This window comes from Macaca nemestrina, chromosome 13, assembly GCF_043159975.1.
Source record: "Macaca nemestrina isolate mMacNem1 chromosome 13, mMacNem.hap1, whole genome shotgun sequence".
NCBI classification, from domain to species: Eukaryota; Metazoa; Chordata; class Mammalia; order Primates; family Cercopithecidae; genus Macaca; species Macaca nemestrina.
Genome location: NC_092137.1, coordinates 103305401 through 103449579, shown reverse-complemented (window position 1 = coordinate 103449579; position 144179 = coordinate 103305401). Strand labels below are relative to the sequence as shown.

The 144179-nt window shown below is 43.2% G+C and overlaps 2 protein-coding genes, 3 long non-coding RNA genes and 1 pseudogene across 9 annotated transcripts; 3 read left to right on the top strand and 3 right to left on the bottom strand.

Moving 5' to 3' along the window:
* Positions 1-37014: 37014 nt before the first annotated feature.
* On the top strand, positions 37015-38627 carry LOC105496041 (casein kinase I pseudogene; annotated as a pseudogene).
* Positions 38628-40334: 1707 nt separating this feature from the next.
* On the bottom strand, positions 40335-66123 carry LOC105496032 (putative ankyrin repeat domain-containing protein 20A5). 3 transcript variants are annotated; one of them, XR_011611970.1, is made up of 5 exons: positions 64465-66123; positions 64126-64299; positions 51694-51825; positions 48403-48632; positions 40335-43570 (listed from the first exon to the last, which is right to left on the bottom strand). XR_011611970.1 is itself a non-coding variant. In XM_011766065.3 (4 exons), exons 1-3 carry the CDS (start codon positions 64621-64623, stop codon positions 51715-51717), a joined length of 444 nt encoding a protein of 147 aa, XP_011764367.2. In that variant the 5' UTR covers positions 64624-66123; the 3' UTR covers positions 40335-43570; positions 51694-51714. The 3 variants fall into 3 exon arrangements, 2 of the variants coding, with proteins under 2 accessions (XP_011764367.2, XP_011764366.2); XM_011766065.3 differs by lacking the exon at positions 48403-48632; XM_011766064.3 differs by lacking the exons at positions 40335-43570; positions 48403-48632 and having other exon boundaries at positions 51128-51825.
* Positions 53832-60581, top strand: LOC105496031 (uncharacterized). Its single transcript, XR_011611971.1, has 3 exons — positions 53832-54223; positions 54608-54693; positions 56314-60581. It is a non-coding gene; the product is annotated as an uncharacterized lncRNA (long non-coding RNA).
* A 10991-nt stretch (positions 66124-77114) lies between the features above and the next one.
* LOC105496029 (ribose 5-phosphate isomerase A) lies at positions 77115-131699 on the bottom strand. 2 transcript variants are annotated; one of them, XM_011766063.3, is made up of 9 exons: positions 131379-131699; positions 124889-124949; positions 123378-123433; positions 96265-96324; positions 94065-94129; positions 92943-93011; positions 92014-92155; positions 90635-90734; positions 77115-78086 (listed from the first exon to the last, which is right to left on the bottom strand). In XM_011766063.3, the coding sequence occupies exons 1-9, from the start codon at positions 131661-131663 to the stop codon at positions 77989-77991; spliced, it is 936 nt and encodes a 311-aa protein (XP_011764365.2). In that variant the 5' UTR covers positions 131664-131699; the 3' UTR covers positions 77115-77988. The 2 variants fall into 2 exon arrangements, with proteins under 2 accessions (XP_011764365.2, XP_070933148.1); XM_071077047.1 differs by lacking the exons at positions 123378-123433; positions 124889-124949; positions 131379-131699 and adding exons at positions 104416-104630; positions 108388-111010 and having other exon boundaries at positions 77872-78086.
* Positions 96331-103367, bottom strand: LOC139357923 (uncharacterized). The gene is made up of 3 exons (XR_011611969.1): positions 102755-103367; positions 102378-102539; positions 96331-97334 (listed from the first exon to the last, which is right to left on the bottom strand). It is a non-coding gene; the product is annotated as an uncharacterized lncRNA (long non-coding RNA).
* Positions 131700-131844: 145 nt separating the features above from the next.
* LOC105496027 (uncharacterized) lies at positions 131845-141730 on the top strand. 2 transcript variants are annotated; one of them, XR_011611968.1, is made up of 3 exons: positions 131845-132307; positions 135053-135205; positions 135871-141730. It is a non-coding gene; the product is annotated as an uncharacterized lncRNA (long non-coding RNA). The 2 variants fall into 2 exon arrangements; XR_011611967.1 differs by having other exon boundaries at positions 131848-132590.
* The last annotated feature ends 2449 nt before the right edge of the window (positions 141731-144179 follow it).

Sequence of the window (144179 nt, the reverse complement as noted above, 5' to 3'; positions counted from 1 at the left end):
TCATTTATTGAGGACCTGAACTAGAATTTTTACACCTTGGTCTTTATACAATTCCATATTTATTGTAGTGCTTAGCACAAAGCAAAGTGCCTTGGTCATACAAGTATTTGTTGAATAAATGAGTGAATGAATAAATGAATTGTTGATGATTAATATATGTTTATAAGGCATTTATGGGGATTGTTTTTCTGTGTGTGGGGTTGTTTGTTATTTGGATGCACCAACTCACAGAGTGTGACATTACTAACCCAGTTTACAGATGAAGAAACAGGACCGGAAATATCAAGAGACTTGCCCAAGTGGAAATGTCATCTCTCAGGTATGTGCTCGCTGATTTCAAATCTTTTTACTCCACATGACCACCCACCTAGAACAACACCATTAGACCTGATGGACCATTAGGCCTCCCTGAAGAGTTCTACTACACTGCTAATCCGCTTTCCAACTATGACTTCAGGGACTGGTCAGCGCACTCTTCTGCTGTCCTTGTGCAGCACGCCCACCCTTTGTTGCCCTGAGTTCCAAAGAACGCTTCATATAAAAATAGGAGATGGCACCTTCTGAAGCCAGCCAGCTAGAAATGAATTTTCATTTCACATGATCCCAGATAATCTAGTCCAACTCCACCAACACTGCACCCACCTAGCACCATGGCCATTCTCACCAGCTCTGTGCACACACAATGGGCACTTACACGTAGAGTCAAGAGGATCAGTCCACTTTATTTGTGGAGTGGTTTGACCAGAGGCAAGAGGTCATTGAGTTGCCCAGGAAAGGAGTGCCTGTTTGCCCTGAGGGTGTGTGTCTCTCCAGACAAATTTGCCAAACAACCTCATTCGGTGCACTGGGAGTTATACCTGATGTAAATGATGAGTTGATGGGTGCTGACGAGTTGATGGGTGCAGCACACCAACATGGCACAAGTATACATATGTAACAAACCTGCACGTTATGCACATGTACCCTAGAACTTGAAGTATAATAATAAAAAATAATAATAATAAAAAATAAATCTTTTTTCCAAAAAAAAAAAGAAAAGAAAATGTTCCTTGTGAAGTTACTTCCAATATGTACTCTAAAAAGAAATATTCGATCTATAAAAATTCTAGGGTTTATGTAAAATATTGATATGATTTTACTCTTGAGCTATGACTTTGAAAGATAAGAGAAAGAGTCTCAGAATCACTGAGAAATGTGTTATTTTGACAAGGGCCCTAAGAGTGCAGGGCACAGTGAGGACATACAAGCACACAGATATCACAACATCTATCCTCAAGGAGCCAGTTAAAAAGAAAAAAATTCAATTATTGCCAAAAAAAGAAAAATTTTGAAGGGTACAAACACGGGAAAATTCTAATAGTGCAAATTGAGCACTAATGCTCTAACAAGAGCCAACTAAAAGTGGCAGAGTGAAGAAGCTAGGTTCTAATGAATCAAAAATTTGCATTAAAAAGCTAAAAATGAATTCATAGACTAGGAGGACTGGAAAGAAGGGGCCAGAAAAACCAGACTACCCTCTTTATTTTAACAAATATGGGGACTGAGACTTTTAGAAGCTGACTTCATCAACACTGTTAGTAGTTGGAGTTGAACCCAGACTAGAAGCCACTTCTCGAGGCTGTCTGTCCATTTCTCCTTCCTCTACTCTACATTCTCCAGCAAAATTAGACAAGGAGGCCCTGAGAAGTTGGCACAAGGAGTAAGAAAGAGCCTCAGGCTTCTTAATGGTGGCAGGAATGACTAGAGGGCAGCACGAGCTATGCTGTTTTGTTAACTTGTAATTCACGGGGAAATGATTTGATCATTAGACTTATTGGCACAAACACCCAAGTATTTTTTGGACTGGTTAGATTGGACTCGTTTGCGTCAGATTGGCTTGCATAGGGTTGAAATGAGTGATTCGAATCCGATTAAAAGCTGGAAGACCACCAAGGGTCACAGCTGTGTTGCATCTCTTCAGATTGTTTCATCGAAAGGGAACCCACCTACTCAAGCTGTGGAAGGCCAGCCCTAAGTATGCATTACCACCTACAGGGCACGTCACTGCATGGAGTCCATGTGTTCCAGGGAAGTCAAAACACTTTTAAAGGAAGTTCACAGGGAGTTCTATTAAAAATGAGGGCTCCATCTGCCAAAGTAAAATGTAAATCACCTCCGGAATTATCCATTTGCTAAGTTGACTGCTTTTTCTTGAAGGAATAGGTACCTCCATTAGGGCTGACTCATTCTTGGGAGAACCAGGCATTTTCTAAAGAAATGGCAAAACAAATCCCTGAACCCTAGTATCAGGGCTCCCAGAAACTCTCCCTTACTTCAGATTCAATATCAGGTTATAGGGAGTTTCAGAAGGAAGATCCACAGAAATGTAAATGGAAGAGAGAGGATTCCATCACCTACTGGGTTTGTCATACATTTTTCTCTTAAAAGAAAGCAAGCCATTCAAAGGCAGAGATCATGATGAAAACCAGAAAGGAAATCCTGCCCCAGAAAAAGATGGAATTTTCACCCAGGGACTGGTATATTGTGCCATCCAAGTCATTATGCAATGTGTAATTTTTCAAAGTGTTTGGCTTATGAAGTGAAAGCCTAATAAAAGGAACGTTTTTGAAATTCATCCATAAACCCATAACCCTAACACATCTATTATTTTAATTTCCCACATTATATTCTTTTCTAACATTTATCTGAGTATCTTCATACATAGCCATAGGGTCATTGACACGATTACTACAATTTTGTGTTCAAATTCTTTCACTTGCTGTTGTTTCACAGGACTTCTTTTTTCTACTTATACAACATGTTGACCATTTTCAAAGGTGCACATCATTCTCTCTTACTAACAGTGCATAACTTATTTCGCCTTTTCTCCATTGTTGGAACCCATAACTTGTGGTCTTGACTTTTTCTTAGGATGATCAGCTATGCTGGCACTTCACTCTATTTGACTCAGAGGACATCTTTTTAAGAATTTGCCTGTTCTGCATGGGGTACCTTGTCCTAGGTATAGCATTTGAAGGATTTTCCTGACTTAATCCATTCTCTAACTGTTTCATATGCATTTATTTTGTCTTATCCAAAATATTGCTAGCTTTCTTTGCTCTAGGAAATAGCTTTAAAAAAGAGATAAAATATTGCTAGCCTCTTGAGATCAGAGGGTCCATCTTAAACTCATTTTTCAGCCTCAAAACTAGTCAATAACTAGAAGTCATGAAGAGAAAATGGACCTTATTATTTGACCTCAAGTGAACAAGCATTGTCTGAATGCCTAACGTGTTTCACTTGCCAAACAATGTTAAATCCTCTCTCTCATATGATTCACACCATGAATAAGGTATTATTATTCCTAATTTACAAAGAAGGAGACTGGGGTCCGGGGCCTAGGGACAGAGATGGTTGATGGTATAGAGCAAATGTGATGTCCACATGGTGAGATGATGTGCTTTAACCAAGAATAAGTTTTAGTCCAAGCTATTCCTAGTGGAATAATATTGCTGGGAGAACTAAACAAGATAGAAATGGTGAATTCCAAAATCTGGGCCCTTATCAGAAGCATGGACACAGATTATCAAAGCTAGGAGAGACCCTTGAGGTTAGGAAGAACAAGTCCTGTATTTTACAAATGAAGACACCAGAAAGGTCAACTCATAATTACAGAGAGTCAAGAAAACACCACGGTGAGGGGAAAGATCTTCATCATTTCATTAATCTGATCAACAGGCAAGGAAGCAAGGGAGTTTCCACCATGCCACGTCACATGAAACAAGGGCTTCTATTTTAAGAGCCTGGCCCTGCACCTGCTCTATCCAGATGGGCTTGGTGAAAGAAGAAATGAAAACAGACTTTTCTCACTATGGGCCTGGGGTGAGGGTCTGGGTCACAGGTTTCTTAAGCAAAATGGAGGAGCCAAATGTCACTGATGTGCCCCCATGGGGGTGGGGAGCCTTTGCTCCTAAGATTCTCAATTTAGTTACTACAGAGCTTGTCCTCATAACACCAAGGGGGAAGTAAGACAAAGTCCTGGGAGGGCCTGTCTAACACCCTGGCTCATGTGTAGTCCCACTGTGTGCTGATGAAGCAGGAGGAACAGGAAGCAGGAGAAGGTGCAGCCCAGCCAGCGGGTAGAGGCAGGGAAGTTGAGAGCTAGTGCTCTGTGCTCAGCAGGTCCAGGAAAAAGAAATGGTTAGATCTTGAAATAAATTGTCAAGGAAAGCAGAATATATTTTAATCATAATTTATTTGATGTAATAATAAAAGTGCAATGAAAAGATTCTAAGCTTTAGAGCCAGACAGCACTGACTTGGAATCCAGCTCTGCCACACATTGAGTGACTGGCTTTGAACAAGTTACTAACACTGTCTAAACCTCAGTTTATTCATCTGTAATTTTTAAAGATAATAACAGAGCACCTCTTTGAAGGTTATTATGAAGGTGGTGACAACATGACAGCACCTAGGGTAGGACCTAGGTAAACTTAACTTCTTTTGTTACTTTTATCAACTTACATGTGAACATCGCTTTACAATTTTCAAAGTTTTGACAACATACTTCATTAGTCTGTTTCTTCATATCAGAACACAAGCAATAAGTCCTGTCTTCAGAGTCCTACCAGCGATACAGAGGCCATTCTGTTGTATCCTCCTTCTTCCAAGAACCTACCTCTCAAATTTGAAAGATTTTGTAAATGTTAGTTTCAATCATTCATTAGACCTCCTTGCTCTATCAAAACCAGATGATTTAAGACCCGTTGTGGGCAGTTATCAAGATCCACAAACACTATTTCTTTAGAAAAAAAAAGAAGAAGAAGAAGAAATAAAAATACTTGATGCAGAGCTAAGGAAATTGCCAAAATTTTTTAAGTAACCTCAGAAAATTATGTATTAGCTGCCTTACTTTAAGAATGAGTTAGTCTAGTTAAAATAAATTGAACAGATTTTAAAAGACCATGACTGAAGTAAGATACAGCCAGTAGCTCTGGTTTCCTTTTTTAAATTATTTTCTTCCTCTGATAATTCAGAAACCATTTCAGAATTTCACAACAAATTATTGCAGTACTATAAAGGGGTAAAAATGTTGGCGAATTAAGGTTCCATTTCATAAAATATCAAATAAACCTTATCTTCCATGTTTGTATTTCTCTATTTCTCTGTATCTAAGAGTCTAAAAACTATAAAGGACTCCACAACTGTAAGGTGCCATTGTGATTATGATTAATTTTTTTGCCTCTGATTTCTGAACTAGGATATTTTCCCTTTAGTCAACTCTGTTCCCTTTCTGTAGAAGAAGACCAAACATCAGATGCTCACTAAACAGTCATTAAAAACAGCGAACTGAAGTCCCTTCTCAGTCACTACCTTGCTAATAACTGGGAAAGTCACCAGGCCTCCAGTTTCCCTGTCTGTAACATGAGTGGGTTAGACTGAGTGACTGTGAAGCTCCCCAGCACATCTAATATACTATGATTTCTGCAAGGCAATATGAAGAATTTTTAAGGTCTTTTCTTTGAACGTGATTTACTATCTACAATGTGGAGATGACCACTTCATTATGAAAAGAGGCCTGGCAGCGTTCCTTTTGGAGACAAATGTTTAGATTTCACCAAATGAAAAAGCATTTAAAGACGCACTACTCTAAGGAAGATAACGGACCAAAGAGAATAACAGCAAAATAACAGCTCTGCCTGAAATAGACTGGGCCCATCATGCAACTTGATTCACAATTCCCCCAGTGTGCATGGCCTTGGGCCTCCACAGGCCTTTAGGAACTCACTGCTTAAAACACATGCCCTCCCTCAAAGACACTGAGAATACACCTAGAGAGTCCAAGAGCAAGATCAGGAGATGATCCAGATTATTTCAACAATGTAGTCAGAAGGAAACACAAATTCAATCTAGAAATCCCTGAATATCCTGGTTTGAGTGGACAAAATTGCCAAGGCAACCGATCTAGTTTTCTCTTCATCTTTGCTGTGGATTCCTATTGAGAGATCCCTACTCCAAAGGATATGTTTTAAAATAGTTAAGTGGCTGAAAATGGAAATAAAACTTTGGAAAGCAGCACTGGAGTTGAAAAACAAACTTGGTTCTGGTTCCGCTTGGATGCGATTCTGACTGAGTCATATAAACCATCTAAAATAAGTCTCGGTATAAAATTGGGGATAAAATCACCTGACTACATTCTACACAACGTCGAGTAATGGTGACACAAACAATGGTCAAGAAAACACTTTGCGAGTTTGTTGAATAGGACCTTCTAACGACAGCTCCCAGGGATGGCAGCAGATTTTTTTTCGTGAAAGGCAACATGGTGCCTCCCTGTCCCTGCCAACAGTGGGAACCAAAAGCATTTTCTCTGTATGTGATGGGCTCACAAGTCTACTTTCCCTTCTGACTCCATATCCAGCGTTCACTTAGTACTGTGTAATTAGGACAGCAGGAAGCATTTCCCTCAACTCCCTGTTTGGATAGAAATCTGCAATCAGAAGCAAAAAGTCAAAGTTTCCACTTTACTCTTCAGAGTTTGTGACCAAAAAAAAAAAAAAAATTACAGCATCAGACTATCAAATAGAACAAGCACCAGACTTGCAGCCTGGATAAGTCAGTTATTCTTGCTCCTCAGTGAGAGAATATCTGTAGAATTCAGTATCTGAAGCTTAGACATTCGTAGTAAAAGTAAACACACAAGCATATATATATATATATGTCTATATCCTAATTCATCCCCAAGAACTTTTTGTTTTCCCTGCTGGTTGGAGAGGAGAGACAGCGATGTATAGAAATAAACTGAAAAATAATCCTCACATAGTTGGAAAATAACACTTGTAAAACATTTAATTGGCATTGAAATCAGTACAATCTTTTGAAAACGGATTTAGTGACGCACAACAAAGGTTGCTAAAATTCTGCTCCCTTTAACTCAATAATTTCAAGAAATTTAAAAGTCAATCATTAGGAAAGTCCTAAATGCTCAACAATAGGAGAAATGACCGAGGAAATAATGGGGCACCAACTCAGTGGGTAACTTGCAGTCGGTTGAGAGGAGGCCCTTGAAGTCTATGTGACAACATGGAAAACAATAAGTTAGCTAAGCATTTATAAAGTGTGGAATTCTATACCTCTTACAATCAGCTCTATATAGAAACATATGTGTTTATAAACAAAGATTGAAAAGAGAACACAGACAAAAGTGCTGAGACTATAGTTAATCTTGCATTAAAGTGCAAGATTGCAAATTTTTTCTTTAAAATGTTTAGTTAGAATATCATTTTTATTACACAACAAGTAATATTTAGGAATGGGAAAAGAGGTAGAACAACCTGCCAACATTGCATAACAGAAGTAAGAAATAAACCTTTGTCTGATTTTCAGATTGAGATGGAACCAGTCCTTCCCATGCCAGGGCCTGCGTGGATCATTCCACAGCTCCAGAGACCCTGCTCTTGCACCGGAAGTAAAATACTTTGACCAACCAGAAGAACATAAGAGCTAATTGCTTCCTAACAGTTTGAACTAAATGATCCGAAAGGTAAAAATTCCCCAATACTGGTGAAATTTTAATGGTCACACAAACAACAATAGAAAACATTGTAAGCTTATTGAACATGATCTTCTAACAACAGCTTCCTGGGATGGTAGCAGAATTATTTTTGTGAAAGGCAACATGGCATGCCTTCTAATGTCTGACTTTTAAATTTACTGCAATCATTCAGTTAAAGGGAGTGGCATTTTCGTGGCTTTTGAAATGTGTTACTAAATTTCTTTTCAAAAGATCGTACCGATTTGCAATACCACGAGAGGCAAATGCTTCCTAGAATCGTAAACGATCTTTTATTGTCAAGTGGCATGTAGAACCATAAAAGTAAGTTCAGCCATTCTAGAGTGAGAACTGGAAATACTTTAGATTCTGACAATTGTCTAAAATATTAATAAATTAACAAAGGTATGTCTGGGCACAGATGCATGTTTAAGTTAAAGTCACTTCTCTCTAATTTATCACTTCCATTTGTCTAGTTCCATTCTTGAGAGTATTCAAAAAGGCAAAAGTAGGTATAAAAAAACTGAAAAGCATCAGAAATTTTACTGATTTGACTATTATAATGTTTCCATTTCTTCTGGAAAGGCAATGCATGCATTTGGTAAAATATTCAAAAAGTGCAAGAGAGTAGCCATGGGAAGTTATTCCCTCTATCACTCCATATCCCCCAGGCTAAGAAATTTTGAATAAAATATTTTAGCTCTGAAGTAGGCTTTTAAAATTTTTAATAAAATATTTTTGCTCTAAAGTAGGTTTTTAACCCCAAAACTGGTATGTTAATAAAGGCATAACAAGAAGCTAGGGCTTAGAGGTACAACTTGAATAAGCTCTCCTTGCAGAGCCAAATAGTTCTTGAACTTCTTCTAAAACCAAAACTTTCAAAATTTGTTTAGAATTATCCTTACTATGAAATTCAGATTGTAAAAATGCTCGTCATTTTAATTACAGAAAATCATTCGAAAAATAGGTTCTAGAATGCAATTTCTTATATAAATATATTTGGGATCATTTACTTATTGTCACCATTTATACTCAGATACAGACTCAGAATTACAAATAATCCAGTAAGTTTCCTATGGAAAGGGGCACACAGAAAATATATTTTGCCCATGAACTGAATTTATAATTAATGAGAACTTTTTGTATGCATGCAATTAAAAACAAAATCTATAAAGTTACTTAGAGAAAGGATTCTTCTTTTCTCCTCAAAACTTTTCAACACAAATATAAAATTTCATATGCACACATGTCCTATGATACAGCAATCTCTTTTAGGAATAAGAGTGTATTATGATGAATTTTTATTGTATATTTCAATAAAAAGTAAGAATGTACTAAAAACCCAAGGAAATTGGGCTTAAAAAAGGACCCAATCTTCTTGGAGAGTCACGTGAGAGAGCACAACTCAGCTCTGAAAGGTACCTGCAGAATTTTCAAGATCAACATTCGTAAGCATTATCAGCCCAGGATAATGCTTATTTATGGCAATTCAACTTTTCTCACCTGCAATAGTTTACTTTGATGAAATCCTGCTTATTTTCACAACTAAAATTGCATCCATGACCCTTGTTACCCTTAAGAATTCTATTTTGCTGACACAATCTCTTTATTTACATTTCACCTAAGTAAACTTTTTCTTTAAATGATTTTAAGTCATTTTCCAAAACAGAAAAGCATAGTTATACAAACTTCTATGCATATTGGAGGAAAAAAACAGGTGACACAAATAAAAGTACACTCTCTCAGTTAGGGAGTAGGCAGGAGGAGGGGGTTGAGAAAGACAAACCAGAAAGAATTACATGAAATTTTCCTTCCTCCTCATTGAACCTCCCTTGAATTGTCCAATAATATCCCCCCAACACACACACACACACACACACACATAGACACAGAGCAAACTGTGAGGGACACACAGCCTGGGTGGGACTCCAGGAGCCAGCTCTTACCCCAGAGTTTCTGCACGGGCAGCAGGTTGGCAGCACACACTGTGGGAGCCCTAGTGGCAGCCCAGGGCGGCTCCTCGTGAGGCTGCAACTGCATTTTTGCCATATCCACTATTTGGAGTTTGATCTCCCCAGGAAGTCTCCCTGCTTCCTAGGACAACCTGCTCTGACCTCTGAGGACCTGTCTGCAAATGTCCAGTGAAAAGCATGTGCCTGAATGGTCTATGAAGGGGCTTGAGGCAAGTAGGCAGCCCAGCCCAGCTAACGTTTGCAGCCATGGGATGGCTTTGTGTACCTAGGAGAGCAAAGATGAGGACTAGGCGAGCACAGGCTCCAAACATTCATGATACACATCTCACTGCAAAGAAATGTCCTCTGGCCACTTCATAATGCAGCTCTTACTATAACTGGTGCTTTGCTGGTTTGTGGCCTGGGCTGGTCTCCCAAAGTCAGTGGATTTGGGTGAGATGGCTCCAGGAGACAGCAGAAACTCTCATATATGAAGCCTTGCATGCAGTGATTTGAGGCTTACTAGGGAAAAGCCACGATGGGTTTTGTGGAGCATTAACTGTGATACGCCATCTAGGGCTGAGAGCTCTAAGCAGTGACCACTGGCACCTCCATGCAAGTGCCCTTAGGCTACTCATAATGAGCACAGTGAGGCTCTGGGCTCAATGGACACCCTTGCCAATCACCCAAAGGGACAAGGAAGGACCCTCGAGTGCCAGTGGTGCTTGGCTTGGCTTTCTCATGAGTCCTGGTAAGAGCCTGCTTGAAATGGGAGGAAGGGTCAGCTCTGAGATGGAGGGTAACAGAGACAAACCTCTTGGAGGCAGGAGCTAGTTGACAGGATGACACCTGCCCTAGGCTCCTGCTCTGAAATGCAAGGAAATCCCAGCCACAGTCCACCGGTCAAGGGAGGCCTTGTGCTAGACTGGATCGCCCCCTGCTGGCCGCATGCAGCCAGGACACTAGCCCTTTTAGGGCCACTGACTAAAGCTGGAGGGAGCAGGAGACACAGCACGTAAAAGTCCATTGTATAACAACATCTCATCCATCCCTACATACACATTATCTTTTTAAAAACGTTATTGTATCTGCCACAAACACACTTTCCATTTATTTAATTTTAATAATATTATTCAGTTTCTTTAGAAAATACAGAAAAAATAGGAAACTAAAAGCCATATATAGCCCTATCAGCAAAAGTAAGTACTTTTAATACCATTTAACATGCATCATGTTTATCTAGTCGAGATCATGCTGTGTGGTGGTCATTGTCCGTCTGCTCAGATCCGTTTCCTGTCCATGGTTCCATTGGCAACTGGCTTCCGGCTGTATATGGCCAATGGGAGACACCAGCAAGAGACTGGGTAGTGAAAAGAAGGGATAAGGCAGAGTACTTGTCCCTCTCTCTGCTTCAGGAAGAAGTTTTGCATCAGTAGCTGCATCTCCTCCATGATTCTAGCTACCACCAAGTGCCCAGACTCTGGGCTCTCTCAGCGCCACTTTCTGCAGCCCTGGGGGTGGAGTGGCTTCCTGCTGTGACCCATCTCTGGGCTGCTTCCATGATGAGTGGGTCTCTGCTCTTCATCACCTGTGAAGCATTTCCCACAATAAATTCCCTTTGTTTAAAGTGTCCAGGGTTGTTTATTTTCCCCACTGGATCATGAATGATAAATGTCACATGCATAATTTTTGGTTAATTTATTACTTAACAATGGATTATTATTCCATTAAGGTTTTCCTGTAATCGTCAGCCCCCCCCTTTTTCCCCCTCTTTCCAAGATGGAGTCTTGCTCTGTCACCCAGGCTGGAGTGCAGTGGTGCAATCTCGGCTCATTGCAACCTCCACCTCCCGGGTTCAAGTAACTCTCCTGCCTTAGCCTCCCCGGTACCTGAGATTACAGGCACCTGCCACCGCGCCTGGCTAATTTTTGTATTTTTAGTAGAGACAGGGTTTCACCATGTTAGTCAGGTTGGTCTCGAACTCCTGACCTCGTGATCCACCTGCCTTGGCCTGAGCCACTGTGCCCGGCCAAGCCTCAGTTCTTTACAAACCTTTCTTAGGGGTTGCTTCTGCTTATTATCTTATTACGTCACATTTGAATTGCCTCATTTCATTTCAAGTTTCCAATTTTTACTAAAATGTGAACATCTTCGTGCATAAATTTATTTCCATACGTCTAAGTATTTGCTTAGACTAGATTCCTGGAAGTGACAAAGAACGACTCATTTTAAGATCTTAGTACATATAGCCAAAAAAATCTCCAGGAAAAAAGGTTAGGTCAGTTTACTATCCCACTAGCAGTTGAAGAAAGCTTGTTCTCACCATACCCTCTGCAGCTGTGATTAGATGCATTTGCAAACAGTAAAGGCAAGAACAAAAAGGCATCTGGTTGTTACTGTTTTAATTTAGATGTGTTTTGTTTTTATTGTAAGTGAGGTGGGACATTTCTCAGGAGTTTATTACCCACCTGCATTTCCTCTTTGGTAAATTCTCTTGTTTATTTTACTGTACAGTCCTTAGTGATTATCTTATTGACCAAAGAATCAGTCAGCACCCTTAGAGGAAAACAACAGAAGCTGTCTCTGGCTAAATTAAGCAGAAAGGACACTTATTAAAAGGATATCATGCAACTCCAAAGTGAATGGGAAGTCTGAAAAATTAGGATCAGAAAATAGGTGAAAACAAGGGAAGCTGGTAAGCTGGAAATATGGCCAAGGTCCTACTCTAAAACATTCTGGAAAAAAAAAAAATGTCACTATTAATGCTGCTGCCTGAATGCTATTCCTGTCACTGCTGCCACCCACCACTGGATTGGATGCCGCCAGCTGAATGAACTTTAGTTTAACTCTTCTTGCATCTTTGTCATTCCCTTTAACAGACAACTTGCAAACTCTGCATTCACCCCTTCTCTCATCAGGAAGTGGAATCTATTTCTCCACCTCCTTGAATCTAGACTGACATTTTGCCTTGCTGTGAGCAATAGAAGTGGTAGCAGAAGCATCCCTCACAACCCACACTTGCTGTGCCTTGAAACTGGGAAGAAAACATTGCATCAGCTTTAAAGAAAGCCTTACAATCAGCTGAGGCCCCTCCCTGAACCATTTCTATAGACTCATAACTGATGCCCCAGCCCAAACTCTGCCTCGTTCAACCCAGCCTCCTCCCTGCAGCCAGCAATGGCTTTAGTCATGCCACTCCACTGCCTAAAAACCCCCACTGTCAGGTTAAGTCCAGAGTTCTTAGTGATGGTGAGCACGGCTTTTCATTACAGGGCTCCTCCCTTCCCTTGTCTTCTCTCAACACCTCCCCAGAGCCAGCATTACTTGTCAGCCTTCAAAGTTCCTCGAATTCACCTGTACCAACCACGTCCTCACTGACCCTTGTCTTTGCACACGCTGTTCCCTCGGTGTGGATGCTGCTTCTCCCCTCACTCCTTCCATCACACTGCCTGCCTGGTGACCTCTTAGTCTTCCTTCCAGATTCAGTAACTACACAAATTACTAAGAAAGTTATACATACATATATATGTTTTTTAAAAAGACGAATTATACTGGTATGAAAAATTTTACGTATATACCAAAAGAAAATAAAGGAGGAATGGGTAGACGTGGTCCCGGGGGAGGAGGAAGCAGGAATGGGGAGGCCTGGCCCTAACTCAGGGCCCCTCCCAGACTGTGTTTCCTGGCATTCTGGACCCATCCCAGGGAGGCCTGGCACACTGCCAGCCCCATTCTGTGAGTGCTTATGAGTGCCAAGGACCCCGTTATATGACTTGCTCAGCCAGGAGCAGCTGTGGATGCGAGTTCCCGCCAGTGCTGGCTGAAAGTTCCCACCCACACTGTTCTCCAGTGGGAGATGAGAGCTGGCCCTCACTGGAAGCCTTAGGGGCCTGGGCTGGCAATTTCCTACTAGACTTAAAGCCACAGAAAAAGGAAATTCTCCCTCCATGAGCCAGGACGCAGTGACTCGGGGTTTGGAAGTGTGCTAGGTTGAACTGCGGAGTGTGGAACTTCCATGCAATGCTACTTGTTTGCGGGGTCCTCTTGGGGTACAGGAGACAGGCCTGCCAAGCCCCTACTGGGTAACTGAGGATGCCCCTCTGCCTTTTACAGCCAGCATCCTCCCATATTCAAAGCACAAAGGAGATAAGGATGGCTGCTCAGAAGGCTTCATGAGGCTGCAGGGCCAGTGACACGGGCGTGGGAGGTGCCTCATGAGCTGTAAGCAGCACCCAGGTGGGCTCTGGGTCTCTGAGCCACCCACAGGGAGACTTGCAGTCAGGTGAGCCCTGCCCAGGAGCACCCAGCACAGTCTGGCTGGGTCCCTGGACTCCAGCTGTGGCACTTGGGGTGGGAACATGTGTGTGGAAGACTCTAGCTCAGGTACAGGGCGTTGCAGCTCCACAGAGGTAGGGCACTCCGGGGCTCCTCCCACACTCCCTGACAACGGGCCTGTCATCTCACCACATTTCCCTTTACCTTCTTCAGTGGCTCCCACTCCCACCTAGGCCCCCACACGGCCCCTCAGGCCCTGGGATGGGGCTCCTACTGCAGCTGCCAGGCTGGGACCTGTGCTGGGCTGTGGCCTACCCAAGGGACAGTGCTGTGAAGAAGAGAAGTGGTCCAGGGACAGGCAGGAAGGAAGGCACGCTGGAGCAAAGGCTCCCACAAACTCATTCACAGAAAGAGAGAGATTTCCATGGCAACCTGGTACACTACAGGCGGGGGTGGGTGTGTGTGAGTGAAACAAAATACTCATGAAACAGTATTTCCCTTTCCTGTACAAAATACACTCCTATACTTTATATCCTAGTCTGCTTAAGTTCTTTTTTTTTTTTCTTTTTTAAGAGACAGAGTCTTGCCCTGTCGCCCAGGCTGGAGTGCAGTGGTATGAGTATAGTTCACTGCAGCCTCGAACTCCCGAGCCCAAAGGATCCTCCCACTCAGCCTCCCAAGTAGCTAGGACTACAGGTGTGCATCACCATGCTCAGTTAATTTTTTGAAATGTTTTCTAGGGACAGGATCTCACTTTGTTGCGTAGGCTGGCCTCAAATGCCTAGCCTCAAGTAATCCTCCCACCTGAGCTTCCCAAAGTGCCGGGATTACAGGTGTGAGCCATTATGCCCAGCTGGCTTCAGTTCTTAATGCTGGTTGATAATCCACTAAATGAAGTCACAATCCATGAATGAGTCTCACTCACAGTCTGCCAGTCTCAGGGCTGGGAGAAGTGGTGGAGGCTTGGGGAGCCAGGCATAAAGGCAGAGAGTGGTTGCCCTGAGTTTGGCCTGGGAGTTGTGGGAGGCAGTGCAGTGTTTGAAGGGAGGGCGAGGCGTATGGGTGACCTGCACAGACTTGAATCCCAGGGACTCCTCAGCAGTGCTGTGAAAGGGCTGTCGCTGGCTGAGACTGGTCTTAACGGAAGGGAAATGCACTATCTTGTGTCCTGCAATCTGGGTCAGCAACTCGGTCATGTCATCTGGGATGCAGGCTCCTTTCATCTTTCTCCTCCTCCATTTCATGGCTCCAGGTTCACCACTGCACAGTAATGGCCAGAGCAAGAAAAGGACCATTGTGCCCTGTGCCCCCTTCTTAGGCACCAGGAAGACTTTCCCTCTGTCTTATTGAACAGTCAAGTATGTGTCCCTAGCTAGGGAATGTGAACCGCCTAATGGCGTGGGCAGTGACATCCCCTTACTGGTCAGAGCCTGTACCTCTCACCGGAAAGCCCAGTTGGGGAGCTCATTCCACAGAAACAGTGTATAATGAGAGAATGTTCTCTGCAACAGTTTATAATGAGAGAATGCTCTCTGAACTGAAGCCAGCTGGGCATAATGGCTTACACCTGTAATCCCAGTACTTTGGGAAGCTGAGTTGGGAGGATTGCATTTGAGGCTAGCTCTAGGCCAGCTGCAGTGTTTGCTGCAGCAGCATCTGTAACAGGAAAAAGCTAGAAAACCCCACATACCCTGACTAGGGCCTAATTGAGTAAATGAGGTTTTATCAACTTGACGGAAGATAATTTTGACATTGAAAATACAGTGGACCCTCATAACTCCTAGATTCTGTATTTGCAAATTCATCCACTTGCCAAGACGTATTTGTAACCCCCAAATTAATACACTTGGCACTTTCACAGTCACTGACATGCTCAGAGCAGCGAAAAACTTGAGTTGCCACACATGCACACACATTCCCAGCTGAGGTCAAGCAAGGTGACACTCTGCCTTCCTGTTTGAGTTCTTGTGCTGTAAGGTGTCCTTTTCGAGGTCCCCTTAGTGCTGCGTGTTCAGAACCAAACTCCCGGCCAGGCGCGGTGGCTGAAGCCTGTAATCCCAGCACTTTGGGAGGCCGAGACGGGCGGATCACGAGGTCAGGAGATCGAGACCATCCTGGCTAACACAGTGAAATCCCGTCTCTACTAAAAAATACAAAAAACTAGCCAGGCGAGGTGGCGGGCGCCTGTAGTCCCAGCTACTTGGGAGGCTGCGGCAGGAGAATGGCGCAAACCCGGGAGGCGGAGCTTGCAGTGAGCTGAGATCCGGCCACTGCACTCCAGCCTGGGTGACAGCGCGAGACTCCGCCCCCCCCCCAAAAAAAAAAAAGAACCAAACTCCCACTCATTTTGCGTGAACAGAACCAAACTCCCGAGGGATGCTACAGTGGCAGGAACATGCGCACATCTGTTTGACAGAGCTGTGACTCTTGAGGAATTTTGCACGGCAACTGCCTGATGGGGTCTGAAGCACAGCCCCAGGATAGGACTTGTCTTGTTTTCCCCCCCTTTTTTTTTTTCTTTTTTTGAGACAGGATCTCACTCTGTCACTCTTGCTGAAGTGCAGTGGCACAGTCAAGCCTGTCCACCTCCCAGGCTCAAGTGGTCTTCCCATCTCAGTCTCCCGAGTAGCTGGGACTACAGGCATGTGCCACCATATCTGGGTAATGTTTATATTTTTTTTTAGAGACAGGGTTTTGCCATGTTGCCCAGGCTGCTTTTGAACCCTTGGGCTCAAGTGATGCCCACCTTGGCCTCCCAAAGTGCTGGGATTACAGGCGTGAGCCACTGCACCCAGCTGTTTTTTCCTTTTCGGGAGTGTGCATCGAAGAGCTATTTGGACACCTGTGTTCATAGCAGCATTATTCACAATAGCCAAAAGGTGGAAGCAAGCCCAGTGTGTATAAGCAGATGAGTGGATAAACCAGCCATGACACACATACGCAATGGAATAGTATTCAGCCTTGAAAAAGAAGGACATTCTGACACATGCTACAACACAGATGAACTTTGAGGACATTATGCTAAGTGAGGAAAGGCAGTCACAAAAGGACAAACACGGCATGATTCCATTCATATGAGGTACCCAGAGTGGACAGAAAGCAGAATGGTGGTTGCCAGGGACTGTGGGGAGAGAAGAATCGGGAGTTGTTATTTAACAGGTGCAGAGTTTCAGATCTGCAAGATGGAAAGCACTCTGGCGACGGATGGTGGTGATGGTTGCATGACAGTGTGAATGAATATGAATGCCAGTGAACTGTACACTGAAAAATGGTTAAGATGGTTGATTTTGTTATATGTATTTAGCCACAATTTTTAAAAAGAGAGAGAGGTATATAGTAGACAAGAGAGCCTGGACTTAAACAGCATGCACTCTGCACACCTGAATGCGAGGGGCAATCGTTTCCTTCATCCTGAAACATCACAGTGGCAGAGGGAGCCTTCGTGGCATCCAGGTTCCCACTGTGGGCAACAGCTGTGTGTGTCCTTTACAGAGCCCATGCCTGCCTGGCCCGTAGTGGAACCAGGAGACCCCGGCTCACTTGTGTGCTGATGACATCAGCCGCACCCATCGTGACTGGGGTCTCTTCCTCTCGGCCTGAAGTTTTTGAGGCTTTATGAAGCCTGTGATCACCTGAATACCAGGGAAGAAAAGGAGAGGCAAAGCTGTCATGAAAATTAAGAGGTGCAGTAAGAAAAGGAATTTGGGGTTGGCAGTACATGAAACCTGCCATGCTGAAGCAACGCCCAGCTATGCAGAAAAACCTGCCACCAGGTACCCACCCCGGGCACTCCTCCCTGCTTCTCAGCTCCTTGTCTGCCCCACCCCAAACCCACACCTCCCAGCCACAGCCCAGAGCCCTGGCCACACAGACCTGAGACCATGCATCTTTTTGACATATACTTCACCATTCCCAGGGCGTCATTACTCAGGCAGTGTCTGTCTCAGAACCTCTCAGTGGGTGAGCCCGGCCCCTGTAGCAGCCCCTCTCCCGCCCATGAGGGGCTTCCAGCTGCTCTGTGCAGGAGAGCAGATCCAGTCTCCCCAACGGCCGTCCTCCTTATCTCTTCCCAGTCAGAATTCTCCAGTGAGCCTCCAATGCCCACGCAGCTTTCTTTTCTTTTTAAAATGTACATATTATTTGTTTTGGATTAATTTAAACATGAACATGGTCCTACATTCAAAACTGTCTCCAAGCCAAGTGATCCTGCTCCCCTGACACCAAGGCGTGGACTGGCTGATTGGGTCTCATTCTGGAAACATTCTGTTCACCTGCAACAAATGCACATATGCACAGACACTCACACATGCATTTTCTTATTTTTCTGCATAAATCATAGCACACTGGGTACACTGGTCTGTGCCTTTACAGATTCTTGGAGCTTGTTCCATTTTGGAATACAGAATTTTCTCTCTTTTTTTTTTTTTTTTTTTTTTTTGAAGATTGCTGAGTGTTTCACTTTGCAGACATAATTGATTTAACTGGTTCCCTCTGAATGAAGGGGTCATTTCCTAGCTTTCCTGTAATCAACAGGCTGCAATAAACAACTTTTGTATTTGTCATTTTGCTCACATGCATCATTTGTAGGACAAATTCCATTAAGCGAAATTACTTAGTTGAAGAGTATGGGCATTTAATGTTTTGATCAATAATGCCAAAATAATAGAGTCGTTGATGACACAGTTATTTAACCTGGAGGTGGCAATGGACTTCAACTGGAGGCTTGCAGACGGACACTGGGGGGTCTGTGAGTCCTTAGATTTGTAGGCAAAAGTTGTGTGTGTGTATAGGTACATTTTTCTTGGTAGCTAAAGCTATCATCAACTCATAAGAAGGGTCTGTGCCCTCTAAATGTTATCTTGCCCACCCAGCTAATTGATCTCTCATCCCTCCTTTCCAAAAGTGAACTTCCCATCCTTTAGAGAGGCCCCTCTTGGACGTTCCCTCCTCTGTATCCTTCTCATGGAACGTCCCTTCCTGCCCTCTGTGCCATTCCAAATGGTTATGGCTACTGCAGCCAACATTCACCATGTGCCAGACAGACTCACCAAACCCTCACAAGGCCCAGATGATAGAGGGGCCAGTGAGACCCCTGCTTCCTCTATTTGATAGACAGGGACACAGAGGCACAGACAAGCTAAATAACCTACCCACCAGGCAGAGCTGGGATTCAAACCCAGAAGGAATGGCGCTGCATGATGCATGGAGTGGAGGTGAGAGTAGAAGTAGAGAGCTGGCCTCAGGTTTTCCGAGCCCTGGCCACCCCGCCTGGGGAACTCTCAACAACGCAGCCTCCCTTGCCTGTTCAAGCAGACTCTCTGGGGCAGGACCCAGACCCTGGGACTTTCTTGAAGTCCCCAAAGGGTTCTAGGAGTAGCAGGACAGGACTTGGAGTGCTGCCCGGAGGGTAGTGCTCAGTTATACGTGTATTTGAGAAGCTCTTTGCCCCCACACCACATTTTTTGCCGGTTTCTTTTTCTTTTAAAGCAGTTTTCAAAATAATAAGCATCCTCCAAAAGTGACCAAAGAAGTTTTTGTTTTAAGTATCATTTTGAACTCGTGAATTTCACCTTAGTTGGTGCATTCCAATCCATTGTAGCTGTAAGAAGCCCAAGCGGTCCCATCTTTGGCCAGCAGGAGCCTGCTGATTCCTTTTAAGCAGACCTCAGGAGCCTTTGGAAATTTTCTCACTATCTGGTGTGGTAACATCCAGGCTCAACCTCCCTCTCCAAACCTGGGGTCAGCCCTTTCTTCCTGGACTCCAATCTGGGTGTTGTTACCCCAGTTATTATATTCTGGTTCTTAACCAACTTTCTAACCATGAAGGAGCTCTTCTTCATGTTCTAGAGAAGAACAGGTTTTAAAAACCTATTGTTAAGCTCCATCTTTCCTTAAAACGTCCTTTCAAGTGTCAGTTCAGCCGTTTGGAAAATTTATTTAAGACTGTGTGTGTTTCTTATAGAAAAGGATTTTGCCGGTGTTGTGCTTGAAATCTACTTGCTCTAAAGGGCTCACTGTAATCAAATATTTCTCCACTTTGAGGGCCAGCCCCAACCATTGAAAAATATCTCCTGCTCTGAGGAAATACAAAAATAAGCATTAAAATGGGAAAGCAGTTTAGGCCACCATATGAGCTTTAAGAAAAAGTAAAAACAAATACTCAGTTTTCACAACTATAAGGAATCCAAGCTACACTACTTGAGACAGAAATGAGATCACGAACTCCACCGGGTTTAAATCCACCTGTAGCCCTTGGCTCTGGTCCCTCCTACTGTTCAGAAGGTAGAGGGGTGTGGAAATAAGAAGTGAGTGACTTTCTTCTGCAGAACATTGATTCTGCAACATTGAAGCCATTGCAGGAAGGTTCCCACGACATTTGAGTAGATTCCCAAATGCTCAGAGGCCCCTGGCCTGTTGTGAAAGGCAGTACAAGGATCCCTAACCCGTAGCTGGAACCCAAAGAGAGGAGGCCGCTGATGGGCTCCCTGAGACTGCCAGTATGATATCCCCATCAAGGCCCCTAATGCCCCAGGCAGAACTTGGCTGAGGCTCTAGCAGGCCACCCTACGGCATATTCTAGGAGCCTCTATCTGGCCCTGCCCTTGGCCGTGAAATCTGGTTTCAGGGCAAGAACCACAAGTGTCCTACACCATGTCCAAGTCCCCCACCACGCACTGCCTGTGTGACCTCAGGCCCCAGTCCCCTCCAGTACAGTATTACCTCATGGACTGTGGCAAAGATTAAATGTGCGAATGTAATATACATATGTAATATGCATATGGCTGTGTCTGGCCAAGGAAGCTTCTGATGGCAAGATGGGGACTAGGACCTCTCTGCAGACACTGACTGGCAAGATGCAGCAGAGGTTCCCTTGCTGTCCCCATGTCTGGCACAGGTGAGCTGGCAGTAAGCAGTGGAAGGTATCAAATGGTAGTTCTCTGGTCTTTCCAAGGGAGTTAGAATTGTTGTGTGGACTAAACGAGGCAGTCTGAGTGAATGCATTTTATTAACTGTAAAGTACCTGGTGAACCACTAATAACCAGCATTATTTGGGTGCTGTTCACATGCCAACATTTTAATGCACTTCTCATGGCTTGGCAGAGAGGTCGCTTGGCAAGTGCCTTAAAGCTGAGCCCTGGTACCTTTCTGAAGCATCAGCAGCCCTTGCCACTGGGATTGACACGCAACAGCACAGTTGAGGGGGAGCCAGAGGACAGCGGCTCCCATCCCTCCCGCCCCTCCCTAGGACAAGTCGGCCTTGACTCATTCTTTGGCAGTCTCAGACCAGCCTAGGACTTCCAAAATTCACTTGGATATTGATTGTTAAACGGGAATTTGCTCCCAGAACTGGTGCTTTAAGAGGCGACCACGCTGCTGGAGCTCTTTTCCAGCCCTATAAAGCTGTGATTATACTCTTTGCTGAGGAGTCTCTGCCTTGTGGTCAACTTCCTGTTCTATTCTGGCTTCTCATCTCCCTTTTCTTTTTTCTCCTTAAGAGACCATGAATACTCCATAAATTCAAAGACAACAGCCAGACAACAGCAAGTGGAAGTCTCAGAAGAGAAAGGGTGACATATCTGTGTCTATGTATTGGCCAGTTGTAAGATAAGAACTGCTGGTCCCAGAAAGCCAGGGACATAGTTTGGAAAGCAGAACTGAAGTTGTATATCTTTTGCCTGAGCTACGCAGAAAAGAGTGAAGGCAGGGCACATTGGCTCATGCCTGTAATCTCAGCACTTTGGGAGGCCAAGGCAGGAAGATTGCTTGAGGCTGGGAGTTTAACCCAGCCTGGGCAACACAGCAAGACCCTGTTTCTACAAAAAATAAAATAAAAATTGGCCAGGTGTTGTAGTGTGTGCCTGTAGTCCTAGCTACTTAGGAGGCTGAGGTGGGAGGATCATTTGATCTCAGGAGTTGGAGGCTGCAGTGAGCTATGATTGAACCTCTGCATTCCAGCCTGAGTGACAGAGAGAGACTCTCTCAAGAAAAAAAAAAAAAAAAAGTGAGTGAAGTGCTTTGGTCTAGAAAGTTTCTAATACATCATTCAGAACTGAGTTACCCCCACAGACATGAGCTTCCAAACAAAATTCACTAAACATAAGAGGAAACAAGCGAACAAGAATAGAAGTTAATGGAAGCCACAAACTGCAGTATCAAGCTATTAAGGCCAAATGAATGGAATTTTCAGATATTGAATACAGAATGAATACCAAGCAGGAGTAAAAAAAAAAAAATCCACATCTCGACACATGGTATCACTGTTTCACAAACTGCAGAATGCCAAAGACAGAGTAAAGACTAAATACAGCCAAATAAGGAAGACAGATTCCTACAAAGCAAGAGTTCAACTGACAGCTTACCTTTCGGCAGCAACCGTGGAAGCCAAAACACAACAGAAGCGTACGGAACATATACAGCACGGCGGAAATACATCTCGGAAGTGCGGAGAGAAAATAATTGTCAGGGGAAATTTCAGGACGTTTTCTAATAAATCAAACTGACTACTACCCACTGACCTTCACTAAAGAGATTACTAAAGGGTGCACTCCAGGAAAAAAGAAAATTGTGTCAGGAGGAAAATCTGGAATGCAACAATATCTTCATGACTCAAAATAGAGAAGAATTTCTTAAACTTTATAAAAAACATAGTCAATAAAGGAAAAGATTGACATATTCAACTGCATTAAAATTATAGGCTTAGTTAACCAAAGGAAGCCATAAAGTATGTAAGTGCTAGCAGAATATATTTGCAATGTTTATGACAGCCCACGAAATTTGCACTGTTATCAAGAATTCCTATGAATCAATAAGAAAAAGAAAAATCTATTTTAAAATACTTAACTGATAAAAATATTAAAAAGACTTTACAGAGGAGGAAATATTAATTGCTAACAAATATGCAAAAATAAGCTCTATCTCATTAGTAAACAATTCCACATTGTCAGTGAGCAACAGGGAACGTGTCACAGCGTGCTGTGAGGTTAACTGGGTGAGGGGATGTGGTCCACTGAGGACTCCAGGTCCTTTTTAAAGAGACAGCCACAACTCATTCCAGCCTACTCTGACCTGAGAAATGGGTACACTGTGGCCAGGACCCATGGATTTCTATAGAAATGACCCAAATCTGGATTTTTCATGTGAAATATCCTGTTTTAAATGTTGGCAACTTATTCAGAATTGTTTAAAAGTGTATATGCCAAAACTGCTTGAGCCAAGAAGACACATTCACAGGCCAGAGTTAGTCGAGAGTCCCTCTGTTTGCAACCTCTGCATTAACCCCTTGATTTCCTAACAACCGGATCTGACTTAACCATGACTCAGAGGAGCCAGCCTTCCTTCCCCATTTCCTGCTTGGTTCCCTCCTAACTTCACCTGAGCTTTTAACTAGAGACAGAAAAGAGATGCCCTGCAAAGGGAAACATGCTCCACACTAGCTAATGAAGCCCCTCCTTTAATGCTTTTATCTTCCAGATATTTGGGTTCTAGGTCTGGATCCTGGTAGCCACCACCCGAGTAGCCCATTGTTGCAAGGATGGGTGATGTATGTCTCACTCACCACATTTCTCATCTCCCTGATGTTCCTGTTGTCTTCCTTGTTTGGATTTTACAAAAGATTTGAATCCTGGGGAGTTCTGGTAAGAACCAGCAGCATGGCTCCTCCTGGTTGGATGTCCTGGGTTGGGTGAGGACAACTGGCCTTTCCGGGCAAGGAGGTATCTTGGGCTAGGCTCCTATGGAACCAAGACATTTTATCTTAGTGTGTTTACTACCAGGCCAAAATGAAGACATTTCTCTGCAAGAGTAAATCACTCCTTGTATTCCCCTTCACTGCCTTCCCTGTTAGGAGAATACACAATGCCCTGTGATCAAGCATATTCTCATGTGTTTCCCCTAAATTTTGTTCCTGGTAAAATCCTTGGAGCAATATTGAAGAAAAGGCTAGCAGGAAGCAAATCACTCCATTCTCAAGGCCCTATGACAATCCCTGTGCCAAGTTATTTCTTCCATATCCCACATAAATTTTATGCAAATATATATATATATGTGTGTGTGTGTGTGTGTGTATATATATATATATAAAACACTCTACAAATAGTTTTGGATGTAGATGCTTTCATTTAATATTATGTCATTAATTTTTATGTTGTTTCATCATCTCAAAAAATTGTTTAGAAGTGTTCCATATTGAACAATTAAAGACATATTTAAAAGTACAAAATATTGTATTGTAAGCCCTCATGTAGCCATAACCAAGATTCCAGCATTTATCAAGATCTTACCACATTTGTTTCATCTAGCCTTTGTCCCTACTAAGGAATTTTAAGGCAAACTCCATACATCATGTCATTCTTTTCCACACACTTCAGTATGTTTCCAAAAAAACCCACAAACTTTCTCACATTATCACATGTATAAAAAGTTATCAATTCCTCAGCATACCTAAGATAGTATACAGTGATTCCCCCCTATCTCTGGAGGATAAGTCCCAAGACCCCCCAGGGGATGCCTGAATCCTCAGATAGTATTGAACCCCAATGACGCTATGCATGCACTTCTTTTTTCTTCTTCACAATTTCACAGACAGACAATTCATTCTTACTATAGATCTTAACAACCTCAGCATATATTTTTCTTTCCTTATTATGATGAAAGCTTTCACCTTTTCACTTAAAGAAAGCACCCTATGACTTCTCTTTGGCATATCTAAATTGCCAGCATCACTACTCTTGCAATTTGGGGCCATTATAAAGCAAAATAAGGATTTTTACTTATTATTTACATATTTATTTATTTATTTTTACTGACTTATTTTTTTACTTATTTTTATTTACAGTACCACCACAGTCAATCTGATAGCCCAGAGAGGGACAAAGTGACTAACATGGGTGGCACAGACAGTGTAGATATGCTGAACAAAGGGATGGTTCACCTTCCGGGTGGCACAGGGTGGGACAGTGCAAGATTTCATCATGATACTCAGAAAGGCACACATTTAATTTTTAATTTCTGGAATTTTTCATTTAATATGTCAGACCAAGATTGACTTTGGATAACTGAAACATACTGATCTTTATTAATCTGCCATTGCTTACGACATAGACATTATGTTTAAAATACTGTGTATTAGTCTATTCTCACTCTGCTATAAAGAACCTGAGACTGGGTAAATTATAAATAAAAGAGGTTTAATTGACTCATAGTTCCTCATGGTTAGGGAGGCCTCAGGAAACTTACAATCATGGTGGAAGGTGAAGGGGAAGCAAGGCACACCTTACATGGCAACAGGAGAGAGGTGGGAGGTGAAAGTGCCATACTTTTAAACAATCAGATCCCATGAGAACTCGTTCACTATCCTGAGAACAACATAGGGGAAATTGCCCCCATGATCTAATCACCTCCTACCAGGTCCCTCTCTTGAAACACGTGGATTACAATTGGAGATGAGATTTGGGTGGGGACAAAGGGCCAAACCATATCATTACAACCCCAGTCCCTCCCAAATCTCATGTCCTTCTCACATTTAAAAACACAGTCATGCCTTCCCAATGGTCTCCCCAAAGTTTTAACTTATTCTAGCATTAACCCAAAAGTCCAAGTCTAAAGTCTTATCTGAGACAAGGGAAGTCTCTTCTGCCTATGAGCCTGTAAAATCAAAAGCAAGTTAGTTACTTCCAAGACACAATGAGGGTACAGGCATTGGGTAAATGCTCCCATTCCAAATGGAAGAAATTGGTCAAAACAAAGGGGCTACAGGCCCCATGCAAGTCTAAAACCCAGCAGGGCAGCCATTAAATGTCAACACTCCAAAATCTCCTGCGACTTCATGTCTCATATTAAAGTCACATTGTTGCAAAGAGTAGGCACCCAAGGCTTTGGGCAGTTCCACCCCTGTGGCTCTGCAGAGTAGAGCCCCTGCAGCTGCTTTCACACACTAGCATTGAGTGCCTATGGCTTTTCCAGGTGCCTGGTGCAAGCTGTCAGTAGACCTACCATTCTGGGGTCTAAAGGATGGTGGCCCTCTCCTCACAGCTCTACTAGGTAGTGCCACAGTGGGGACTCTGTGTGGGTGCTCCGACCCCACATTTTCCTTCTGCATTTCCCTAGTAGAGGTTCTTCATAAGGGTTCCACCCCTGCAGCAGTCTTCTGCCTGGACATCCAAGCATCTCCATACATCCTTTGAAATCTTGGCAAATGTCCCTAAACCTCAATTCTTGCCTTTTGCATGCCTGTAGGCCCAACACTGTGTAAGCTGCCAAGGCTTGGGGCTTACACCCTCTGAAGCAATGGCCTGAGCTGTACGTTGGCCTCCACTGCTGGAGCTGGAGCAGCTGGGATACAGGGTGCTGTGTCCCCAGACTGCACGGAGCAACAAGGCCCTAAGCCTGGTCCACAAAACCATTTTTCTCTCCTAGGTCTCTGAGCCTGTGATGGGAGGCGATACTGTCACGATCTCTGAAATGCCCTGGAGATATCTTCCCCATTGTCTTGGGGCCTCTCGTTACTAATGCAAATTTCTGCAGCTGACAGCTTGAATTTCTCCCCAGAAAATGTGTTTGTCTTTTCTACCACATGGTCAGGCTGCAAATTTTCCAAACTTTTATGTTCTGCTTCCCTTTTGAACATAAGTTCCAATTTTGGACCATCTCTTTGTGAATGCATATGATTGTACACTTTCAGGAAAAGTCAGGTCACATCTTGAATGCTCTACTGCTTTGAAATTTCTTTTGCCAGATACCCCAAATCATCTCCCTTAAGTTCAAAGTGCCACAGATCTCTAGGGCAGGGGTGAAATGCCAACAGTCTCTTTGCTAAAGCGTAGCAAGAGTGACCTTTATTCCAGTTCCCAAAAATTTCCTCATCTTCATCTGAGACTACCTCAGCCTGGATTTCATTGTCCATATCACTATCAGCATTTTGGTCAAAATCATTCAACAAGTCTCTAGGTAGTTCCAAACTTTCCCACATCTTCCTGTCTTCTTCTGAGTACTCCAAACTGTTCCAAACTCTGTCCATTACCCAATTCCAAAGTCACTTCCACTTTTCAGGTATCTTTATAGTAGTGCCTGACTTAAGCATCAATTTTCTGTATTAGTCTGTTCTCACACTGCTATAAAGAAGTATCTGAGACTAGGTAATTTATAAAGAAAAGAGGTTTAATTGGCTCACGGTTCTGCATGGCTGGGGAGGTCTCAGGAGACTTCCAATCATGGTGGAAGGTGAAGGGGAAACAAGGCATCCTTACATGGCAGTGAAAGAGAACGGGGAAGTATCACACTTTTAAACAATCAGATCCTATGAGAACTCCCTCACTATCGCGAGAACAGTATAGGGAAACTGCCCCCATGATCCAATCATCTCCCACCAGGTCCCTCCCTCAACATGAGGGGATTACAATTTGAGGTGAGATTTGGGTGGGGACACAGAGCCAAACCAAATCACACTGCAAACAAGAAAAGCAGGAGTCTGTGGGGCTGGTCTGCCTCATTTGCTCATTCTTTACAGCTATGTAGCCAAAAAGGAAAGTGCTCACCTGAGTGATGTGGCCATGAGTGGCTCTGCTCTGCATTTCCAGGACAGCCTGTACCATGGGACCACTGGCATTCTGTACATGAGTGCTGCTGTCCTACAAGTACATGTTACGATTGTGTCTGAGGCCCAGGACCTGAGAAACTACTACATTAACACGGGAGCCTTGGTGAGTGAGCTAGCAGGAGACCACAAGTCTTGGCTGGAGGATGTTTAATGCAGGAGGCCTAACTGCTTGTGCTGTATAGACCCTGAGACCTCAAGTAGAAGGAGCCATGGGGGCAGGGGAGAGGGATGCTTGTCCCTGTAAACATGTGCACCCACATTCAGGGATCTTCTTTTACCTTCTATCGTTCCCACCCCAGTTTTCCTCTCTCTTAGACACCCCCACATTGTCTGCAGAATTTTTTTTTCCAAAACACAAATTGGAACAGGTGTTTCTCTCCTACTGAAAATCTGTCAATGGCTCCTACTGCCTTTGGAATGGGGCCCACATCCCTCAGTATGACTGAACTATTCTAGTGTCCTTTGTGTCAATAACAGAACCCTAGAGGGGTAATGTACTGGTTGCGGGACCACAGGCGAGATGGTCCAGCCACAGGGTGGAGAAAGCAGGACCCCCAGGCTTCAGGTCCCCTGGGGCCTTTCGTGCCTGCCATTTACCAGCCAGCTCTCCTCTCCTTCCCTTGTGGGATGGCACCCTCACATGGCAGAGAGCTCACAGCGACACATTCCTCCTTTGAAGTGTATATTAGTTCATTTTCACGCTGCCAATAAAGACATACCCGAGACTGAGCAATTTACAAAAGCAAGAGGTTTATTGGACTCACAGTTCCACATGGCTGGGGAGGCCCCACAATCATGGCAGAAGGCAAGGAAGAGCAAGACACATCTTACATGGATGGCAGCAGGCAAAAAGAGAGCTTGCGCAGAGACACTCTCATTTTTAAAGCCATCAGATCTCATGAGGCCCATTCACTGTCACAAGAACAGCATGGGAAAGACCCACCTCCATGATTCAATCATCTCCCACTGGGTCCCTCCCACAACACGTGGGAATTATGGGAGCTACAGGGTGAGATTTGGGTGGGGACATGGAGCCAAACCGTATCAGAGTGGCCTGACCTTCCTGAATCCTACCTTGAAAACTTCCAAGGAAGGACTCCAATAGCAAGACTACATCTGTTCCCATCCCTGGATCAGTCACTGTGGCCAGAAGGCCCCATGTCAGCCTGGCGGCTCTTGCAGTCTCATGTGGCCATGGCAGGAGGAAGGGGTTCATGGTGGGGTGCTGTCTTCAGAGTAAGTTTTGGGTTCCAGGGAGCACTGTGACCCTCTGGTGTGGCCACAAGATATTAGAGCTGCCTTCCAGCCTGTCTGCCTCCCTTCCTTCTTCATCAGGTGAGTTTAACTTCCTAAATTTGCAAGCCTAGCAATGACCCCTGGGGCCCTCCATGACCCAGCCTGTCCCCAGCAAGGTCCCCTGCTGTTCACCCATGGTCAGATGCCCCAGCTAGACCACCCTCCTGGCTGCCCGTGAGCACACAGACATGCAATCATGTGGGACCTTGGCAGGGGTAACAGTCTGGTGGCTCCTGCCTCCTTCTGTCCTCTTGACAGGGCCTTCTCTGATGTCCCCTCCCCTGAGACCTTGGTATTCCGCTTTCCCCTTCCCTGCTTCATTTTCTCCCGGGCATTTACCTCCATCTAACCCATGTATGTGTTACTCATCTATCTTGCTGCTATCTGCTTCTTCTCTCTCAAATGTAAGCTCCATGAGGGCAGGAATGTTTGAATATTTTCTTCACTGTTATACCCACAGTTGTTCTTGAAGGAAAGCAGATGCACAAAAAATATTTGTTTACTGACTGACTGAATGAGTAGCCTGTAAGTGGACAGTGGGGCAGAGTGGGGCTGGGATGGTTGGCAGGGCCCGAAAGCTATTGAAGGTGATGGCCCTACCCTGAGAAAAGAGCAGAGCCATCACATAGCTTCAATGTGGGGCAACACGATCGTGTTCTCCCCATGAGTGAGAAGTGTCCTCACTTGTCCACTTCTGCCTGCCCTGCCCAAATCACGGAGCAGATTCGAGGGGCAGGGCAGGCAGAAGTGGAAAAGTAAGGCCATGAGGAGTCCTGGCCTGGGATGCCAGTGGCTGAGACAAGGGAGAAATGCATGTCCCATGAGCTAGGCAGGGAAATCAGTAGCCTTTGGGGTGGCTTTGCACATGGCTGGCAAGGGAGGCAGGAGGAGTCGGGGGCCACAGGCATCAGGCTCAGAGAGCAGATTAAGAAGAGGACCCTGGGGCCCACTGAGCTTGTAAGGCTTTTGAAGAAACGTCAGAGTCTCAGTGTGAGCCAGGAAGAGCTGGAGGAGGTCTGAACATTCACAAGGAGCTGATGAGCTGCTCAGAGCAGAGTTCTGGGCCAGCAAGTGGAGCTGTAGGGGCGGTCAGAGCATGGGTTTTCTGGAGGTGAGCAAAGGAGAGTGGGCCTCGGGCAGGAGGTCAGCGTGGGATGTGGGCCCAGGGCCGGAGTGGAGGTGAGCCTGCTTCACAGCCAGGTGCAGGGAAGCACATCTCAGTAATAACTAGAGGCTAGACTTGAGAGTCAAAGGCGAGCTCCTGTTCAAAGGGAGGGACTGTGAGGGAGCATTACCAGTTCCTCCCCTAAATCTGCAGAGCTCAGATCCCAATTTGTGCCGCTAGATTCACTCAGTTAGATCTGGTCCTCCTTGGGACACCAGCAGGTGATGAGCTCCCTAGCTCCAGAGCCTCTCTCTCCCTCCATCAGTCATCTCCAGTGCTGCAGGTACCTCTGGCCAAGCCTGATTCCTGGCACTGTGCCTACCCGTCACCCTCCATCATTTCCTGGGCTGGGAGAAGGGTGTGATGTTTCCATGGTGATGCTGGACCACCCCCGTGCAGAAGCTTAATCACCATGAACTTTTACTGATTCAGTGGCCCAGGACTCTGTGTATAGGAGTAAAATGGGATTGTAAAGCCCTCTACCTCCCATGTATGCTTGTGTTCTCAGAGAAAGAATGTTGGAATTAGTGGCAAAATATCTGGGGTGAGTCAAGGCCCCACGCAGATGCCTCTTCTATTCTAACTTACTTGCCAGCAGGGTCCAGGAAACACACTGATTTCTGAGTCCACATCTAGGATCTCTATCCCCTGAAGGGCCACACATCCAGCTCACTGGTTCCAACCCACTTTACTGCGTCCCACTGACCAGAGTCCACCCTCATTCCACCCCAGTTTCTGTGCCTTGGGTCACACCTGTGGGAGATTCTAGCCAGGTGGAGTATCTCTGGCTTGTCTCCTCCCTGCCCTGCCTCGCCTGACACAGCCCCTGAGGAACTCCACCCTGCTCCCCAGTCCTCTCCTCCCAGCCTTATTCCTGCCTGGCCATCCTCAGCCCTGCTCAGCACAATGACAAGGCCTCGTCCCTTGCTGGGTCACAGCCACTTCTCAGAAGCATCACGTCCTCATCTGACAGATGAGGAAACAGCGCAAATTTCACATCCAGAACACATTGCAGTCAACACTTAGATCAAGGCTTCTTAAATGTCAGCCTCTGTATTTCCCAACCTTTTCTTCCTCATCTCAGCCCTTAGCCATAAGAAGTTTTCAAAGGACAGACCCAGTTCATCAGAACATGCAAAACATCATCCCAGGAACATTAACTGTCCCGGGGCATTCTGTCTTCTCACTTTCTCATTCTCTGGGATTTGATAAATTAAATGTGCGGTTTTAAGTGTCTGAAACTTCTGTGACAGTCAGTGCCCCTGACACCTATTCCTGCCTTCTCCTTTGTTAGCACACTCTTGAGATTGTACTGTGCCTGGCCTCCCTTGCAGCCAGGGCTCAATTCTGGCCACTGAGAGAGAAGCCAAGGAATGCTCCAGGGCTGGGGTTGCTTTCCTGATACCGTGGTCAGATACAACTGCTGTCTTAGACTGACTTTCCGGGGACAGACTCTGAGACGGAGAGCCCTGTGCATGCGTTTACTGTGGAGGCTTTTGGGAGATGCACCTGGGACAGATGAGGGAGGCAAGATGGGGCAGGGGGAAAAGGTGGCTGGCAATGAGGTTGCAAGTGAGGCTGTGGCTGACACTGCAGGGAGCTCTGGAGCTGGTTGGCCCTGCAGCTGCCCTGCCTTGAGCCAAGTGGGCAGAGCCTTCGTCTCTCACTTCACCCAGTAGTCCCCAGCAGGGGTGAAGGCATCTGTAGCAGCTGCTCTCCCCAGCAGCTGTAGGGAATGCCTTGGCTTGAACAGGTGACCTGGGCAGGGGGCCACCACATCCACTACACTGCCACCTCCTCTTCCTGCCTGGGACGAGGACTTCACAGCCAAAGAGATGGCAAAAATAGAAGCCCAGATGCTGGCAGCTGTTCGACCAACACCAGCCACCTCTTTGAACTTCGTAAGAAGTCCAAGATGACAAAATCCGTTCCCCACTGTGCTCAGCTCACGATACATGCAGCTGAATGCACTGCAGCCTGGTAGAAGTGAGCTTTCCCACCTTCCACTTCCTCCGAAGGTTCACCAGGGTCGTCCCTCCAAAGCCTGGTCCTCCCTCAGGCCTGATCCAGAGACTCTACGTCCAGAATGGACCTGGAATTGGTCTTCTTCCTCCTACCTCCCAGGCCCTGCCCACGCCCTCACCACTGGGTACTGCGGAACCTGCATTCCAGAGTCAGGCAGCGTCTCCAAGGACTTGGGCCAGTCTCTTAGCCATGGTCAGATTCAGCCCATCTCTGGCCCCAAATCCTTCGCTGCCCTCACGATAAAGTTCAAACCTTTTGGAAAGTGACCTCCCAGGCCTTAATTGCAGGTATGACCTTGCCGTATGTCCACCTGCATCTCCTGCTACCCGCATCGCCCAGCCCTGATGGTTCAGTGTCAGCACAGCAGCTGTGGCCAGCTCAGCGCTGCTGCTGCATCCATGCACGCGGTGGACATTCTATTCCCTCTCCTTAGGAACATGAAGCCCTCTTCTTGTCTCTTCTCATCTACATGAAAAACTCTTGTTATCTTTTTATCTCAAAGTCTTTCTCAACCCCCCAGCCCTTCCATGCAGTTAATCATTGCCTCCTTGGGCACCTTTGCACCTGGGGTGCATGTTGTGCTGTGCTGCGTTACCCACTCATGCAGTGCTGGTCTCCCCCACAAGACTATGAGATTCCATGAGCAGAGGTTTGGTTCTTGGATGTTTTTATCATCTTTGCCCTTCCCTATGCCCAGCATCCTCCTCTGACCCCACCAACCTCAGCTCTGAGTGCTCTACTCACACTGTTGACAGGAATGGGGACTTGCAAAGGCCATAGCCAGGCTACAGGGATGGATGACATGGCTGGCTCTTAAGCCCTCCCAGTCCTTACCCCCAACCCATGGTCTACATCTCAGGGGAAAAGGGGTGTTCTCTGCTTCTTTCCTTTTCTCCTTGGCCTGCACTATTGGGGATTGGTTCTTTTCACTCTAGCTTCCCACCTGTGCAAAGAGGAAGAGACTGGCCTGCCACTGCCAGGACCCGGTCCAGCTTTGGTGGCCCTTCAGGGCCATGCACCATGCACAGCCAAGGCTATCCTGGCTGTAGGGAAGGCTGGCCAGCTGAGGAAGGGCCCAGCTTGATTCCAGGCCACCTCTGGCTGTGGGCCCAGCACTAGTACGTGTTGACTTAAAAGGAAGAGTTTGAGGCAGAAAATATAAAGAGTGTACTTGAGCCAAAGTGAGGACAGTTGCCTGGAAGACTCAGACCCAAGTAAGCTTGGAAATAAGCTTCATTGGGTCTTCGTTACAAGCAGTTTTTTAAAGGCAAAAAGTGGGGACAAGAAGTGGGCTGATATAAACGCGTCAGGAATTCTCATTTGTTTTTAGAAATAACATTGAGGCCAGGCACAGTGGCTCATGCCTGTAATCCCAGAACTTTGGGAGGCTGAGGCTGGCAGATAACTTGAGGTCAGGAGTTTGAGACCAGCCTGGCCAACATGGTGAAACCCTGTCTCTACTAAAAATACAAAAAAATTAAGCCAAGCGTGGGCAGCAGGGTCAGCAGCACAAACTGGCATCTACAAGGGCCTGGAAGGCCTGGACAGGCAAGGTGAGTCCCCCCACCAGGGGAATCCTGGGTGTGTGGACAGCCAGGAGGCCAGAGCTGAGTGCAAAGAGCCAGCAAAGGGAGAGTCCCATCAAGGAACCACGGATGGGGTCCCCATCACAAAAGCACCACGGCATGAGAGAATGTGACTGCTCAGGGCACAATCTGGCAGAGAAAACTCCAAGAGCCCCAGAGGCCCAGGGTTCAGCCTTTTCCCCTGCTCACTGGCCCTGGGCGGAGGAGAAGGGGTGGAGAGAGAGGGTGGGGCCAAAAGAACAGTTATTAAATAGAAGAAAAGGTAAAGTGAGAACGAGAGAAAAGCCCTCCATTGGCTGCCCTTTCTACGAAGGTTTCTAAGCCTGGGTTGGGGAGGGGGATGTTTGGATTGGAAGATTGCAGCTTTGGTTTCAGACTGCACTGGATTTTCTAAGACCTGAAAAACAAAAACATTTCTTAATACCTGAGAGCCACGTGTGGCTACTGAGCCCTCGAAATGAGGCTGATCTCATTTCACATAGAGATGTGCTATGAGTGTAAAATATACACTGAATGCCAAAGAATTGGCACAGAAAGAAAGAATGTAACATATCTAAAAAATTCTTCTATTAATGCATATGTTTAAATGATAATGTCTTAGATATCTTGGGGTTAAATAAAATACTTATTCAAGTTTATTCTACCTGTTCTATTTTCCTAATGAGCCACTAGAGCATGTAAACTTAAGTATGCAGCCGCTGTGGCTCAGGTCATCTTTCTCTTGGACACTGCTGTCATGAGGAGAGAGCCGAGATTTCTCCCAGGGCTGGAAGGAGGGCTCTGCTTGGCATTTAAGGGGGTGGGAGAGGAGAAGGAAAGTTACTTTCCCATTTTCCCAACAGACTATACCATGCATTGATGACACGGGCCATCAGAAGCAGCTGCATGTGAATTTCCCACCAACTCTTTACTGTCTGGATCAGTTACTGTTCTGGATGAAAGCATGGGCAGGTGGTCTGGTAATTCTTGGGTGATAAAAACTGGATCCAACGTTGAGTCTCCTTCTCTTCTTCTGCCGGTCCCCAACCCCCGCTCCAGCCTGCTGCTGCCAAGGGGCGTCATGGTAGGCTGCATCACTCTTCTTCAGGCCTTCTTGTCAAAGCAATTCTAACCCTCCCAGTGTGGAAACAGGAAAGGGAGGACGGAAGGGCGGTAGGCACGGTTTCACTTGGTGGGGGTCTGCGGTGTGGTCTGGCCCTGGCAGAGGTGGAGGTGGCCTCTTTCTCAGACAGGTGTTCTGACTTCTGTGGAGATTCTCCCCCACCCTCATCCCACCACACTTGCCCTCCAGGTGCTGCACTGCCACCTTTGGGTGCAGACACTGAGGAGGGAGCAGGCGCTCTGATCAGCTTGGTCGCTTACTCCCTCAGCCCCTGGGCAGCCGGCCTCACCTCCAGCCCCTCAGATGGTCCCTTTCCACAGGAGCTGCCACCACCTCGGGCCACCTCACTCTCTTACCTGGCCTCTCCTTGATGTGAACATTTTGGTTCTTCTTTCCCATGATCCACTTGGGCTCCAACGTGAGAGCTGGCCGCCATGAATAGCCTGTTGTTGGTTCTCTGGCTTGTCCAAGCTTGGATCTGAGGCCAATCCCTATGTCCCTCAAGCGGCGCGGGTCCCAGTTAAACTCTTCAAGCAAGCTCCTTAACGCCTTTACTTCAGATGAAGTAGACCAGCCGCAGCCCTCTCCCTCCCCTCGGGATGGATCCTGGCTCCCAAAAAGTTCTTTCTGAGGCCCACCTCTCAGCCTTCCCTCCCTTAATGAGAGTGAGCTTTGAGGAGCCCTGCGAAGCGTTTTCCCCAGTCCCTCCATGGAGATTTTGCAGGTGGTTGCCCCAGAAGAAAAACACAATTAATCGCAAAGCCCTCTCGGGATATTTGACAGGAAAAGAGACGCTAATGTTGAGGAAAGTCAGAAGCACAGTGGATTTGGGGGTTCCCATGACAGCCGCCCGCCCAGTTCTGCCAAAATCTCCCTTATAAATGTATCCTAAAGCAGAGCTGCTCCGCGGTCATCTCCAATCTCCCTATGTGGGCCTCATCAACCAGCAAGCGCGTGACACACCTGACGTCACGGGGCTGTGATCCAGCACATGGAGACGGCTCAGCTCTCGGCAGGGGCTCCAGTCTCTGTTATAGAACAATTTCGTTCGGCACAGCTGTGCACCTGCGCAGTAACACCCTCTGTGCTTTCAGATGGTCAAGTCGAGAACCCGGTCCTCAGCTTCTAATAGATTGTACTTGGCCCTCCTCCCTTCACACTTCCTGAAACGTGGCGTCGTTATCTCTGGCTGCCTCCCCTGAACTTTCCGTTTAAGCATCTACTGCACACATGCAAAGCAAAAAGGACTCACTCGCTTTCATATGCATACATTTATAGAGTGTATCTGAACATCTTTCCATGTGATTGTAGTGTAGTGTACACATTGTAGTGTTTCCTCATAATGGATCCCAGAATCCCTACAAGGCAGGTGTAATGAAACCCCCTCCCAGCCTGGCTTAAGGCAACCTGTTTCTATTACAGTCGTTTAAAAAGCAGCGAGCGAAGCAGGCTCTGGCCAGTAGCCTTCGATAAGCCCTAGATGTCTTGCTCTGTGCCCAGCCTATGCCCTGACCGCCCGCCTGACCGAGGGCTGCCAGTCCCCCAGGGTCACCACCACCAGCTTCTCCTCTGCACTGCCCATTCCTCTCCTCCCTGTCTCTGAGTCACTATGGCCCAGGAAGGTTTAGAATAAAGTACAGAATTATTTGAGAACTAACAAAACCCCCAATAATATTAATTCTTCATATAAGTTCGCACATAATTCACAAATTCTAGGTGTCTTGTCATGTTTAAAAGAAATTGATTCTACTGGCTCTTCTTTTCTTTCTTTTACTTTTTCTTTTTTTTTTTTTTTTTTTTTTTTTTTTTTTTTTTTTTTTTTGAGACGGAGTCTCGCTCTCTCGCCCAGGCTGGAGTGCAGTGGCCCGATCTCGGCTCACTGCAACCTCTGCCTCCCGGGTTCACACCATTCTCCTGCCTCAGCCTCCTGAGTAGCTAGGACTACAGGTGCCCGCCACCACGCCCGGCTAATTTTTTGTATTTTCAGTGGAGACGGGGTTTCACCGTGTTAGCCAGGATGGTCTCGATCTCCTGACCTCATGATCCGCCCTCCTTGGCCTCCCAAAGTGCTGGGATTACAGGTGTGAGCCACCGCGCCCGGCCCTGTAGTGCCTTTTAAATTTTTTTTCCTTGTGTTCACTTCCGGGTCCGGCGTCGATCCAGATGCCAGGCGCCCTTTGCATTCATTCCCGGCTGCATCTGTGGCGACCGCAGCGGCTCGGGCAGCGACTCTCCGGCCAGCGGCGGCGGTAGGAAGCACCGGCGGCAGTGTAGGGACTGAATCCGAGCCGCGCTGCGTTATCTCCCTCTCTCGCTCCTTCCCCTCTACCTCGCTCGCCAGCTCCCTGCGTGGTTCGCTTTCCTCGTCCCGCCGCCCGCGGGTAAGACGTGCGGCCGCCACTGCCCCCTCGGGAGCTTATGGACAGGCTAGGGGCTCTGCCCGCGCCCGGGACCGACGCCGCTGCTCGTGGCCGCGCCTCTGAGGGAAAAAATTATACGCAAATAAATATGTGGCAATGAAGCTGGAGCCCGTGAAATCAAAACACCACAGCTACATTTGGAAAACAGATTCTATAAGCGGTTAGGACCTGGAGATTGTATACCTCAAGTTTACTATTTCTGGCCTTGTGGTAAATACAATGCTATGGTGCTGGAACTGCTGGGACCTAGTTTGGAATATTTGTTTGACTTCTGTGACAGAACATTTTCTTTTAAAACACTTCTCGTGATAGCTCTACAACTGATTTCTCTCATGGAATATGTCCATTCAAAGAACTTGATATACAGAGATTAAAACCTGAGAACTTCTTAATAGGACGACCAGGAAACAAAGCCCAGCAAGTTATTCATATTATAGATTTTGGTTTGGCAAAGAAACATATTGATCCAGAGACAAAGAAACACATACCATACAGAGAACATAAGGGCCCTATGGGAACAGCTAGATATACGAGCGTAAACACACATTTAGGAAAAGGACAAAGTAGAAGAGATTATTTAGAAGCTTTAGGTCACATGTTCATGTATTTTCTGAGAGGCAGTCTTCCTTGGCAAGGCTTAAAAGCCGACACATTAAAAGAGAGGTATCAGAAAATTGGAGATACAAAACGGGCTACACCAATAGAAGTGTTAGGTGAAAATTTTCCAGAAATGGCAACATATCTTTGTTATGTAAGAAGGTTAGATTTAAAAAAAAAAAAAAAAAAAAAAAAAACACACAAACCAGACAATGACTGCTTACGAGAGGTTTTTATTGACTTGTTTGATTGAAAAGGATATATGTTTGATTATGAATATGACTGATTGGTGAACAGTTGCCTACTCCAGTGGGTGCGGTTCAGCAAGATCCTACTCTGTCATCAAACAGGGAAGCACATCAACACAGAGATAAGATGCAACAATCCAAAAACAAGGTTGTAAGTTCTACAAATGGAGAGTTGAACACAGATGACCCCACCGCAGGATGTTCAAATGCACCCATCACAGCCCCTACTGAAGTAGATGTAATGGATGAAACCAAGTGCTGCTGTTTTTTCAAATGAAGGAAAAGGAAAACCATACAGCACCACAAATGACTCTGGACACAGACAGATCCTGGGGAGTTACTTACATGTTCATCTGCTGTCTTGTGATTAAAATCATCTCTGTAGATGGAACAGGAATTAAAAGAAATCAAAGAATGTGTAAGCAAAAAACTCAGTTGTATGTAAGAAAACCCAATTCCCCTTGAGAAAGAGAAAGAGCTGGAGTCCTTTAAAATAAACTGCCTGTTTTTCCTTCTGTGGCTAGTGAGCCTTATCTCTCCCTTTCCCAGGCATTGTGAAGACCCTGTTTCTCTAGCTGTAGCTGCAAAGTCACTAGACAGATCATCTCAAGTCGTAAAACATGTTGTTCCTTGAAAAGTAAGAAATAATGTAATGCATGTCTTAATTGAATAACTGTCTTTGTTTCTCGCTTCTGTAATGTGCTTCCCCCTGCACAGATCTCCCCCTGCCCCACAAAATGCTTAAAAGGTAGCTTGACTCTTTGTTCAGGGCTCAGTCCTTTGGATGTTAATCCGACTGGGTCGGTGCACCTAGATAATTAAATAATTCCTCCTCAACCCCTTGGTCTCTCTGATTCCTTAATTATCCCGCAGCATAGTGACCAAATATATTTTCAAGGACTCACTCTTAGAAACAAAAATGTCATACTTTCATACTTCATTCTGTGGTTGGCTCATATTCATTTTTTTTTTTCTAATTTAACTTTTATGGAAGCTTTAAAGTTTTGTTAAAACGTGAGTGCTTTGCCCATCAATGAATGGAATGGACCAATGAGGTAATATTGACGAATGTAGTTCTATAGAACATTTTTCAGAAGTTCTTCTGTTGTAGAAAGCAGTACAGTATCTTAAGAGTCAACCAGTTATATACCTAATCTGGTTTTTTATAACTTCTGTAAGAGCATAATCGAACAGGATTTTTTTTTCTCAGTGGACAATACAACAGAGAAAACAGAGTTGCCCAAATATTTAAAAGAAGTTACTCCTTGAGAAGTTCATATTTTGGATCATCTTCATTGATTTCAGTATTACTGATGGTACTGTTATTCGTAAGTCATATTAACATTCTCTCTGTGAAATCATAGTACAGTCACTGCCCAGAGGTATGGAGGAAAAAGCAACGTGGGTTTGGCAGAAGGTAGTGGTAAAATTAATCTTAAGTAGTGTGGTAAATATGTGTTCTGCTTTTATTGCACCACTATGTGAAGCACTGTGTTGCAGAAGTGGCAAAACTGCTTATTTTTTAAAATGCAAAATATTCGTGTAATGTAACTTTATGCTTCCAAATAATAATGTATGTTAGAAAGCAAGAAATGAATACTTTGAGAAGTGACATATGTTGGAGTTATAAAGAAATACACTAAGGAGAAGTAGTGATTGTGAATCTTGTTGCAATGTATAAGGTGGAAGCCTAAAGAAATCTCACTGAAACCTACTGCTGAATGAGTACATTCTCCCTTAAGCAGAAAACTATGGATGTGCCATGCAATGGTGTCTGTGTAATTACTTTGCTCTTTGATTAAAAAATAAGACACCCAGCAATAAAAAGTGGGTCACTCTATGCCCTCTGTGTACATTAGTCTCTTGTATTCAACTTTGCTGATTCTCTGGAATTTTCCTACTCTTTAGTGTAATTCTGATGATTAAAAAATATTTTGGAAAGGATGGGTCAGGTGCTTTGTCTCCATAGTCTTTTGAAGTGCCTGCATATGAACAACCAAAAAAACTCTGTAAAAAAGGAAGCCCATTCCACTTTTCAAGTATGCTTTGTTTTAAGCCATAAAGACACACATGTACTTTTGTCACATTCTACTAGCCAGAATTTTCAAGAAGGGTTAAAACAGAAAGACTGGCTAGAAAGATAATTATTTTGAACAAATCTCATATTCATCTTTCATTTATAAAATTGTTACTTATTCCTTCAAAAAAAAAAAAAGAAATTGGCCCTAATGGAGTAAAAATTCACCTTTTTTATTCTAGTTTAAAATATGTCATCAGCTAAGATTTATGATTTTCAATTAAAATGTCCTAAATATATAAACAGTATTAGAAGGCCTGAAAGAACTTAAAACACATCATATTTCTAGATTTCGTGTATTAGATTCATAAGAATTATTTAAATATTCAGGAAGATTTTTAATAAGTCAAATGATTGGAACACTTAAAAGAAAAATAAAAACTATTACATTTATAAATACAATTTTAAAGGCATAAGGGAATTTAATTCTTAAGAAATTCTTAAGAAATAAAGTTGCCCTTAAAATGATTGCTAAAAATGTAAAAGATATAAGATTTAAAATCTGTATGTATATACATATACATATATATGATTTTAAAATGTGTTGGCTGAAATTAAATGCTGAGGTAAAAACTGGGTTTTTGAATTTGTGAGTTTCATGAGCAACCTATTAACTCTATAAGGCAGAGTAACCTCTGGTTAACCTTTCCTGTACCAAAAACTTTCTTCAAGGACAACAAAAGATGCCATGAAGGAAGCTTTCTTTTGGGGACCGGTCAAAGGGAATCAGAATGACCCCAAAGCACAGAGCACTGTGGGCAAAGTAGAATAAAATAATAAAAAGAATAAGCATGAGTAACACAGGGAAAGTCCAGTCAAGATAAGGCCTACTTATCCCTAGGGGCCACAATTTTTATATATGGCTCTAAATTTGCATTATCTGGTCAATAATTTTCTAATCCATCATGTATCCTATTATTTGATAAATCTACTCTTCAATTCTTTGTAAGGTTTGATGGCCTCCCCGAGGCAGGGGAGGGTTTGCTGTGGAGCTGTGCAGTCTCGGCAGCTGGGCCCTCGCTGGCCGGGTCCCTCGCTGGCCCTGCAAGGGGAACTGGCAGTGTGTTCACATAATTTTGTGTTGTATAAATTTCACAGACTGTGAGTATATAAATAATAATTGTAAAATTTGAATTACTGAGACCCAGGGGCAACTGAACTGGTTTGGGGCAAAGTAGAACACTGCAGTTAAGTCCCTGGACTCTGGGCTGGACACCATCACTCACACCTGTAATCCCAGCACTTTGTGGGGCAGAAGCAGGAGGATCGCTTGTGCCCGGAGTTCAAGGCCAGACTTGGCAACATAGCAAAACCTTATCTCTACAAAAAAATACAAAGAAATTATCCAGGCACGGTCACACGTGCCTGTAGTCTGGAGGCTGAGATGGGAGAATAACCTGAGCCCAAGGAGGTTAAGGCTGTACTGAGCCATGATCACCACTGCCCTCCAGCCTGGGCAATAGAGTGAGACCCTACCCCACCTCACAGCGGAGATCAGAGGGTGTGGGCTCTCCTTGTGTCTTAGTCAGCTCAGGCTGCCATAACCAAATACCAGGGGTTGGGTGGTTTAAACAACAGACATTTATTTCTCCCAGTTCTGGAGGCTAGGAGTGTGGAGACTGGGTGGGAATGCAACTGGAGCAGCTTATGCAGAGAGAGGAGAGACAGTAGGCCCTTCCAGGGGTTAACAAATGCTGAGGCTGTCCTTTATTAGCCACTTATATAGGATGGGCTCAGAATAGGAAAGACTCTTTTAACCTCTCAACAACCCCATGGGGAGGTACCACCAGGATGCCTGCTCCCCATGTGAGCAGCCTGGGCTTTAGGGCGTGAAATAACTTGTGACAGCTTTCAGGTGGTAGAGGTGGACTAGAGCTCATGCATGTGACCCAAGAGCCAGCCGGCTTCACAGGGCTCATCACGGGCCCATTCCTTAGGCCTCTGTTGTTCCTGCCCCTAAACAGCATTCCCTCCACCTCCAGGAGGCCATTAGAACAGGCATCCCATCTAATGCTGTTGGAGCCTGCAGAGCTGCAGGAGCCAGGGCCTCACCCCTCCCCACTCCCCAGCCCATCAGTCCTGCCTTGGGCTCCCTGGGCTCTGAGCCTGGCAGTCTGCTGCGGACAGAAGTCTAGAGGTCTCTAGAGGTCTAGAGGTCTAGTGGCCTGCCCTGCTCTGGCTGCAGAGTGATGAAAGCCCAGATTACATTCCAGGGTCTCTCATCAGGTCATAAAGCCTGCAGCCCATCGGCAGCCCCACCCCACACACACTGCTGCCTGTGTGCCTCCTGCTCCAGCACTTGGGAGCTATGAGGGGGACAGGCTTTCTGCACCCTGGGCTCTGTGATGGAAGAGATGAGACTATGGGGTCATCTATCACTTCCTCTAAGACCTCGGGCTTGGTTCCCTGCTGCTATCATGAGCTCCATCCTCTCATTTGCCGCCAGTCTATGGAGGTGGATTTTTAAACAGAAAGTCTGACCAGGAGATGGATCGTGCAGAGGGGCTGGCATCTGTGGTCAAGGGCTGCTCTGTGCCGGGCACCAGATGCCTCCTTCTGAACTCTTGTGACCCCAATTTACAGATGAGGGGACTGAGGCTTAGGAAGGAGGTAACAGCTCAGCCTGCCACCAATGCAACTCCTCAAAGCATTGGATACCCAGAATGGTAGCCAGAGGAAAGTGTAGACTCTGCATTCCAGAATGAACCTGGGTTCAAATCAGGCTCCACCATTTCCTTGCTCTGTAGGCTTATGAAAGTCACTAAGTCGCTCTGAGCATCACTTTCTTTGATTATAAGGATGGTTGTAAGATTTAGAGATCATGAGTAAAAAGCCCTTGACACTTAATATATGCTCAATAAATGGCCACATCTATCCCCTAATCCTCAGAAGGGCAGGTGGGGCTTGGAGGACAGAAGTGGCCATCAGATGGCTCCAACCACCAACCATAAACCTGGCAAAGATCTCCTCACACAAAAGACCTTGCATGTAGGTCATGGGCTGTAAGGAAGAGCCCCCAAGCTCCAACCAGCCCACAGGAGAGTTATCATTGGCCATGGGAAAGGCTGCCATCCGTTGTAGGAACTCCCCTATTTCCAGGTGCAGTGGCTCATGGTGGCCCAGGTCACTGGTACCAGCACCTTGGCCTCTTGGTCATCAGCACTTAGACTATTCCTGGGTCTTCAGGTCATCAGTGACAACAGAGGGCACACTCCCCTGTTCCAAAGCTTCCTTTGATCTGGCCAAGTGTGGGTCACTGACTCTGACCTTTCCTGCTGCTAGAGTGGCCCATGACATCCCTCCTAAGAGGCCAACACTCTGCTTCTCCAGGACTGGCCAGCCCCCTGGTGGACTCCTCCTCCCAGTACCCTCCAATGAGACATTGGGGCTTGTTGTATTTTTTGTGTAAAATGCACCTCAGGCCAGGCGCAGTGGCTCATGTCTGTAATCTGGCACTTTGGGAGGCCAAGGTGAGAGATCACTTGAGGTCAGGAGTTCAAAACCAGCTTTGGCAACATAGTGAGAGCCTGTCTCTGCAAAAAACTAAAAATAGAATTATCCAGGCATGGTGGTGTGTACCCATTGTCCTACCTACTTGGAAGGCTGAGATGGAAGGATCGCTTGGACTCAGGAGTTTGAGGCTGCAGTCAGCCATGATTGTGCCACTGCATTCCAGCCTGGGCAGTAGAGCGGGACCCTGTCTCTAAAAAGAAAAAACAAAACAAAACAAAAAAAGAATGCACACCAGACATCATCACACCTGCACAGAGACATGCACAGACACAGAAGGAACCCACATCTGCTCTGTGCTCCTTTGCACTGTGAAGCTAGGGCCACTGATACACACAGGATTATGCAGTATGAGCACAGGACCAGGCTACTTCTGAGTGGAAGGAACAGAATCCCAACCCAGAGAGGAACTGAGTGCCACATCCCATTTAATGGAAACGCTGGAGGCAGAGCACCTCCAGGATTGAGTAATTCAGTAGCTCAACCCTGTTCAGGGCCCAAGTCAGCCTCTCTGTCATTTCTATGGTTTTTCACTCATCTTCTCACAGAGGCTGCTGCAGCTCCAAGCATATCTTTACACAATAAGCTTCAAGGACATAAAAAAGCCACATCCCAGAGGCAGTCCTCTGGGGTATAAGGCCTAAAACTAATATCAATGATATTAGGTGCTGCCTTGACATCTGGTGAAACCAGGAGGGTCTTGAATGGGCTAACTGCAAGGTCCCCTATGCATACCTCCACCCTCCTTCCCAAGGGGACCAGGCACAGTTTCTGCTTGTCCCTGTATTTCCATTCCCTGCCTGCCCACAGAATTATTCAAACAAGCCAATCACATCATCACATGGGAACTAGGGTCACCCCATCCTCTTAATACTGCAAAGCCTGCCTCTCCTAACACCTGCTGGTTCCCTCTGTTCCCAGGTGTAGCCCCCATGTGGCCCTGCATCCTCCTCTCCCAAGCTGTGAACATATGTGACCCATAAACTCTTGTCCATCTTGTCTGTCTGGCATGTCGCTGTTGTGTATGGGGCCATCCCCCTATCTCTGGGATGAGAATCCCTCCCTCACCAACAGGGTGAGTGGAAGGTGATTAAAACACCCTGGCCCATTGCAGCAGCTCTCTCCCTAGGCAAAAGCTCCATGAGGAAGGGACTTTGTTCTATCCCTGCGAATTCCCTGTGCCCACAATAGTGCCTTGTAAACAGTAGGTGCTCGAAGCAAGTGGAATAAATGTGCGAATGGAAATAGAATGAATCAACTCTGTCATTGCCTAGGGCTGTGTCGCATGCCCAAGCCCGAGCTAAAAACTGGCACAGGGACTCTCATTACAATGACTGGTGACTGGCCTAGACCTGGGCTCCTCCTCTGGTGTGCAGGGGTGGGCAGGCTGAGGTGCTGCTTCCATGGGCCTGGAAGAGGCCTCTGCCACCTGTACCAGTTGTAATGTAATTTAAAAAAATACTGTCTTGACTCGGTTTTAAGGCCCTGATTAGAGGCCAGTTAGTTTACTTTCTTGAGCAGTTAAGCCTACATTTCAACCACTTCCCTTTTGGGGCTCCCACTATGGCAGTCTCTCCAGACCACTATGCACCAGTCCTAATTGCCTGGGGTCAAGTGTTAGACAACTAGGGACAGCTCCTATCCTCCTGAGACTGCCATTTTGTGTAAATAAATCAATTCCCAGGGACCCCATGAAACCTAGCTAAGCCCACCCTACTTGCCATACACAAGCTGCCCTGAAACCTCCAGTGTGCCGGTACAACCACCCCTGGGCACATCCCTGCACGGCCCTGCCTGGCAGCCTGCTCTCCTTTGGAACTGTGAGTAACAAAAAGCTCTGCCTTTCATCTATTTCAGAGTCTTTGTGTTGTGTCCACTGCCAAAAGAACTTTTAAATCTTATAAAACAATTGGCATTGTGAGCAGGAGGGCATGGCCATGGCACCGACTCATGGGCAGCTTTGTTGGGGACTGCTCTTGGCTAGTCACTTGGTTCCAGGCCACCTTGAGAGGGCTTGGGACAGAACTCAAGCTTGCACAGGGCTCAAGCTCAGCCCTGTTGCATCCCGCTATGCCTGCCGTCAATGATCAAGTCTCTCCCTACCCAAATTTCCTCAACATTCATTCAAAGTGAACAGAGCTAACTGGCTAGACTCCAAGACTAAACAGTAGCCCAGAGTGAGGCTTACCCTAGGGCAAGGAGAGTGATGGGCTACTTGAGCCGTTCTTCCCGGGGTGAGGCATTCTGGTGTGTGTGGTGGAGGCCTGTCCTAGGAGCCCGTCACTTCTACAGCGTTTATCATTATTTGGAGTAGAATCCTGGCTTGTCTGTGCCTTTTGAGCAACCCCGACGGAGGATGGTGTTGTCTGAGTTTCTCCACAGTAGAGAAATGAAACCCCGGCCTCATTGTCGATGTTGCTCAGGTGGGGGTTGCAGCCTACCTGTCTCCTTTGCTGCATACCTTGCTGCTGTCACCAGCAAACTTCATGCACTCTTGATCCCTGCCACTACTCCTTTTAGTACCCTTGGAGACTCCTTCCCTGCAGACACTTTGGCAGCCTCCTCCAACCTCCCAGAGTGTCTGGACCACCTATGCTGGCCATGAGTTGCCCAGGGGCTTCTGATGCAAAAAAACTGCCCTTCTTGGCTCCATGCTGTACACCTTAAAGAAAAAATTGCTGGCCACATACTGGGCTCTTCTGAAAATAGAGGCTCTCAGAGACCCTGAGCCTGTGGGACTCCATGCCCAGCTGCCCACTATTCTTTGGGTCATGAAAGCAGCATCCCAAACAGCTTGGCACAGCTAATAAGGTCTCATTGATATTATATGGAGCCAAGTCTGCACCTTCTGGTCTACTTTACCTGCAGAAAGGTGGCCTCCCCTGTCCTCAGTCCCTTGTAAGATCACCCACCTCAAACCCCTTGGCTATCTGGAAGTCTCTTGGATTAACTGAGTGAACAGCAGTAAGAGTTTGTAGACTGTATAGATGGCACTGCCAACCCTCATAAAAATGAGGGCATTAAATGGAACGTTGCTGCTTCCCACCCCTTAGCCAGCATGTCCCTAAGGGATGCCTAATGGGACCCAAGAGCCAGCACGACTGGCCAAGCTTCAGGCGGTCATCTCAGCATGAGATGGTCAGCAAACGGCCTCAACTGCACATTTTTATGAACTGTTGGGCTATTGCCTAGAAGTTGCCCCTACAGGATAAAACTCTGGGACTCTCTTGCCTCACAGCCGAAACATAAATCAAAGTCGCACAGTCTTCATATATACTAAGGCCGCAATACAAGGCCTCACCAGAAGGCCCACCCCTTCCAAATTTCACACATTACTGATAGTGACCAAGACACACATTTCACCTCTCATAATACACAAGGCTAGGCTCTTTAAAAGATATTCAATTAAACCTTCATTTAAACAATAGGCTCCAGGTAGCCAGTTTAATGGAAAGGCCTAACAGATGTCTCAAAGGACTCTTTTTTCAGAAACAAAATGAAAATAAACTCCAAAATGGGTCTCTATCTTGCCCCAGGTCTTAATCTCTCTTAATTCAAGGCCCCTTGATCAACTCACAACTCACACTGACTTTTAGAGCCTTCCTATTGCCTTTGCCTGTGTTTAAAGGAGTATACACTAAAGGCCTCCATGTATCTGAGGACTTATTATATAATGAGGCCCCTTAAAAATGTCTCCTCCATCTTTATGGATTTTTTATCCTGCCCCATCTAATAAGGGCTGAAGGCCTGATAGATGGCACATACTGTTCTGGGAACCACTAACCACAGATTGTCTCATGGGTCAGACAGCTGCCCATCTGGAACAGGACCCATTTCAGCTTATATTTCTACCACTCAAAACTCCTTCCTTCATACTTGTTTTGTAAAGGATGGATAATTAATCCAGACTCTCCCTCTAACTCCCTTTAGGGAATTTTAATTAGTTCCCCAGAACCCTTCCCATAGACAAGTAGACTACCAAAAACAGAGATTTTTAAAACTCTCCTTAGTAAATAAAAATCACATTCTGAGCTAATACCATATCCCAAGATGATTAAACCAGACAACCCCACCTTGGTAATAATATATGTCAACACTGGACAACAAAAGCCCGTCAAGGGCAGCTACACACCATTTGTGTTGATTGTTGGCCTTGCTACAACTGGTCTATTTTCACAGTTTTGCAATCCAGAGGTTCAAACCCTCCTGATGTGGCATGGTTGCAACTAAACATGGCAAGTGCCGAGGCCCACGTGCCATTCCAGTGAGTTTAGCTAATACAAGCCCTGCAACCCAAAGGTCTTGCTGGCTTGCCCATCACCAACCAAACTGACAACTGAGAAAAGGGTCATAGAGATTGGCTAAATTGGAAGGCTTGCCTACAGGCTAATGCTGCAGCTCCCATCTCAGCCACAGATATTTTAATTGACAAACAATCTGACACCCTATTAACAGCATGCATCTGGCCAGGAACTAGCTCAAGCTTGTAACGCCCACACCTTGGGAGGCTGAGGCTGGGGAATTGCTTGAGTCCAGGAGTTTGAGGCTGCAGTGAGCTATGATCACATCACTGCATTACAGCCTGGGCAACAGAGTGAGAATTTGTACCAAAAATAAAATAATAAAATAAAATAAACATCCAATAGGGCCATATGATTTTAAAACCTTTTGATTATTCATAATGTTGCTTGAACCCTTAAATGAACGAGGTTCCTGCAAGGGTGATCAACTTAGCCTGGCTTGCCTGGGACTTTCCTGGCTTTAAAACCCAAAGTCTTGCATCCTGGGAAGCCTCTCTGTCCAGGCAAACTGGGATGGTTGATCACCTTACCTGGGACTCATGCTTGGCCACTTAATCTCCAACCACAACTATTTACCTATTTTACAGCGAGGTGATTGGAGGAGCCTTGTGTTGACGTTAGAGTTGTGAACATGGTGACTTGAGCTGTAATTTTGTCTCTGGGGCCATGGGATTGTTTTCAGTCCCTGGACATAGGACCCTCATGGACCCCATCTCTTTCTAACCTGTAGGTGCTGTGGGCCTCTGCTGTAGGCTTGGGCATGCCCTTTCTGGTTAGACAATGAGGACGGACAGAGCATAGAATAGCCTCCTGGTCCTGGTAGCTGCTGTGCAGAAGATGGTCCTGAACCTTATGGTGCTCCTCCTTTCTGACCTCGGGCAGAGGCCATCCTACAGACAGGAATTTGGAGTCCCAGCTGGAATAGGGTTGGTGCTCCACCTCTACTCCTTGGTTCTACAAAAATCAATCCAAGAGTTTGGCATGTTGTACAGCACCCATTCCCCATATAGTCATATAAGTGTCTGTTTTCAGCACAAGATAGACCCTTTTTCCACTCTGTCCCATGAGGGTCAATTCCCCCATTCTCCAAGCTCCCCTGAGAGAGGCAAAGGCCCCTGTAAGAAGCTGAACTTTGAGGGTATCCCTGTCCTGGGAGAGCCGTTTTGTATTAGTGGAGGCAGAAAACACCAACTGGGGGACAAAAGAGATTTAAGTGGGCCTGCCTAATACAGCACATTAATACATGTGGATACAATGTTAATCTAAAAGAGGCCCTGTTCATAGATGACTGTGCAGCACTAAAAGCATCTGAAATTTTAGTCTTCAATTTAACTCTGGAAAAGAGTGAAAATAATTATACTACCCATTTCATAAGATCATTTAAATAATATTTGTAAATGTGGATTGCTTTGCCTGACACAAGATGAAAACTCAATAAATGGTGGTGGTGGTAAGGGTGATGGTGGTGATGATAGTGGTGGTAGTCATGGTGATGGCGGTGGTGATGGTGATGATGGTGATGATGGTGGTGGTGGTGATAATGGTGGTGGTGGTGCTGATTATGGTGGTGGTGGTGGTGGTGATGGTGATGGCGGTGGTAGTGATGATGGTGATGATGGTGGTGATGGTGGTGGTGGTGATGATGATGATGATGGTGGTGATGGTGGTGGTGGTGGTGATGATGGTGATGGTGATGGTGGTGGTAGTGGTGATGATGGTGATGGTGATAATGGTGATGGTGGTGGTGGTGGTGATAATGGTGATGGTGGTGGTGGTGGTGATGATGGTGGTGGCAGTGATGGTGATGGCGGCGGTGGTGGTGATGGTGATGATGGTGGTGGTGGTGGTGATGCTAGTGGTGGTGGTGATAATGGTGGCAGTGGTGGTGATAATGGTGGTGGCAATGGTGGTGATGATGGTGATGATGGTGGTGATAATGGTGGTGGTGGTGGTGATAATGGTGGTGGCGGTGGTGGTGGTGGTGGTGATGGTGATGATGATGGTGATCATGGTAGTGGTGGTGGTGGTGGTGATAATGGTGGTGGTGGTGATGATGGTGATGGTGGTGGTAGTGGTGATAATGGTGATGGTGGCAGTGGTGGTGGTGAAGATAATTGTGGTGGTGGTGGTGGTGATGGTGATAATGATGGTGGTGGTGGTTGTGATGATAGTGATGGTGGTGGTGGTGGTGATAATGGTGGTGGTGGTGGTGATTATGGTGGTGGTGGTGGTGATAATGGTGATGGTGGTGGTGGTGGTGATAATGGTGGTGGTGGTGGTGATAATGGTGGTGGTGGTGATGATGGTGATGGTGGTGGTAGTGGTGATAATGGTGATGGTGGCAGTGGTGGTGGTGAAGATAATTGTGGTGGTGGTGGTGGTGGTGATGTGATAATGATGGTGGTGGTGGTTGTGATGATAGTGATGGTGGTGGTGGTGGTGATAATGGTGGTGGTGGTGGTGGTGATTATGGTGGTGGTGGTGGTGATAATGGTGATGGTGGTGGTGGTGGTGATAATGGTGGTGGTGGTGGTGGTGATTATGGTGGTGGTGGTGGTGATAATGGTGATGGTGGTGGTGATAATGGTGCTGGTGGTGATGGTGATAATGGTGGTGGTGATAATGGTGATGGTGGTGGTGGTGGTGATAATGTGATTGTGGTGGTGGTGGTGATGATAATGATGGTGATGGTGGTGGTGATGTGGTGGTGGTGATAATGGTGATGGTGGTGGTGGTGGTGGTGATAATGATGGTGGTGGTGGTGATAATAGTGGTGGTGGTGGTGGTGGTGGTGGTAGTGATAATGGTGGTGGTGGTGGTGGTGATAATGGTGGTGGTGGTGGTGGTGGTGGTGATGGTGGTGGTGGTGGTGGTGATGATAATGGTGGTGGTGGTGGTGGTGGTGGTGGTGGTGATGGTAATGGTGGTGGTGGTGGTCATGATGATGGTGGTGGTGGTGCTGATGATGGTGATGATGATTGTGGTGGTGGCCTCATTACTGCATGTGTTGGAACAGAGCTGGGACTAGAATGTCTCAGTGTCCCAGTTCCCAGTGCAGCCACCTCCAAACCTGGAGTCTCCAATCAAGCTGAGGCCACTCAGCATGTCCAAGACACCCACTCCATGTCTCAGGCTGTGGCTATACCATTTCAGAGGCAAGAGACATCAGGACAATCATGCAGCACTTGGCCATGGGCAGCCACAAGATGGAACATATTGGGTCCAACTTCCTCAACTCTCCCCTGTCGAACTACAGAATTTTCAAAGTTTTTCAAGGAGGTAGACATTTTTTCTTTCTTTTCTTTTCTTTTTTTTTTTTTTTTTTTTTACTCAGTTAAGTCCTGCTGTGTAAAGAGATAGATTTTTGTCTCCTTTTCTCTTTTTGTTTTAGCTAAAATCACCCTTGATAAAGTTTTATCTTTTAAGGATCAAGGGAAAACTCCTATACTCTCTGAGGTTTGCTGGAAAACCATTTGACAAAAGGTAGATTAATAGGAGAAAAAGGCATACAAATTTATTTTAAAGTGCATAGCATGGGGGAATTGCAGAAGAACTACTCAATAACACAGTGGGGTCTAGACACTTATCTAACTTTCTTCATAAGAGAGGGAGGAGGTGGGGAATGCAGGTAATTCTTTTTAGGGGCAATGAATGAGTATTAGGGAGAATGAATGGACCTGGGGGACAAAAACTAAGTTGTAAATGATTCTCTTTGGAATTTGAATGAGCCTGAGAGGCAGACATTATCTTGTGAAAAGGTCTAACCAGGTATGGGATTTCAGGGAATGAATGGAAAGCAATTGCTGTCTCTGGTGGATCCAGTCTTTAGGCAGAGAGGTGAAAAGCTTCATCCAGCATCTGCTTGTCTCCAAAATATTCATCATACTAAAGTGCCATATCTTGGGGTAAAAATAATGTGTTTTGTTTTTAAAGGTAAAACAGTGGAGAGTTAAGATTTGTTTCCTTTGAGCAAAACTTGCAGAAGTAATGACCTAAGGATATTCACCAAACTCACATTTCCAGGCACAGGCTGGCTTCAGGCCAATGCTTCCCAGTTTTCGGGTGTGGACTTGCATTCCAGGAGCTGCCTTTTGCAAGTTTGGTTCCATGGTCCAGTGCATTTAGGAACTGCTGCCCACTGTGTCCTCTTTTGAAGATTTGTGAAACCCAGGAAAAGATGTTCAAAACAATTAGTATTAGGGAAACACAAATCAAAACCACAATAGATAATACTTTACACCCACTGGGATGGTTGTAGTAAAAAAGACAGACAATAATAAGGGATGGCAAGAGTGTAGGGAAATTGGAACTCATGTACATTGCTGGTGGAAATGTAAAATCATGCAGTTGCTTTGGAAAAGAGTCTGGCAGTTCCTCTGAAAGCTAAATGCAGAATTACTATATGACCCAGCAATTCCACTCCTCTGTATAGACCCAAGAGAACTGAAAACATAGGTCAAATAAAACTTGCTCATGAATGTTTATAAGAATGTTATTTATGACAGCCAAAAAGTGAAAACAACCCGAATGTCCATCAGTGCATACATGCAATAATGTGGATGAACTTTGAAAACATTAAGTTAAATGAAAGAAGCTGTTCTCAGAAGGTCACACAGTAAATGATTCCATCTATGTGAAATGTCCAGAATAGGCAACTCTATAGAGGCAGGAGGTAAATTATTGGTTTTCAGGGGCTAGGAAGGAAGGGGATGGGAAATGGCTACAAACAGCATGAGGTGTTTTGGGTGGTGATGGAAATGTTCTGCAGTGATATTGGGATGGCTGCACAACTCTATACTAAAAGCCACAAATTATTTACTTAAAGTGGGTGAATTTTATACTATACAAATTATATCTCAATACAGATTTCTTTAAGTCTTCAAGAAACCCTCTGGTAAAGAAATCAGCCTAATCCAGCCCTGAACTCATCTGACCATCAAAGTTTTCCTCACATTGACACCCTGAGAAACTGGTATTCTGAAGAGTATGTTTTAGGAAAAACTGCTTTAGACCATAGGAGTTTGGCAAGAGGAACTTTGTTTCTGTGAACACATATTTGGCATGTCAGGGTACACCCTTTTATATTTTATTTATATTTGATGTGTCTATGTCTTGTCTTCTTGGTGGCTTTATAAACATTTTGGGGAGGGAAAGTATGATTTTTTTCTCTTTGAATTCCTACTTCTCACCACCCATAATGTGGTGCATACATAAATATCTGTAAATATGCAGTTAGAACTTTGCATCACTAATGAGTTAATTAAACTAGTCAACAAAGCCAAAAATACGTATTAAGTGCCTTCAAGTGCCAGGCATAGTTTTTGGCACTGGGGATACAAAAATGAGGGAGCTTATGGTCTAGTCTGAGACCAGGCCAGGAGCTGTGCAGTAGAGGCAACTCTCCCTGGGGTGTCTGAAATCATGTACCAGGATATGACCCTTTTAAACCGTGCCCGTGGTCTCACTGCTGTGGGTAGCGGTGGTGATGTCAATGTTTGCTCTTCTCGGGCTCCCTCCATGCCACTGAAAACACGGAAGTGCTTTTACCTGTCCAGAGGAGGGGCAGCTGAAAGGAGGGAAGAGGGTGGTCCTGCGCAGGCGCAGCCTGTTTGGAACCTTCTGTGCCTACACTGGACCACCCACTTCCCTCCTTCCTCCTTCCTTCGGCTGCCCCCTCTTCTGGACGGGTAAAAGCTTCTCCCATCTCCTCCTGGACTTTCTCACAGCTGTAGGCTTCCATGTTCCCAACCTCTATTATTCAGAGGAGTTCAGCTCAGCCACGTCTGTGCCAGAGCTTTGACGCCCCACCTATCAGCCACACAAAGGGCCCTGACATGAATAAGGCCTCCCTCACTGAGGATCCTTAATTTTTTAAAATAATTACACCTCTGCCATAAAGTCAGTGTCCTGGCCGCCAGTCACCAGGCAGAACCTACTAGACTTCTCTAAAATAGATACTGGGGCCTCCTTCCTCAATCATGGTCAAGACCTAAGCTTCCTTCTCAAAGGCAGGCAGTCCTGGGTTTTATGGCAAGAAGTGCTTCCTATGTGCAAGGTGCTCTGGGGAAGGGCTGAGTGTGGAGGGCCGTGTGTGAAGGTCTTTAGGATTTCAACTGAGCTGCCTTTTCTTGCAGTTTAAGAAGAAAACAGCCAGCTGTTCCCTCCTTGTAATAAATGTCTCTGCATATTTGAAGACAGTAGTTAGGTCATTCTTGAGCTTTCTCATCTCCAAACAAAACTGTGGCCCCTGTAACCTTTCCTTTGGCAAATTGTAAGGCCCATATGCAGAGGAAAAGCAAAACAAAACCATCTGATGAGGAGGGCGTCCTATCTCTAACCAAGTGTCTATTTTCAAACGCGGTCTGCACTCGAGTCTTTAATTACATGTAAATTCGGTAGCTTCAAGTGTCTGAGCCAGTGGGAGACCAGGTGCTGCTCATCAGGCCCCTTGGACGTACTCATGCTGCAAGGCTGGATGATAGTGCTTGGCAGAGGCTAGGATTTCTTCTCTTCGCATTCATTTTGGGGCATGAAAATGGCCATCCGTGAGTGACCCAGGAGCACAATCAGCTGATGCTTCCTGCCCAGGTCCCCTGAGAGTAGGATGGGCCCCAACAGCCTTCAGAGAGGTGGCAGCCTGCTAGGAAGGCTGCCCTTGGCCTCCACAGAAGCCAGCAAGAGTGGCTTTCAGATGTCCCTGGTGGAGGCTGGTAGCCTCATCCTGCAGCCAGTGGCTTCCAGATGTCCCTGGTGGAGGCTGGTAGCCTCATCCTGCAGCCAGTGGCTTCCAGGGCAGGCTTCCTGATGCTGCTAACTCAGAGAGAGGTGCCCTGCTGAGTGCCTGCCCTCGGTGGCGGGGGTTGGGGGAGGTGGGTTCTGATCACATCACGTTTCTTCCCATGGTTCTAACTCCTTTCCCACGTTTGCAGTGTGTTATCTTGGTGATACAGACAAGAGGCAAGGAAATACTGAGTAGAGAGTCCTTAAATTTGTGGTCCTGGAAGCTATTGTAAAGGTAAGATTTTTTTTTCTCCCCAAGTCCTACCCATCCTGAATTTTCAAGTTTGCAGGGTCTCTAATAATCTCTCCTCCTCTTCTTTGAGACAATCTCCCTCACTCTCCACTCTCCAACGTGGCACCCGTAAAGTCTCTTCCAGGGATCTGGGGCTGCATTCCAGGGTCTCTTTGCTCTGAGCTGTCTGAGGCCTCAGACTGTCGTAGTAAATCAAATGGCAGGGATCTTCTCCAACATCATCCTTCTTCCTTCTGCTTTCCTATGAGGGCTGCAATTCAACGTGTGTGTAGAGGACTCTCTGCGTGCAGGGTCTCAAGGAAATTTCCAATTTGATGGAGGTGAAGAAGGGAGAGAGAGACTAAAAATTGCTTGATGGCCACCATGTGCCACGTGCTCCCAATACAGTCTCAAACTCATGACATCTCCCAGCCAATGGATTCACCCCCTTAACCAGTTCCACCTGGAGCTCCATCTCCCAGACACGCAAAGGCCAGGTTGGGGGGCTTTGAAGTCAGCTGCCTGCCATTCCATCTCAGATGTTACCGTGGGAAAGTTGTTTAACCTCTTTGAGCCTCAGTTCCCTCACATGTAAAATGGACCTATACGTTTCTCACATAGGGTTGCCCTGGGGCCAGGATTGCCAGATAACATATAGAATGCCTGGTATAAAAGTTATATGGGACATACTTATACTAAATATGTCCCCCAAATTGTTATAGCTGTAAAATATTATGGCTCCAAATCAAATGTCTGAACTCTATGAAACAGAGCAAAAACCACAAACACAAAGAAGTAATAGGGTCAAGAGAAAAGAGCATGCACTCGGAGAGCAGACATCCAGGAACACCATCTCTGCTCTGTGTAAGCCAGGCTGCCACTCTGATAATTAAATGATGCTGTGCCTCGCTGACTCCTCTGTGCCATAGGGACCTAAAGAAAGGCCCTACCTCCCTCACATGGCACAACTAAGTACTTTAAAAACATTAAAAGCATGAAAACAGTATGTTTTACTCTCTATTTATCCAGGATGGGCCAGGAGCAGTGGCTCACAACTGTAATCCCAGCACTTTGGGAGGCTGAGGTGGGCAGATCACTTCAGGTCAGGAGTTCAAGACCAGCCTGGCCAATATGGCAAACCCTGTTTCTACTAAAAATACAAAAATTAGCTGGGTGTGGTGGCAGGCTTCTATAATTTCAACTCCTTGGGAGGCTGAGGCAGGAGAATTGCTTGAACCCGGAAGGCAGAGGTTGCAGTGAGCTGAGATCGCACCGCTGCACTCCAGCCTGGGTGACAGAGAAAGACTCCATCTCAAAATAAATACATATATATAATATGTATTTAAGTAATTATATATATAATAAGTTATATATATAATTGTGTATATATAAAATATAATAAATATAATATGTATTTAACAAATTAAATTAATATAATTTAATAATATGTGTTTATATAAATATAAATACCCAGGATGTGTGTAGTGATACGCCAGTAAGTTCACAGGGTGTCACTTTACATCCCTCCCTCCTGCACCAAAAAGCAAACTCATCCATCTAAGAGCACTCAAGACTGTATGAAACCTTTACAGAAAAATCTAACCTGTTCCTTCTAATCATCAGGACTGCACTGAAACCATCATGGAGATTGGCATCTTTTTCTATTTCTGAAGACCTCTGGGGAGGCAGATTCTACAAATTGCCTTGCAGCTGATGTGCTAGCACAATGTAAGCTAACTTATACAGTCAGAGCCAAGGAGGGCCTCCAGAATGCAGTCCAGCATGGTGTGCACTCATGGAGCCCTGACATATGGCTAAGGAACATTGTGAAAACTCAGGCCATCCCTCTCATCACTCCTCTTCCTTTTAATTGCAATTGACCCTTCAGAAATCAAGTACATTAAGGGGGAGGGAAAAGAAGAATTTGTGCTAGTAAGACACTCTGAAGAATGTAAAATAAATAATACCAAGCTCACAGAAATAGAATAGGCAGAAAGAAGGGGATGAAGAGGTAGAGGGAAGCATTTTTCCTCCTAGTACATAGTAGGTCCTCAATAAACATTTGTTAAATGAATGCATTCTTAGCAAGGACAATTTCCTTATCCATATTAATCAGAAATGTTTTCTTGATACACTATTTGGAAGTGACCATACTACAGCTGATTTAATGGTAAAGCCATCAAGTCTGCATTTCATCCTTCTACCTGGTTACTGTCTCCAAGAATCTGTTCTCTATCAACACAGCAAGACCCTTGACTTAGAGCGCCTCATATCCACAGCAGGAATAAAAGGAGAGGAGAAATAGGAAAGAAAATCAGCCTAACCTTCCTTATCTAGCCCTTTTCTAATTCATCCAGGTACCTTTTCCAATTCTTCACAAAGACACTATGTAAGTTGTCAGAAGATTTAGCTGGGTTACACCTCTACGTTTCCAGGATTTGAAGAGTTATGTCAATATAGAGACCAATTTCTGGACCCTGAATAGCAAATCCGAAATCACTCTAAACTGGTGATTGTCAATCAGGATGGTTTTGCTCCTAGGGGACATTTGGCACCACCTAGAGACATTTTTTAAAATTGTCACAACTGGCGGTTCTTATTGGCACTTAGTGGGTAGGGGCCAGGGATGCTGCTAAAGTGCCTGTAACACACAGGACAGTGGCCCACAACAAAGAATCATCTCAGTATCTCAGCAAAGAATCAGGTCAATAATGCCACAATTGAGAAGCGCTGTGCTAGATTCAAATCTCCTCTACAGTGTCTTCTCAGACCAAAGTCTTACCTATGACAACTTATAGTAACCTATCTGCTTTGGTGTCCACACCTTAATTTACCAAGTCAACAGATCCACCAAATTCCGTACAACAGATGTACCAAATGCCTGTCGCTCTCTGCCAGGCATGCAAACAAGGAAAAAGCAACAACTTTCCTCAAAATAAAACCACAGAAGTAGTTAGAAAAGAAAGTGCAAAACAGAGAGTATCTTCTCAAAGAAATAAAGCAAACAAAAAATCCAGAAGGTAGCCAAGCACAGAAATGCACATAGTGTTTCTGTCATTTCTGAGGAAATGAGTTAGAATTATGGATGGCTCAGGTCTCCTGGGTTCAATCTGAAGTCTGTTTTTTTTCTTTTTTTAGGGAAGCTAATAGACAAAAAATTGAGAAAGAATGGGTGGAGGCAGTTTGGTTTAGTATGTTCTCTGGAACACTGTTGCGTTTTCCCCATAGAAAGACTTTACAAATGGTAGTTCAGTTCCAGGTAGGCCCAGAAGAGCTTACTGAACCATAGTCCAGCTGAGGTGCCAAAACCACAGGAGTCTGGGGATACACAAGCCCTGAGCTTCCTTGGAAGAAAGAAGGACAAAGAGATTATCTGTTTCTTCTCTCCTCAGATTCTCTAAGTCCCCTGCTCTACCCCACCTCTCTCAGAGGTAAGAGTAATCCTAGAACACCTTTAACTAGTTTTTTTGTTCTAATTTATAAGTAAAGTACATACAAATTAAAAATCTGGTCCTGGAAAAGAAAATCCCACCTCAGACCCATATCCCCAGGTTCTATTCAAAGAGACAAAGTCACTGTTTATTACATTTCTTCCAGAAATACTCTCTTCATATACTCAAACGTATGCATGCATATATCACCTTTCAAATTACAGGCAGAAATGGAAGCATGAAGTCTGTTGTGCACTTTTTTTTCAACTTATTTTAAGTTTAGAGGTACACGTGCGGAATGTGCAGGTTTGTTACATAGGTAAATGTGTGTCATAGTGGTTTGCTGTATAGATCAACCCATTACCTAGGTATTAAGCCCAGCATCTATTAGCTGTTCTTCCTGATGCTCTCCCTCCCTATCCCCGTGACAGGTCCCATTGTGTGTTGTTTCCCGCCCATATGTCCTTGTGTTCTCATCGTTCAGCTCCCACTTGTAAATGAGAACATGAGGTATTTGGTTTTCTGTTCCTGAATTAGTTTGTTGAGGATAATGGGTTCCAGCTCCAACCATGTCCCTGCAAAGGTCATGATCTTGTTCCTTTTTATGGCTGCATAGTATTCCATGGAGTATATGTACGACATCTTCTTTATCCAGTCTATTATTGATGGGCATTTGGATTGATTCCATGTCTTTGCTATTGTGAATAGTGCTGCAATGAATGTACACATGCATGTATCTTTATAATATAATGATTTATGCTGCTTTGGGTATATACCCAGTAATGGAATTACTGGGTCAAATGATAGTTTTGCTTCCAGATCTTTGAGGAATCGCCACACTGTCTTTCACAATGGTTAAACTAATTTATACTCGCACCAACACATATAAAAGCATTCCTTTTTCTTTGAAACTTCTCCCACATCTGTTGTTTCTGGATATTTTAATAATTGCCATTCTGACTGGCATGAGATAGTATCTCATTGGGGTTTTTTATTTGCATTTCTCAAATGATCAGTGACGTTGAGCTTTTCTTCATATATTTGTTGGCTGCAAAAATGTCTTCTTTTGAGAAGTATCTGTTCATGTCCTTTGCCCATTTTTAATGTTTTTTTTTCCTTGTAAATTTGTTTAGGTTCCTTGTAGACCTTGGATATTAGACCTTCATCAGGTGGAAAGATTGCAAAAATTTTTCCCCATTCTGTAGGTTGTCTGTTCACTCTGGTGATAGTTTCTATTGCTGTGTAGAAGCTCTTAAGTTTAATTAGATCCCATTTGTCCATTTTTGCTTTTGTTGCAATTGTTTTTGGTATTTTTGTCATGAAATATTTGCCTCTGCCTATGTCCTAAATGGGATTGACTAGATTTTCTTCTAGGGTTTTTAGTTTTGGATTTTACATTTAAGTCTTTAATTCATCTTGAGTTGATTTTTGTATAAGGTTTAAGGAAGGGGGTTACAATTTTCCACATATGGCTAGCCAGTTCTCCCAGCACCATTTATTAAATAGGGAGTCCTTTTTCCATTGCTTGTTTGTGTCAGGATTGTTGAAGATCAGATGGTTGTAGGTGTGCAGTCTTATTTCTGAGTTCTCTATTCTGTTCATTGGTCTATTTGTTTGTTTTTATACCAGTACCATGCTGTTTTGGTTACTGTGGCTCTGTAGTATAGTTTGGAGTTGGGTAACATGATGCTTCCAGCTTTTTTCCTTTTGTTAGGATTGTCTTCACTATTTGGGCTGTTTTTTTTTTTTTCAGTTCTGTATGAATTTTAAAATAGTCTTTTCTAATTTTTTGAAGAATGTCAATGGTAGTTTAATGGGAATAGCATTGAATCTATAAATTACTTTGTGCAGTACAGTCATTTTCATGATATTGATTCTTCTTATCTATGAGCATAAAATGTTTTTCCATTTGTTTGTTTCCTCTCTGATTTCCTTGAGCAGTGGTTTGTAGTTTTCTCAAGGAGGTCCTTCACTTCCCTTGTTATCTGTATTCCTAGGTATTTTATTCTTTGTGTGGCAATTGTGAATGGGACTTCATTTATGGTTTGGCTCTCTGCTTGCCTGTTGTTGGCATAAAGGAATGCCAGTGATTTTTGCGCATTGATTTTGTAAGTTGAGACTTTGCTGAAGTTGCTTATCAGCTTAAGAAGCTTTTGGGCTGAGATGATGGGGTTTTCTAAATATAGGACATGTCATCTGCAAACAGGGATAGTTTGACTTCCTCTCTTCCTATTTGAATACTCTTTATCTATTTCTCTTGCCTGATTGTCCTGGCTAGAACTTCCAATACTATGTTGAATAGGAGTGGTGAGAGAAGGCATCCATGTCTTGGTATACTTTCTTTTTACCCATAAATCTACCTTACTTCTTTAATGGCTGCAGAATATCCCATGGAGGGCCTGACATTGTCATCCGAGAATCTGACACGATTGACAGTTCATTTGAAGCCTATCTCTTTTTAATTCAAACAGCTGGGCTCTGAATTAATAGAGATAGGCTTCAAATGAACTTTCACTGCTTGTTATTAAATAGTCCATGGGCTTTTTCTAGCAATATTTTTATCTTAGCTGTCAGAAAGCTCTGTATGAAATGTTATTCTCGATTACAATCTTAGGACCCTGGTGCAAAGATTTATGTAATTATAATCTTAGGACCCTGGTACATAACTCCTTTAAAAATTTGTATTCTAGTTTCCATATTAATTCTTACTTAAATTTTTTTATTTTAGGTAAAATATAAATCAGAAATAAAAATACAATGGCTTATCAATTAAAGCTCTAATAATGACCTATATGAATTATTTATAGCATAATGAAAACCGCTAAATTACTTGCATCTTGTATTTATTTGTTTCTTATTTATTTATTTATTTATTTATTTATTTATTTATTTATTTATTTTTTGAGACGGAGCCTCACTCTGTCGCCCAGGCTGGAGTGCAGTGGCGGGGTCTCGGCTCACTGCGAACTCCTCCCCCCGGGTTCACGCCATTCTCCTGCCTCAGCCTCCCGAGTAGCTGGAACTACAGGCATGTGCCACCATACCCAGCTAATTTTTTGTATTTTTAGTAGAGAGGGGGTTTCACCGTGTTAGCCAGGATGGTCTCAGTCTCCTGACCTCGTGATCCGCCCGCTTCGGCCTCCTGGAAGTGCTGGGATTACAGGCGTGAGCCACTGTGCCCGGCCAATTACTTGCATGTTTAGGAGGCAAAGCTGAACAGAAAAATACAATGTTGTCTACAATATGCATAACCTATGCAACTATACATTATTCACCTTAAAAAGCTTACATGCATTCTAATGGGAAGATGATTATTTATGGTATATATAAAGAAAAATAGTTTATAAAAACACCACCATCTAAATTCAAAAGTTCAACCACATTACTAAGGGATTTATATAAAATATAGACTCCATATTTAAATAAATATAAAATGTCTTGAAAACCTTGAAATATTTACTAAAATATACTATAAAACAGGGCTTGTAAAGTCATCCCTACAGAGGCAAGGGAGATGACCTGAGGAAGTACCTAGGTAGGCACAGTAGCAGAACGGAGACCACACGCCTCATAGAAAGGGGCAACCTCTGCACAGCATCCTAAACGTGAGATAGGCTCAAGGGACACCAGATTGGATTCTTGAAGAGAAGCCTGGAATCCAGATCTGTGCGTGAGTCTCCTAAACCTTCCATGTTGAGACAATTTATAGAGGCAAACTAAACATATGTATGGGACACATTTAGACTATAGACCTTGTATTTTTATATTTGCTATGGATATGTCTCCAAGCGATTATATATAAAGCAAGTATTTTCATGTAAAATACTTCTTTTCTTTAGTTTCAGATTTTTTTTTCCAAAACAGGCCCAAGAATGCAATAAAAATTGTTACTAAGAGTCATAATACCCACTTTAAGCACTTTTATAACATGCATGCATTTATAATTTATGTTTAATTTTCCCAGACTGTTCATCAAATGGATAATTAGTTCATAGGACTCCTGCAACTATATTATTAAAATAATATTAAATTACTATTCTAGTTTCCATATTGTTACCTAATTTTTTTATTTTAGGTAAAATATAAATCAGAAACAAAAATATAATGGCTTATCAATTAAAGCTCTAATAATGCCCTATATGTGTTCTCCGTATTCTTATTAACTTCATGGTTTTCAGTGTTTAAAACTGCTATCCTGATTATGCCATAGTTCTATGTACTTAACTGACATACTGAGGCAGTCCATAATAGAGCTTCAGCTTTAAAAAAAGGTTTAGAATTTTTTATATTGTAATTGAGAGAACCCTGCTTTTAATAATGATGTATTGACCTAATCACCAGAATGATAACAAAGAGACTCAAAGTCCTGAAAGAGTCAGTCTCTACTTATTAAAAGAGTACCCAATAGTAAATTTCTAACGACCCTATGAATGGCAGTGAATAAGTGATGGTGGCAAAGAAAAGGTGTTATTCTTCAGCTGATAGATACTGCAAATAATAGTCCTTTTAACTTCCCAGCCACAGAAGTAGAGACAGATAAAAGTCAGGCTAATATTATTGGAAAGGAGAAATTTAAAGGAAGCAGCGCCTATCATCCAACTCTTCTACAGGTTTTTTACGTTTTTGAGATATGGGAATTTACCATACACTTATCTATTCAGTAGTTCTTAACCAGCAGCCTATCAGTGTCTCAAGAAATTTGTTATTGTTGTTGTTGTTGTTGTTAGAGACAGTGTCTTATTCTGTTGCTCTGGCACCACCATGCCCAGCTTCAAGGAAATATTTTACAACATACATGTCCAGTAATATTTAATAGTAAATATTAGATTTACTATATTAAAATCATCAGAGGATATCCTAGACTTAGAGATTTGCTTTTAATTTCCCCAGGTTACTGTCATGCACAATTCTAACTGTGGACTAGCACAGTTGATAATCACTTCAGTCTCATCTCTCACCCACATGGCAAATGCCCTTTATCATTTGGGATTTGGCCGAAAAGAGGAAGGAGCAAAAGATAGAGCCATTCACTGAAAACTCCATTTACTTTTCCTGGGTAGGGGTAGAGAAGAGACTAGTAAACTCAAAATCCAACTTGATTTTACTATTTATAAGCTCCTTATCTCCCACCTGCCCATCAAGACATTGTGGACTTGAGAGTAGAGTTTAGATGCTTATCTAAGTGGCTGTTTCTGCCAGAATTGAATAATGTCCATTAATTGTGTGTTCTTCTCTCTGCTGAACTGTGTGCCACTTCATCGCCTCTATTCACTGCCAACCTGGTTTCCTCAGAGTCCTACCAAAACTGATCCCCAGGCAATTTTATAACTCACAAACTCTTTCCCAAAGTAAGAATAATCATCCCCAAAACTGAAGAGATCCTTGTCTAAACATATAGACAGAAAACAAACCACAAAACACACAAAAACCCTCTCCACAGTATTTTCCCTCATTACCTAATTTCCAAATTAGCTTGTGCATTTCTGGTTGCTCTCCTTTTCCTCATTTTTCCCGCTTAAGCCTTTCCACAGAGGAATCACTTTCAAATGAAATCACCTTCACATACAATACTTGTCAATAGCAGCAAGAAGGACATTTATTGTGAAATGCTTTAATTTTCTTTGAAATTTAAAATAAAGCCTATTAATAAGGGCAAATTTTACTTTCCTGTGTCACTTCACACTGATTAGAAAAAAAGTAACTTAGTGGAAAACCACTTAACTATTCCCTTTCCCAAATTCAGTTGTCATGAATTATAAATTTATTGTAATTCATTTGTTTTTATAATTATTTACCATAAGTGCATGAAAAAAAGCTGTACCCTATAATGCTTCTTTAAAAGTTCCAGTATTTAAAGTAAAATCTTAGACAGTTAAGGCATTTCAAAGTATTTTCATTCAAGGAATGTTTGAGCTTCCAAATATGAAAAATTGACTCTAACATGTGTCAACGTTAAAATAAATGTATTTCAGATAGTTTGAAAATAACGTTGGTTGATCTATACCTTGCTGCATTCTTCAATATCTGTATCATGTAAAAGAATTTTTTCTATCATGGATGTATCTTCATTATACACAGCATAGTGTAGAGCAGTCCTTCCATAGAAATCCATAATATTTGGATCGGCACCATTTTTCAGCAGAATAGTTGCACAAGCCTCCTGCCTCAGTTGTACAGCCTGTCAGTATTAGACCAAGAAACATGCAAATACTGAAAAATCAAAATAAACACTCCATATGATTTACTAACTAGTTATACAGTGGTATCCAATGAGATAAGTTCATTTTATTCTATATACTTAAACCAAATCCATCTTATGCTCAAAGAGTCGGCTACCATATACCTTGATGAGGGGTGTCCTGCATTCACGGTCGTAGAGGTTAAACTCACATCTTCTGGACACCAGGAGAGATATGACTTCCAGTTGGCCAGTGGCACAGGCCAAATGTAGGGCAGTCCTGTGAGAGTGACAGGACTTTTTAAAACAGGTAACTGTAAGCATTAATTAGCGTGTTATTTCTCTGTCTTCAAAACAAATATTTAATTTTCTTGTGAAGAAAGTACAACCTTTGTTAGCGCTTATTACTCACCACATTAATGAAAGAGCAGGCTATTTAATAGAAAAAGCTTGACTTTTGGATTCAGTTTAATTGGGGCTTAAAATTTACTTTCAGCTCTGTCACTTAGCTATTATTTAGCCTTTCTTTGCTTCAATTTCCTTATCAATAAAATATATGAGAGAATAGTAGCTATCCCACAGAACACTGCTGTGATGCTTACATGAGAATCTATGTATAGCATTTAGAACACTTCCTAACACAAATAACAGCTCAATAATTTTTAGATATTACTACTTATAAAGACATTTTAATTAAGTAAAATGATACAATCATATCTATATTGAGGTATCTATTAAAGATTAGATGTATCATTGTATTTCAATCATTCTCAGATGCTCATTTTCTCACTATTCTCTTATATAGTAGCATCTCCTGACATTGGGATACTGTTTACAATTCATTATTTATTACAGTTATAACTGGCAACATTTTAAACATTATCTTATTGATATATAAAGTAATGTGGCATCACCCAATCCATGATGCCTTACATTAAGTACATAGAACAGGCAGTTCTACTCATATAATTGGCACCTAAATAAAGTACTGTGGAAATAGAAGGCAAAAATAAAAACAACAAATTTTTAAAGCAAAGTAATTCTTACTTCAATTTTCAAAAAAATAATAATCCAAAGAAAACTCGGTATTCAAATGAATGGGTATGGCTCATTTTTTTTCAATACTTATAGAATGTTATATAAATTAGGTATTTGCAATGATTAATAGTAGTACTTGAGACTGCCATAAGTTTTTGAAAGGGCAGTTAAAGGTTATCTTTTACTATTTTCTAACTTCAGAATTGCTTTTGTTTCAAAAAAAAAAAAAAAAAAGAAAAAGGAATAAAAGATCCAATTGGGATTCAGTCCTAATGCTTCCATTTTAAATCTCTCAGCTTGCTCAGGGTGGGCAGCTAAACATGAAGTTGTTAAGGGTGGAAGAGTCCTGAGAGATGGTAGAAAGTGTCTGCTACATAATAGGTATTCAGATCATGCTTGATAAATAACTGGATTGAAAGAATGCATACATACAGTTGGGGAGTTTATTATGAAAAAAACTATAAATTAAAGCAGTGCTTTTGGAATAGTGATAATCACTTATATTTGCTCGTTTTCATTTTCATGAGGACACTGGTAAACTAAAATGATTAATTTAAAATTGTTTGCATATATGTAATAAAACTATAATAAAAACATATTTGTACACTAAAATCTATGCATAATAAAATAATCAAGCACATATAAAAATATTCCCTCTACCTCTGAAGAGGCTAAAAGTTCACAGAAGATACCAATAAAAACAAAAATAAAAATAAGGCCAGGCACAGTGGCTCACACCTGTAATCCCAGCACTTTGGGAGGCAGAGGCTGGGGGATCACCTGAGGTCAGGAGTTTGAGACCAGCCTGGCCAACATGGTGAAACCCCATCTCTACTAAAATATACAAGAATTAGCCAGGCATGGTGGTGCACACCTGTAATCCCAGCTACTCAGGAGGCTGAGGTGGGAGAATCACTTGAACCTGGGAAGCAGAGGTTGCAGTGAGCTGAGATCATGCCACTGAACTCCAGGCTGGCAACAGGGCGAGACGCCGTCTCAAAAATAAGCAAACAAACAAATAAATAATAAAATAAAATAGAAAGTGACAATTATTTTTTCTGTGCAAGATTTATATTTCTTCTTTTCCCAAGGATAATTTCATTAATAAAAAACATTTACTAGAAGTTTTAAACATACTGATCATTTACACATCACAGATAAGAAAAAAATCACAATATACCTTCCAGAAAAGAAGAAATGCTATATTTTGTACACATATTTGGCTTACAAACACCATAGACTGTGTATATGTATCATCAAAGTACATCTTCACACCTCATCATACATCTGTATCTACTGACAGCTGCAAAGGTCCCCTATTGTCCCATCCTATGGATGCAGTGAAATTTATTGGTAAATTTATAAAATTTATAAAATCCATTATAAGGGGTTTTCCAAATACATTGCTATTTTAAGCAGTGCTGAGAAAAATAAATTGCATGTATCTCTATTTCCTAGAGATATTTTAGTATAATGGAATTGATGGGTGAAGGGCACATACATTATTTTAAAGTGTAATACTTACCAACAAATTTTCTATTTGAAAAGTCATCAGAAACGTAAACTTTAAACAGCAGTATATGTACTGCTACTCTTTACCCTCACAAACTTGTGGATAGAAAACAGTGTTTCAGTATTTCATTCCTTTTTTTTTTTTTTTTTTTTAGATGGAGTCTTGCTCTATTGCCCAGGCTGGAGTGCAGTGGCATGATCTTTAATTTTTTGTATTTTTAGTAGAGATGGGGTTTCACCGTGTTACCCAGGATGGTCTTGATCTCCTGAGCTCGTGATCCACCCACCTCGGCCTCCCAAAGTGCTGGGATTACAAGCGTGAGCCACCACGCCCGGCCTCCTTTTTTAACTTAAATAACTTCTCCTCCCAGGAGCACTAAACATTTTTTCATATGTGCATAGGTTGCTTGAATATCTGAAAAAAAAAATGTTTTGCTCTATTTTAAATGAGTTCTTATTGATTTGAACAATTCTCTGTAAAATGAAAATCACTTTTTTATCTAATATGTATATATACATACTGTCTTTTGTTAATTTTTTTCTTATAAACAGGTTTTAATTTTTTATTTTGCTAAATCGACCTTCAGAATGTGTGCTTGTGATATTTGTAGGAATATAAACATGTATCAATATAAGTAGGCATTTGTGTTTTTTCTGTTACCTTTCTTATTTTGTGCATTTAAAATGTTTAATCTACATTCCATAACGAACTTATTTCTGTGACATAAAAATCTAGCCAGTTTTCTCCAAATAGTTAGCAGGCACTTCATTTATGAGTAATTCACCTTTTCCTACTAATATGAAATGTCACCATTATCGAATTCTATTAGATTGGTGCAAACGCAATTGCGGTTTTGCCATTACTTTTAATTGCGGCAAAAACCGCAATTGCTTTTGCACCAACCTAATAAATTCTTACACATATTGGGGTGTTCCTGGATTTTCTAACCTGTTCCATTCACTGATTTGTTGTTTCAGCTGTTAGTAAATAACTTGTGGAAATTAAGCACATTTTCATATCTAGAAAGGCAAGTCTTTCTGACTCCATTTCAAAAGTTTTGTTACTGTCATCACAATAGTAAAAGACAGCACGAGTAATTTTTTTTTTAATTAATTATTATTATACTTTAAGTTGTAGGGTACATGTGCATAATGTGCAGGTTTGTTACATATGTATACTTGTGCCATGTTGGTGTGCTGCACCCATCAACTCGTCATTTACATCAGGTATAACTCCCAATGCAATCCCTCCCCCCGCCCCCCTCCCCATGATAGGCCCCGGTGTGTGATGTTCCCCTTCCTGAGTCCAAGTGATCTCATTGTTCAGTTCCCACCTATGAGTGAGAACATGCGGTGTTTGGTTTTCTGTTCTTGTGATAGTTTGCTAAGAATGATGGTTTCCAGCTGCATCCATGTTCCTACAAAGGACACAAACTCATCCTTTTTGATGGCTGCATAGTATTCCATGGTGTATATGTGCCACATTTTCTTAATCCAATCTGTCACTGATGGACATTTGGGTTGATTCCAAGTCTTTGCTATTGTGAATAGTGCTGCAATAAACATACGTGTGCATGTGTCTTTGTAGCAGCATAATTTATAATCCTTTGGGTATATACCCAGTAATGGGATGGCTGGGTCATATGGTACATCTAGTTCTAGATCCTTGAGGAATCGCCATACTGTTTTCCATAATGGTTGAACTAGTTTACAATCCCACCAACAGTGTAAAAGTGTTCCTATTTCTCCACATCCTCTCCAGCACCTGTTGTTTCCTGAAAGACAGCACGAGTAATTTTAACACTCTGATAACTTTATTTGGATTATGTAAAATTTAAAAACACAGAAAGAGCTCAGAACTTTAGAAAAATGTGTCTTTCTGTTCAAGAACACAGACCACCTTCCCACTTCAAAGTTTCCCTCTAAGGTCCCTCAGTGAAAACCATATTGACATAGGTGTCTATTGATATAAAATAAATATTGGATTTTATCCAAAGAATTTTTAGCCAGGAAGTTGATATATTATGGACATGATTTCTCTCACTATGCACCTTTCCATAATGCATGTAACATTATGCTTTAAAATGTGTACATTAAAAATAAAACGTTGTACATGCTGAATTTTATTAATGAAATCACTTTAAAATGATTTATAAAGCAGCAGCATGCTGAGCGATTGGAAACCAGCTAAAGTTTTGTTTTTGTTTTGCTGCTCATGAAACTGGCCTGGGTGCTCGCCCCCGCCAAGGTTTCCACATCCCAGGTGCAGCTGAGCCTGCCAGGGAAGAAGGTCCAGCCCCTTTGGTGACAGGATTCGCCCCCCTCACCCCTGCGCCCCTGTCCCCCACCCCATTCACCCCCACACCCAGTCGTCTATCCCATTGAACCGTCACCCCATCTCCCCACCCCACACCATCCACAGAAAACCAAACTCCCATTTTTAAAACTATCAGATCTCATGAGACTCATTCACTATCACAAGACCAGTGCAGGAAAGACCTGCCCCCATAATTCAATCACCTCCCACCAGGTTCCTCCACGACCTATGAGAATGGTGGTAGTTACAATTAAAGATGAGATTTGGGTGGGGACACAGCCAAACCATATCACTTTCTGTGTGTCCCTTGAGCTTTTTTTTTTTTTGAGACTGAGTTTTGCCCTTGTCACCTGGGCTGGAGTGCAATGGCATGATCTTGGCTTACTGCAACCTCTGTCTCCTGCGTTCAAGCAATTTTCCAGCTTCACCCTCTCAAGTAGCTGGGATTACAGGTGACCGCTACCACACCCAGCTAATTTTTTGTATTTTTAGTAGAGATGGGGATTTCACCATGTTGGCCAAGCCTCCACCAGTTCCCCCAGCCCTGGGACTGGCAAACTGTGAGTGAGACTCATTCATGGACTGTAACTCCATTTAGTGGATTGTTAACCAGCATTAAGAACTGAAGCCATAATGGTTCACACCTGTAATCCCAGCACTTTGGATGGGAGGATTGCTTGAGGCTAGGCATTTAAGGCCCACCTAGGCCGTAAAGTGAGATCCTATCTCTAGAAAACATTTCAAAAAATTAAATCCCAAGTATTCATTCAAGCTGAGCACCTACTCTCTCTCTCTCTGCCAAACACTGGCGATACAAAAATAAACAAGACAGACATGGCCCCTACCTATGGAGCCTGATGCGTAATGAGGGCGATAGAGAACAGCCAAGCAAATCTGTAACGGTGCTGTGCCTGTCACGATCCAGTAGGAAACAGAAACCATAACAGGTGCTTCACACGGAGGGGATTCAATACAGGGACTTGTTGACACAGTCGTTGGAAGGCTGGATGAACAGAAAGAGGCCACTGAACAATCCAGAGAATAATAAGCGCTCACAGCAGCTGCCGCCCACCCCCAGAATCAGGGACAGAAGGGCAGCGACACTGATGCTCAAACCTATAGATGAAGCTGTCCCTGCCTTGCCAGTGCTCAGACCAGTGTGGGTGCTGGGAGACAGTGGTCACCCTAAAGAAAGGGCACTGGGACCCTCATCTCCAGCTGCTGCTGCTGATTCTGGAAAGACAATGGCAAGACCTGGAAAAGGCAGCAGGAAGTTTTCCCCCACTTCTCTCCTAACATCCCAGCCTCCCTCCAAGTCCTCCCCTGCCAGAACCTAGCAAACACCCAGTCACGGAGGGAGCCCACACCACACAGCAGAGAGACGTGGGGAACCACCTGGCCTGGCCCCTCATCCCTGGCCACTCCGGCCCCTGTCGGAACTTCCAGCCCGGGTCTTTCCCTGGCCGTCCAGCAGGACCATGAGCAGCTGTCCCTGAACCAGTGGCCTCTCTCCACTCGGCCAAGACAGACAACCAAGCACACTGTCAGAAGGTCAGCCCACTCGGAGGGGTCCACAGAATTGACGGCTGCCCTGAAGGAGCCACTGGCTGCTGGCATGGAGCCTAACAGAGAGGCCCGGGCAGTCTGACCCACTGGACCCAGGGTGAGCCCCAGATAAGGAGCCTTGCCAATAGAAGTGCTGGCTCTCTCCGCCATTCCCAGGAGCTTTCTCCCCGGAGAGCCTTCCCCTGGGCAGGGCAGATCTGTGGGAGTCAGGAGAGGCTCCTAGAGTGTTGTCCAGACTAATAACACTCAGGGCAAAGGGCCCTAGTGGAGAGGAGCTCGAGGACCCTGGCCTTTGCCCCCTCATCTCTTTCCAGCCCCTCCCCTGCCTCGCCCATCCTCTCCAGCCCCTCCCCTGCCTCTCCCATCCGAGCCCCTAGCCTCGGGCCCTCTTGCCTTCTGAAGAGACCAGCCTGTCCCTCAGTCACTACCTAGTCAGACTCCCCCATCTCGGCCAGAATGGATGGCTGCTCAGGCCCCACACAGGGCCCACCTCATTGGACAGGGCCAACCCTTGTACCACATTCCACAGCACTAGCTCCCCATGGCACCACTTCCTGTCCCCTGGCCACAAACTCTCCCTAGAAGATACCAGCGGGGTCCCAGAGTACAGCCTCAGTGGGCTCCACATCCAGAGGGACCAAATATCACGGGTCTGGGACTCCAGTCTTCAGACCTCTTTCAGAAAAGGCTGAATTCTTTGAGCTTTGCTTTTTCACCTCGGCACTATTCACAGATCCCCCCAACCAGCCTCCCCACAACACAGCCCATCCGGACTCTCTCTCTGCCCCAGTGATGTTGGGGGAGATGTGGAGGGGGAGGTGTATTTATTTGAGCACCGTCCTCTCTGACAGCACAATTGTTAGTGGTCTGTCCTATGTACGAGGGCGGTGGAGCGTCTCAGGATGACGAGGGGTGCCAGTGGGGTGAGGGAGGCGGCAGGGTGGTGGGAAAAGTCTTCCCGGGAAATCCTGAGAGAAGGTTGCTCCCTACCCTACTGGGAGAATTTCTGGGGCCTGGGAGGTGATGGAGCAGGAAATAGGTGAGGATGAAACAAACACACGTCTGTCCCCATTTGGTTCAGGCTCCTGGCAGGAATGCCAGTCTGTGGCCGGGCCACAGTGGAAGGCCCAGAAGGCAGCAAGCGGTGCCACCTTCATGGGCATCTGTCCCAGGAAGCTGAGGCTGTGAGCAGCTAGTGAGTGGTGTGTCCAGCAGCCCCCTCCTCCTTTCTCAAGTGAGTCAGTGACATGCACCAAGCACTTGCTTTATGCCAGGCTCCGTGCTGTACTCCAGGGACAGAGACCTCAGGGCACAGTCCTGCGTCCAGGAGCTCAGAGTCCCGGCAGGAGGCAGGGAAGAGACAAAGAGAGACAATGAAAGTGGAGAGTGACCCTAAGGGAGGTAGGCTGGGGGGCTTGGTAGTCAAGGGTGGCTTCCTAGAGGAGGTGACATGGGCTGGTCCCTGCCTTTCAGGGTCTGGTCATAGATAGACTGGGGGTCAGCTGGGGAGAGCCAAGCAGGCAGTCAATTAACCAGGACTAAGTGACCTGGTGCCTGATGAAGGGCTTATCTGCTGGAAGCACAGATGAAGGTTTCAGTTCAAACTGAGGGTACTGAGTGGACCTCCCTGGGGTAGCTTTCCACTAGACTCAACTCTCTGTGAGCTCTAGAAACATCTTAAGGCTACAGAACTCCAGACTTGCTCCAAGAAATCAGAGCCTTAAATAAGCCAGAACAGGGGTATGCATGTAGCCCCTTGAATTCTAGCTCTGTGCTCTCTGATGCCATAGCCACTCACCACGAGTGACCATGGAGCACTGGGAAAGCGGACAGTTCAAAATGAGATGTGCCAAAGTTAAGTACACGTGGCATTTTGAAGACTTCATACAAAGAAAAAACATGAAATACTCCTTATGTGTTAAAATAGTAATATTTTAGATATTTTGTGTTAAATAAAATATTTTACTAAACTTAGTTTTACCTGTTTCTCTTCACTTTTCCAGTGTGGAGACTAGAACATTGAAGATTATGTGGCTGGCATTTCTCTCAGGCAGTGCTGTTCCTGTTCACACCTGTGCTGCTCTGGGTCTAGCACCTTGTGGGCTCTCGCCTTGTAAGTGCTTCTCCTGGGTTCACAAGGAGACCAGCGGCAACATCACTGGCACAAAGGAACTGGGCTCTCGCCTTGTGAGTGCTTCTCCTGGGTTCACAAAGAGACCAGCAGCAGCATCACTGGTACAGAGGAACTGCGGCCAGATGCAGCTAAGCCCGGAGAATCAAGCCCTGGAACCGTATAAACTCATTGGTGACTGGAAACTGGTCTCACCGTCCACTAAGAACAGGTTTGGGAATAAATGAGGATGCAGCCCTTTTCCTATTCGAAACTCAAGTTAGAAAACCCCCAAACCTGGGAACTCTCAGAATGTGTTCTCTCTGCCATCAGGGAGCATTCAGAGATATTATTGCCACTGCGTTGAGGCTGACAGAGATGCAGCCGGCCAGGACTTCAATTCTGAGCTGCTTCCTCTCCCACCTTGCTGCTGAGCAGATGGTTCTCAGTGATCAGACATAATAGAATGGGGTTTCAGCACTGAATTTATTCATCTGTCTATGTAATTAATGCATTGTCTGCAGACACCAGGCTTTCCTTTCCTGGGAAGTCTTTTCCTTCCCTCTTTGGATTCTGCCTCCTCTGCACTGGCCACGTGCACTGTCACACTTCCATCCCTCTCCAAACACCATTACAGATGTTTATCTGCTGAGGCCAACTTGGGTACATTTGAATACTAGGTTATATTGGAGTGTTTTGCTATGCTGCAATACAACGCAGTTACTAATAAAGCAAAGCCACTGAACCTATGTTTAAAACCGCAGCTCATCTGATTACTGGGTTAGTGGAGAGTGAAGGCTGATGCAATCCTAAATCTGGCAGCTTCAGCTACCAGGTGCAACAGGAAGTGAGCAAAGTCAGGCATCTGAGAAGCAAGTCACAAAAAATGGTTGTCATGGCACCAGTGAAGTCTGAGGGCTGGAGTGACATCTTGGGTATGTGGGACCTGACTCCTGTACCCCAGTGCCAGGTACACACAACTGCTCAATATCAGTTAGTCAAAGGAACTGACAAACTCAGTATCAGTTAGTCAAAGGGTGGAAGAGTTGATTAGAGAATGCTCAGGCCCTCTGGATCCTAGGGGCTTCTGCCATATCTTCAGAGACAGAGATGTTGCCCGAGATGGCTGGGAGCTGGCGTGGCTCTATCAGTCAGGTCTCAGTGTTGCTACAAGCTGGCCTGGCACCCACAGCCAGGCCATGATGTTCTCGTGTGGAACAGTTTCACCAATATCAACATCAGACAAGGCCACTCTGTGACCACGATGAAGACAAAACCGAGACCATAATTGCACAGACAAAACCTACTGTCCACATCACAAAAACTGGCCACCATCATTAACGAGTAACTGCCCCTTCTTTACCAATGGTAGCTTTAGGCTCACCCCATTCTTCTTACTTTCTAGGTAAGAATTGTTAAGATACCCAGTTATAGAGGTAGCCCTGCTTCCTGAAGGTATCCAATCCAGAGCTAAGCTCTGCTTCCTTGGGCCTAAACCCTAACGGTGAGATAACTGCAGCTTCCCAAGGCATGTGATTTCCCTTATTCAACGGGTAAATGACTCCAGCTTCGTTCAACTGTGTGTGTTCCTGAATGGTCTTTGGCTAAAAGGAATTAACAGTCCTCAGCCATAAATGCCCCTTCGCAGGCTAGCAATGCCTCTGGTAGCCACTGTGCCTAAATCACAGGGAGAAAGGAGGAAGAAAGGAAACAGACGAGAGACAGAAACCAACGGTTGTCAAGTTCCATTCCAGGGTGACAAATAAAGGTGACTCCTACAAAGGGCACTTTCCTGTGGCCCACCCAGCGCTATGTGCAATGTTCTCCTCCTTCCTCCTAACAAAGAAAGTGCATCAGAAGACAGAAATGGATTATTATAGGATTAACCATGAGCTACACACATGACCCAGCCACTCACTAACTCCAGTGCTTTAACAAATTACTTGTCACTCAAGTTACAACTTACGGACACAATTAAGGAACACAAACTATTCCAAGCCCTATAACCACCTTGAAGTAGGAACAAGGCCTAGAGCCAGAGAAGTCTGGTTGGTCTGCTTTCCAGTGGGTGACCTGAACAAGTTACTTAAACTAAGCCTCAGTTTCTCACTCAGCAGATTATAAGAACAAAAACACCATAAAGATGTTGTGAGCTCACAGGGCAAAAACCCAAATAGTGCCTGGCACACATTCAGGTTCAATATGATAGCTCCCTGCTTCCCCTTTATCCTTGCCACTTTAGGATAAAATTTGAAACTACTGAAATATAACAGTTCCATTAAAATAGTACATCAAAGCAAAGCCCTGCCCCTGAAATAAAAGATAGCTTCTTGGAACGATTCCTCCAAACTTAGCTCTTCTGTGGAACTTGCCTGTCTCCATTAGAATTTTCCCACAAAAAGTTGCAACACACCATCCCTGGCACTTCTTGAGACCAACATAAGAGTATCCTCCCAGACACTACAAAACCCCCAACCTGAAGACCAGGGGTTCCAGGGCTGGCTCAGTCACTAACTAGCTCTGTCTGTGACAAGTGACTTATCCTATTCAGGCCTCTTTCTCCGCCGTCAACTGATGGCTTATTTAATTAGAAGTGCTTTAATGGAGTCAAAGCCGGCAAAGACTGCACGTAGGAAGCTGTCACCAGAGTCATCTGTCAGCCACTTTCCCCATACATGACTCACCTCTTGCCCCCCTGCCCACTGTGTTCCTCCACTAGACCATTCCTCTGTCAAGGTGCCTGTCAGGCTCACCAGGCTGGAAGCCCCTGGAGCACAGGAGGATCTTACTCATCTGTGTCCCATCCTCTCCCTCCCACTAGTGCCCACTAGGAATTGGCCCATGATGGGCGTTCAAACAGTCTGATCAATGAAGAATATAAAAACTTAATGAGAGGTTGTAGCTGAAACCAAATTGAATAGATTTTATTCGAATCAGAGTGATTTTGCTCCTTTGATACCTTCCAGAAGTGTGACTGCTTACCTTGGTTATAACCATTTCTCAAAAACCAAACTTGCAGCTCACCCTTGTCCCTGAGATTCATCATTAATCACATGTACTGGCATGTGGGTCACATGAAAAAAATTGTTTTTTCCATCTAACTCCCCAGAAAGATCGCATTTAATGAGTTTTAATGAAGAATCTTTAGTCGAAATGTACCTTGCTGCATGTGTAAAGCAGAGCAGGTGTTTTGTTTTCTTCAAGAGACGAAAACCTAACATCAACATTCAAAGGAACTTCAGATCCATCACAGGTGCAAACGCCTGTGAAACCCACAGAACATTTACATGTGATGTGGTGCATGCAGGTGTTTTTCAGAAATTCGGCTTAACTTTGTTGTTTATCTTTATTCCTAAATTTAATCCATGCCACAAAAGCTTTAAAGGATTATTTCAAAAATTAGTTCTATCGAGATCTCAGCTAAGTTGTAGTGCCCGTTTTGTGCAAAAATTATGACCCAAATTAAAAGAAAATAAAGCACTCCTGACAATACGTTTCCTAACAATATGTGAGGCAACTATTTTTAAAGAGCACCTTGAAAGTGAAGAGGGATTCTGAAATAAGCATCTTTAATGCCTTCTCTCCTGATTAACTTCTATTTTACAACTTGATTTAGCAAGAATTTAGATGCTAACATGGCTGATCATTATTACCGAAGCATCAAAATAGAGGGTAAAATGAGGGAAATGACTGTTCCAAGTATCATGCAAAGTTAGCAAGGGGAAATCAGGGCTCTCAGCATCAACACCCTTTAACAGCAGGATGGATTCCTTTGAGCCTTGTCTAGAATGCTCACTGAGCTGGTCAGGCCTTTCCTTTCCCTGTCTATGAGGCTCTTTTTTGGAGAGCTATTTATTAAGCAGATTGTCTGCAGATTACAGAGTTGGGGGTGCTAATGAGGAAATTCAGGTTACCTGTTTTGCTGCATATCAGCTTCCATCACTAAAGAAGGTTTGACTAATATAAAATGTGGAGATAATTTGTGACTTTTGTTCATCTGTGTTACCCTTCATGTACGAAGAAAATTAATACCTTGCCTGACAAAAGGCTACAGCGTATTTCCTTAGATAACTGACATATCTGGAAGACAGTTCTCCCAGAAATAATGAAAGTAGTTACCTATTCTTTGGTTCAAGATTTCTTGAGTGAATTCCACCCCTTATCACAGATCTGATGTACGCTGGGTGGGCAAAACTGATTCCCCTCCCATCTTGGCTTTCCTTCTGTGGCCATTTAAATTTAAATTCTACAATAAAGACAAAAGAGTCAAAATGGCACCACACTGTTTTATTTAAACCTGCAAACAATATAAAGAGGTAAGGACTTCTGACGCCAAACCACGCAAGTAATAAGAAAAGAACAGAAAAAAATATTAACAAAAAGAAAATCATTAAAAATAAAACAACAAAGTACTTCACATTTCACAGCAGTGCTTTGGCAGTACTGGCAAACATTTCTGGTCAACTGCTTCCAACAGCAGGGATATGAAGAAACCCCCAGATCTTAGCAAAAGTATAACCACATTTTCTCCCTGATAGCTTACATTCCAAGTCATTCCATACCATACAGCTCCACTCCACAGTTTTATAAACCTGATCTTAAGATGTAACTAGGTATTATGTGTGCTCACAATGAAAACTAACTAAAAACAAAACAGAGGGTAGCAGACAAGTAAACAAAGTTTCCAGTAAGGCATCAGGAGATCACTGCTGGCTGGGCCCCTCACTTTACCAGCTTAAAGAAGTTTTGATTTTTATTTCTCAGCAAACCCAATATTCAGAAGCTTTACCAGCAGACTCAAGTCAAAGGTTTTAAATACAGTTCAGCTCTCCCTTTTTTTTTTTTTTTTTTGGTAAATATTTCATATAAAACATGAAATCAAGTTCTACTTTATTTAAAAAAACTGAATATTTTAATAGTAAAAATATATGTTTATATTTCTCTTTTTAAAAAGACATTTAATAACAATACTTCATAAGACCGATTTAACTCCCCTCCCACTCTCCCTCCCCGCCCCCCCCCCCCCCCCCCGCCACCAGTTGTCCACCCTGGCAGAGATACATTAAGGCAAAGGCTCCTGGAGAAGTACGTTCACCTTGGCTGTGGGCTGGAGACTCAAGGTGAACACACTCTGCTCCTTGCAGGGTCAACAGAAAGGCTTCTCCCTCATGTTCACTGAGCCATCCTGCATCCCAAAGTAGACTCTCTCAGCCATGTTGATGAATAGGCCTGTGTCCACCACACCTGCAGGACAAAGGACAGAAAGAAACATTAACGTTTCAGTCTCCTAAAGCAAAATCAAAGACTGCAGGGTCACTAGAAGCAACTGTCATACACAGCATTGGACGAATGACAAATCTAAAGCCTCTCTCTCCCACACAGCAATGAAAAGAGATTCTGATTATCTTCATTTCTTCTTGCCACCTCCTTTTCCCCTCCCACTTTGGCCTTCTTTCTGTACCCAAACATGCTAAGCTTTGTCCTGCCCTGAGGCCTTTGTTCATGCTGTTCCCTCTGCCTGGGCCAGTCATTGTCAAGCACTTCAAGGGGCTGGCTTGTCTCTGTCCTTCAGACATATCGGATGGCAAGTCATCCTCTAGAGATCCTCCATGACTACTCCAACCAAGGAGCCCCACTACCAGTTATTTTCAATCACACCACCAGCCTTGAAAGATTTCCTCGGAATGGGAGGAGATATTGGCAAAGCACATGCCTGACAAAGGACTCATATAAAAAATATAAACAATTTACAAATCATCAAGAAAAAGACAGAATCCCCATAGAAAAATGGGCAAAAGACTGAACAAGTACCTCATAAAAGAAGCTATCCAAAATGGCCAATAAACATTTTAAAAGATGCTCAAATTCATTCACTGAAAGGAAATACAAATTAATATTACAAGATATCACTACACACACACTGAAGTGAGTGTAATGAAATTTTGCTGGGATGCAAAGACACTCATACACATTGATGGTGAAAGCTGAGCTGGCAAAAGCACTTTGGAAATGTGAATACATCTTCCAAAGCTGAACGTATTCATACCTAACCACTCAGCAATTCTACTCCTAGGTATACCACTGTTAGGCATACATATGGTCATCAAAAGACATGTGTACGATGTTCATAGTGGCGCTTTTCCTGTTAGCTAAAAACTGAAAATACCCAAATGTCCATCAAGAGTAGAATAGAGGCTGGGTATGGTGGCTCATGCCTATAATCCCAGCACTTTGGGAATGAAGCCCAGGAGTTCAATGGAGCTCCAGATGGAGCTGATGGAGCCCAGGAGTTTGACACCAGTCTGGGCAACATAACATAGAGATGGCAGCTCTACAAAAAAATACAAAAATTAGCCAAGCATGCCGGCACATGCCTGTAGTCCCAGCTACTCGGGAGGCTGAGGTGGGAGGATCGTCTGAGCCCAGGAGCAGAGGGTGCAGTGAGCCATGATTATGACACCATACTCCAGCCTGGGTGACAGAGCAAGATCCTGTCTCCAAAAAATAAAGAAAGAGAAAAAACTAAAAGAGTAGAATAGATATAAACTTTTTTTCACACACATACAGATGATGGAATATGATTCAGCAGTGAAAATTAACAACTACACACAACCTTTACCAAGAATATTTACATACACACACACATACTTCAATGATATAACACTTTAACTGTAAGAGAAAAGGTATAATGAACCAGGTATGCATGGAAACACACCTGCACACACTGCTGGTAGAAGAGTAAGTGAATACAAGCTACAGACAGCAATTTGGTACCATCTAACAAAAATCACAGACGCATTAATCTTTTCATCCAGTGATTCCCTGCTAGCAAAAATCTGCAAACGTAAATGATCACTAGTGGTGATCCAGTTAAGCAATAATGTTACATAGCTAAAGTGGAATACATTCAGTTATTCAGAAAAAAAAAAAAAAGGAACAAGGAAGCTCTTTTATAAGCCAGTGTGTAATAATCTCCAAGACAGGCAAAGCAGGAAACAGAACATGTATAAAGCAGGCTACCACTAGTGTAAAAACGGGTGGGGCGGGAGGAGTTTCAATTTGTGTGTTTATTAAAGTCTATCTCAAAGGCCACCCAATTTTGGTAACACTGGCTGCCTCCAGGTAGGGTAACTAGTTGGTTGGAAAAGTGGCAAAGAGGACTTGCCATTCTTTAACTCATAATTTTAAACTACACAAATTCAAAAAGATAAACACAATGAAAGCTTGCAGGAAAATGGCGGACAGGAGACAGGACTAATGTGCAGTGCCCACTTGGACAGACAAAACAGTGCGTGGGGATGCACATTGTGAACTTGTGCTCCAAGAACCGCCATAGAAACATACCAGGAAAACCAACAGAATTCACAGACCCTTTGAAAGAAGTGGCTTGCTGCTGTAAACTCCACAAGACAGCCAAAAAACTGTGAGTTCCCAAAGTGTGAGAGGGGGAAAAGTCAGCCTCTGAACATACATCCCCACTGGGGAACCTGAAAAATCCAGATCACAGAAGCTGGATTTAACCCTACCTAGAGCTGAAATGGATTTAGAGAGCTGAGCAAGCTATAAAAGTAGAAACAGCAGCAGGAAGAGCTATGTAGACACTCCCAGTTCCCAGCTTGAGCCCAGGGAAGCCATCCCTGGCTTTATTTCACAGGGGTCCTTGGGGAAGAAAACGCAGCCAGCGGAACTGAGGAGGGGCCACACGGTGAAGGAAGCTTCTAGCTGAACTTTGTAATAATTTCAACTGAGCACAAATTTTCCCGAGAAGAAGCCGGTAGGGGACAAATGGGAAGTGCAGATACAAATGAGGAAGCCACAGCCGAAGGTGCAGACAGGCAGGCAGGGGTGAGGCCTGAGAGGCCTGCTTGCTTTCTCAGTAGGGAGGCCTATAGCCTGGGCAAGATCTCAGCCCTGCTCACCATGGTGGGGCATGGCGGGAGTGAAACTGGCCTTGCTGGCTGTGTGGCAGCTGGGTGGGGTCTGTCACTGCTGCCTTTCTCCTACTTCCCTGGCAGCCTGTATGACGCAGAAGAGGCAGCCATAATCCCCCTGGGAACATAACTCCATTGACCTGAGAACTACCCTCCAACCCCCTCCCCAGTGGCCACAGCAAGCTCCGCCCAAGGGAAGTCTGACTCAGACCCACCTAACTCTGCCCTAACCTGACGGTTTTTCTCTACCTGCCGTGGTAGCCAAAGACAAAAGACATAAACACTTGGGAGTTCTATGGCCCTGCCCATTACCTAAGAAACCAAAATACTTATCCTGGCCAACACAGACAAGCTTGTATCCCCACTATACTACTGCAGCTGATGCTTTCTTGAAAGCACCACCTCCTGGCTGAAGGCCAAGCAACTCAAGCCACTACAGAAACTCGTAACAGAACAACCCGGCTCCAAAAAGGGGAAAACAACAGCTAATTCCACTGCCTGCAACGTCCTGGCTAACCAGAGATCCTGAGTCTGTCCACATGACTTCACTGCTAGCATAAATCAGCATTCAAGAAAATCAGTGTACTAAACAAAAATACAACCAGGGACTCCCACAGAGTCCACTTCACTCTCCTGCTCCCTCCATCAAAGCAGGTGCTGGTATCCACAGCTCGGAGACCTAAAGACAGATCACATCACAGGACTTTCTGCAGACATTCCCCAGTACCAGCCTGGAGCCTGGTAGCCCCACTGGGTGGCTACACCCAGAAAGGCACAACCACTGCAGTCCAGTTCTCAAGAATCCTCATCCTTAGGGGAAGGCGAAGAGCACCCCATCAAAGGATCACCCCATTGGACAAAAGAATTTGAACAGTAGCCCTTGGGTTCCAGATCTTTCCAATGAAACAGTCTACTCAAATGAGAAGGAACTAGAAAACAAATTCTGGTAATATGACAAAACAAGGTTCTACAGCACCTTCAAAAGATCACACTAGCTCTCCAGCAACAGATCCAAACCAAGAAGAAATCTCTAAATTGCCAGATAAAGAATTCAGAAGGCTGATTATTAAGCTACTCAAGGAGGTACCAGAGAAAGGTGAAAACCAACTTAAAGAAAATTTTAGAAGACTCCAGAGAAAGAGATGTCATAAAGAAAAGACAATCAAACTTCTGGAAATGAAAGACACACTTGAGAAATGCAAAATACACTAGGAAATTTCAACAACAGACTAGAACAAGTAGAAAAAAAGAACTTCAGAGCTCGAAGACAAGGCTTTCAAATTAATCTAATCCAAGAAAGACAAAGAAAAAAAAAATCAAAAAACTGAACAAAGCCTCCAAGAAATTTGGATTATGTTAAACAACCAAACATAAGAATAACGGATGTTCCTGAGGAAGGAGAGAAATCAAAAAGTTTGGAAAGCTTATTTGAGGGAATAACTGAGGAAAACTTTCCTGGTGTTGCTAGAAATCTAGATATCCAAATAAAAAAGCTTAAAGAACACTCAGGAAATTCATTGCAAAAAGATCACCACCTAGGCATACAGTCATCGGGTCATCTAAAGTAAGACGAAGGAAAGAATCTTGAAAGTTGTCAGGCAAAAGCATTAGGTAACCTATAAAAGAAAGCCTATCAAATTAACGGCAGATTTCTCAGCAGAAGCCCTACAAGCCAGAAGGGATTGGGGTCTTATCTTTAGCCTCCTTAAACTAATTATCAGCCAATATCCAGCAAAACTATGCTTCATAAATGAAGGAGAGATACAGTCATTTTCAGACAAACAAATGCTGAGAGAATTCGCCACTACCAAGCTAGCCTGACAAGAAATGCTAAAATGAGTTCTAAATCTTGATACAAAACTCACAATAAACCTAAATAGAACCTCCTTAAAGCAAAAATTTCACAGGGCCTATGAAACAATATCACAGTGCAAAAATAACAAGGTATCCAGGAGACAACTACCATGATGAATAAAACAGTACCTCACATCTCAATATTAACGCTGATGTAAACTGCCTAAATGCTCTACTTAAAAGGTACACAATGGGCCGGGCTCGGTGGGAGGCCAAGGCAGGTGGATCACCTAAGGTCAGGAGTTTGAGACCAGCCTGGCCAACATGGTGAAACGCTGTCTCTACTAAAAATACAAAAAAATTAGCCAGGCTTGGTGGCAGGCACCTGTAATCCCAGCTACTCGGGAGGGTGAGGCAGGAGAATCGCTTGAACCTGAGAGGCGAAGGTTGCAGTGAGCCAAGAATATGCCATTGAGGCCGGGCGCGGTGGCTCAAGCCTGTAATCCCAGCACTTTGGGAGGCCGAGACGGGCGGATCACGAGGTCAGGAGATCGAGACCATCCTGGCTAGCACGGTGAAACCCCGTCTCTACTAAAAAATACAAAAAAATTAGCCGGGCGAGGTGGCGGGTGCCTGTAGTCCCAGCTACTCGGGAGGCTGAGGCAGGAGAATGGTGTAAACCTGGGAGGCGGAGCTTACAGTGAGCTGAGATCTGGCCACCGCACTCCAGCCTGGGCGACAGAGCGAGACTCTGTCTCAAAAAAAAAAAAAAAAAAAAAAGAATATGCCATTGCACTCCAGCCTGGGCAACAAGAGTGAAACTCTGCCTCAAAAAAATAAAAAGATACACAATGGCAGAATGCATAAAAATCTACCAACCAAGCATCTGTTGTCTTCAAGAGACTCACCTAACACATAAGGATTCATATAAACTTACTGTAAAGGGGTAGGAAAAGATATTCCATGCAAATAGAAACCAAAAGCAAGCAGGAGTAGCTATTCTTCTATCAGACAAAACAGACTTTACAGCAACAAGTTAGAAAAAACAAAGAGGAACATTATATAATGATACAAAGATTAGTACAACAGGAAAATATCACAATCCTAAATATATATGCACCTAACACTAGAGCTCGCAAATTTATAGAACTGTTACTACTAGACCTAAAAAATGAGATAGATGGCAATACAATAATAGTGGGGGACTTCAGTACTCCACTGACAGCACTAGACAGGTCAGCAAGACAGAAAGTCAACAAAGAAACAATGGACTTAAACTATACCCTGCAGCAAATGGACTTAACAGATATCTACAGAACATTCCACCTAACAAGTAAAGAATATATGTTCTTTTCATCAGCGTGGAACATTCTCCAACATGACAGGCTACAAAACAAGTCTCAATAAAATTTTTAAAAATCTAAATTATATCAAGTACTCTCGCAGACCACAGTGGAATAAAACTGGAAATCAACTCCAAAAGGAACCCTCAAAACTACAAAAATACATGGAAATTAAATAATCTGCTCCTGAGTGATCTCTGGGTCAACAATGCAATCAAGATGGAAATTTAAAAATTATTTGAACTGAATAATAATATAGATACAACCTATCAAAACCTCTGGGATACAGCAAAAGCAGTGCTAAGAGGAAAGCTCATAGCCTTAAATGCCTAAACCAAAAACTCTTTTGAAAGAGTACAAATAGATAATCTGAGGTCACACTTCAAGGAACTAGAGAAACAAGAACAGACCACACTCAAACCCAGCAGAAGAAAAGAAATAACTAAAAGCAGAACTAAAGGAAATTGAAACAAAAAATACAAAAAAGATAAATGAAACAAAAAGCTGGTTCTTTGAAAAGATAACATTGATAGACCAATAGTGAGATTAACCAAGAAAAGAAGAGAGAACATCCAAATAAGCTCAATTACAAATGAAATGGGAGCTATTACAACCAATACCACAGAAATACAAAAGATCATTCAAGGCTACTATGAACACCTGTATGTGCATGAACTAGAAAATCTGGAAATATACAAGCCTCTTAGATTAAAGCAGGAAGAAACAGAAACTATGAACAAATCAATAACAAGCAGCGACACTGAAACAGTAATTTTAAAAACTGCCAACAAAAAAACAGTCCAGAACCAAACGGATTCACAGCTGAATTCTATCAGACATTCAAAAAATTGGTAGCAATCCTATTGAAACTATTCCAAAAGATGGAAAAAAAAGGGAATCCTCTCTAAATCATTCTATGAAGCCAGTATTACCCTAATACCAAAACCAGGAAAGATCATAACAAAAAAAGAAAACTACAGACCAATATCCCTGATGGACATAGATGCAAAAATTCTCAACAAAATACCAGCTAACCAAATCCAACAGCATATCAAAAAGATAATACAGCATAGGCGAGTGGGTTTCATACCAGGGATGCAGGGATGGTTTAACATATGCAAGTCAACAAATGTGTGGGCCGGGCGCGGTGGCTCAAGCCTGTAATCCCAGCACTTTGGGAGGCCGAGACGGGCGGATCAGGAGGTCAGGAGATCGAGACCATCCTGGCTAACACGGTGAAACCCCGTCTCTACTAAAAAATACAAAAAACTAGCCGGGCGAGGTGGCGGGCGCCTGTAGTCCCAGCTACTCGGGAGGCTGAGGCAGGAGAATGGCGGGAACCCGGGAGGCAGAGCTTGCAGTGAGCTGAGATCCGGCCACAGCACTCCAGCCTGGGCGACAGAGCGAGACTCTGTCTCAAAAAAAAAAAAAAACCAAATGTGATACAACACATAAACAATTAAAAACAAAAATCATATGATCATCTCAATAGATGCAGAAAAAGCATCTGTCAAAATCTAGCATCCCTTTATTATTAAAACCCTCAGCAAAATCAACATAAAGGGGGACATACCTAAAGGTAATAAAAGCCACCTATGACAAACCTACAGCCAGTATTATACTGAAAGGGGAAAAGTTGAAAGCATTCCCCCTGAGAACTGGAACAAGACAAGGATATCCACTTTCACCACTTCTATTCAACACACTACTGAAATCCTAGCCAGAGCAATCAGACAAGATGAAGACAGGGCATCCAGATCATTAAAGAGGAAGTCAAAAGGTTGCTCTTCACTAATAATAAGATCATATACCTAGAAAACCCTCAGGATTCATCCAAAAAGCTCTTAGATCTGATAAATGAATTTAGTAAAGTTTCAGGATACAAAACCAATGTGCACAAATCAATGGCACTGCTACACACCAACAGCAACCAAGCAGAGAATCAAATCAAGAACTCAACCCCTTTTATGACAGCTGCAAAAAAAATAAAATACTTAGGAGTATACCCAATCAAGGAGGTGAAAGATCTCTACAAGGAAAACTACAAAACACTGCTGAAAAAAACCACAGACAACACAAACAAATGGGACACATCCCATGCTTATGGATGGATAGAATCACTATTGTGAAAATGACCATATACTGCCAAAAGCAATCTACAAATTCAGTGCCATTCCCATCAAAATACTGCCATCATTCTGCACAGAACCAGAAAAAACAATCCTAAAATTCATATGGAAACAACAAAGAGCCCACATAGCCAAAGCAAAGACTAAGCAAAAAGAACACATCTGGAGGCATTACATTACCTGACTTCAAACTACACTAGAAGGTCATAGTCACCAAACAGCATGGTACTGGTATAAAAACAGGCATATAGACCAATGGAATAGAATAGAGAAGCCAGAAATAAAGCCAAATACTTACAGCCAACTGATCTTCAACAAAGCAAACAAAAACATCAAGGGGGAAAGGACACCCTATTCAACAAATGGTGCTGGGATAACTGGCAAGCCACATGTAGAAGAATGAAATTGGATTGTCATCTCTTACACAAAAACTCAAATCAAGATGGATCAAAGACTTAAATTAAAGACTTGAAACTATAAAAACTCTAGAGGACAACATTGAAAAAACCCTTCTAGATACTGGCTTAGGCAAAGATTTCATGACGAAGAACCCAAAAGCAAATGACAAAAACAAAGATAAATAGGTGGGACTTAATTAAAATAGGGAGCTTCTGCACAGCAAAAGGAACAGTCAAGCAGAGTAAACAGACAATCTACAGAGTGGGAGAAAATTTCCACAATCTATAAATCTGAAAAAGGACTGATATCTAGAATATATAAGGAACTCAAATTAGCAAAAAAAAAAATCCCATCAAAAAGTGGGCCAAGGACATGAACAGACAATTCTCAAAAGAAGACATACAAACGGCCAACAAACATATGAAAAAATGCTCAACATTACTAATGATCAGGGAAATGCAAATTAAAACGAAGATGTGATACCACCTTACTCCCGCAAGAATCAAAAAATAATAGATGTTGGCGTGGATGCAGTGAAAAGGGAATACTTCCACACTGCTGGTGGGAATGTAAACTAGTACAACCGCTATGGAAAACAGTGTGAAGAAGATTCCTTAAAAAACTCAAAAGTAGAACTACCATCTGATCCAGCAATCCCACTACTGGGTATCTACCAGAGGAAAAGAAGTCATTATATGAAAAGGACATTTGTACACACATGTTGATAACAGCACAACTTGCAATTGCAACAATATGGAACCAGCCTAAATGTCTATCAACCAATGAGTGGATAAAGAAAATGTGATACACACACACACACACACACACACACACACACACACACACACACACACGCACAGCATGGAAGATTACTCAGCCATAAAAAGGAATGAAATAATGGCATTCACCGCAACCTGGATGGAGTTGGAGACTATTATTCTAAGTGAAGTAACTCAGAGATGGAAACCCAAACATCGTATGTTCTTACTTAAAACTGGGAGCTTAAGCGATGAGGACACAAAGGTGTAAGAATAATACAATGGACTCTGGGAACTCAGGAGAAAGGGTGGGAGTGGGATGAGGGAGAAAAGACTACGCATTGGGTACAGTGTATGTTGCCTGGGTAACGGGTGCAACAAAATCTCAGAAATCACCACTAAAGAACTTATCCATGTAGCCAAACATCACATGTTTCCCAACAACTACTGAAATAATTTTAAAAATTAAAAAAAAAAAAACTCCCAAAGACAGCTCCCAATAAACAAATACAATGGAGTAGTGATCCAGTGACGAAAAGCCAACAGGCAGAGCAAAGAGGTGCTGAACACAGATAAAGGTCCCTGGCACCAAACTGTGCCTGTGCAACTGGATCCTTCCAAAGATGAGCAAAGGAGCCACTCAAGACCCGTTCTTTTCAAAATGTCTGCAATATAAGGAGAAAGCTTCCACTGATCCAAAAGACAGTTAAACCAGGTTCAGAAAAGACTTTAACGAAAGAGCAGAGATGAATGGGCAGGAGTCTAAGGTAAGACTTTAGAGCAACTTCTCTTTCAATTACTGAGATGCTGGGTGTGACTGACCTCCCCCAATTCCCCGATCAAATATAGTGGAAAGAGCAGAGGATGCTAAATGTGAACCTAGGGGAAAGAACTCCAGTAGCCCGGTCCTTCCATTCAGAGTCACTCTGCTCTGGGTGGAACACAACAAAACATCAAAGGGAGCTGTTCTCCAAGCGTCCTCACATACTGCGTATGAATACACATGGTAACAGATATAAACAGGGAAACTCGCCCCGCTTCTCTTCTCCTGATATTGGTCCAGCCGTGAATCTAATAGACTCAATCAGGAAAAGAAAAAATGAGAAAAGATACAGCAAACCACTCTGATTGTCCTGTAGATACCACATTATATGATTTAATAGCTAGCCTCTTTTATCATTCTCCTCACTCTAAGTTCCTAACAAAACTCTGAACGTCTTTAGGATGCCATTTCTACATATTTTTGTTTGAAGAATCACACATGAGGGAAATTTCCTTACAAAGGACATCTCAGAATCTCAAGCCAAGAAAGGTCTAACCAGGAGCAAGAGTGACACCTAGTGGGCACTGCAAGAAATCCACCTATACAGCACCCACATTGGTGAGCCCTTTCCTCCTGGGGGCCCTGGGTTTGTCTGCATTATCACCAAGGGCAAGTTCTCCCACTTTACTAACAGTGATCTGCAAATCTTCTCTTCCTCCTACTTTCTTGGCTGTTTAGTTCTTCCATTAAAAAGAGAACACTAACCAAGAAAATGAGTATAAGCCAACTCATCTTTTTGACTTAACGTGGTAAAAGACTGTCAATAAAAAACTAAAATAAAATAACAGACTAAAGTAGAATTGGCGTCAGGCACAGTGGCTCACACCTGTGATCCTGGCACTTTGGGAGGCCAAGGCAGATACTGAGCCCAGTTCAAGACCAGCCTGGGCAACACTGTGAAATCCCATTTCTATAAAAAAATTCAAAACTTAGCCGGTCGTGGTGGTGTGCGTCTGTAGTCCCATCTACTGGGGACGCTGAAACGGGACGATTGTTTGAGCCCAGGTCAATGCTGCAGTAAGCCATGATCACACCACTGCACTCCTTTCTGGGTGACAAAGCGAGACCCTGTCTCAAAAAATAAATGAATAAAGTAGAACTGGAAGAACTAGCTTTTCATTACACACCTTATATTCACACTATTTTAAATCCCAACTAGCACAGGTGTATCTTAGACTCTTAGTATATTTAATTAATAGTAACAATAGTACCTTTCTTTCAAGGAATTTATTCATTCAACAAACACTTTCCCTTCTGCAATGGGCACTGTTTTAACTCATTTAATCCACCCAATAACCTTATAAGGTAGGTACTATAATTAACTAGCCCCTTCTACATAGGAAGAAACTCAGGCACAGAGATGTTAACTAACTGCTAAAAGGTAACATGCCAGAGCACAGCTGGGTTAGGATCCTTACCCAGAATAGTCTGCTCCACTAAACTGGTCTGAAAGGTCCTGTCAGTCAGTTTCAGCCCAAGAATATTCCATGTTAGGGAATATTCCGTTAGCCTCTTAGTCTCGCAATATCCTAAGAAGCTGATACCTCTCAAGACTGCCTCTTCCTTTTAATCCCCTTGTACGAGTCCTTGATACCTCCTCTAGCCTGGACTAGGGCTCCAGCCTCATAACTCATCTCTACACTGCCCACCCATCCTTCACACAGGGCCCCATCCTGGCTCTTATTCCATCATTCCCTGGCACAGCTGCATTAGAGGCTCCCTAAGGCTCTAAATGTTCATTTCACACAGACTCTCCTCACCTGGTGCTTCAGCAAGTAAGCATTAAACATTTGGGGTCTAGTGGCAGACAACTTAGGGTGCCCATCCTGGTGCTGTCTTTGGGCAAACAGCTTAACCTTCCTCAGCCAGTGTCCTCCTCTATAACTACCTCATCAAAGCAGGAATCAAAGGAAACATTTTTAGACACTTAGCACCATGTCTAACTTATGCTATGCCAAGGCACGGGTGAAAAACCACCTCTACACCATAAAACATCCTCGCATTCTGCCAAAAAGAACCTTTTTGTGCACTCTAGACTCTTGGTATTCCTCTAGTAGAATTTAGCACATTCTATCTTATTTGTAGGCATGGCTTCTACACATACACACAGATTCCCACAGGTTTACATCAATTCTCCTTAAGGACAGATTACAAGTCCTCCAAATTGAAGTATCCCCTGTAACACACAGCACAACATCTTGCCTTTGGCATGCATCCAATGAATATGGATTAACTGAGTTATTTTCCCCCATGCTTAAGAGAGTCCACAAAAAGAGGCTGCAGTCCAGCTCCTGGAAGGAAAGGTTCTACCCAGAGATGATAACCTTATTTCAAGGCAAGTCCCCTCTGAACTTCCGTCAGCTTCAGGATTATCCCAACTCAAACAGGCTGTGAAATGCACAAGCAACAAAGGTGCTAGGTAAGCAACAATTGTTAGGGGAAGGGAATACGGCAAAGGAGGTAAAGTTAAAAACCCAAACATAGTATAAAGGGAATTCTTCTTTCCAACCAAGCCTTACAAAGCCCATGTCCATTGTGCCTTCCCTAGCCAGATGTAGGGGCCAGTTATGAAGGGCATGGGTGTGTACATGCCTGTTGAATGCCACTCATGTTACCTGGGATCATTTTGATAGCTGTGTTCACTTCACTCCATTTGTGTACCCGGTCAAACTTCCAGTCCAAGATAAAATTCCCATTATCTGTCACCACAGGACCCTAGAAGATAATTTTCCACAATGAACAAGGATGCAGATACAGGTAGGCAGAGAAAGACAGGAAAGTAGAGGGGACAACAAAAGACATATATGCATTTTAACCAGCTCCCACTTTATGCTTTCTTAGAAGGTGTGCTGTGAAGTGGTAATAAGCAGGAGCTTTGAAATCAGACTTAGATTGTAGTCTTTGTAGAGAGAGAATACAAGCCTCTTAACAAATGTATCAAGCTATTTTTACTCACATGAGCTCCCACTATGACTATGTGAACATGTCACAATTATCACCACATTCCTATCTGATTTCTGGTTCATTGTTCTTACTTCCTTTAGTCCAAAATTTATTGTTCTTATCTGCTTCCTTAAGTTACTACTGGGCCAATAAGAAAAAGGGCAAGAAACAGAATCCAAAAGACAATAAGAACACTAGCAGCAACGTGGCTTTCAAATAAGAACTCTGACAGGGTCAAGGTCGAACGACTTCTCCATTTTGTGCTGCATTTCTTTCACGCGCCAACAATATGAACGTCAGTCAGAGCACCGTACAACCACTAGGAATAGAACTACGGTTTTTTTAAAAGTCACAGAAACACCGGGGACAAAGTATATTAAAATAAAAATGTATCAGGGTAGGGTGACAGATCTTTTCGCCATCCTCCAAAGTATTTATGTAGTTACACATGTAACTGTGGTTAGCTTCTGGATTGCTCTTTGCTTGCTTATTTAAGTACAAAAAGAGGGAAAAGTTCTGTGCAATCCACTTTAGAAGCTAAAGAGAAACATGAAAAATCTGGACCATCTGGAGTGTGTTCCTGGGGAAGAGTTCACACAACCCAGGAAATTCTACTTCTTGTCACATTTAACCACAGAATGAGAGGAAAGAAGAGGGAGAAAAGAAGTTACACCATGGAACCTAAAAAACTTTCTGCTTCAAACGGGTTCCCAAAGCCAGTGTTTCACAGCTGCCAATCAGGGTGTTCCAGGCCTCAGGCACAAAGGTCAGATCACCTGTGGGATGTCAGAACGTGAGGCACAGAGAAAGAATCATTCCCCTATCTGTACAAAGGAGATGCACTGTATTAAGTGAGGTCTTGTCTACAAGAGTTTGAATGCAGAAACTAACAGGGCCAACTCTCTGAAAATAAACAAATACATCAATTAAAAATAAATAAAAGCCAATTGCCTGGTGGAGGCACAGAGAACCTAACTGGAACAGAAGGGAGCACACCACACTGAAAACCTGAGTGCACCCAGGACACTCCCGGCCCAACCAGGCCACTCACAGCCTTGTTGACAGCCATTCGAAGTTCAACCACGCCCCCAAACTTCTGGCTCACAGCTCGGCTCACTGGGACATAGGCCATTGGGATGACTTCGATGGGGATTCCCTTGTGCCACTGATCCCCGAGATTCTTCGAATCTTTCCTGGAAAGGAGGAGTCAAAAAGTGAAATAAAAGTAAATAAGTTCAATAGTACAGGCAAACACCAAATTCAGGAATAGGGTTAATTAGATGGTAGGAAGGCAAGGAAAGTGATCAGAGGCAGTATACACAGGGCTTCAAATGAATTAGCTGTTTCACTATATAGGAAAAGAGCTATTTGAAATACATATGACAAAAAGGTTAAAATCTGATATTGCTGGCTTGTAGGTACGTAGGTGTTTAATATTTATGCTCATCCTGTGGCTACATTTCACAAGCAAATACACACATGCACATATTTGAAATTAACATGCTCAGCACAGTGCTTTTGACCAGATTCCTCTCAGATGCTCATCTGAGAGCCTGGCCAAAGACTATCAATGACACCAGTCACCTGCGGCAAACCCTGACCTGAGAAGAAGCAGGGCATGCTGAGTCACTGCCCGTGGGCAGGGCACACCCTGAGGCTCCCTGTGAGGATCCAGTGAGTGACATGACACATGAGAGCACGATCTGCTAACAGGGTGAAAAGCTGTTTCCCCGTTCCACTGAACACGTGAAATAATGCTAGAGATCCTGGCTGCAGATAACAGTGGTGTGATTAGCAACATCTACCTTCAGCCTAGAAGCAGAACATAAAGTCTCCCAGACACTGTACTAAGTCCTAGCAATCAGTCTCAGAAAGTCAGAGAGTCCCTGCAGCTCTCCATTTCCCCCTTCACAAAAATGAGGATGAGGCCTAGGGCTCCAATCTACCTCCTTAGTTGGCAGTTCAGACACCAGAAACTACCTGAAATCAGCGATCACGATGAAGCGACTAGCATAGCCAGCCACAATCTTCTCCTGGGTCAGGCAGCCTCTGCAGATAGGAAGGAAGCAAAGGAACACAGGAGTAAGACAAAAATCTCAGTTTGGGAACTAAGGTCACATACAGGAATCCCAAATCCACTTAATCCTGGCACTTAAAAAGAAACTTAACTTTTAATTTTCAAAGGGACATCCCCAGTCCCATCATGCTGCTCCTAGTAAATGGACTCTAGAAACATTACCCTGTGTCTGAAAGAAACCTAGAAAGCAGACAAGGTTCCCATTCAGGCCAGGCATAATTCCATCCAAATGCATCTGAGAGGAAGCATTGTGTACAGGGAGACGTCATCTGGACATGGCATGAATGGGAGGGTCTAGAAGCTGAGGGCATGCTTTGAACAACCTGCCCAATCGACTATTTGCCAATGAGGGTGATGAAGTGGAGACAGCCCAGAGCACTGAATCAGCAGATTTGGGTCCAGGTCTACCTCTACGGTTCAGCAGCTAAATTATCTCACATCTGCAGTTGACATGATTAAATAACACATAAGGAAATCTAATAAACAGTAAAGTGTGATTTTAAACAAATGCCACATCACTCCATAGTCTGCTTGATTATAAGAGCCAGCAGAACAGGATTTCACCTTTCTCAACTCACCATTTCTACCACTCCCCAAATCAGCACTTAAGAAATACCCAATTAATGTCTTCCAAAGGAACAAATAATATCCCTAACTGCTCACAGAGGTAAGCACAGCTTCAAAGCAAAAGTCACACACTGGTGCCCACAGACCTAATAATCTAGCCAATATTATTTTGATTTGGCCTTACGTTTTTAAAGTCTGAATCAACAAAAGAACACAGATCCACAGGGAATCCATTATGATGAATGATCTCACTAAAGAGGCCCAGGTTCCTCGTCACTAAATTGCTGCTAATGACCAGAAATGCTGAGTTGGGTCCAAGGCCATATGCTATTAATATCCCAGGAGAAAGCCAAACTTGCATACGTCACAGTGGCAATTTGTTTATTCTGTATCCATCTTGCTTTGCTAAGGATTAACTGGCAGATACTCTTTAGCACAGAAGCCCCCACCACACTCACCCGCCGCCCTTGATGAGATTGAGATCAGCATCTACTTCATCAGCACCATCGATGGCAAGGTCGATCTGCATCGGGGGGAAAGGAAAGATACAAAAACCACTTGAGGGGAGGCTCTGTGCTAATTGCCCGAGCGTGCAATAGCTCCTCAGATACTCAGCAGCCCTATTAGCTAATTCCAGTACTCCCATTTAACAAATCAAGAAATTGAGCTACAAGAGATTAAGGCGCTCCACTAGGATCAAAGGGAAACAGCACAGGACTTGGGACTCTAACCGGGGTACAGTTCTTACCCACAAGACTATGTTCCCTTTTCTCATTGATAGGCTTCCCTGTGGACAACCTGGCACTATTTAGAACATATGTTCTCAGTGTGGGTGCTATCACCTCCCCCAAGAGGCAAAAATTGGTTTTTGGTGGGGGAATAAAAAATCTTAGATATTACAATGAGTCTTGTCCAACCAAAGGGTCAATACAGTAATATCTGTGCTACTAAATTCCACTGGGGGTGGGAAAGTGCAAAAAAAAAAAAAAAAAAAACCGGATTCAGAAGTCTCTGTACTGTGAGCAACATCAAATGAAGAGATACGTAAGAAAGCTGACGTGTTCCCGAACTGGAAATTATCTGGGACATTGCCACTAAGACCCCACTTGTCTGGGCTTGCCTGCTCCCTCTATTAGGAAGCTCCACCACAAGCCCCTAAAGCGGTTGGGGGGCAAATGGGTTCATCTAGCTTTCAAAAATCAAAATCAAGAAAGTTACACATTTCTCACCACTCATGGTATCTGCATGGACAATGCAGGAACCCCAAGTATATTTTTAAAGACAGCAAGCAGTATGCAGGGTACAAATTCTATTCATGGTGCAGTTACTAAGTTGCCTGGCATGGCTGGCAAGGCACAGGTATAAAAAATGCAGGTCCATATGGGTCATGTTTGCTTCCAGGATTTTACAGACTCCAGCCTTTGTCTGAAGTTACAGTCAGCACTGCTCTCCGCAAGCCTGCATTAACCCGAGTCAGGCTGCACTGTGGCAATTCTCAGGGGTATGGAAAGTGGCAACTTTTTCTGTCTGGGCTCCAGGCCCACCTTCAGCCCAAACCACTCTCTTCACAGCTGCTGAACACATGATCAGCCTGTGCCCCTGGCTCTGCCCACGGAAATCTCCAAGTCCTTCCCATAGTTCTTACTAACCCCTGTGAGGCCCATGTGTATGACAGAAACATGGGCTACTAGATCACCATCAAGTCTCAACCCCCCGCCTGGTTTTCCAGGTGCCTCAAAACCACCCCACTTTTCCTATCCAGCTTTGCTTTCCCTCTCCCCACTATGCACCAACGCAGTACACTCACTCTGTCCTATCACCCCAGCCAGTCTGAGCAGTGTCCATTTGCCCATGTGGAGCTGTTCCTGTGGTTCCCATCTACCACCCTCTGGAATGTTCTCTCCTGCCCTTGCCACCTGGCCTTTAGAGCGCAATTCAAACTTTACCTCTTCCCAAAAAACTCAAACTAGCATTAGTCTAGAATAGATGTGCCTGAGTTCAAATTCTGATTCTGCCACTTAAAAACTGTGGCATTAGCCATATGACTTACCCTCTCTGTGCCTTTTTCACATCTATAAAATGGGAAAATTATGGTATCCTATCTTCACGAATACTGGAGATGAAAGTTTAATACAGGTACAGCACTCAGCACAAAAGCTGGTACATAATAAAGACTCAAAAAATGCCAGCTACAGTGTGTGATGCTGCTCACCCTCATCAACGTCAGTCTCCCCTGGACTGCCCCGTGTTAGTCTTTACCACAAAACTTAATTTTAATGTTTTCAAATGTCCATGGCTGCCTCAGATGATTCTTCCTTATTTCTACTTAGTGGCAAGCTCCATCAGCTGGCTCACTCTTATATCTCTGCACAAAGACCTCAGGAAGCCCTAGGATGCAGCCCTGGGCTTGCCCACTTCCCTTCACTACATTCACACTGAGCCCTCGGGGTTAAACCACAAGGAAGGTGGTGGAAAGGAACCACCTCGGCACTTGTGACCTCAGCCAAAATTAATACTCAAGGTCCCAGGAGAAAACTTGGTACAACTAACTGACATCTTCCCTAGATTTGACAAGATATCTGGAGCTCACGAACAAGTGACAGCCACAAAAAAGCAGAGAGAAATACTCAGTGGTCTGCCTCTGAGTGGCAATCTTACCTCTGGGTGTCGATCCAGGTCACTGAGGGTCAAGCCATACTGCAGGATGAGCTGGCGGGCCTGCGGGGGACAGGGAAGAGCAACCACAAACATTTACCTGAGTTCATGGCAAGGATTCTCAGAATTCTTCTGGATTTAAGTGTCCCAAGTCCTGCCCAAGCTCACTCCCAAAGCCCAGCATGGCCCTCCAAGAGGTAGGAGATCTAGCCCCATGGATGGCAAAACTAACTGCTGATCCAACCTGGGAGCTGGACAAAGGCAAACAGCGCAGCAAAGACCCTGTTCCAATGCGAAGCTAAGAGCTCCTCCTCAGTGCAGCAAAGACCCTGTTCCAATGCGAAGCTAAGAGCTCCTCCTCAGGGCAGCAAAGACCCTGTTCCAATGCGAAGCTAAGAGCTCCTCCTCAGGGCAGCAAAGACCCTGTTCCAATGCGAAGCTAAGAGCTCCTCATCAGGGACTTGTGACGAAAGAGAATGCCATGGCATCCTAAAGCTTCTGGCAAAACAAGTGCGACAAAAAGTTCCTAACGTAGAACCAAATCCATAACATTTTAGAAAAGCTTTTAAAACAATCCAATGGTATAAAAACAGACTGAGGAAGATCACTATGAATGGACACGGAGTGATTTCCAGCCCACACCGTTAAGTAAATATAAGAAACAGAAAATATACACTTAAAAATGCCAGAAACCAAAAAGACTAAGTGAGGAAATCAGCAAATTTAGCACACTAGACTGGGAGAGATTTAGGATGTTTGTGAAAAAGTCAGCACCACTGACTTTATAGTCATGCTTCAGAGCTAATCTTTTTAAAAAGGTGACAAAAGGGGAGAACACTGGTTACAGCCAAGACATGGCTCTGAGCAGGATTCGTAGCTGGAATAAAGGAACCTCAAAACTTCATGTTTGAATGCCCAAGTCCTAGCGATGTGGGTTTATGTTCATGTCATTGTTTATAATGCACAGAAACCAAACGTTTCTTAAAACAAAAAGCACCTGAGATTAAGAATCAGAAGGTCCAGGTTCTAATCTTAAATGAGCCAGCTCTGTGACCCTTGGCAATTTTTCTCATCTATAAAAAGGTAGGGACAGATGAAATGACCAAAGTCAACTTTCGAATCTAAAATCCTAAGACTCTAAGACTAAAACATAAAGATCTTGAAAATTGTAATGTTGGAGCCAAATTCAAACAAACTAAAAAATATATTTTTAAAGGATAAGACAAAAAACTCTGAACCCCAGATATGATGTTATTAAAAAGTATTGATGTTATTAGAAATTATTGCTTTTTTTTTTTTTAAGTATTGTGATGTTTAAAAGACTCTCTATTTTTCAGAGAGACATATGAAATATATACAATGAAATAATATTATGCCTGGAATTTGTTTCTAAATAACAAGAGTCGGGGGATATTTAGGTATGGATGAAACAGGATTGGCTGTGAATTGATAATTATTGAAACTGGGTGCTGAGTACATGGAAGTTAATTTTATAGTTCTCCCTCCTTTCTAAACTTTGAAATTTTCCATAATAAAAAGCTAAAATAAAATGCTGGCTGAATAAGCAAGTTCAAAAACACACTTATGATTTTGTACTTACTAAAGAGAAATATATACTGTAAAGGAAAACAGCAAAAATAGTATTGCTAGATTATTTCTTAATTCTTAGATTTCTCCAAAAGTACTATTAGAACTATGCTGTCATTAAAAACAAAAAGAAAGAGAGATCATGTCCTTTTCAGGAACATGGATGGAGCCAGAGGCCATTATCCTTAGCAAACTAGCGCAGGAACAGAAAACCAAATACCACATGTTCTCACTTATAAGTGGGAGCTAACACAGCGCAACAATACACACTGGGGCTGACTGAAGGACAGAGGGTGGAGGGTGGGAGGAAGGAGAGGATCAGGGAAAATAACTAATGGGTACTAGGCTTAATATCTCCGTGACAAAATAATCTGTACAACAAACCCCCACGACACGAGTTTACCTATATAACAAACCTGCACATGTACCCCTGAACTTTAAAGTTCAAAAAAGTAAAAGTAGTATTAGAGAAACCATCCTAACTTCAGATCTGAGACTATAAAAACATTGGAAAGTGACCTCTTAGATGGCCCCAATAATCCTCACCTCCTGATATTCATCCCTTTGGGTCATCACTTCCCACTGTCCCAGAACTGGTCTGTGTGAGTGACCAATGGCACAAAGCGGAGGTGATGACATGACACCTCTGAAATTAGTTTATAAAGAATGCTGCAGAAGGAGGGCAGGGGTAAGGCTGCAGAGTGGCACACTTCTCTCTCTCCCTCACACACACACACGCACGCAAGTGCGCATACATACACACATGCATGCACACGTGCGCGCGCACGCACACACACACACACGGGGTATTAAACCAATCATTAACACATCGCTTCGCTAACACCCATGCACGGTGGCTCATGCCTGTAATCCCAGCACCTTCGGAGGCCAAGGTAGGTGGATCAGTTGAGGCCAGGAGTTCAAGACCAGCCTGACCAACATGGTGAAACCCCGTCTCTACTAAAAATACAAAAATTAGCTGGGCATCATGGTGTGTACCTGTAATCCCAGCTACTCAGGAGGCTGAGGCAGGAGGATCACCTGAGACCAGGAGGTGGAGGGTGGCAGTGAGCCAAGATAGTGCCAATGCACTCCAGCCTGGGCGACAGAGCAATACTCTGTCTCAAAAACAAAACAAACAAACAAAAACCACACTGCTAACTGATAAGGACATTTTAAAAATAGGTGTCGTGTCCTAGACAAGGAGTTGGCTCTCCTTCCCCTAAAAGGCACATTATCTCCACTGCTTCTCTACCATATACTTATAAAATATTGCATACGTGAATGTAGCATTAATTCTTTGAACATTTGTGGAGTGCCAGGCACCACACCAGACACTGAAGATAGTAACACACACTCTCCATGCACAAGGGCCTCTATATTCTTATATAAATGTATATACCTTAAATCAGGGGTGTCCAGCCTTTTGGTTTCCCTGGATCACACTGGAAGAATTGTCTTGGGCCACACATAAAATACACTAACACTACCAATAGCTGATGAGCTTAAAAAAAAAAAAAAAAAAAAATCACAAAACAACTCAATGTTTTAAGAAAGTTTATGAACTTGTGTTGGACCACATTCAAAGCCATCTTGGGCCACAGGTTGGACAAGCTTGCCTTAAATGATCACCACAACCAACTGAGCTATGCCTCCTCACCACAACCACTGGCCACCCAGCCTAGTATCTGACCAAAGCCTGGCACATGAAAACGGCCTGGTCGGTAAGCACTGTCTATATCTGCAGCTGAGAGGCCCTCTGTGATTCCCCTGCATACCCCCACACTCCACCCTCAACCTCTGCAAGCCCTGAGACTCTCCCATTTTCCCCAACAGACAATAAGCAACAACACAAGAGGAACATCTGTACTCCCTTAAAACAGTTCTGTGCCCCAATTCACAACACGGGTCTCAGAAATTCTGCCAGTTTGTTAAAATGGACAACTGAAGTACTTCAGAATGGGACGTTTTATGGAGACAGGATCTTTAGAGAGGTAATCAAATTCAAATGAGGCCATTGGAGTAAGCTCTAAATCAATGTAACTGGTGTCCTTATTAAAAGCGGAAATTTTGACACAGAAACAAATAGGCCCACAGGGAGAACAACATGTGAACATGCAGGCAGAGATCAGGGGGATGGACCTACAAGCCAAGGAACACCAAAGGATATCGGCAACCCACCGAGAGAGTTAGGAGGAAGGCACAGAACAGATTCTCCTTCACAGTCTCAGAGAACCAATTCTGCCAACACCTTTATCTCGGAGTTCTAGCCTCCAGAACTCTCAGACAATACATTTCTGGGTTTTTTTAAGCTACTCAGTCTGTAGAACCCTGTTATGGCAGCCTTGGCAAACTGATGCATGGAGTTTAACAAACAGCATGAGGGTTTTGACCCACTGCTGGCTCAGTGAGCATATGCAGCCTCTGGTGCTCCACTGAGATTTGCAACTGCTAGACACCAGAAGCTTCTAACAGGCAAGGAAAAAGGTTTCTGGAGCATGTAAACACCCCTGCCTGCACTTCTGGCCAGAGCTCGGGAAAGTGCAAGGAGCAGAAAAGCTAATGATTAGCTTGTGATTCTGAAGAAAGACAAGAAGCAAACCCCACAGCTGGTACCTCTAAATGTCTCTTGTGATTAGGGACAGTGGCACTTGGCAGGCTAACGGTACTTCTGTTTTCCCTTAATTTGACAATAAAACCTGAAAATGTAGTTCTATTATTTCACAAAATGTGGTTTTCAGGTTTTGTGGTGCTTACATAGTAGAAGCGTAAACATTTTCCCTTCTACTACCCAATCAAGGTAGAACCGAAGACAGAGTGAGCAATAAACGCTGTTTTTGGTTTAAACCAGTTCTGGCTTTCAAGTGCTTTACCTTCTTCTTTACCTTCTATCTTTAAAATTAAAGGCCTTTAATTTTAATCCACCAAATCCACCAAAATCATTTAAATCCCTACAGGTTTACTTATTTAAAAAGTAGGGCATAAAACTGTTGGGGCTCAGGATACCCCAAAATAAAAGCCTCAGAAACATCCTCGGGAGCTGCCAGGCATGGTGGTTCACTCCTATAATCCCAGCACTTTGGGAGGCCCAGGTGGGTGGATCACCTGAGGTTGGGAGTTCGAGATCAGCCTGGCCAACATGGTGAAATCCCATCTCTACTACTAAAAATACAAAAAAATTAGCTGGGTGTGGTGCCATATGTTTGTAATCTCATCTACTAGGGAGGCTGAAGCATAAGAATCACTTGAACCTGGGAGGTGGAGGTTGAAGTGAGCCAAGATCACACCACTGCACTCCAGCGTGGGTGACAGAGTGAGACTCTGTTTCAAAAAAAACAAAACAAAATAAAACAAAAAAAGAAAGAAAGAAAAGAAAGAAAAAAGAAAGAAATATCTTCAGAAGCAAAAGTTCCTTTCAATTTATTCTGCCCTCCTGACTCTGGCCCCTCATGCTCCCCTGAGGATAGCCATAGAAACTAGAATCCCTCCTCCCCAAGGCAGGTCACAGAAACCACAACCACTTTCCTTTTCCCTTTCCCCAAAGCCACACATAAAACTGTGAAAGGAAAATAAATCTTGAGGCCCCATAACCACTCCAGCTGGGAACTGCTTAGGGCAAACCTGCCTCCCATTCTATTCAAAGTCATCCCTCTGCTCACTGTGATAAATGCATATCTGATTGCCTCCTTTGGAAAGGCTAATTAGATGCTCAAAAGAATGCAACCCTGTGTCTCTTATATACTATGAGCTGGAAGCCCCCTTCCAGCTTCAAGTCCTCCCGCCTTTGCTTGAGTTGTCCCACCTTTCCAGACCAAACCAATGTTCATCTTGCATATACTGATTAACACCTCATGTCTCCCTAAAATATACAAAACCAAACTGTGCTCTGACCACCTTGGCCACATGTCATCAGGACCTCCTGAGGCGTGTCATAACCACGTGCCCTCAACTTTGGCAATATAAACTTTCTAAATTAACTGAAACCTGTCTCAGATTTTCAGGGTTGACATTTTGGTAACCACAGAGGATTCTGAGTGGAGGTGCCCCTGACCTTTGACAAATCTCCTATCAGTGCCTGGGACCAGCATGAGCTAATTTTATGGCTCAAACCAACAGGACAATTTGCTGAGGTCTGGGAGTACACCCTCCGGAGAATCCCTGATCTCCCCAAATCTGGTCAAAAATCTAAAGTTTGTTTTGCTGTACAACTCACCGCTCTTTTTTTTTTTTTTTTGGAGTTTTACTTGCTTCCAGCAAGGAAGGCAAGGCAGGCAAGATTTCCTGTTTCCATGATGATGGAAGGCAGGTAACTCCTTTATGGAGTTTGACCTCACTCCCAGCAGGGAATATGAGTTCAAGTTTTTTTGGTTTTTTTTCCTCCTGCTTCTAGGGCAGTAGAAAGCAGTCTTTAGCCTGAAACCCATCCCTAGGTAAGTCTTTAGCCTGAAACCCATCCCTAGGTAAGTAGTTGAATTGAAGTTTTATCTTGTCTAAAGTTTAACAACCAGTTGGTTTTAATTTCTCCTTACCATTAGAGCACTCAGTGTTCATACTGCCAGCGTTTTTGCTGTTGTTTGTTGCAGTCTTCTCCCAACAGATTTGACCAACTCTACCTGACTTGATCAAATCCAAGTAAGAATTCCAAATTATCAGTAACAAACCCTTTCTACTTTGGCTAAAGTTCCTCGCAGCTGAAAAAGAGGGAAAAACAAACAAAAAAACTATGCACTTGGTTTCTGTGTTTGCTTCCTGTCTTTAAAAAAAAAAAAAAAAAAAGTTCTTTCGTTTACTTTTCTTCCACTCTATACTTCTCCTTCCCCCTTTGCCATCTGCAGTACCAAAAAAAGTCTAATGTTTATAATGACTTGAACTCCTTTAAAGAATTCAGAACAAAGGTGCCACTCACCACAGTTGGGGTGTTCTGTTTTCCCTGTGGAGTTTCAAGAGTCATGTGCAGATTCTTCTTAGGTCTAAAGCTCTGTTTTCCTGTATTGCGTGACCTGAACTCTTTGGCTGTGGGGTACCAGAGATTACCTTGTACAGTACAGAAAGGATTTGACCATGGCTTGTATAATGGCAGACGAGACAAAGAACTGTTATTGTCTTTGTTTCAAAGCTAAATTACAAACTAAATTCCTCCCAAAGACCAGTAATGAACAAGGACAGCATAAAGGTAGAAGCAAGATAGAGTCCGTTAGGTCCTATCTTCTTCACTGTCTCAGAATTTTGCAATGGAGAGTTTTATAACTTTAATGACTACCAAACTTTTCATAATCTAGATAAACAAGTCAATGTAATGCGACAAATACTTGTATACAAACTTGTCATAATTTAGAATCAAAAGTTATATTATAGATATTTCATTATTTGGATATTTTCCAATAAAAATATATTGTAGGAAAACATTCTTTCTAAAAAAAGTGCCCTTAAAAAGGTGAACACTTTTTGTCTGATTCAAAGCTTTTTTAAAGGTTATGTATAAAACAAGGTAAAAGAAACCACAAAATAAGAGAGACGTAAAGTAAAGGTTTTTTTTGGTGAAAAAGCTTAAAGAGAAATAATTTTATGAGAAAAAATCTTGTATGATTAATTTGGACCTAGAATAATATGACTGGTTGTTTAAGAAAGAGGTATGTTCAGGACAAACCAGAAAGTCCAAGCATGTCATGAGGAGTCTAAGGCACAATAAAAGGATTAAAAAAAAATTTTTTTACATGATCAAGCTGTCTATAAATAAAGGAAAATGATAATGGTCTTTCTGGAGATTGGGTTTGCTATTTTAAAAAGCCATTTATATACTAAAGAATTTATTAGAACAGTCAGGGATTGATTTCTTAAGGGATTTACTCTTAATAATTAGAGATTTTAATTATGCTTTAAAATAAATATATGTAAAGATATATTTAATGTTATTAGTACATAATCATGTTTCAATACATAATTATAATTACATAATATATATTATATGAACTCATCCTTTCTTATGGCTGCATTCCATGGTGTATATGCACCGCATTTCCTTTATCCAGTCTATCACCGATGGGCATTTGGGCTGGTTCCAAGTCTTTGCTATTGTGAATAGTGCTGCAATAAACATACATGTGCATGTGTGTGTGTGTGTGTGTATATATATATATAATAGATATAAAAAACATATCTATTATATATTAACATATTAATTATAGTAATAAAATATACTAATATGTTGTATTATATATTAGTTATACTAATTATATTAAAATACAATTATATTAATATAATTAATATATTTATAAAATATAATTACATTAATAAAATTAATAAATTTATGTATATTAAAGTATAATTATTAAATGTTTTTCTTTTTTTATTATACTTAAAGCTCTGGAATACATGTGCAGAACGTGCAGGTTTGTTACATAGGTATATACATGGCATGGTGGTTTGCTGCACCCATCAACCCATCATCTACATCGGCTATTTCTCCTAATGCTATTTCTCTCCTAGCCCCTCACCCACTGACAGGCCCCAGTGTGTGATGTTCCCCTCCCTGTGTCCATGTGTTTTCATTGTTCAACTCCCACTTACGAATGAGAACAAGCAGTGTTTGGTTTTCTGTTCTTGTGTTAGTTCGCTAAGAATGATGGTTTCCAGCTTCATCCATGTCCGTGCAAAGGACATGAACTCATCCTTTTTTATGGCTGCATAGTATTCCATGGTGTATATGTGCCACATTTTCTTCATCCAGTCTATCATTGATGGGCATTTGGGTTGGTTCCAAGTCTTTGCTACTGTGAATAGTGCTGCAATAAACATACATGAGAATGTGTCTTTATAGTACAATGATTTATAATCCTTGGGGTATATTCCCAGTAATGGGATTGCTGGGTGAAATGGCATTTCTGGTTCTAGATCCTTGAGGAATTGCCACACTGTCTTCCACAATGGTTGAACTAATTTACACTCCTACCAACAATGTAAAAGCGTTCCTATTTCTCCACATCCTCTCTAGCATCTGTTGTTTCCTGACTTTTTAATGATAGCCATTCTAACCAGTGTGAGATGGTATCTCATAACTATTAAATATATTTCTATATATTTAAATAATATATATTTAAAATATATTTAATAACGTATTTTAAAATAATTTAAATTTTTTAAATTTTGTTTTAGAAGTTTGACATTTATTGCATCTCACCATTTTCAGTTTTCTCTCCCCTTTTAAAAGGAGCAAAGTAATGCTCTCCAACTCATTTTCAGCTCATATAAGTTTTTTTCCCCTCAAGTTCTATTTGTTGTGGCCTGATGCTAACAATAATTTCTTAAAGGTCTAAAGGAAATGTTTTCTTCCAACATAATATTCTGTAACTGGCCTAACAGATTTTACGTTTTATGGAAATAATTCCTATGGCATTAAGTTTTGGTTTGCTTAGGAAAAAAACTGAGACTAATTTTTTTTTTTTAATTAAGGTTATTACATCCATGTATCTTTTTGTATGTGCTTTTAAAGTTCTTGTAATATTAAGTTACAGGGCTTTGACTCCTGAGTCTGAAAAGGATACCAAGTCTTGTGAAATCTTAAATACTGACAGCAATTAAAGCCTCATCATCAGATCCCATATAAGATGTCAATCAAAATAAACTTCATTACTGAGACACAGGCCAGAAATTAAAGCTATTCAACTCCTCAAGGCCAAGGGACTATCATGGAAGAGGTGGGTGTGTGAGATTGTCAGAGCCAATTCTGAGAGATAAAATAAGTTCAGTTTCACTATAAATAAATCATTAATGTCAAAAGCACACTGATGCAAGACCAGCATATGGGCACCTGTGTCAGATGAGCAAGGTTATCTTGAGGCATTAACCAACTCCTTAATAAAGGTTATAAAGTTTATAAAAGGCTTATGGAAGTTATATCTTATGTTCAAGATTAAAATGTTATAAATTGTTTATAAATTTTGGAAAACTAATTAGCTTCATGTTTTTATTAGGGCTTATTGTTTGGAAAATTAAGTTTCCTCTTTTAAAAAATAAAGGTTTTTAACTTTTTTTTTTTTTTTTAAATCCTTAGGTTATCACTTTGGTTAAATGAATGACTTATTTTACAATGACCTGTGATCCTCTTTTGTGATATCAAGTGTTTTAAACGTTTGATATTTGACAATATTTCCAAAATCAAATTATAAATTATGTCTTTTTCTGACCTAATTAAATCTTTAAGATACCAGGTTCCCTAAAATCCAATGACATAATTTGGCTTATTTGGTATAAAAATTATACAGGAAGCATTGTCATTTATGAAATAGTGTTTGCTTTTCTCTGGGCTGTATTTGTATAAATGTTATTAGTATGTGTTCCAAAATTATGGGAAACTCCTATAATTCTGATATGACTTAATATATGTTATCAGTAATAATTATAATTGGTATGTTAAATTACTATGTGCCACAGAGGTAACAAATTTCCTTCTCAATTGTGTCTTTGACTATGGCTGCCCTAAAACTTTTTGTCATCTATGACAACTGTTGTCTTGTTTAGTACTCTTTAGAAGGTGGCTTTATAATGAGCTATAAAACTCTTAACAGGTGCTCTTGAATAGAAGTTTCTCATAACTTTGGAGATTGTAACATCAGAATAAAGAAAAAACTTTCAGGACTCAGAGAGCTGAAATATTCATGAATATCAAGCAGAACAGGAATTAACTGCATGGACTAAACTAATAGAAGTCTGAAGTAATCTTTTTAACGTTTTGCTTAAGACGTTGCTGATCCTTTTATTTTTCAGAGTCAAAAACTTCTTTTAAGCTTTTAACAATTTAGTAAAGTATACTGTTATGAACCAAATTTGGGGCATACCTGTTTTTCTCTACCTGATTTCTACAAAATTTGGGGAGTATTGGTGACTCCTCTTACCTTATGACAATACAGTTATTTGCATAAGTGCAATAAGAATCTGTATTTGTAATGGGGCACAATTAAATAAACTGGTTATTTTACCAACACTTTAACCTGAATGGTGTGTCTTCCATAAAGAAATCAAACTGACTTATGGAGTCAATAAAAGGCCGTTGGAAAAACTTATACCTTTGTCTACACAGTCCCAGTACAGGGTTCCTGACCTGTGGTAAGTAAAGAATGTCACTTTCTGACAGGCCCAGGAGGCCCAAGTTTATCTTGGAACCTCAAGAGGAAAGGAATTCACCCAGCTCATAGGTATTTGATGGTACAAATCCACAATGGATGGGCTCGGCTCAAAAAAAGGAGTCTTATCTGAGATTCCTTCTATGGAACAAAGTTCCATTAAAGCCAATTTAAAAGCCTATGTAAAAAAAGTAATTATCATTCTTGCTGCACTGTATACAAATAATAAGGCCAAGTAAAATAATGCAAATCAGTCCTACCATGATTTGTCTTTAGTAAAAATGGGAAACTAGAGAAAAATTGTTTCAAAAACTACAGCACACCTGTTGTTACATTCCAGTCTTGCCTACATTTTTTCAATTTTACTATTTTCTACAACTTGAACCAAATTCTAATTTTCCTTAGAAAATAATAATATTTTCTAATATTTTCTAAAATAATGTCTTCAGGCTTTTTTTTTTCCCCCTTCTTTTTTCCCCACTGTTCCAAATTTGGAGTCACTGAAAACTGAACTGTGCTTTCATAAAGCCCTGCAAACTGAAGCTAGACAACTTAAACTTTAGAAGAAAACAACAGCAACCTATTTACATACATAAGCCACTTTCATACCTGTCTACTAATGTATGGACTTTAGAGCAAGGTGGCCTACATCAGTTTTCCAGGATTGTTCTTTTGTTTGTTGTTGCTTTTCTCCCTTCCTCCCCCTATTTACTCTTCATAGGACATGAGACTTCACGACCTGCTAAAAATGAACTTTCCTAAAAACTCAGGACCTACCTGTCTAGGAATAAACAATCCCAGCCAAGAGAGATCAGAAGAAACCTGAAACCAGAAACTCATTTTCTTCTAAAATGCTTTCTCCAAAAGATTTTTTAAAAGAAAGTGGGGAAATGTGAAAGGAAAATAAATCTGGGGCCCCAAAGTCACTCAAGCTGGGAAATGCTTAGGGCAAACCTGCCTCTCATTCGATTGAGTCACCCCTCTGCTCACTGAGATAAATGCATATGTGATTGCCTCTTTTGGAAAGGCTAATCAGAAACTCAAAAGAATGCAACCATTTGTCTCTTACCTGCCTATGACCTGGAAGCTCCCTCCCTGCTTCAAGTCTTCCCGCCTTTGCTTCGAGTTGTCCCGCCTTTCCAGACCAAACCAATGTTCATCTTGCATATGTTGACTGATGGCTCATGTCTCCCTAAAATGTATAAAACCAAACTGTGCTCTGACCACCTTGGGCACATGTCATCAGGACCTCCGGAAGTGTATCACAGGCATGTGTCCTAAACTTTGGCAATATAAACTTTCTAAATTATCTGAGACTTATCTCACATTTTGGGGGTTCACAAAATTTAACAATATTACTCTAACCTCCTCCCTCCCTCATCTTTCTATGCCAAAACTGGACATAAAGAAATTATCTCACCTATCTTTGTTTGACTGTAGGTCATAAGACCCCCATTCCAAAGACGGCCCTGCCCCATACCAAGAAGGAAGGAGTGCTGCAGAGATCGGGAAGGATCTAAACCGAGGGTCTTGCTGGGTTTCTCAACTCAGCTGGTATCTAATAGCATTAAATCATATCCTTTTTGTCCAATCGTATCTCTACACGGCTGTTCATACTTTGATGAACCCAAGCATAAAAATGAAGAGTTTCCTCTGATCTTTGGATCTTCATGCTGAAGGCACTTGTGCCACATTAAAACAATGATCATACACATTTGTATGCCTTTTGTCAGTTATTTTCAGTGAATCTTCAGAGGGCAAAGGGGAAGTTTTCTCTTGGCCCCCACAAAATATTCTGACTTCCTTTCAACCATTTCCGGAGACTGTATCTGGCTAAACTTAACACAAAAATAAGTTTATGTTTGAGTGGGACAAAAAGTAACCTGAACAAGTGAATTTTAAAAGGCCCTGTGAATTCTCAATGACTCCTCCACCCAATTAACTGGAATGGGCCAGCATTTTCCAGTCTGTATACACTGTTATCAATTGTCACCATAAAACACAGTTAGGTGAAGAGTGCTGTCTTAAAAACACAGGATCAAACTTCCAGGTAAAGATGGCAGTTTGAACACCTGCATTTAGCTCAGCTCTGTAAACCAAAAGGTATCTGAGACAGGTCGCAATCAATGTAGAAAGTTTATTTTGCCAAGGTTAAGGATGTGCCTATGACAGAAACTCAGAAGGTCCTGACATGTGCCTCAAGGTGGTCAGGGTACAGCTTGCTTTTACACATTTTAGGGAGACATGAGACATCAATCAATATGTATCAGATGTACCTAGGTTCAGTCTGATAAGGCAGGACAACTTGAGGTGGTGAAGGGGTCTTCTGGGTCACAAGTAGATAATAGACAAAAGACTGCATTCTTTTGAGTTCTCCAGCCGCCATCCACTGAATACACAATTTAGTCTAGCTCAATATCTGCATTTTTACATAAACAATAGGGTAGAGGAAGCAATCAGATATGGATTTGTCCCAGGTGAGTCTCAGAGGGATTACTTTGAGTTCTGTCTTTTGTCCACAAGGAATCTCCTTGTAGGCAAATTTTGAGGGAGGTATGTACCTTTTTAATTTTGTAGCTATCTTATTTAGAAAGCAAACGGGAGGCAGGTTTGCCTGATATAGTTCCCAGCTTGACTTTTCCCTTGGCTTAGTGATTTGGGGGCCCGAGATTTATTTTTCTTTCACAGCTCCTTCTCAAAACCTCTCTGAAACTACAATAAAGGATTTTTTCTTAAAGGCATAAACCTCACCAAAGAGGAGAAAATAGCAACAAATTTTAAAAGCTGGAATACTGATGGACAACGGTAAATGCAGGAATAAGAAACAAAAAACCGAGGCCAGTACGAAAGAAAGCTAAGAAGTAACTAAAATACCACAGAACCTCCCAAAAGTTTCAGGAAGCAGTGATATTTTCAACTTCAGGATGTGAAGCCAACTTCACAGGGTTAACATGAATTCTGAACAAAAATATAGTTATAATTAAGCATTAATCAGGCTGCACTTTGGCCCACTTCCTTGTAACCAAAAGTCATGTAGCTCTAGACGCTGATCACTTGTATCTTCACTGTTCCTATAGATAGAATTTCTGACATTAGAATCATGGGCTTTTAAGAATTAATTGCATCCCCCAGTGTTCTTATAGATGGGATCTCTGACATTAATTAGAATCATAAGGCTTTTAAGAATTGCTTATGATTTTTTCAGATCCTGAATTCCAGCTGAATAGTTGACATCAACCAGTTTGAAGCTCCTCTTCCCCCCTAAGGGGAACAAAATCAGCATAAGAATACTGTTTCTTCATCTCCTGTCCCTTGACTTCAACCTGCACTCTTTCCAATCATCTCCACACTTCAACCCATTCTACAACCCTTAAAATCCCCAGCCCCCAACTACTCAGGGAGACGGATTTGAGGATTCCTCTTGTATCCCTGACTGGTGGCCCTACGGTTAAATCTTTCTCTGCTACAACCCAGTGTCTCCGTGTATTGATTTGCTGTGTGCATTAAGTGACGAACCTATTGTGGTTACAGTAGGAGTAAAACAAAGAGAAGACTGGTTGAAAGGCTAATGTAAAACTTGTTATACCTCTAATCCTCCCTCTGTACTCCCAAAACAGCATGCTGATTGTCTAGAGAAGGTCAAACGTTGCTCTTAGGACTGGGTGGCCAAGCACATTTGAGGACAAGGGTACCCTACCGGTGAGCTACTGCTGCACAGCAGCTATCCCAGAACTTGGTGGCTGACAAACAAGTCACATGTTCATGCCCAGGTTCAGGAGATGCTGCAAAATGTTGTAGGCACTTTCTCTCATCTACCACAGGTGTTGTATTGAAAACAAGAGAATTAAAAGCAAGTTTACATCCAGGCTACTGACAGACATCTTCTCGTCCTCTTTACCTACTTGACTCCCAGGCCATGGGTAGCCATGCATACCCCTCCCAAAAAGAAATGGGGCAGCCTTCTCTAGGACATCTGACCAGCCAGAGGAAAGACAAATGATCTGACATCAAGAGTTCCCCAACGTAATGACCTGACAGGCAATCCTCATCCTGAGAGCTGGCTGACAATCAGGTAGCCCAGCACTCTTCAAAGGAGCAGACAGGGGCCAGGTACAGTGGCTCACACCTGTAATCCCAGCACTTTGGGAGGCCAAGGCGGGCAGATCAGTTGAGGCCAGGAGTTTGGGACCAGCCTGGCCAACATGGTGAAACCCTGTCTCTACTAAAAACACAAAAAAATTAGCCAGGTATGGTGGCAGGCGCCTGTATTCCCATCTACTTGGAGGCTGAGACAAGAGAATCACTTGAATCCAGGAGGTGGAGGTTGCAGTGAGCCCAGATCGTACCACTGCACTCCATCCTGGACGTCAGAATGAGACTCTGTCTAAAAAAAAACAAAAACAAAAACAAAAAAAAAAACCACAAGAAATTAGCAGATAGGGAACAAAAGATCAAACAATCCAACAGTATTTTCACTGTGTTGGTTGTTACATGACTGCGCTTGTCAAAACTAAAAATTATATTTAAAAGGAGTGAATTTTACTGTGAAGTGTACCTCCCATGAACTGGAAAAAACAACTGAGGAAACTTGTACAAGAAGAAGTCCCTTAAACAAAAATCATTAACATCCTCAAAGAAGAAACTGAAGAAAAAAAAAATGAACCATAAAACAAAAACAAGATCCTACTAAGAAAAATTTTCAGAAAACAAAAAAGGGCAGTTAAAAACTAAACACATGAGAACAAAGAAAGCGCAGTAAAAGGGTCAGAAAAAGACGAAGCTAAAAGTGAAGCAAAGGGACAAAATAAGACTGTCCACAAACACCAAAGTCACAAGAAGGTCCCAGAAAGATGAACCAGAAAAAAACGGCAGGAAGAAAAATGAAATAAATAATAGGGAAAATATTCCCAAAACTGCAGAGACGATGAGCTGTCCCAGCAAGTGCCCAGCACACTGGATGAAAACAGACCCACACCAAGACACACATCATGGTGTTTTCAAAATGCTGGAGAAAAACATGAAAACAAAAGGTTATGTGAGTCCTTTGAGAATTAAAAACAGACTTCACACACAGGATCACAAATCAGAAGGGTATCTACTTCCTCAACAGCAAATTAAAAACCAGAAGACAACAGAGAAATGCCTACAAAATTCCTAAAAGTATTTAACATAGTGTTCTACAGAGTCAAATGACTGACTGAGGAAAAGTCGCATAAAGATATTTTCTTAGCCAGGTGTGGAGGCACACATTTGTATTCCAGCTACTCAGGAGGCTGAGGTGGGAGGATGGCTAGAGGCCAAGGGGTCAAGGCTGCAGTGAACCGAGATTGCACCACTGCACTCCAGCATGGGTGACAGTGAGAAGACACTGTCTCGAGAAAAAAAAAAAGGTCCTATTCGTAGCTTGAGAAAAAAAAAAAAAAATATATATATATATATATATATATATATATATTCAGACATCCAAAATGTCATGGCCAACATAGTGAAACCTCATCTCTACTAAAAATACAAAAAAATCAGCTGGTCATTGTGGCGGGCACCTGTACTCCCAGCTACTCGGGAGGCTAAGGCAGGAGAATCGCTTGAACCCGGGAGGCGGAGGTTGCAGTGAGCTGAGATCAAGCCATTGCACTCCAGCCTGGGTGACAAGAGCAAGACACCATCTTTAAAAAAAAAGAAAGAACAAAGAAGAAAGAAGAAGAAAGAACAAGAAAGGAGAAGAAAGAAGAAAAAGGGAGAAGGAGGTAGGAGGAGGAAGGAGGAGGAAGAAGGAGGAAGAAGGAAGAAGAAGGAAGAAGAAGAAAGAAGGGCTGGGCAAGGTGATTCACGCCTGTAATCCCAGCACTTTGGGAGGCCGAGGCAGGTGGATCACGAGGTCAGGAGGTCGAGACTATCCTGGCCAACATGGTGAAACCCCATCTCTACTAAAAATAAAATATTAGCTGGGCGTGGTGGCAGGCGCCTGTAGCCCCAGCTACTTGGGAGGCTGAGGCAGAGAATCACTTGAAATCCGGGAGGTGGAGGTTGCAGTCAGCCGAAATTGCACCACTGCACTCCAGCCTGACGACAGAGTGAGACTCTGTCTCAAAAAAAAAAAAAAAAAAAAAAAAGCAGCAGCAGTAGCAGCAGCAGCAGCAAGGGCAATCTAAAACAAGACAAAAGAGAAGGAAATTTCCTGACTGTGAAGGGAGACCCCAAGAGTGCAGCCAAGTAGAGCAGCTTGCAGTTGACCATCCTGGACGACACAGAGAGCCTTCACAAAGCAGATGAAATTGATGGAGTGGGATGCCCACTGTGCTGGATAAAACAGATTTCACCACTTTGGGGAAAACAAAATATTGGGCAGGCAAGGAAAAGTAATCATACATAAAACACTGTGTGGTTCTTGCAGTTACAATTCTGTAAAAAAACAAGTAAAATCTAACTAAAATGTAACTGTACTGAGACAATTAGGAGAGGAGAGGGAGGATGAACTGTGAGAGCAGGGTAAAGAATAAGCAAATGTTCATCTTCCATTTATCCATTCAGAATTACAATTACCTAAAGTTGTCAGAAAAAGAAAATCTGAAAGAATTTTAAAAGCAGCTCAAGATGGCTGCAGGTTGAACACACAGGTAAAAGAAACCAGGCCTATAAATTAAAGATGAACTCTCACTTGCAAGGCTGGAATTTGTCAAACATTTCACTAACATTCGCTGACTGTAACCTTCTTGCCTATCAGATGAAGCATAAATGCAGGAGAGAATCAATCATTTCTCTCCAGATCCTGAGACACCTGCATACTGGGTAACTTTTTACTCTATATACATTGTAAACCAAAAACAAAATTCTGTGCCTCCCAACTGATTGATGGACCCCACTCTCAGTCAGGGGAGTTCCAAAGAAAACCTGAAAATCAAGTTCAGGTCATGATGGGAAAGGGGAGTCAGATATGCCTCATTATACCATCTTCCCTTTGGAATTCAGGCACAACTGACAACCATTAACATTAAAACAGATTTTTGTTCTTAATCTTTTTTTAGAAATAGGGTCTCACTATGCTGCCCAGGCTGGTCTCAAACTGAGCTCAAACAATCCTCACACCTCACCATTCCCAGCTAAAACAGATCTTAAGATGAACAAAACAATTTGTAGCAATAAGACACCAAATTCCAATCTGATTCTAGTATAGAATCACATGACAGCAGGTCCTGAAAGAAACTGTATTTTACCCTAAAATGTATTTCTTTGACATATTTTGAAATAGCCCAGTAAAGCTGTCTCCTGTAGGGGAAAGAAATCTACATTCTGTAAAGAATTCCCTTCCCTTTCCAGGTCTTTTCCTTGACGCGGGGGAGAATTAATTAAGAGTCCGGCACTTTTTAAGTCTGATATGAAACATTTACAATCTATTCTGACACCTGCTACCTAAAAGCTTCATCTGCATAAGTAACAATCTTGGTCTCCATAACCCATTATCTTCACCCAAACATTCCCTTCTATTGATTCCAGGTCTTTAGATAATAATTACTTCAACCAACTGTCAGCCAGAAAATCTTTGAATGCAGCTATGACCTGGAAGCCCCAACTCTGCCCTCGAGCTTCAAGTTGCCCCACCTTTCCAGACTGAACCAAAGCACATGTTACACGTACTGATTGATGTCTTATGTTTCCCTAAAACGTATAAAACCAAGCTATTGCTGGACCACCTTGCGGTGGTTTCTTTGACTAGCTGAGTGTTTTTCTTTTCAAAAGCTCCTTTGTCTGCACCAATCCTTTACATTCTATATAAGAGCAATAGAGATAAAATTGCTCCGAATATAAAGGATACTTGCACCCACCAGCCCGAATCGCAGGTATTTTTAGGTGACAAACAATCCCGTGGAAGGGTCAGAGGAGATTCCTCATGACATGTAGTGGTTCCAAAGGGCTTCACAATCAACAGAAAAACACTTAAGTTCTAATAGCTCCTCCAGGGAACTCTCATAATAGGCTGGTCACCTAGCATTCAGGGCACCTCGCTGCTATAGCAGGCGAGTTTCTCCTGAAACACCTAAGAGAGCAGACCAACATAGGGGTAAGAGCCTGAGGAGAGAAGCTCATAAGCAACACATTTTTGACCCTGAACACATTCCTAATCTGGTGCAGACGAGAGAGAAGGGAGGAGAGACATTTCAAACAAGACATCTGAAGCTCGAAGCTACTGAAGGAGAGTTACCATCTTCCAAGATACCAGCTAGGCTTGTGACTAAAAATTATGGCACCTTATCTTATAAATTTTTTGACTCCTTGAACCAACATCACTGAAAATTAAATTAGCTTAACTTGGCCAAAATGGGGCTCATTCAACACCCCAAAATTGAATTATTTATGTGCACAACTGGAAGGAGTGGCTTAAAAATTAAACACAAAGAATGGGATAGTTACTACAATGGTTTTTAAACGCTTCTAAAAGAAGTAATGATAAAATTGTTTCCATACAGGAGGTGAACCACAAGATCCTGGAAACTGTTCCTTGACTGAAAAAATTGTCTCACGTTCCCACTGTCTCACCTCCTCCCCTCCAACTGCTCCTTCAGCCCTCTTATTCTTTGCTTTCAGAACTGCCTTGGCCGGGCACAGTGGCTCACACCTGTAATCTCAGCACTTTGGGAGGCTGAGGTGGGTGGATCACTTGAGCCTAGGAGTTCGAGACCAGCCTGCACAACATAGTGAGACATCGTCTCTACAAAAAAATTTTTAAAAGCTGGGCATGGTGGCATGTGCCTGTAGTCCCAGTTACTCAGGAGGCTGAGGCAGGAGGATCGCCTGAGCTCAGGAGGCCGAGGCTGCAGTGAGCTGTGATCATGCCACTATACTCCAGCCTGGGTGACAGAGACCCTGTCTCAAAAAAAAAACAAAAAAGAACTACTTTGCCCAGATCAGATGTTCCTTATTCCCTCCTCCACCCACACAAGTTTTGATAGCACCTTTTAGAGTAAATCCTGACCCAAAGGGAGACCCTTCAGTAGTTTAGACCCCCAGGACAAGGCAGAACTTAGAGCCCCCTACTAAGGAATTCCCAAAAAAAAAAAAAAAAAGAGGCTATTATTAAGATTCTTGGACACTCCAAATTCAGCCCTTCCGAGAAAAAGTATTTGGTTGATGCAGCAGCCAAAGGCTGCTCTAACACTAATATCAGATGAAACTACACGGGGGACTATTTTTTTTTTTTAATGAGCTCCATTGAAAAGGAACTCCAAGTGGCTCAAGAAAAGGGTTCAGAGAAGGAAAAGCAGATATGGCTAACAAAGGAGACACACCTTTCTCCCACTTGCAAATTATAGTATGGACTCAACAACAGACTTGTTTTGTCTTTGGAATTTATTTCAATTTCCTGTATCACAACATTTCTGTCAGCTCACTCACTAGGGACCTCAGAAAATGACTGCCTAAGAAAAAACAGTATTACTGGAAACTCACCCACAATCACTCATAAGTCTTATGTTAAATGTGCAGTTTGTCCGAAACATAATCCAGGACAGCCTCTTCATGGATATCAAGGGCATTTTCCTTTGCCCACCAGACCTTTTGATATCTAGCAAGTGGATTTTATCCAATTACCTCCAGTCCAGGATTATAAATAGGTCCTGGTTATGATTTGTATGTTCTCTCACTGAGTTGAAACATTTCCTTGCAGAAGTCACGGCACACACAGGAGGAAAATATCATTGAAGCAGATAATTCCCTCTTGGGGAATTCCTTCCAAATTACATAGCGATAGAAGAATTCATTTTACTAGAAAGATAGTCCACTCAGTTTGTAAAATCTGGCCCATTTTCCAACATTTTCATTGTGTATACCATCCTTAGTCTTCTAGATTGGTGGAACAAATAAATGGAATAATAAAGATCCAGCTAGCAAAATTAACAAAAGCTTTTCATACTGGGCCAAAGGCTCTTCCACTGATTTTGCTTAACCCAAGAGCAACTTTTCTTGGATAACATCAATTATGAGATAATTACAAGTCAAGTCAACCTATGAAACATGATAACAATTTATATGAACCAACTTTATTGAAAGGTGCTATACTCAGTTATTGTCAAGGCTTAACTAAACTTCCTTCTCCAAAAGAAATTAATAAAAGATTCTTTTTACAGTGTACTCCTGGGAGACAAAGCTCTTAAATACCATAATGTCTAGCCAAAGGACCTTTTTTTATTGGAAACGACACCAACTAAAAGACTCACCTGAACCTCACTGGAAAGGACTCCATCAGGTATTGTTAACTAATTGCTGTGCAGCAAAACTTGAAGGCTGGATCCACATTTCTCATTTAAAGAAAGCTCCAACAACTAAATGAACTTATAAGTCCACTGGAGACCTCCAATTAAAGATCTCTAAGATTCCTGACACCTCTGAGGATGGGAAGCAGACAAGACCTGACTAGATAACATTGCCCAAATTACCAGGCCAGGCCTGAACTCACAATGAATTTCTTCTGCATATACCTTTTGTTTTTGTATTTTCCTGCATGATGACTGAATTTCTACTAACACCCCCTCATTTGTTTGATCCCCATTCCTCTTACTGGGAAATTGTTTAACTGATATGAAAGTAGGACAAACATTTTTTCAATATCAAGAAGATACTGGAACCCTGACATCAACTTCTTAGAATGAGTCCAATGTTCCCATGGCCCATGGCACCAGTTTTTCAGGCGTAATAAACTATCAAGAGGCCCCCACTTAGGGAAAGAGATCCAGGAAGTTCTTCCCAATTCCATGCCTGGTCTGGCAATTTTTAACACTTTACAAATAGATCACTATGTTACTGTGAATACAGATGATCACTTACTATACAAACTCCTGGATATGACGGAAGACATTTAGCTGCAGTTTATGTGCCTTGCCATAGTATCTCCTGTCCTAGGAGTCAAGGACCTTGTTTTTGTGACTGGTCTATACAACATTCTAATGAAGCTGGAAATCAAATAGTGAGAGTTACTTGGTGGACAAGAGTACCACCAGAGGATACTTGGGAATGTTACAAGTATACAAGAAGCCTTACAGTATACTCAAACTAAACTATATCTAGGGGTAACTACTGCTCCTCTCACTTTAACTTGGAGCACCCAACATTATTGGGTTTGTAACTGGTACTCACGTTGGATTTCCATTATAAATGCTCAATGGCAACAACATGTTTAGTGGATAAAACAGCACTAGCCAACTAAGGCAAAAACAACCTTAGGTGCAATAAAGGCAGGACTTGAGATATTAGGACAAGCTAAAAATGTATTTAACAATGACAAAAAAAAAAAAATCACAAGAAAAGTCAATACTTACCAGTCTAAATAGATTAAAAGAAATATTCTTTCAGAAGGAAAGTATGGGTTGGGAAGCTACACAAAAAGATAATGACACTATTGTTAAGTAGGTAAATCAACTACTCAACTAACAAGGAGCCATGTCAAAACCCAGTGATGGAAAACAGCATGCGTCCAAACTCAACAAGGTTTACTGACCATGCTAATCCAAATGGAAACTGAAGTGGCCTCTAAAATGTGCCCTACCATTTTGGATGCAGAAACACAAGGTATACATTTATGCACAAACATTATGAACCCTCTTCCTCCTGGAAAATTACTACCAAGGATATGTAGCTTAATTCACTGTACTCTTACAGCATTAGCACCCCGCATGGATAATAACTAGACATGTAACATAGTGTTAGTAGGAATAGAGATTTTTTTAAAATAATACTTATATTTTCCCAATGGGGAGCTGATAGGCCATATTAAATAATAGTACTTAAGAGTCCAGTTTCAGTTCTACACTGTAAACAAATTCAGGAAGTTTGTGCTGTCCCCAAAATGTTTGGAATCCTGAAATCATATAAATATGACCCTTAATTTCTTTATTTTTAAATTTAATTTAAAGTTCCAGGATACATGTGCAGGATGTGCAGGTTTTTTACATAGGTAAATGTGTGCCATGGTGGTCTGCTGCATCTATCAATCCATAACCTAGGTATTAAGCCCTGCACGCATTTGCTATTTATCCTGATGCTCTCCCTCCCCCTGCACTCCCCACACAGGCCCCAGTATGTGTTGTTCCCCTCCCTGCGTCCATGTGTTCTCACTGTTCAGCTCCAACTTATTAAGTGAGAACATGTGGTGTTTGGTTTTCTGTTCCTATGTTAGTTTGCTGAGGATACTGGCTTCCAGCTCTACCCATGTCCCTGCAGAGGACATGATCTCATTCCTTTTTATGGCTACATAGTATTCTATGGTGTATATGTACCATATTTTCTTTATCCAGTCTATCATTGGCAGCATTTGGGTTGATTCTATGTCTTTGACATTATGAATAGTGCTGCAATGAATATACATGTGCATGTATCTTTAGATCAGAATGATTTATATTCTTTTGGGTATATACTCAGTAATGGGATTGCTGATTCAAACGATATTTCTGGCTCTAGGTCTCTGAGGAATCACCACACCATCTTCCACAATGGTTGAATTAATTTACATTCCCACCAACAACATAAAAGCATTCCTGCCTCCACAGCCTCATCAGCATCTGTCATTTCTTGACTTATTAATAATCGCCATTCTGACCAGCATGAGATGGTATCTCATTGTGCTTTTGATTTGCATGTCTCTAATGATTAGTGATGTTGAGCTTTTTTTCATGTTTGCTAGCCACATAAATGTCTTCTTTTGAGAAGTGTCTGTTCATGTCCTTTGCCCATTTTTTAATAGGATTGTTTGGTTTTTTTCTTATAAATTTGTTTAAGTTCCTTGTAGATTCTAGATATTAGAACTTTGTCAGATGAATAGATTGCAAAAATCTTCTCCCATTCTGTAGGCTGTCTGTTCACTCTGATGATAGTTTCTTTTGCTGTGCAGAAGCTCTTTAATTAGATCCCATTTGTCAATATTGGCTTTTATTGCAATTGCTTTTGATGTTGTTGTCATGAAATGTTTGCCAGTGCCTATGTCCTGAATGGTATTTTCTTCTAGGGTTTTTATAGTGTTTTTCATTTTCTAGGGTTTTACATTTAAGTCTTTAATCCATCTTGAGTTAATTTTCATATAAGTTGTGAGGAAAAGGTACGGTTTCAATTTCTGCATATAGTTAGCCAGTTCTCCTGGCACCATTTATGAAATAAGGAATTTGTTCCCCATTGCTTTTGTCAGGTTTGCCAAAGATCAGATGGTTGTAGATGTGCAGTCTTATTTCTGAGATCTCTATTCTGTTCCATTGGTCTATGTGTCTGTTGTACCAGTACCATGCTGTTTCGGTTACTGATTTGGTTACTATAGTTTGAAGTCCAGTAGCATGATGCCTCCAGCTTTGTTCTTTTTGGTTAGAATTGTCTTGCCTATACAGGTTCTTTTTTGGTTCCATATGAATTTTAGAGTAGTTTTTTCTAATTATGTTAAGAATGTCAATGGTAGTTTAATGGGAAATAGCACTGAATTTGTAAATTACTTTGGGCAGTATGGCCATTTTCATGATACTGATTCTTCCTATCCATGAGTATGCAACGTTTTCCCATTTGTGTCCCCTCATTTCCTTGAGCAGTGGTTTGTAGTCCTCCTTGAAGAGGTCTTCACTTCCCTTGTTAGCTGTATTCCTAGGTATTTTATTCTCTTCATAGCAACTGTGAATGAGAGTTCATTCATGATTTGGCTCTCTGTTTGTCTATTGTTGGTGTATAGGAATGCTTATGATTTTTGCACACTGATTCTGTATCCTGAGACTTTGCTAAAGTTGCTCATCAGCTTAAGGAGCTTTTCGGCTGAGAGGATGGGGTTTTCTAGATACAGAATCATGTCACCTACAAACAGAGACAGTTTGACTTCCTCTCTTCCTATGTGAATACCCTTTCTTTCTCTTGCCTGATGGCCCTGGCCAGAGCTTCCAATACTATGTTGAACAGGAGTGGTGAGAGAGATGACCCTTAATTTCTATACCCTGCTGAAAATAATATATGGTATACAGGTGACATGGTTTGGCTCTGTGTCCCCACCCAAATCTCATCTCAAATTGCACTCCCATAATTCCCATGTGTTGTGGGAGGGACCTGGTGGGAGATAATTAAATCATGAGGGTTGTTTCCTCCATACTGCTCTCGTGGTAGTAAGTCTCATGAGATCTGATGGTTTTATCAGGGGTTTCTGCTCTTGGGTCTTCCTCATTTTCTCTCTGCCTGCTGCCATCCATGTAGAATGGGACTTGCCCCTCCCTGCCTTCCACCATGACTGTGAGGCTTCCCCAGTCACATGGAACTGCAAGTCCAATTAAACCTCTTTCTTCCGTAAATTGCCCAGTCTCATGTATGTATTTATCAGCATTGTGAAAATGGACTAATAAATTGGTACCAGCAGAGTGGGGTGCTGCTGAGAAGATATCTGAAAATATGGAAGTGACTTTGCAACTGGGTAACAGGCAGAGGTTGGAACAGTCTGGAGGGCTCAGAAGACAGGAAAATGTCTTTCTAATATTCCTATGTTACAAATATTATAAATACTGCAAAAATGTTACCAAAAGAATAAAACTCCAGCCAAAATTATGTTAGCTCATCAATTTGAACTACAGCCACAGAATTTATGTAAGGTGGTCTTCTATTGTCTGTTTTATCCAACATACTCTTTCCTCTAATTCTGACGTACTGAATTACAGCAGAAAGGGACACGGTCCCAGTATACTCTGAGTCTGTGTCCCTGGTCTATAGTCCTCAAACTTGGCTCAGAATAAAATTAACTTTGACTTAAATCCATAGTGGCTATTATTTTAACCTTTTGGGTCAACCTAGTTGAGAAAAATTTAAAAAGATCAAGAAAAGCATGTAGTTTCAAAATACTGGAGCAAATATCCAATCACCTAAAAGAGCTAAAAGTATGTCCACGTAAAGAGCAAGAAATAGTGGAGGTGAGGGGTGCGGAGGTGAGAAGAGTGTGCTTTCTGGGTAGTGGTCATCTCAGGGAAGGTGAGGGAAGTGTGCTTTTATCTCTTTTAAATAAAAAGACTTCAATTATTTGTTTCTTCCATGCAGGTGCATATATAACTTTAAAAATAAACACCAATGTAATTTATTAACTAAGAAATAAAAGTACTTGATGATCAAGTCAGTTGGAAAAATTAGATAATTAGCTTTCCAAAAGACTAAAAAAATCCACCACAAACCACTGAGGCTTTAAAAGTGTCTCCTCAAGACAGCAGAATTTAAAAAAAAAAAAAAAAAATGCAATATAAAACACTTAAGGTATTGCCTTCAGTCCCCTGGGTGGCCATTCACCTTGTTTAAGGTCTCCGAGAGATTTAACATCAAGGAAGCTCCAATAGTATGCACTATCCAACTCCCTAACCTGTCTACCTGGAATCTCTGCCTTGCTCCCTATTGTTAAGCTGAGGCCAGTCTGGTTTAGAAGGAACCTTAACCTCTCTCCCTTCACCAAAGCTGGCTGCAGGCTACCAGCATTCTGTGCCTCCAGGATTGGGAGGGTTTCCTAAGAAACCCAGCTGTCCAAGCCTAAGCCCATAAAGTCCCGGAAGCATCAGTCACTCATAAATCTCACCTCCTACCCTAGTGCATAGTATCACCTTGACTAATCCAATGAGAGATTATACACATACTCCTCCCTGCAATGGCCAGATGAGGGATAAGAGTTGGCTCCATCTGAGCAACTGTCTTCCCTTCTACTTCCCAAAACCTGCTCTTTCCTTATCTCTCCCTATATTTAACTGGCTCCACTGCTTTCCTCCATCAGCTCCTACTAATTTATGATGTACTTGTATTACTAACACATTGCTTAATTCCTTTTAGCCTGATTCTTTTTTTTCTTCTTGAGACAGGGTCTCACTCTGTCGCCAAGGCTGGAGTACACTGGCACAATCACAGCTCACTGCAGCCTGGACCTCCCTGGGCTCAAGGGAGATCCTCCCACCTCAGCCTCCCACCTAGTTGGAACTACAGGTACAAGCCGCCACACCCAGATAATTTTTGTAATTTTTGTAGAGGCAGGCTTTCACCATATTGCCCAGACTGATCTTGAACTCCTGGGCTCAAGGGATCTGCCTACATTGGCCTCCCAAAGTACCTGGGATTACAGGCATGAGCCACCACACCTGGCCTAGCCTGATTTTCACCTATAAACAGGAATAATATTCCTTGAGGAGAGAGACTACCTGGCCATCTCTGCATACTCCGTAGTGCCTAAACTCAACATGCACTGAAACATTCTCCGAGTAAATAAACAAATGCACCTAAAACTACAATTCCAAGAAGGAATACTTGGTCCATAAACTCTCCTATTCCTGGACTCTCTGACCTAGAACAACCTTGAGGTGCAAGACAAGGCCATGTGTCCACAACCTCGGGGAACCAGAAGATACAGCAGAAGCTGTCACGATGCAGATGGAAAGCAGGACATACCTGGAAGGAAGTGGGAATACAGACGAGGTTCAGATTCTCTTGCTTCACCCTTTCAGCTGTGGAGACAAAAGCCATATTGGCAGTTTTTCACTCTCCTTACTTTATTTCTCTTGTCATATGTGTTTGCTCAAATCCAAGACAAAGGAAGATCTATTTCCCTAGGACAGCTGCCTTTCACCCTGTGTCCCCCTCCTTGGTGGGAAAGCTGGTGACTGTACTTCACACACCAGAATACAGAGACACAAGAAAGCCTGGAGAGGTAAGCACTGACCACAGAAAGCAGAGTCAGTGTTTGCTATTGTTACATGCCTGACAACATTCTAAGAACTTTGTATATATGAATTCTTAATCCTAACAACCCAAAAGGTTAAATTATTTTCCCCATTTTGCAGATAAGGCAATTGAGGTTCAGAGAGGTAATGTAATTTGGTAGTTATACCGCTAATAAGGGGCACAACTGGGACATGATGCCAGGTCGTCTAGCCACACAGTCTTAACTCCCCTATATTGCCTCTTCTAGGAAAAAGCCAGAACTTTACTTTTGCATTTTAGTAAAAAAGATACTTATTTGTAGGCCCCAGAGAGTGGCTAAAGGAGATTTATTTTTTCAATTTGGATTTGTATCTTTCAGGAAAGTTTGATTTAAAAAAAAAAAAAAAGACTTCAGAAAAAACCTCTTATTAAAATTTCAAGCCTTTTTAATCATTGAGTGCATCTTGGGAGGTTTGGGTGCCACCCTTGTAAAATCCATAGTAACCCCTGTGCCCTGAAAGTATTCTCCAGACACTTGGTTAAGATTGAAAGGTATACAACACAAAAGCTCCTATTTGGCCAATGAGAAGGCTTCCAGAAGCCATCACACCAGCACTACAACCACTCCCTCATAACAAAGTGTTCCTGGACTTTCCCTGCTGGGCTCTGCCCCTTGGCACCTAGAAGAATTCGGCATTCAAGCAGGCCTCTCCTCTGGGCTTTGTTCTTACAAACAAAGAGCAGGGCAGTAAAACCTGTGGAGCAGCCACAGGGGCTGATAATTCCTGAGCCTTTCCTAAGCATAGAGACACCCTAATCAGTGTGAAATGAGCACCTGCAGGAACCAGCCATCAATGGCAGGAGCCCCACATCCACTCCAGGGGCATGGACAGGGCAAACCCACTGTGGCCTCAATTATCTGCCTGAGGAAGTCTGAGGCCACACACAGGCCTCAATGGTAGAATGCCATGGACATGATTAAAATTATATTGGGACCTCGAGCTAAGTCAGCTCCTCCCCTCCAGCTGAGCAGAGTAAACAAAGGCAAGGACACCCTTCAAAGTTGGATGAAGAGGCCCAAGATTCCCTCTGTCCACAAAAGAGCAGAAACAGCTGACCTCAGGTAGTCCCTCTCTCCAGCTCTGTACTGCTGAAGCCAAAAGGGCAATGCCAAACCTGTGCACCACTTCCTCCCTCTCCTCTACCTCCCTACCCCATCATCACCCACAAAGCATCCAGCAGACAGTGAGAGAGCATACCTATTCGCTGCACAGCGTGGACAATTGTCGAACCGCTTCCAATTCCCAACACTTGGTTATTCTGCCAAACGGGGGGAAGAAAAAACAAAACTTATTAATACCATATTTTACTCCTTTGTCAGCCCACTTCCTAAAGCTATAAAATTATTATGAACAGCAATTCACCAACACAGGTGCAAGACAGGTACCGTACCTATTTTATAGGAACATAAACACTGAACCTCAATGCTGTACTTTAACCTACGCATGGTGGACAAATGTTCAACAAGGCTCTCCTCCCTTGTTTCTGACACTGTCAACACCACCACTTCCTCCCTCCATTCTACCAAATAATTGGTGCAATTACTTGCAACTAAATAGCAACTTGCGTCACCCTCACAGAAATGGCCTGCATATAAACACTTAAAGATTCCCAACATTTCAAGCCAGCAACAGTGTGTTTAAAGAAAAAAAAAAAGAAAGAAAAAGAAGAAAGAAAAAGATTCCCGGCCAACCCCAAGGAGGTAATTAGAAAAACACTTTAAAAAAAAATAAAATAAAATAGAGCCTGGAACCTGGGTAAAGGAGGAAAGCTAAGGCTCTGGCTTCAGTGTCTTCCCCAGGCACCTTCAAGTTGGTAGCACCACAAGACACATCAGGCCCACCATCTAGAGCTCTCCCAAAGTCAGCAGACAAAGAGAGGGCCTGAAGTAACCTCAAAATAATAAAGTATGTCAGCATCTGCCGAGGTGACGCCACGGGGTGCTCATTTTGCATGAGCCTGCCTCAGAGAAAATGGGAAGAGGGCAAAGGCTTAGTTAAGAACATGAAAAATAGTCTTCATCTGCAATAGGAAGGATCGTAATAGAGCAGAGCACTTCCTGAGTACAAAGTACAAGCAGACATCACAATACCGAGCCTACCACCTTAAGAAACAAAGAAGGTACCTACAAACAGACCAAAGACAGAGTAAAAGCTTAGTTGAGTCTACTAGACCACAAAGAGCAAAACGAGGCCAAGGTACTAACAGTCAGGAACTAATATGGAGTTCAGTGCCTCAGCAACTTCCTGACATCTATCTCCTGCCGGTGCAAGGCAAAGTCAACTGAACACCAAAGCGGCAGCTACCATTTATTAAGCACCTACCAAGAAGGCTTATAAATGTTAATATAAAGTCAAATCTCACAACAATCACTTATGACCCAGAGACCCACTATTAACACTTTATAGATGAGTTCAATATTGTAAGGAAAAACTTCAGACTTTGAAATGAGCAAAAGAGACTACTGGATATCCTTCCAATGGGATGCTGGAACCTGATTGTATTGTCTGACTTGAAGAAGGTATGTGCCTTTGTCTTTAAGATATATGACGACTCTAGAGATACACTTTAACTTGCAGAAAACTGTTAACAAAGCAAGTAATTTTTGTTCATAGAAAAGCAAATTAATAGTGTTCTATGAGATACAATTATTAACAGATCTTCTAAACTCATTTTAAGATTTTTTTTTTACTACATATGAGCTTATGGTTGACTTCTCCTGTTTGCTTTGAACATCTCCACCAAAACTCATGTTGAAAGTTAATTGCCATTATAACAATATTAAGAAGTGGGACCTTTACGAGGTGATTGGGTCAGAGGGCTCCACCCTCATGGGTGGGATTGGTGCCCACCCATAGCACTGCAACATCTGTTCTCTCTCACCAGATGCCAGCACCTTGATACTGGACTTCGTAGCCTTCAGAAGCATAAGCCAAAACATTTTTGTTCATTATAAATTACTCAGTCTCAGGTATTCTATTATAGCAGCACAAAATGGACTAAGACACCTATGAACAGGTTCTAATAACTTTTCCAGTTCCCTAATTTAGTGAGTTAAATAAAATCTTTGACATATATTCATTTTATATATGTGTGATTTTACCTGTTTTAAATATACATACAAGATATAGATCTTGTATATATATTTACAATACATATAAATAATATCAATGCCCCCCCCCGACACACACACACATATATACAAACTCATCCTCAAACTCCTGGGTTCATACAACCCTACTGCCTCAGCTTCCCACATAGCTAGTACTACAGGAACATGCCACCACGCCCAGCTAATTTTTAAATTATTTTAAGAGACACAGTCTCACTGTCAACCAGGCTAGTCTCGAACTCCTGGCCTCAAGTGATTCTCTCAACTCTGCCTCCCAAAGTGCTGGGATTACAGGATGAGCCATTTCAATCGAATAAGCAACTTCCGGAAGTTCAATTTGTTGAAACATCAATCTACTTCAAATTTCTTAAGATTTCCAACAACTGATAAACAATTTATCTGACAAAGGAAAGCCCATAGTAAAACCTTCTTTTTAGGAAGAAGAAAAGTCCTGAAGGGCCTTCAGGACAAACAAGGCCACAACTAAACTACTTCATTCCCCACAGGACAAAGGCCATAGGAATACTTAAAGTCAGCCCATAGGCCTCACGTTAGATATGGTCCTTCTCAGACTACATCTATAACTAGAAAAGATTAGTAAGAATGAGCAACAAATAGAGTTACCAAAAAAAAAAAAAAATCAAATACTAATGTCCCCACAACCACCTACCTGTACACTAAAAATGCTTCTATAGCCTCTCCTACCTACAGAGGACTTTACCCAACAACTTTCGTGTTACTGACCTGGTGGAAACTGCTTTTACCAGCTCACAGTTCCAAAGTCACTGAATACATCAGGGGCTTGGGTTATCAGAATGCGGTTCGCACTAGGTCAGGATTCCACCTGTGCCAATGCTCTCAAGAAGGCAATGTGTCTAATACAGTTGTTTAGCTACCTGGACAATCTCCAAAGGCAAGGACTTCAAGACAAGTAAATGACACATCACAGCACAGAAACATTCAAAATGGCTAAATATCTCACATATAAAAATCTTCAAGCAATGAGAAAATGTCCTATGTCTGAGTGTGGAAAAACTCAAACTTTTTCCTCTGCTCTCACACCACAACAATTATCAACACAGAAGACTTCTGTAACCAAATGTATGGGGATTTCTCCCCATATCCCAAGTAAGCAATCTACTCTGCAGCAGACACCAGCTGGGTATCCTCCAAATCAATTTCAACACTCTCTACTTGGAGATACCATAAGGTTCCACTGGTTGAGGGCTCAACTCCCAAGATTGCCTCCTCCTTCCTACCAAATGCAAGTTCAGGCCTCCAGAACTTCTGACTTGCCAGCTTCAAGTTGGAGTTCCCACAACCCTCTCTTTGGGTTTGATTAACTTGCTAGAGTGGCTCACAGAACTCAGGGAAACATGTTTACCAATTTATTATAAAGGCTATGATGAAGGATACGGATGAAGAGATGCATAGGTAAAGGCATGTAAGGAGGAGCACAGAGCTTCCATGCTCTCTCTAGGCACACCATCCTCCAGGGACCTTCATATGTTCTGCTCTCCAGAAGCTTCCAAACCCTGTCCTCTTGAGCCTTTTTTTTTTTTTTTTTTTTTTGAGACTTTATCGAATAGATATGATTGGATCTTGGAAAAGACCAGGAATTACAAGGGCCTAGAAATGTGACTGGACAAAAATGGCATGATCCAATACTAGCAGACTGACTGGGGAAACCCTGCAAGGGCTGTCTGTTCAGATTCTTCACCTGCAGCATTCCTTCCTCCAGGCTATGGAAGAGGAACCCTTCTGAAACGGGGATCTTAATGACCTACAATCAGACAACATAGGTCACAGAATTTCTTTATGGCCAGCTCCAAGAGAGAAAAGCACTGGGGAGAGAAAGGAGCAAGCGGAAGGAGGGCAGAAGGTAAGAGAGGAAGATTCTGTTTTCTGAGGCCTGCTCTGGGCCCTAAAGCACCCCAAATATAACAAAAGACTGTAGCAAGAGTTATGAGTGTTATGAACCAGGAGCCATGGATAAAAACATTGTGTGTATGTGTGTGTGTTTAAAATATCACACTAGATAGAATTAGCCTGACCTTCACACTTGACCTGAAGCTAGGAACTCTAGCTTTACAGTCATTCAATCACCAGATTCCTGGTTACCAAGCTTAGCCATACATTCAGGTCACTCACAGTCCCCAGCAGGCAGGTGGCACAGAGGTGAATTCGGATGAATCAGACAAGCTCTGTGTAAGGTTCCTTCTTTGCCTTTTGGAAGAGACCAGGAATTGCAAGGCCCTGCCAGGCCTAAAGCTCTTCAACCATGTGATCCCTGCTGCCTTGGAATCAAATGACTGGCCCAGGAATCAGTGTCTTTGCCAAAGCCAACCAGAGGTGACCAAAGGCTGCCTATGAGGTGGCCCAACAGCAGAAGACTGCCAAGCAGGCCCTGCTAGAGGAGTGGCCCCATTCTAATGGGCAATATTAAACCACACGTATATGCAACATCAGAACTTCCCTCAGCTTGTCAAATGGAGTAACTCTGGAAATACTACTTCTGCTAACCAACTAGAACCACCGCCCATCAGCTTCCTCAACCAAGCCAGTCAAAAAACAAAGCCTAGGCTCCAAAGAGAACAAAGGGATGAGGCTACAGACGTTCAGAAGAGCCTAGTTCTGAATGGCGGCCCATCCTGGGTAGCTACACCCCCAGAAACAGACAGAGCTGGGCCCAGGGTGGCTATACAAAGGATTCACCTGAGAACTCTCCATGTTTTCCATCCACCCAGACATGGAAGTGGTCGACATATTGGAACTCCAATGGACTAGGGAACAGGAAGCCCTACGCGCCAGAGATTCTACACAAAGAACCTCTAATAACCCCAACACTTTCATATTTGTGTCCACACTGCACACAATTGAACATACATGTACTGGGCAGGCCCCATTGTGACCAATGCTAAATGAAAGTTAACTGCCCTCCAGGAGCTTACCCTTTAAGGGGCTGGAAGAAATGAACACACAGATGACCAAAATATAAGATACAACATAAAGCACATAAGAGGCGTGAAGTGCTACAGAATCGCGGAAAAGAATTCTTCCTCTCCTTAGGACGCTAAGGAAAAACTGAAAGGAGGAAATGGACTTTAAGCCAAACCCTGAAGGGCATATATGCCTTTAACAGGTGCCCCCAAAAGGTCACTGTAGATCTCCCCAAAATCGCCTAACTTCATGAAATGTGGTCAGAATCCAGTGTTTTGGGGCTCTAGCCTAAGGTCAGGGCCTGCAGATTTTTATTTAATCAAATACATAACTATAACACAAAGGTCAGGGAGATGTGCCACCAAATATTAACATAAATTCATTAACTGAACAACTTAGATACGGTGCTTTTCTAATTGTATTCTCATGCGGATTACATTTAACTATTAGCTATTCACTTTATGCAGACATTTTGAAATTTCAGCTTATTGTCTCACTTTTACAACTGAGGCACTGAATCCCAACGGTAGGGTCAAATTAACACATTTTACATTATCTCTGTTAATCCCCATAGAAAATCCTATTGGCAATCAGACTTGCAACAGGCTACACCAGAACAGGGTAGCAGTGGAAAGGGTAGAAGGGAACACTGGAACATCCCTCCCACAGAACTGGCTGAGCCACAGGTTACCACACTGTCCACTCCCACTCAAACACGCTGTGGTGAAGCTCATCAAACATCATCTAAGCAAAATAATTTTGTTGAGTAAAGCATTAACAAATGTAAAGAACTATTATCGGAGAAGAAAAGAGACTCTAATACCACTTTCTAATAAGTAGAAATGAGAAATAAAAAACCAGTAAGACCAAGGAAACTACACAGGGCAGACATACTCTACTTGGCTTCCTTATTACAAATAAGATAATTAACTTGATTGCTGACAGCAAAACCACCTGGATTAAAAAAAAAAAAAAAACTCCACTAACAGCACCATGCCACTTAACAAACAAGTAGGGTCCACGACCTGGCCGAATAACAGCTAAACATCTCTGCAGCCCCGCCTTAAAAAATAAACCAGCATCCTCCAGACTTAGTCCACCCCGCCCTATGGAAAGAAGGAAGTTTGAAGTCCCGGGTCTTCCCTTCCCTCCAGGAGTTCACTCAGGGGCGGGCGCGCACCAAGCCCAGAACCACCTTCGACTGAAATTTCAAAGCACTAGCAAACCAACTCTCCGCCGGCTTCCGGGTCAGTAACGAGAAATGAAAACCTCTCCGCAGTCCCAAAGCCCACCATTTTCCATTTATTGATAAGGAGACCACAAGGCAAGTGCCTCTAGCCCCCATTCCAAACATGAGACAACACCAGGCTCCACTTTGCAAACTGTTCCAGCTAGACAAGGAGTCTTTCGAAAGCTCAAATATTAGAAGATTCGCCCCCAACCGATTCCACATCTAAAAGGTCTCTAAAGAGCAAGGAAGAGGGGTCTAAACTCGGGTAAAATGCACACTCTCTACCCTCTCACTCAGCCCCCGCCCTGCCAGGAGGTAGGCGCGCCTCGGCAGCACCCAGAAAGCGCAACAGGAGCCCAACACGCCGAGGACATGCTTCCCGCGCCCCACGTCCCCAGGTGCTCACCCTCACGTGGTTCTCCACGGCCGCGCGGCCCGCCAGCTTCTTGGCCTCCTCGGCTTTGGACATCGTGGAGGGGGCCGGGCAGATGCTGCTGGCGTCCCCGCAGCTGGTGCTTGTGTTGCCAGCACCGCCACGGGTCCCGGACTGTGCACGCCCCGGCAGCCGCACGTGGGAACCCGGGAGGTCCCAGCTGTTCCCTCCTCCGCCAGAGGCCGCGCCCCCGGCCCTCCCGGGCAGCGGGGCCAAGACCCGCCCGTAGAGGGTGCTGAAGGGCCCGGGGCGCTGCATCCCGACACCTCGCTCCGGCCTCCGCTGAAGTCCCGCCCCCGGCTCCCCCGGAAATCTGGTCGCTTACGCACACACTCTGCGTGCCCTGCTGCGCGGGCCCTGCTGGGAAGTGTGGTTCTATGGCTTCGAGGACCGCTATCTGCTCCTCAGTCTGGACTACCAACCCCATAATGCTCTCCGCGACGAGATGCGCAATCGCCGGCGACGGGCTCCGGCACTTCGCTCTGTGGGAATATCAGTGTGGTGACTGCTTATCCGGGGGAAGTGTTCTCAGGCCACGATTAGGTGAAGGCCAGGGATATTTCTGTTCGCCCATGCATCCGAGAAAGGAGTGTTAGACCTGACCCTGTTGTTTCTCCCAGCAGTGAGAACGTGGCCATGGACGAGAATTCCAAGTAGTGGCACTTCTGTAGACGTCGCGGCCCTTTTGGGGTTACTACTACCCAGGAAACTCACATGCGACACGGGCGCCAGCTGAAGTCCATCTAGACCCCCGCAGACCCAAGGTCACAAGTTGAGAACTCCCTGCCGTAGACATTCTTCTGCACCTAGTGGTGGAGCAGGTGGAGCTGCACCTTGCACCGCCCATTTGGAGACTGGTTCTGTACAGATGAGTGTGCCCTGCTGCGATCCTGCAATCTTTGGTGACTAACAAGGACTTACTGTGAAAACAGATTTATCTTTTCTTCTCTACCTTTAAGGTTTCTTGCTGTGGAGAATAGTTAAGGGACGAGGAATTCTTATTGTCCCCATTTTACAGGCAAAGAAACTAATACTGACCCCAACCTTACCGACCACTTGGAGGTCCCTAAAAACACATGACCTTTGCGTTTCTCCGCTGTTAGTGGAATCCTTTCTGTCTGCTCATGAACTCATCTTCAAATGCATTCCAGGCCTTCAAAACTCTTCTGTGAGCGCAAGTCCCTGGTATGGGCCACTGTTAACTGCCGCTTATCACCTGGATTTTCTTATCTGTGCTTTGCCCCCTGAGGCTGTGAGCTCCTGAATCTTCACCTTTGTCTGTAGGAGGAAAAGTTGTTTGAGATGATATTTGAATCCTTCAATTTAGGCCAAATTCAGAACATAGCAGAAGGTTCTGGCTAACATGCAGAAGCGTATGACTGGACTCCCACTACTGTTGGTCTGCAAAGTTGAAGGCTACTGTAGGCAAATGTGTCACCTTTAATGTATCTCCTTAGGAGCAGTCTTTCACCTTATTCATGCTCCTCGGCACCCACACCAAAAGATTGATGAAGCAAATGGTAGCTAGTCTCTGCTTTACCCCGTCACCCCTGGCCTGAGGACCTTTGAACCATTTTAAATGCTCTACCTGCCAGCCTGGCCATCTATGCACTGCTTGCTCCATCTACCCTTCTGACTCAGCTGAAATACCACCTTCTCAAAGAAGTCTAAGTGACCACCTCATCTAAATTGGGTTTCCTACCCACCCCTCCTCTATCACTTTGCCCATGGTTGTATTTCCATTACAGAACTTCCATCCATCATTCATTTCCTTCGTTTTGTACTTGTTTATCATATATCCTCTGTAGAAAAGAACATTCTGAGAAGACAGACTTTGAGTGTCTTTCTACAGAATCCTCCATTCCTAAAACGGCCTGACCTGTAGATGGTCCTCAACAAATATCTAAAACACTTTAAATAACAAATAGATGTCATGTTTTAACCCTACATTCCACCTTCGGCCATACAGAATTTTAGTCCCTGCGTCCATGCTCTTACCTCCGTGTTTTCGTACACTCTGTACCCTTCTAACTCTCAGATATTCTTCAAGACTTCATTCTGTTACTTGTTACTCTGCAACTCTAAACCCTACTCTTAGTTGAGTTGGCTGCTCTTCCGTGCTCCCAGTCACCTGTAACCTCTCTGTCATAATCATCTCGCTCTATTCATTTGACTGTCTCACCCAAAAGACATGTCCCTTGATGGCAGAGACTGTTGCTCATAAAGTGGACAGTGCCTTGTTCAATTACTGTTTTGGGGTGGCAAGGTCTGTCTGTGCCTGTTTGTGTTCTCTTTCCTTCTCTCTTTTCTCCATGTTGTACTCATCTTTCCATTTCTGTACCCCTTTTAATCCTTTCCTTAGGTTGTTATTCATGCCTAGTGATTCTCATGGACATTCTGAAATCCAGGTTCTTAGGGCTGAAGACTATGCCGATCTTTGAAATAATATGAGTATCGCATTCTGATGACACTTCATTTGCATAATTATTGATAATAGTGCCAAATATGATGCTAAGTACTTTGCAGACTTTATCACATTTAATCCTAACTTCAAGAAGTGGATACCATTAACTCCTGGCCAGGCACAGTGGCTCTCACCTGTAATCTTAGCACATTGGGAGGCCAAGGCGGGTGGATCACCTGAGGTCACGAGTTCGAGACTAGCCTGGCCAACATGGTGAAACCCTGTCTCTACTAAAAATATAAAATTAGCCAGGTGTGGTGGCACACGCCTGTAGTATCCCAGATACTCAGGGGGCTGAGACAGGAGAATCACTTGAACTTGGGAGGTAGAGGCTGCAGTGAGCTGAGATGGCACCACTGCACTCTAGCCTGGGCAAGACAGAGTGAGACTTCATTTCAACAAAAAAAAAAAAGGATACTGTTATCCTCATTGGTATAAAAGAAGTCCTCACTTTGGGAGACCAAGAAAGGGAGATCACAAGGTCAGGAGTTCGAGGCCAGCCTGGCCAACATGGTGAAACCCTGTCTCTTCTGAAAATACAAAAACTAGCTGGGCATGGCGGTGGGTGCCTGTAATCCCAGCTACTTGAGAGGCTGAGGCAGGAGAGTCAGTTGAACCCAGGAAGTGGAGGTTGCAGTGAGCTGAGATTGCACCATTGCACTCCAGCCTGGATGACAGGGTGTGAGACTCTATCTCAAAAAAAAAAAAAAAAAAAAAAAAAAGTCCTCACTTACTCAAGGTCACACTGCTTGTAAGCGAAGCTGGGATATGAACCTCCAGTGATTATAGGACCAAACCCTGACCTAATAGAATCACCTAGATGGGGATTTATTGATTGCCCCACCCCACCCCCAATATAGCCATGAACTTTGTATAAACCACACAGGTAATGCCTTTTCTCTTTAAAGCCACAAGTAATAGCAGTAAATCTTAAGACAAAATGGTTAAGAGGGAAAAAAAACTATGAATGAGGAAGTACTAAATGAAAGCAAGTGCACAGGTTTTGGATGATGGACCAGATTCAGGGTCTGATAAACAAAGTAAGATCAATCTACTTTATAACTTAACCCACTAAAAAGCCTTTTTTTTTTTTATTACAAGGGCCATGCTGATCTCTGTATCTTGCCAGTTTTAGTATATGTAGTGCCAAAGCGAGCACTAAAAAAATTTTTTTTTAAACTAGATTGCACTAGAAAGAACCGCATGGGATTTATTCTTCCCTCTTTCAAGAAACCTAATGAAATTGGGCTGAGATTCCAAGGAACTGCTGGAAAAGAGTTATCAGTACCAGAATGAAGGATCCTAGAGGGCAGAGCCCACCGTTCTATTTATAGTGGTAAGAGGTAGGGCCTGTGCCTGCGTGGGCTTTAGTTATTCGCTCCCGTGATAGTCCCGGTGTGGTCCAGTCTGAGAGGAAACAGAGGCAATGGGCACCATGGCACTTCACTTAATGCTGTTGTATTAGTCCATTTTCATGCTGCTGGTAAAGACATAGCTGAGACTGGGCAATTTACTAAAGAAAGAGCTTTAATAGACGTATAGTTCCACGTGCCTAGGGAAGCCTCACAATCATGGCAGAAGACAAGGAGAAGCAAGTCACATCTTACATGGATAGCAGCAGGCAAAGAGAGAGAGCTTGTCCCATTTTTAAAACCATCAGATCTCGTGAGACTTACTATCACAAGGACAACACAGGAAATACCTGCTCCCACAGTTAAATTATCTCCCACCAGGTCCCTCCCACAATACGTGGGAATTATGGGAGCTACAAGATGAGATTTGGGTGGGGACACAGAGCAAACCATATCAGCTGGGATGTAGGCACCACTAGGAAGATACATAGCCATCATTGTGTGCCTGCCCAGGCTTCAGTGAAGCAGGAAAAACTCTTGCTTTCCACTTCCTCATTTCCATTTCCTCTCCTTTCTCACTCACTTTTCTCAAAGTTTGTACATTTTCTCACTTTTCTCAAAGTTTGTACATTTTTCTCACTTTTCACAGTTTGTACATTTTGAAGATGATTTCCATGGAAGACTGTACAGAGCTACAAACTAGATGTTGGAATGGATTTGAGGATCCTGCCAGAGACTGAAGATGCTGGCTCAGATTTATCTCAGAATAGAGTTTGGCTCACCCTGCTTTCATTCAACAGCTTCACTCATTTAGACATAGCAACCCAACTTCACACCCTCCACTCTCACACCGTTAGAATGACCCTTTGGAACCTCAAATTTTGGACTGCCTTGCTCCATCCCCTTTTCACAAGGGCAGGTTTATTGTCTACTAGCAATCTTGACTAGGGCCTTGGAAGAGGATTGGACCTTATTTACAGTGGTCTAATGATCAAAGCAAGTCATTGTTAATACATCAGTGTTACTACCTTGCTATGCATGTAACACTGGAAAACAGCATAGTGCAGTCCATTTACCAAAACCAAATCTTCTTACTAGTTGACCAACACCATGTGGTCCTGAGAAAAAATGTGTATAGAACAATCCCTTACTGCTGTATAAAACCATTCCTTACTTAAGGATCACCTGCCTTTTGATGTCTTTACACCAGTGATTGTCAACTTGGAATGATTTTTGCCCCTCCCCTCATGGGGATATTTGACAATGTATGGACACATTTTTTATTGACACAATTGGGAGAATGCTACTGGCATCTAATAGGACAGGGCCAAGGATACTGCTAAACATCCTTCAGTACACAGACAGCCATATACACAAAGAATTTTCCCAACCAAAGTGTCAATAGTGCTGACATTGAGAAACTGCCTTAAAGAATCTTCAGGTGGGATTACATGGGAGGTTCTGTTAGCAGTGGCAAATCCATACAGGTCTGCAGCAACCTCAATTCTTGCCTCCTCAGAAGAAAGAATTCAAGGAGGCATTAGGCAATTCGAAAGACCAATGCAAGTTTTGGAACAGCAATAAAAATTTGTTTAAAAACTTTAGAGAAAGAACAAAAGGAAGGAAAGTCCACTTGGAAGAGGGTCAAGCAGGCGACTTGAAAGACAAGTGAGTGGTTTGACCTTTTGAATTAGGATTTTATATGTTGACAAACTTCCAGGGCTTGCATTTTTTTCTCCCCTAATTCTTCCTTTGGGATGGGCTGTCTGCATGTGCAGTTGCCTGCTAGCCCTTGGGAGGGGACCATGCATGGTGTGTTTACTGGAGCTGTACACATGCTCACTTGAGGCGTTCTTCCCTTACCAGTTGAATGTCCCTAGGAGGCCATATACCAGTTCACCTCTGCCATTTTTCCTCTTAATGCACATGCTTGAGCCCACTCATGCAACTCCTGAGATCTTATTGGGAAGCTGTTGACTACCAGTTTCAGGTTTTTCCTATCTGTTGGGAGACTGAATTTCCCGGGCACTGGCGGCAACCAATTATTATTTTAGAGAGGCAGTTAACAGCTGCCTGACCATCACCTGATGGTCACCTGACATTCTTTGTAGGGGTTCGGGCGAGCGCTCTCCTGCCCTGCTCATGATCGACTATCTACCCACTGTAGCATTTCTCCCCTCAAGATTCCAAGACCTCAATTCTTTGGGAAGAATGGATGATCAGCCTTTCATAAATCCCTCCTGCTGATGGTGGGGCAGTGGTGGTTGTTCTGTGACTGTTGGCCTGTTGCTAGCTGTCAGGGAAGGAGAGTGGCTCCATGGGTTGATGAAAGCAGTATCCAGCCAGGTCCAAGGGAGGCAGGGGCAGAATTTTATCTCCATCATGTATCCCTGATGGACATCTAGGGGTCCCCTGTAAGAGGGTGACTCTTGAATATTGAGAGGATGGTATCCCTCTCTGAGGATTATCTGGAGCTTGATGGCCTGAAGATGAAAATAGACAATTGGGTTATTTGTAACTGGTGGCCATAGTCATGCCTGCCAAGACTTAGGTTTATTGGGTTGCTAGCCAATTCCAGTATGTGCCCAGAATTAGAATATTCATCCAGATTTGTACATTACCCATCCCTTTTGTTTCTTCTGAGCTGCAGCCAGAGATCACTAGCTGGTTCACAGGAATGAAAGTTAGTCTAAATTGCAGAGAAAAACTCAAAAACAGCTGATGAGACTAGAATCTAAGAACAGGTATACCATAGTTCTTGAAACATAATTTGCCAAGCATGGTGGCTCATGCCTGTAATCCCAGCACTTTGGGAGGCCAAGGTGGGCAGATCACTTGAGTTCAGGAGTTTGAGACCAGCCTGGCCAACATGGTGAAACCTCGTCTCTACTAAAAATACAAAAATTAGCTGGGCGTGGTGGTGGGTGCTTGTAATCCCAGCTACTCGGAAGGCCATGGCAGAAGAATCGCCTGAACCCAGGTGGCAGAGGTTGCAGTGAGTTGAGATCATGCTTCTGCACTCCAACCTGGGCAATAGAGTGAGAGACTCCATCTCAAAAAAAAAATAAGAAAAAAAAAAAAGAAATAAACATAATTTTTCTCTCCAGTCCTCATTTTTATTAAAAACAAATCATGACAGGACAGATTTGTTTGCAAAATAAACTTTAATCTTATTATACTTGGCCTAATTATTTGCATAAAGCACAGCAAGAATAATTATTTCCCATATAGGCTCCTGTTTAAATTGGCTTTGATGGAACTTTGTTCCATAAGGAATCTCAAATAAGACGTTTTTAAAGCCTTAAGCCCAGGCATGGGTTGGTGCCATCAAATACCTGTATGAATTGACTAAACTCCTTTCCTCTTGAGGTCCCCAGATAACCTGGGACTCCTGGGCCTGTCAGAAACTGGTATTCTTTACTTACTACAGGTCAGGAACCCTGTACAGGCACCATGTAGATAAGGTATGTTTTCCTAGGGGGACTTTATTGGCTCTATAAGTCAAATTTGATTCCTTAAAGGAAAGCATACCATTACAGTTAAAGCCTTGGTAAAATAATCAGTGGCTTCAATTTTGTCCTTGCAAAAGAAAACAGATTCTTATTGCACTTATGCAAATTACTGTGTTGCCATAAGTTAGCAATACTCACAAATAGTTTCCAAATTCTGGGGAATCTGGAAGAGAGAAATATGCTACAAATTTTGTTTACAAAAGTATGCTTTGCTCATTTGTTAAAAATTGTAAATAGCTCAAAAGAAAAGCTTTCTAGGCTTTGAAAAACAAAAGATTAGCAATGTTTTAAGTAAAAAGTAACAAGAGGATTGTTTTAGTCTTTTCTTGGTTCAGTCCACACAGTTTAACTCCTGTTCTGCTTCATATTCATGAACATTTTAGCTCTCCTGAGAGTCCTAAAAGTTTTTTCCTCTATTATAATGTCACAATTCCAAAGTTACCAGAAACCTGCATTTAAGAGCACCTGTTAGATTCCCATAGCTTATTATAAACTGCCTTCTAAAACAACCCTTTAACCCTCTAAAGTGGACAGAAAAATCCATATTCCCATGACTTCTTATAACTTTTTCCCAAAAGCACATTCTACCTTCCTTACATACCTTGCATGTAAAACCATTTTTCCATTGGCCTCAAGTACGTGTTACACTGTTAAGTCTCAGCAATTTTTACTTTTGGTGAAAAAACTGGTAAGTAAGTGATTTTAATTATGTACTAGGTTTGGAGCCTAGGACACCAGACAGAAGTCCAGATAAGGTTTGACTGTTTTCAGCATAACTAGGTGGCAGGGCTAACTCTGTATGTTCCCAGGCCTTACCTAGCTTTAAAGCAGGGAATTTGTAGAGTTAAGAACCATAGTGCCAGTTTGTGAAGCATTTAGAAGGCATAGTAATCTTTACAATTGTATAGCATTTCTTTCATAAATTCCCTTTCACAAATCTTTTTTAACAACTTAGACCACCTACAACATGCTTGGACTTTTTCACTTGTCCTAAACATCCCTCTTTTTAAACCACCAGTCATTTTACTTTAGGACAAGAATTTACCATACAAGATTTTTTTTTTTTTTGTCCTACAAAATCTCTTTATATCCTTCCTTACCAGAGATACCACTTTACCTTTATAACCTTTGAATTAGACAAAAGTCATTTTCCTTCTGTTAAAAAGTTAAGGTTTGTACTGCATGTTGCTATGTGAGTCCTGTGGAGGGGGAGCAGATAAGGCGGTTATTGACATACTGCAGAAGTTATCCACTGCTCAAGAGTTTGCTCAGTTAGACTTTTCACTAGAACTTTTATGAATAAATGTGGGCTATTTATAAACCCCTGAGGTAGGACTGTACAGGATAAAGTTATTGGTTAAAGATTAGGTAATTTTGCGGGGAGAGATAGGGCTATCAGACAGAAAGATGAATTCAGAGGCTGGGTAAATATTGAGTGAGCACCCATTTTGGAAAGTGTATTTTTGCCCCAAAGAGGTGTGAGGACATTACCAGGGAATGGTGGGAGAATAGTAATTGGTCCCTTAAGTAATGTAAAGGGGTGCGAATCTTTTCTTTTGGGGGGGTGCCATTTGCCCCCATTGCCTAACAGGATTTGTAAGAGAGTTGCTCAGAGAACAATATTAGCACAGAATAGGCAGCTCTTGAACCCAAAAGGGAAATTTATAATTGTACTTGCCACCTGCAGAGTTGCCCTCAGCTTTGTCCTGTTGGTGATGATGTGTGATTTGGAAGGCAGCTAGAGCAGAGAGCACCTTCAGCTCAAGCTTATCAGGGGTTGGGATTCTGTCCCAAGGGCCCTTTGGCCCGTCAGGGCAGTCGCATTTCCAGTGGCCAAGCTTGTGGCAGAGAGACAAGCCATTAGATGCTTTTTCCCATTTATCCCATTAGGGCACTTTGTCTTCCAGTGGCCTGGCTTCCCACATGAATGCCAGTGCCCTTAGGGCAACCTGAAGGAGGCTGGTGGGCTTGCAGAGGAGCTAATACTTGAACCCACCTCCTTTCTCTGTGTTTCTCCTTTTACTTAGCCTTGTCATCCTTATTCTGCTCTCAGTTATAAAAGACTGAGGTGGCTAATCTGAGGACCTCCTGCACAGGGGTACTGAGTTGTAAGGCTGACTTTTGCAATTTCCTCCCAGTCCATTCTTAAGCCAAATAGTATTACAAAGGAAAACTAGTTTTTTGTTTTAAGATTTGGGGGAATCAGACTTTTCCCCGTTTTAGGGGGTGCATCCAAGGGGCATGATCTTTAATATGGAGATGCTGTTACCCATCTGCAAAGGGCAAACAGAGGAGAAAAAGGGGAAAACGTTTTTCCTCTGCTTTCCTATTATTCTGAATGAGACATCCCCCGTTGTCCTTAGCATTCCAGAATAAACCGGTCCATCTCATCACAATTACCCACTTGAAAACAGAGGAGATACCGGAGTGAAGAGTGGGCCCTCTGTTCATCCCTGACGTTCTGGAAGGAACTGGTCTTACTGTGTACCCCTAACCTTGCTTTCTTCTCTGTTCTAATGGTTAGCCTAGGGCCAAACTTCATCTCTGTCCTATGGGTCTCTTGCACCTGCTGCCTTGGGCCAGCCTATATCCTTGTCTCCATGACCCTATAGTAACTCTCACTTCAGCATTTTAGCAACAAAATGATTATCTCTTTTCTTGTATTCCCATTTCCATGTTCTTTAAGTAGATGAGAAGCCTGTTTTTCAGCTAACTGCTGCAAGGGGCTAGACTTCCTTCCCTGCAAATATGACCTTGAAGGTCTTGATGTATGTTAAGAAGCGCATGGAAGTGATTAGAGAAATGGAAGCTGCAGGAGAAAGTGGGAGGAAGTGAGAGGAATACTCATGGAAAGCCTTCATATGCGCACAAATACAGCAGCCCTTGGATTCAAGAGGGCAACATTTATTTGCCCTCTTGACATAAAGGAGTAAACTCCAGAGGACTTGGGGCTTGGGGTAAGAACTCGCAAATGGTGAAGGAAGAATTTGTCCTCCTCTCAATGGGAGCTTACTCAAAAAAAAAAAAAAAAAAAAAAAAAAAAAAAAAAAAAAGGCCGGGCGCGGTGGCTCAAGCCTGTAATCCCAGCACTTTGGGAGGCTGAGAGGGGCGGATCACGAGATCAGGAGATCGAGACCATCCTGGCTAACGGGGTGAAACCCCGTCTCTACTAAAAAATACAAAAAACTAGCCGGGCGAGGTGGCGGGCGCCTGTAGTCCCAGCTACTCAGGAGGCTGAGGCAGGAGAATGGTGTAAACCCGGGAGGCGGAGCTTGCAGTGAGCTGAGATCCGGCCACTGCACTCCAGCCGGGGTGGTGGGGGGGGCGGTGTGGAGGGACAGAGCGAGACTCTGTCTCAAAAAAAAAAAAAAAGCAAGTAGGTGGGATCCTTAAAGGGCCAGAGTGAGGTCCTATGCAGGCAGACAGATTGCTTCAAACGCCACTGGAAAACTTGGTCCTGTGGTGTAACAGGAACAAAAAGCATATAGTAAGTTATAAGGAGCTAGCAGAGCTAGAGTTCCAATTAGTATCTGTCTCGGCAATGTGCCAGCAGACGGGGAAGGGTTGGAGGTCATCTGAGCTGGTAGGATAAAAACAAGTATAAATCTCAGGGGCGATCTGCTGTGTCTTTTCTGCCATGAAAATTCAGCAAGCGCCACAGACACACGAATAACAGGGAGTGTGTGTTTAAGAAGTCCCGTGGCATGTGAAGTGAAAGCAAAGAGCCAGACTTGCCCCCAAGGCAGATGGTCTGGCTGGGTGTTCAAGGCCATTTCAGAACACACAGAGAAAACAGGAGAATAGGCAGTGCAGGTTCTTGGGGGAAAGCTGATTTTAGTTGAAAAAGCAGAGGAAAACCCAGACATTGCACACTTTTAGACTTTAGCCCTATCACTTTCATGAGCCTCCTGCCCAGGAGGGCCATTAGTTCTACTCAGTGTGGACCCCAAGGTCCTTCCCACTCCGGTGAGCTACCCATCAGGGTGAGCTGAGAGATCAGCTGGGGGTAGTAGAGCCACTGTAGCTGAGAGGAATTGTTTGTGGAGTTGGTTAGTAAGCAGGAGAGCAAAAAGGAGAAGGAAACCATGAACAGGGGTTGAACCCCTCCAGCTGAAGCAGGCAAGGCGTATAGGTCTCTTACCACGAGGGAACTTATCCGAGTCATACAGCACCGAAGTATCTTAGTGGTGGTGAGTTCACACAGGTCTGCAGCAACCTCAGTTCTTGCCTCCTCAGAAGGAAGAATCTGACTGAGGAGATGGAAGGCAGGAGAGATCAAGGCAAGTTTTGGAACAGGAATGAAAGTTTGTTTAAGAGCCTTAGAGAAGTCACAAAAGGAAGGAAAGTCACAAAAGGAGGCATCCCACCTCAAGGAGGAGGTGAGAGGAGGAAAACAGACTATTCTGCCATGTCAGTGTATAAATTCTCTAGAAAAGTCAGAGGGGCACTTTGTAAGACTGGATCACACATCCATGGACCTTGTTGAGTCTGAGAAAATGATACACCAAGATAAAGGTCACAGAAGCAAAAGTTTTCTCTGACCTTCTCCTGCCCTCCAGTCTCTGGCCGCTCATTCTCCCCCAGGATAGTCATAGAAACTAGAATTCCTCTTCCCCAAGGCAGGTCACAGAAACCAGAACCCCTTTCCCCGAAAGCAAGTGGACTTGGAAGAGGGCCGAGTGGGTGACTTGAAACATCAGTGCGTGGTTTGACCTTTTGACTTAGGGTTTTATACGTTTGCATACTTCCAGGGTCTTGCGTTCGTTCTCCCCTGATTCTTCCCTTGGGGTGGGCTGTCTGCATGCATGGTGGCCTGCTAGCGCTTGGGAGGGGAACGTGCACAGTGTGTTTACTGGAGTTGCAGGCTTGCTTACTCGAGGAATTCTTCCCTTACCAGTCAAATGTCCCTGGGAGGTCATATACGAGTTCAACTCCACCATTTTGCCTCAGTGTGCATGCTTGAGCCCAGTCGCCCAACTCCTGATATCTTATCATGAAGCTGCTGATCACCAGTTTCAGGTTTTTTCTATCTGTTGAGAGACTGCCTTTCCCTGGCATGGGCTGCAGCCAGTTATTTTAGAGAAACAGTTAGCAGCTGCCTGACCATCACCTGGTGATCCCCCGATGTTTTTGGTGGGGGTTATGGGGAGCCCTCTCTTGCCCCGCTCATGCCTGACTAGCTACCCACTATAACACCTCATCTATCTTGTGCAGCTTGTTTCACCTGTTTCATCCATTCCCAGAACTCCCACAGGATCACCTTCTCCAGACCTATCTTACCCCCAAGGAGCTCCCTAGCTCCCAGTACCCCCACCCACACTGGCTGTTCCTTGTTTGCCAAGGCACTCTCTGGAGCTCACCTCTTTGTCAGTGTTGTCATTTAGTTCCATCCATTTGTTTTCTCTGGACGAAGCTGGAAGAAATTTCAGATCCATATGGGAGGAAG

Bases quoted from the DNA above. Each gene is read 5' to 3' on its own strand.
- LOC105496032 (XM_011766065.3), bottom strand. From the start codon at position 64,623: ATGCTTACAGTTACCTGTTTTAAAAAGTCCTGTCACTCTCACAGGACT. The intron at 64,300-64,464 runs GTATATGGTAGC...TAATACTGACAG, and splicing joins GCAGGACACCCCTCATCAAG to GCTGTACAACTGAGGCAGGA. The intron at 51,826-64,125 runs GTATAGATCAAC...AATCTTCAAAAG, and splicing joins ATATTGAAGAATGCAGCAAG to AGGACACAGTGGGCAGCAGT.
- LOC105496029 (XM_011766063.3), bottom strand. From the start codon at position 131,663: ATGCAGCGCCCCGGGCCCTTCAGCACCCTCTACGGGCGGGTCTTGGCC. The intron at 124,950-131,378 runs GTGAGCACCTGG...CCCGTTTGGCAG, and splicing joins CCGTGGAGAACCACGTGAGG to AATAACCAAGTGTTGGGAAT. The intron at 96,325-123,377 runs GTATGTCCTGCT...TGTCCCCCGCAG, and splicing joins GTATTCCCACTTCCTTCCAG to GCCCGCCAGCTCATCCTGCA.